Raw genomic sequence first — 144,179 nt, forward strand, 5'->3', positions numbered from 1 at the left:
AAGGATTCTGAAACATTTATGAATCCTTGCCACACATGGAAACTATGTTGCAGCCCAATAAAGATCTTTGGAGAATTGTTGGTTAGAGCGTGTGGCTGTTAACCACAAGGTCGGAGGTTCAAGCCCTCCTTCTAGCGATAAGTTATTTTATTTTTCTTCTTTTAATACATACGTCAACTTACCAAAAAAAAAAAGATCTTTGGAGAATTAGGAGATTCCCAAATAAGCTGCCACATCCTTTTAGGAAAAGAATCATAGCCAAATAGGAAGTCCACAAGTCAAAAGATAGTAAATAACAAAATTCGTGACAACCTTTGTTGGCCCGTATTGCGATGCCTTTCTGAACTTCGATTGATCTGACATTTTAACACAAGGTAGGACAACATGTCAAGAGACTCCATGAAATTTTTAGCCTGCTCCAATGGTCGGATTGAGAATTATGACTATTGCCGTAAAACTGGATAGTTGCACATTTTACATCAAAATCCGAATTTAATCTTTCCTGGATCATATCATTACATATTTCTCAAATTTCATATTCTGTCTATTTGGGTTGAAATCACACTATATCTGAAATTTAGCTCAATTAGACATCATTTACTATAGGTTCCAGATTCAAACTTAACTTTTCCTAAACGGGCATGTTTTGCATCAACTTTTAAAATTCGCTTTCTTTTTGCTGTTTTCTCCTTTGGCAATATAATTTCAGCATATCTAACATTTTGTTTTGCATATTTCATTTATGTTTTTATTCGCGTCTTTAGTTTCGTTCATATGTTGAATAGATTCGCTTGCTACTTGCTAGACTATCATCGCAGTTTCGTTTTGCTTGTTTTCTGGTTTTTTATTGCTTCTTGAGTCATATATAAATATTTGGTTTGCACTGCTAAGAACTACAAGAAGGTGAGAGATGAGAGGTGTGAGAATGTGAGGGTATTAAGAGTGTTTGAGCAAAACACGAATGACGTGAGGATATTTTGTTTACCACTACCTCATTTTTGTAGGTACTATCATATCAGATCAAAACAACACACCATATATCCCGAGGGAGAACTTAAGTTCCAAATGCAAGCCAAAATGCAGATGATAGAGAGGATGAATTTTATGATATGATGGGGAATGTGTGTGACAAACTTGATAGGGTGGAGAGACATGGTGACGAGGCTGGTACAAGCACCCAAGACGTGAGGAAGGTTGGGGTTGAACCAAAAACAAACAGTGGCAGTAGGGCCGAAAGGCCAAGGTGGGCTGATTTTGAGGATTTTGAGGAGGACGTTGATGATATTAGTGATGGTGGTTTTGAAGACGAGACCATAGGCCATCGGGGAGGTTTTCGGCAGCCTAGAAACTGGAGGGATTTTGGGAATAGAAACTAGAGGCCAATTTAGTTAAAGAGGAAATTTCTGTAGTGTTGGGGGACATGATGATTTTAATGGTGATTTGGATGCTATCAAACTAAAAATACCTTCTTTTCAAGGTAAAACTGATCTTAAGGTGTATTTGGAGTGGGAGAAAAATGTGGATTGAATTTTTTATTGTCATAACTATTCGGAGGCGAAGAAGATAAAATTGAGTTCACAAATATCGTACTGATTTGGTGGGATCCAAATGTGATCAATAGGAGAAAGAGTGGAGAGACGTCGTTAGCGTCGTGGGAGGAGATGAAACTGTTGATGAGAAGGCGATTTGCTAACCACTATTATAGAGATTTGTTTATTAAATTGCAGGGTAATCAGGGTTCTAGGTCCATGGATGAGTATTTCAAGGAGATAGAGATCGTAATGATTCAGGCCAATGTGATTAAGGATAGGGAAGCTACTATAGCTAGATTTCTAAATGGGTTGAATAGTGACATTGCGAATGTCGTAGAATTACAACATTGTCTGGAATTTGAGGACATGGTCCATATGGCAATGAAGGTGGAGAGATAAATAAAGAGAAGGGGGCAGTATATATTTTCAGACCAATTCGGCTTCATCTTCCTCAACATGGAGGCCGAAACTGAAGAGAGAGGGGTTGTCCAATGGCCATATGCAAAGGCTGAACCACCTAAGGCCAAAAAGGATGCTCATATGGATTGGACAAGTAAATCTAAATATCAACCTACTCGTGATAAAGATATTAAATGTTTTAAGTGTTTAGGGAAGGGGCACATTGCATCTCAGGGTCCAAACTGAAGAATTATGCTTAGTGAGGTTGAATCTGAAAGTGACAAATTTAAAAGTGAAGAGATGTCACCTTTGGTGGATTATAGTGATGAGGAGATTGCATATCTGGTTGAGGGGGAGGCCTTGGTTATAAGGTGCACACTGAACATGCAAATCAAAGAAGATAATGTAAATCAGCAACGAGAAAACATATTTCACACTCGATGTTACATCTAAAACAAGGTATGTAGCATGATAATAGATGGAGCTAGTTGTGCTAATGTAGCTAGTGATACTAATATGATCCGGACAATGAATAAACAATCAGATTTGGATTCTGACGTAAAATGCACAACCGTCCGGTTTCACGACAATAATTATAATTCTTAATCCGAATGTTGAATTGGGCAAAAATCTTATCTGGAGTCTCCTGACATGTTTGCCTACCTTGGGTTAAAATTGCAAGCAATCAAAGTTTAGGAAAACATTACAATACTGGTTAATAGAGGTTGTATGAATTTTATTATTTACTTTCTTTTAGCTTGTGGACTTCCTATTTGGCTCGGATTCTTTTTCTAAAAGGATGTGACAGCTTGTTTTGGGAATCTTTTAATTCTACAAAGATCTTTAATGGGCTGCAACATAGTTTCCAAGTGTGGAAAGGATTCATAAATGTTTCAGAATCATATATTACGTGCGTTTATAGGTAAGTTTATTGATGTTTATTTTGATGATATTTTGATCTATAGCAAGAACTTAAATGAACATCTTAATCATTTGCGTAATGTACTTAGTGTATTGCGTAATGAGGTATGCTAATCTTAAGAAATGTACTTTTACATGGAGAAAATTGTGTTTCTTGGCTATATCGTAACTGTGCAGAGTATCGAGATAAAGGAGGGGAAAGTTAAGGCCATCCGGGATTAGCTTACATCAAAATCGGTAAGAAAGGTAAGGATTTTTCATGGACTTGCTAGTTTTTATAGAAAGTTTGTGAAGGATTTTAGTACTATTGTTGCACTTTTAATTGAAATTGTGAAAAAGTCTTTTGGATTTAAATGGAATGATGAACAGGATAAGGCTTTTAATTTGTTGAAAGGTAAACTTTGTCTGGCGTCTGTTTTAGCTTTGCTAGACTATACGAGAGCTTTTGAAGTTGAATGTGATGCGTCACGTATAAGTATATGAGCTGTGTTAATGCAGAATAGGAGGCCTATTGCGTATTTTAACGAAAAACTTAATGGGGCAGCCTTGAATTACTGTACATATGGCAGGAGCTCTATGCCTTGGAAAGAACTTTAGAGATGTGGCATCATTACTTGTGGCCCAAAGAGTTTGTGATACGTTTAGATCATGAATCATTGAAGCACTTGAAAGGGCAAGGTAAGTTGAGTAGCAGACATGCCAAATAAGCAAGGAAAAGAAAACATTGTAGCTGATGTATTTTCGCGCATGTATGTTCTTTTATCTACTTTGGATGCTAGATCTCTAGGATTTAAACACATAAAAGAATTGTACAAGGATGATAGTGATTTTGCTAATGTTTACAATGCTTACAACACTTCATCTTTTGGCAAGTTCTATAGACTTGATGAATATTTGTTTAAAAAGAGTCATTTGTGTGTGTTCCATCAAGTTGTATATGTGAATTGCTTGTACGTGAAGCACATGGGGGCGGGATGATGGGGCATTTTGGTGTTATTAAGACTTTGTATGTGTTGCATGAACATTTTTATTGGTCTAAAATGAAACAAAATGTGCAACGTATATGTGATAAATGCATAACTTGTAGGAAAACCAAAGTCTAAGACTCAACCATATGGCTTGTTTACCCTTTTACGTGCACCGAAAGAACCATCTGTAGACATTTCGATGGACTTCGTCTTAGGTTTACCTAGGTCAAAATAGGGTAGGGATTTAATCTTTGTTGTTGTTGACAGGTTTTCAAATATGACACACTTCATTCCATGTCATAAAACCGATGATGCAACCAACATTCCTGATTTGTTTTTTAGGGAGATAGTACGGCTTCACGGGGTCCCTAAGAGCATTGTTTCTGATAGAAATGTTAAGTTCCTTAGCTATTTTTGGAAGGTGTTATGGGGCAAATTGGGTACTAAATTGTTGTTTTCAACTACTTGTTAACCCCAAATAGATGGACAAACTAAAGTAGTTAATAAGACCTTAACGTGCTGTCATTCAAAAGAACTTAAAGAATTGAGAAGATTGTTTTCCATATATAGAGATTGCATATAATCATAGTGTGCACTATATTATTGAATTGTCACCATTCAAAATTATGTATGGATTTAACCTTGTAACGCCCATAAATTTGATTCCTTTACTTATTGTTGAAAGGGCTTTGGATGGTAATCGTAAAGCATAGGTGGTGAATTCACTCCATGAGAGTGTGTGGCAATAAATTGAAAAAAGGAATCATGTGTATGCGACCAAAGCCAACAAGGGGCGCAAACATGTTGTCTTTCAACCTGACAATTTGGTTTAGGTGCATATGTGCAAGGACATATTTCTGGCCCATAAGAAATCAAAGCTACAACCACGAGCAGATGGGCCATTTCAGATCCTTGAAAGGATCAATAACAATGCATATAAAGTTGATTTGTCAGGTGAGTATGATGTTAGTGCTACCTTTAATGTTTCTAATCTTACACTATTTGATGTAGTTGATGATTCGAGGTTGAATCTTTTTGAAGAGAGAGGGGATGATGAGGATCAGCCCAACACCTAGCGCAATCATGCCAACAACCCATTGGAGGTGCTAATTGGGTCAATTACAAGAGGTAGGGCAAATAAGCTTAAAAAAGCATTGAATGAGCTTGTTTAGAACATAAGGAGCAAGATGGACCTGGAGAAGCTTGGGACATCTAAGGAGCATGAATGATAGCCTCTAATTCATCTAATTCAGGTCCAAGAAGAGCTCAATTCATGTGAAACAAAGGGCTGATGTGTCCGGTCCCATACCAGCCTTGTTAGACTTCTTTTTCCTAATACTACAAGGATACAAAAGTCAGCAATTTATTCTCCTAATTAAGTAAAGAAGTTGGCTAGATCTTGTTCCTAAATAGGGGAGGATTATTTAATGTTTTTCCTAACCTAAGAAGGAAAGTCATTAAATTAGCAACAAATGAGGAAATTAGTTTTCTTATTTTTCCAAGTTAAACAAGGAAAATTAAGGACCTAAAAGGGGGTGGCAGCATAAAGTTTTCAAATTAGATTTCTCCTAGTTTATTTGGAACTTCTTAAAGGTGACAAATCTTATTCTAGCATATTTAGGATAATAATTTTTGGATTTTTATTATTTTTTTCTTAGTTTTTGAGTTGTTATTACTTATTTGGGTCAATTGTAAGGGGGCCTCATATAAGTTCACCTAAGGAAGGTCTATTAAGGTTTATTTAAGTCTAGAGTCGGTATAAATAACAGACATAATCAAATATGTAAGGGTTACGCAATTCAAATTAATAAATCTTCTTGTTTGCCGCACTGTGTGTGTGTGTTGGTGAGATAATCTCTCTTCCTTGGTTCTTTAAAGAACTGAAAAATGAGTTATTGAAGAACAACTGACTTCGTGGCGTCATCCTTACACTTTTTATTCGTAAATCAATATTCGTTGGGTGGGGGTTTCCATTTCCAGTAGTGCTGGTGTCTATGAACAAGTTATCTTTGTGTCACATTCCTATCAAACCTAATTTACTTCGCTTTCCGGGAATTTGATGTCTTGGCGTGTGGGTTGCGTGACCACGTAATCACAAGGTTCACATCAGTGATCATAGCTAAAGTTTTCATTAAGAAATTTTTTATTAGGTTTAAAGGGAACTTCAAGGGATATATATATTTTTTAATGTGAAAGGGATAACAAAGACGACATTCCCTCATTTAAAGCGCAAGCAGTTAGAACTAGTAAATTTGGATCTCATTTAGTGTAATGGTTTGGACTTGCAAAGAACTATATTTTGTGAGTTTATGACTACCGAATCCACTGCATACAACTAAAATATAGCCTTAAAGACATATAATGTGGACGACCGCAATTGTTTTTCAATTTTCATCTCAATTAGTTCAGGTTCGTTAGTCACCTCAGAGTAGGGTTTGCTTAATTAATTAATTTATTTCTTTTCCATCCTATAAGCAAGATTTCAAAATATTATTTTAAGCAAATATCGAATTGTTTCTAAATAAAAAGGCAACTTCAATTTTTTAGAATTGTTTTAGCCAAGAATTTTCACAAAACCAATTGGATCACAACATTTTGAATAAAGCCATGACATCATATGAAGTTATGAGGGTCAATTTTTCTTGGTCTAAAAAGGGTAGGGTCGCCCATTAGTGTCCGAGCGAAGCACGCTGGAGTTTGAACTTATTTTCCATTAAATTTATCCAAGCATGATTAAAATAAAATGTCAAATACCATTTTTATAACAAAACATATTTGCTGATTTCAAAAAAACAATGAGATAAAGAAAAGTCATACTTCTTTGAAATGATATAATACAATCATAAAACATATGGAAAACATACTTAAAGAAAAGACAGTTTCGATAGTTTTCAGTAAAATATAAAATGACAAAGTTCAATAATAATAGGGGTGACAATGTAACACTCATTCTTGGGTTCGTTTCCCTCAACAATATTTGTATCTTATCAACATTCATCAGAGCCACCCCTCAAATAGGTCCATACACCACCCTACCCTGGCATTGCATGGAAATAAGCATTGCAATCTAGATTGTCGCCTAGCGTCTGTAGTACACACGTAGAGACTACCATTTTCCCAACCATTTTTTCTCCTTATTCCAGCCTTTTCATCTAGTTCTAACTGACTCTGACAACTCGTAAAGGTCAATTTTAGTCCCATATATTATTTATTTGTTGTTCGAACAATTTTTTATTTGTTTTGTTAATTTTTGAATCGTATACTTATGTTGACACATATTTTGTTTTGAATAAATTTACAATGTATTCATACTTTTGTTTTTTTTATGTCCAATTATATTAATTTAATTTATTGGAATACTTTTGTGGTTATTTATAAATGGATATGCTTGGTAAAATAACATGTATGCATAATATGGATTTTTTTTGTAAAATCAAACAACAGTTCAGGTTGCTATAAATAGGATATTATAGGGTGGTTTTCATCTTCACTTTTAGCATAACTAGCTCCGTACTAAAAAATCTATGAGGACCAATTAGAGTTTCTAGTAACTATAAAATCAAATGGCGACATCTTCTCTCATTTTTACTTTTTTCACAATAATCATATCACTAAGATGTTCCCCACGACAGGAAGAACTAAAAGGTTTAGGGGATTTTCCTATCGATATAAAAACAATTTTAGTAGTAATTTTTTTGGATAACTAATAGGTTCTCCCTTATAGATCAATTATTATATACCCTTTAACTTCATGTCCACACCCTCCCAACAAATATGCTATAGAAAAACCAAGTTATTGAATGCAAATATAATAATCCATCATAACAAAAAAAAAAAAACATTTATGCACTCTCGACCAGAGATGACAATTTTACCTGAACTTGATGGATGCTGACTCCAACTTACCTAAATAGGTTGGAAGTTTTTAGACCCAATCAGGTTTGGATCAAGTTTAGGTAAAACCTGAACATAAAAAGTCAGGTTTTGGGTTGGGTATAGATATTGGTCTACTAGACCCAAAATAAATAAATAGCCTTAAAGTTTTTTTTAAAAAAATTACATGCATATCAAGTTAATCATGTACTAAATAGTTGTAAAATATATCATTCAAGTTCAGGTTATGGATCTCGATGTGTACTCGAAACCTGATTGGATTAGGTATAAAAAATCCATACCCAGTCGGGTTTGGATACTTATTTTTGGGTTTAGGTTCAGGTATAGATAGTACAAAAATAGATCCACAGGTATCGGTTTCCATCCCTACTCTCAACCATTGTGATAGAGGTTTTGGGTACCTTCTAAGGCTACTATTTTGGAGCCTGCAAGTTCAATTGCTAATTGTTGTAGTGGGCAAAGGGTTGAGAATAAAGAGAATTCATGAGAAAATTGATTACACTATTTTTATAAATTGGTAAAATTACATAATAAAAAAAGGGCAAAATTAACAAGGTTGCAAGCATACATGATGCCAAATTTCCTACATTTTGCAGTTTAGGTATTTTGCCTATTGCAACTCCTTTACGGTTTCGTGCTTCAAGTATCATTAAAACTTAAGATTGAATTTGGTTTAGGTTGACTATGTCAAAGTGGCTCTTTAATACATCATCTTGTGAAGGATCATTAAAGCCAACTTGTGTGAATAGATGAACAATATAATTCTGTAATCAAGAATTCATCAGAGCTTAGATAAACATCAGTAACAAATAAAAAAAATGTTATCAATAAGAAAACCTAAGACATGAAATCATTTCTAGAGTTGAAATGAAAGTACCCAGCTTGAGAATTCTGATTTAAGAAGTTGCAAGGAATCCCACCTTTTGCCCTTTATATAACATAATTAATAGCATGAACTTTGAAATGCCTACAAAGATTTGAGCATTCTAAAAAAACCTTGAAAAACAGTAGTGACTTAATCTACTAACATTATGATACGATCTAAGTAAGGTCCGATTCAGATTGTGGCATAAAATTTTCTACCGTCCAGTTTTATATTATTGAACATAACTCCAAATCAAACCATTAAATCGAGCTGAAACTTTACCAAAAGATCCCAGAGATATTTTTCTATGTTAGGGTAAACTTTTAGGTGAATCTGAGTTCTGGAAAGACTTGCGATATAGGTTAGAACATGTTGCATGGATTTTGTTATTTATTTTCTTTTGACTTGTGGACTTCCTATTTGGCAAAGATCCTTTCTTACAAGGATGTGAAATAATGTTTTGGGAATTTCCTTGTTCTCTAAGGATCTTTAATGAGTTGCAACATAATTTTCAAGTGTGATAAATATTCATTAATGTTCCAAAATCCTGTAAACATACAAGATAATGAAAATTAATGTAAGTATTTACATTTTACAACTATACTAAGATAATCAATATCATTAATCCATTATACAAGCACAATAATGTGTCCTCTCAATTTAATATTTCCTTATCAATCATTGATGAATTCTTTTTTTTTTTCATTAAATATATTATAGTATTGTCATCACACATGTAACAACTCCATGATTTAACATATGTTTCAAGTATGGCAAGGATCTTTAATGGGTTGCAACATAATTTTCAAGGGCGATAAGGATTCATTAATGTTCCAAAATTCTTTTCTTATATGGATTTCTTATTCATCCTAGCTAACACAAGGAAAGAAGGGCTAGTGGTATTTAATGACACATTGGTTTCTAGGATCATTGGATAGATAAAGACTTAGAACTTATAGATTTATTTTTATTTTTTGTTAACTACATCCCAAAGCTTGTTTCGGCTTAATTAATACTTTATTTTCAGCTAGGATCCAAGGCTTGTTTTGATTAGGATTTGGGCTTACTAATAAAGGTTTTGACTCAGTTTTTGTAAGTGGGTCAATTCTGCCCACAAGGGTAGATCTGTTATGGTTAATTTTTTAGAATTATTTAAAGACATGTAATCCTAAATTTCAGCAGCCATTGATGAATAATACTTCTAAACTTTTTATTTTTAACATGTGAGAGTGATTCTTGCATTCTTCGGTTCTTGAATTAACTGAATTTGACTTATCGAAGACTAACTGGTTTCGTTACATCATTTAACTTCATTCCAATAGTGCTAGTGTCTTGAGACAAGTTTTTTTTTGTGTCACATTCCTATTAAACCTATTTCAACTTTCTGATTAGATCTCAGTCTTGATTGTAGGTTGCGTAACTACGAGGTTCGTATCACATTATAAAAGGAAAATCCTATTTGGTTGAAGCAAAACTTCAAACACGCAAGTTGAATGACAAATCACTCTTCTTAATTTGCCTTACTTCCAAGCAATGCCTACCTTTTATATACTCTAGAAATCTTGCCAACTCTAATTATTAACCGATAACTTCAAATAAAGTCTTGATTGGAGTATGAATAGCATTTGAAATACACAAAAGCTAGAAATTTCAAAAAAGACATAAAAATACATTTATTTTCCATTTTCATAATTTACAAATAAAGAAATAATACTACATGCCATATAAAATGCTCTTTACTCTAGCAGATCATATATACCTAAGTGGCGAAATCAACAACATTGGAGATGGAATGACAACCTCTCTATGGTTTGACAATTGGCATCCTCACAGCCCACTTGCGGATTCTTACGGTGAAAGATTCATCTATGATTCAGGTATGGCCAAGAACGCGAAGGTGAATGTGCTAATTCATAACTCAGAATGGAAAACTCATACCATCAAGCTATTGGCTGGCACCCCATTATAGATGCTATTCCTTCCAATTCTAATCCTAAGATGGGGCAAAAGGATGAGATAGTTTGGTTGGATTCGCCATATCACAGATTCTCGGTCAAAGTAGCTTGGGAACAACTAAGACGTCATCGTCAGATGGTTGAATGGCATGACATTGTGTGGTTCAAGAATGTTGTTCCAAGACATTCATTTCTTCTATGGATGGCTGTCCAACATAAACTCACAACTCAAGATAAACTTCATCGGTTTGGTATACATGGTCCCAATAGATGCTCACTCTGTCTCCGTAACAATGAGGATCACAACCACTTGTTCTTTGAATGCTCCTATACTAAAGCGATCTGGTGGGATGTTTGTGACAGATACGACATTTCAATAATGACAAAAGGCTGGGATGAATGGATTCGATGGGCCACTGTCTCTTGGCATGGCAAGAGTTTCGTCAATTTTTCTCGTAAACTGAGTTTCGCAGCTACAGTGTATCATGTATGGCAAGAACGGAATGCAAGGATCTTTGCTGGAATGTCTAGAACTTCGAATTTGGTCTTTAATCAATTCGAATGTATCATTCGTGATAAGCTTGATTTGATGAGGAATGTCGTACCAACAAATGAAAACAAAAGGATCCAACGAGCTTGGAGGGTGAATACCATAGAATCTTAATTTGTTAGTTAGCTGGTTGTATTGGTTTCTCTAACAAATCTAGTGAGATTTCAGCTTTATGGTCGGTGGCTAGCCTATAGCCATCTGTTGTTTTATGTTTCTGTTATCATTGTAAATCTGGGGTATGCCCCTTATAATGTTTGTATCTTCTTCTTTTAATACATACGTCAACTTACCAAAAAAAAAAAAGAAATCAACAACATTGTAAGGAATGTGTGATCCCTAGCTTTTGAAGTCATCACCTAAGAACTACGAATTAATTTCTATTAAAATACAAATTAGAAAAAAAAATGCAAAACCAAGTCATAGACGATAGTAGTTAAACATGAAGAGTAGGGAATATACCTCAGACATACCCTCACAAAAAAATCCATCACAACTCAACCCTTGAACTGGAATCTATATATACAACAAACATATTTAGGACACAAGAATACTATGATCAATACACATCAAATAGATCAAACAAGTTTTCAAAAAACCATTGCATATTGGATGTTTGTTAAGTAATGATGATTGTTTTAACAAGGAAAAATTGTGGTGTACTGTGTAGTGAGATGATGATTGAATAAGATATGAGTTATATATGTAAGCTGGCAGTGGCAAAAAAATGAGGGAGAAACACAATCCCAAACAATTAATTAAATTTTTTTTATCTAAAATTATAAATTCTAAAAAAAGTTAATCAAGACCCTAGATAAAAAGCAAAACAATATTATAAGAATCCAATAGAAAAAAAACCCAACCTTGAACATACTAAAGGAAACACCATTTAACAAACAAAGACCATAGAGCTATGGGCGGGAGAGATTGAGAGAGGATGTGAGCAGGAGCAGGACTAGAGGTGAGGAGGCATGCAACTACGTTAGTGAGATACTGATTTAGGGCTTAAGAAAAATTTTGCTTTTGTTTTTTTGACTGGTTGGTTTATTTTTTTAACACATACAAGTTATAAAGATGACAATGCATACTAAATCTGGCCCAGATAAAGAAGTGAAATAAAAATTAGAAGTCCAAGCTCAGCTCCGATTTGTTGAATTTTGTTTTATAAAGTGAAAGTGTATTTTTTTTAATGGAGATTAAATCACTCTTTTATATCAAACCAATTAAAAATAGATTCTTCATTCAACCACTGGGAAAAAATCTTAAAGGGTGGTGTCAAAACTGGCAAAGGTTTTTCTTTTTTCTTAAAAAAAAATTGTAGACGAGGAGGAGGAGGGGGTATTATTATTTATTGCCTATATTTATTTTTTAAATTTTATTTTATTAGCCACTATTTAGCGGTAGAAAGTTAAAAGTGGTTAAACAACAAATGAAAGAAAGGAGAGGGACTTTAGTTGCGGCAACTCTCTCTTCCCTCCACAATTCTATTCTATCCAGTCCGCCCAAGTTACTATAGATAAAAGAAAAAGAAAAAAAAAACGGAAAGATTAAGGCCATCAATAACAGTCTTGTTCATCAATTCCCTTTTCTCCTACCATGGCTTCTTTGCCCTCTGTTGCTATCACTGGCACTCTCAGGCTTGGAACTGAACTCAAAAAGCACCCCTCTGCCACCGAAAAGGTATTGCTGTAACTCTTTTCTTTTCTTTATATATTTTAAATTCTCTCTTCCTTACACATAGCCGGATTGATTTGTTGAAGATCATGTATGTATCAAACAACATCTTTTTGGTGTCTTTGCTTTACTGTTGTCTGTTAGTGGATGGAAATGATAATTTTACTTGCTTTTTGTTAAGAGCTAAATAAATATTAGTCTTTCGTTCCAAATGCATTGAAAAGGTTGTTTTGATGTGTTTTAATTATTAGCCATATACTTAGCGTTTCCTATTCTCGCTCTTTGCTGACACTCGACTGCATCTGTAAATCTCAGACTTCTAACATTTCGTATCAAAGGAGTTCTATAAATACCCAATCGGATGCAAATCTTGAACCATTCAGGCCTCTGGAGTTTCACGAAGCGCTTTCATTGATAAAAGAGGGCGAACAAGTTGAGTCCTCTTATTATGTTCCTCTTTTGCAACATTGCATAGACAAGGTTTCGGTCCCAGAGACTGAAATGGTTCATGCTCACGTGATAAAGACTGGAACCCATGAAGAGTTTTTTGTTATGTCATTTCTAGTCAATGTTTATGCAAAATGTGGGGTTATGGTAAATGCTAGAAAAGTTTTTGATAATTTGCCTAGAAGAAATGTAGTCGTGTGGACAACTTTGATGACAGGTTATGTTCAAAATTCACAACCTGAGGTAGCTGTTGAGGTTTTTGGAGACATGTTAGAATCTGGGTCATTTCCTTCAAATTTCACTCTGTCAATTGCTTTGAATGCTTGTTCTTCTCTGGAGTCTATCACATTGGGGAAACAGTTCCATGCCTTCATTATTAAGTACCGGATCAGTCACGACTCCAGTATTGGAAATGCTCTCTGTAGTTTGTACTCGAAATTTGGCAGCTTGGACTCTTCGGTTAAAGCTTTTCGTGAGACTGGAGAAAAGGATGTAATTTCCTGGACGACGATTATATCTGCTTGCGGTGACAATGGCAGAGCAGGAATGGGTTTAAGACTTTTCATTGAAATGCTTTTTGAGAATGTTGAGCCTAATGACTTCACACTAACAAGCGTGTTGAGCTTGTGCAGCACAATACAGTCTTCGGATCTGGGGATGCAGGTTCACTCATTGAGCACTAAACTTGGCCATGAATCAAACCTGCGCATCACAAATTCTCTTGTTTACTTGTACCTTAAATGTGGATGCATTGATGAGGCGAAGAATTTGTTTAATAGAATGGAATATAAGAACTTGATTACGTGGAATGCAATGATTGCAGGTCATGCTCAAGCAATGGATCTTGCGAAAGACAATTTTTCAGCACAGCAAACTGGAACTGAGGCACTCGGCATGTATTTGAAGTTGAATCGCTCTGGCAGGAAACCTGATCTATTCACCTTGTCAAGTATCCTAACTGTATGCAGTAGGCTGGCAGCCTTAGAGCAGGGGGAACAAATACATGCCCAGACTATTAAATCAGGGTTTTTATCAGATGTAGTTGTTGGAACTGCACTTGTGGATATGTACGACAAGTGTGGAAGTATTGAGAGGGCAAGAAAAGCTTTTCTGGATATGTCTACAAGAACATTGATATCTTGGACCAGCATGATTACAAGTTTTGCACGGCATGGCCAGTCTCAGCATGCACTGCAGCTTTTTGAAGACATGAGGCTAGCTGGATTCAGGCCAAACCAGATCACTTTTGTGGGCGTTCTGGCTGCATGTAGCCATGCTGGAATGGTCGATGAAGCACTTGAGTATTTTGAAATAATGCAAAAGGAATACAAAATTAAGCCAGTAATGGACCATTATGGATGCTTGGTTGACATGTTTGTGAGGCTAGGTAGACTAGATGAAGCTTTTGATGTCATCAAGAGAATGGATGTAGAACCAAACGAGTTTATATGGTTGCTCTTGATTGCTGGGTGTAGAAATCATGGGAATGAAGAACTAGGGTTTTATGCTGCTGAACAGTTACTCAAACTCAAGCCCAGAAGCACTGAGACTTATGTCGTGTTGTTAAATATGTACATCTCTGCAGAGAGGTGGGAGGATGTTTCTATGGTGAGAAGATTGATGAAAGAGGAGAAAGTCGGAAAGTTAAAGGACTGGAGTAGGATCAGCATTAAGGGAGAGGTTCATTCATTCAAAACAAATAACCGGTTGCATAACCATACTGCAGAGCTGCATACACTATTGAATGATTTGGTTGACAGAGCAAAGAGTCTCGGGTACGAGCAGTTCGAGAATATGGAGGTAATTGATGATGAGGAAGAGGAAGCCGAACAGAAGGCATTCTCTTCTGCTGTTTACCACAGTGAGAAGTTGGCAGTAACTTTTGGGTTATTGAATACGCCCATTGGTGCACCAATTAGGGTCATCAAGAGTGTCACTATGTGCAAGGATTGCCATGATTTTATGAAGGTTGTCTCATCACATACCACTAGACATATCATCATTAAAGATGGGAAGCGGCTTCATAAGTTTGTTAATGGACAATGTTCATGTGCAGATTCACATGGTCTTCTTTGACATCTCCATTTGACTTAGTGGGATTAACTCTATTTTTTTTTCTTCGGCTGTTTGGAATTTCATGAAAATTCATTTCATCTGATATTTTCGAGAGCTCTTGTTGTAAAACAGAAATGCGAGAACATTTGATTCGTGACAAATGTAGGGCCATTTTTTCACTCACCAAGACAGATACATTTTTTTTATTATCATGCCATGGTATGTATTAAGGTATACCAAATATATGTATATATAGATATGTTACATGTTATGACTACAAAACAGCATTGCCATGGTGGACCTCGCGTGAACAAAGCTTTACTCATTAAATCATAATAATAATGAAAAAATAAATAAAAAATCCAAGCATATATTTTCTATCCTTCTGGAACATAGGAGAGGCTGAGGTGTTAGATGACATCAAAGGAAGGGTTATGTAAGCTACAACTGCATGACCTCGGGTGCAACCATGCATAAACAGCAGTCTGCATCAAAATACTATCCAAGAAATGAGATCAGCGTTTTTTGCTCTTTGACGTGGTGATTGTAGATTTGCTTGATTCATCGGGTGGTTTCCAGATGATATCCGTCAAGATTGCTACAGAAGTTCTTGTAGAACTGCATAAAGAAAAGCACATCCTTCTATACAAAGAAACAGTTTTAAAGGAAGAGAGATTAAGTTATCTTAAGAATGATATGCAACTACTGAGTACCAGCCCTGCAGCAAACACATACAAAATACAAACTGGATAGCCTCAACAACTGACCTTGAGGTATTCAGCTGCATCTCCAGTAGCTCTCTGAATATCTACCATTAAAAAGGTTGGAGCAACTTCACATACCTGCAACCAGAAAATTAACAATAATAATTGTGATTAGTAGTCAGTAGACTGAGGAATGAAAGCACCTGAAAAAGTATGGCGAAATTGGAGCTGAGAAATGACCAGCATTGATGTGGATCAGCCCGTCAACCCTAAGAATCCAATTCACATTTCAAATGGGCTCATCATCAGGTCTAAAGTGAAGGTGTTGAAAAAAACATTGAATTGACTGATTATCAAAGGAGACTTTAATACATTTAATCTATATGCAAGAGGAGTTCAATACACCTTTATTTAGGCATTGAAGTTGCGACAACAAGGCTGTCAATTTTGTATCGGTTTCAGCTAGTCTTGTTATGTGATGTTTTCAAGTGTTTTGTGGAGTTCTAACTAATATTAGATTTTCTATTATGTGTGGGAATATTGATTATTTCCTTTACATATTAGAATTTATTAATTTTATTTTATTTCCTTGTTAGACGAGGAGAAAACACAGCAGAAAAAACAAAAGAATCTAAACTGATTTAGAAAACACATGGCCAGTACATTCTTCTTATTATGTTTCCTAGTATTGAAAGGATAATAAGAGATGGCAAAGAGGAGCATTAAAGAGAGCATCCTTTTCCTTCCAAAAGAAAGATAAATACAGCTTCTCTTTTAGTTTCTAAAATTGTTAGGCAACATTATAGGCTATAAATAAATCTTGTATCAGACTTGCAATGTTTTTTTTTTCTTCTCTTTTAACGACAGATAAAGACTTAGGACTTATTGTTTTTTTATTTATTTATTTTGTTAGTTACAATCCAAGACTTGTTTGGACTTAATTAATACTTTATTTTCAGCTAGGATCCAAGGCTTGTTTGGATCAGGGTTGCCTTACTAATAAATGTTTTGAGTCAGTTTTTGCATGTGGGTCAATTCAGCCTACAAGGACAGATCTATTAGGGTTAATTTTTCAGAACTATTTAAATACATGTAAGTCTAAATTTCAGCAGCAATTAATGAATAATACTTCTAAACTTTTTAGTTTTAACGCATGTGAGAGTTTCCTGTATTTTTTGGTTCTTAAATGAACTGAATCTGGCTTATTAAATATTAATTAGTTTCGTGAAGTCATTTGACTTCATTACAATAGTTTCTTGGGGCAGGTTTTTATTGTATCACACTCTTATTAAACTTTTTTTTTTTTTGAAAAAGTAGTAAGTATATTAACCAAAAAAGAAACAAAACAACATCAAAATGCAGGGCCCACCAAAATAAAGCTAAGAGGACAATCCCTCTAAGCCTAGTCATCAAAACCAATTAAAACCAAGCTAGAGAAACAAATACAAAGAAACTGGGGCATACCCTATGGAAATGCTAAAAGGACATACCCTCAACACTAAAACAAGAGAAATCATCTAGAGTAAAAAAGTGTTGTTAGTAAACCCTCCACGTAATATGAAGCTTTCTATTATTATACGAAGAGGCCATATTATGACAAAGGTTAACTTATGTAATTATACACTGAACAATATATAAACAACCGAGTCATTACGAGGAGCCTCTCCAAGTAGCCTATCATTCCTCTCCTTCCAGATGTGGTAAACTGTAATAGCTGACATCAATCTAATAACCAAAAATTAAAGAGAAATTACATCTACCTAAGACAAAAAGCCATACACCGGTACTAGCCTAAGGATAATAATTGAATGGAATGAGGCATTTAGAGCACAAGTCATACCAAATGTGCTGAGAGAAGGGGCAATCAAAAAATAAATGATCAACATCTTTACCGCCACCCCCACACAGGAGACACCTATTGGTCTGAACGAGACTATAAAACATGAGCTTATCCTAAGTCGACAGGGCCTCCCAAATTGCAAGCCATAATATGAAAGAGAAACACGGAACATGTTTATGCCATACAAGTCCCCACCACACCACTTTGTATAGAACAAGGCGGAATGCATTCCAAGCATAAAAAATGGAGAAAATACCCGTAAGAGCATCCTTCCATAAACAATATCACACCTCCTATCATCTAGAAGAAAAGAAACTAGGGTACACCTATAGCAAGCTCAATCCATCCAAGAGATCTAGCAAGAGGCCACCTCCACTCCTGAGTGTCTATAATACAACTCACACTAGCATCTCTACCCAAACCAGAATCAATAATATAGGATGCCAGTTATCAAACCAAAGAGAAGTAGAATAGTCATCACCTATGTAATGATATATAAGTTTACGAGTGATACTACACTAACCAAGAATCTTCCTCCAACTCTAAGAACAGTTGCCAGAACACGACACCTCCCAAATACTCCTACCTCGCAACAAGTATGAATCCAAGATGACCAAATAGAATGACCCGGAGTAAGGTATAAATTCCATAGGTGTTTAACCATGGCAGCCTAATTCCAAAACCTCCATATTAATAACTCTTAAACCTCCTTCCTTCTTTGGAAAGCAAATCCTCTCTTAAGCAACTTTAGCAGCACTAAAAGCAAGATAACTACCTCTCCACAAAAAAGCAACATAGAAAGGATATGATCTTCACTATAATAGCCTTTAGAAAAATGAAAAGAGAAGACTAGTACACCTGAATAGAAGAGATGATGAACTTAATAACGAGAGGGTGTGGTGCGATTCGTCCAAGTCCTAGCCTTAGACACCCCACAAGGATCAAGCAATTAGAAAAATATGAGCTTTGTAGTGATAAGAGGAACAATCAGGTACCTGACTGGCAAATTCCTTTCCTTATAACCCAAGGACCTCAAGAAGTTAAGTTTTAGAAATATGGTCAACACCACACAAAAACATGTTGCTTTTGTCATGGTTTAGAGACAAACCAGAAAGAAGCTAAAATTGGTTAATGAACTTCTTGATTACGGAAACCGTACCCCCTTTATCCTGGTAAAAAAATCATTAAATCATTAGTAAAACACAAGTGAGTAAGTTGCTCCTTCTCATACCGCCAATGGTATCTAAAGTTTTGATTTCTACCCAACTAATTCATTAATCCCGAGAAGACTCCATAGCAAGGACAAATAGATAGGGAGATAAATGATGTATTTGCCTTAGCCTCTACTACAAGCTAAAAGCCATGAAGCTCCCCAATCTAGTTGATTGTGCATCAAAAGTATCATTAAGTCTCTTATTTTACATATTTATTTATTATTTTTTATTTGGGTTTTTTTTATAATAATTGATGTGCTTTTTAGTAATGAAGTTTTTTTTAATGTTTCGATAGGTTTTGGAGCTTAAATGAATTATTTCAGAAAATTCAACGTCGGAATTCGGAACAAAGAATTGAAGAGAAATTTAGTTGAAGATTGAAGCAAATCTTGGTTCAAATAAGTGCTTCAAATTTGCTCCAAAAATCAATTCTATTTCAATTCTAAAGAAGAATATCATATTATCTATTTCAAGCCCAAACATGCCTTATGTTGTGTGCAAACTACAACCATCAAACACTCAAGGTTTCAATGTCAATCTTAGCCCCAATAATAGGTACATTTGTATCCTTATTTGATACTTAAATTCAACCCCAAATCAGCCTCCAAATCAGCCCAAGCACAATCCATGATCTTACATGTCCACACAACAAATAACATTTGATTTATTTTCGGTAATTCATTGATCCAAGAGGGCAAGCACATGGATGGAAAGTTGGAAGGGACATTGTGATATTATTTTTAGGTCAAAAGAAGAAAGAGACAGCTCATAAAGGAGGAAGAAAAACGTGCACCAAAGTGTTCTCCAAGCTGGCCTGGTTCGATTTTCCAGAACACCTATCAATGTTTTGCCCATAACTTTTGACTCAGATGTCCAAATAAGCTGTTCTTTAATGATCTGGAAAGCTAACAGAATAGTCTATATATATGTATCTAATAGCCATCTCCAAAAGAGGTTTTCAAGTGGGTCGAATTGCTGTCCAAAGTTAGAGTCAGATTTGTGTCCGAATTTTTACTGAAATTGTGTTGTGTTCTTCTTTATAGAATTTTTTTTTTGGGTAAGTTGACGTGTGTATTAAAAGAAGAAGATACAAACATTATAAGGGGCATACCCCTGATTTACAATGATAACAGAAACATAAAACAACAAATGGCTACAGGCTAGCCACCGACCATAAAACTGAAACCTCACTAGATTCGTTAGGAAAACCAATACAACCAGCTAACTATCAAATTAAAAATCTATATTATTCACCCTCCAAGCTCGTTGGATCCTTTTGTTTTCATTTGTTGGTACGACATTCCTCATCAAATCAAGCTAACGAGCAGGTCCCGTAGATTTATAATAGCCCTTCATTAGATCCTGAGACAAAAGAATGTTGTCACTGATTCTCCGTCCTGAGATAAAAGCAGTCTGATATGGACCTACTAAGGATGGCAAAACAACTTTGATTCTCCCAGCTAGAATCTTAGCGATGCATTTATACACTGTATTGCAGCAAGATATAGGACGAAAATCTGTCAACCTCGTAGGGTTAGCAACTTTAGAAATAAGGGAAATGGATGTAGCATTTATTTCTTTAAGCATTCTACAAGTCTGAAAGAAGGAGCTAACAACGTTGATTACATCTTCCCCAATTATGTGCCACATTCTTTTGAAGAAACCTGCGTTAAAGCCATTCGGACCAGGGGCTTTGTTGTTCTTGAAACTAAACATAACATTATTTCAGTTTGATTCAAGTTATTTCATGTTTATTAAAGTGTTATTATATATAATCATGGTTGGCTAATCTCCTTCTTGGATCCAAATCAAGGATGATGATGATTGAGGTAAGTTTTTTAAGATATGAATGAATCTTAATATTTATCTTCTTATTTTCTTCATGAATGTTTTATTATTGCAAAGAAATTTTAGAAATCATTTAGGTAATGTTATAATCTTGAATTTTTATGCACAAACCTTAGTTTTGGTATAGAGATTGCTTGATTCAATGTCTTACTTAATATGAAAGTACTTGTTCATTCTTAAGCAATAATCAATCTTCATCTTTTTAAACTTCATTGTAATATCTTCCGATCTAATATCATCATTGTTGATATTAGGTTGAGTAATCTGATATATGTTGAAGGAATCACCAATACATCACCATTAAAATTGATTTGGACCAAGACTTATTTTTTCTTGTCATTTAAAATCTATTTACACTTTTTCGTCTTTAAAAACAAATCCATCAATCATTTTCAACCAAGTTATTGTTAATTTTAATTTCTCTTGAGTTTTTTTTTATACCTAGCTTAATTTCCAGATCTAGCTCTCTGTGGATATGACCTCGATCTTACCGAGTTAATTGCTACATCGCATACTCGTGCACTTGCGAGTTAAAACAAGCCGATCATAAAAAGCAGTCAAGCAATAGTCATGGATATACATTTACTAATCCAATTAACCATACGAGGAGGAAAGCCAACTATACGAAGAACAACTAAAACGAAGTCCCACCCAACTGAATCATAAGATTTCATCAAATCCACCTTTAAAGAACACCTAGAAGGACTCTCTTCTCGATGATAATTATAAAAAAGCTATTAAGAAAGTTAGATGTTGTCACTAATTTTGCGTCCTTCTATAAAAGAAAACTGAAACGGGCGGTATTACAACAAGAAATAGGCTTGAAATCCTTAATCTAGAAGGATTTGCAACCTTAAGGATTAAGGCTATAGTAGTTGCATTCACCTGTTTGAGTAATCGGCCATAACTGAAGAAGGATAGAACAACAATAGGGTGTCTTAACCAACGATACTCCAAGCTTCCTCAAAGAAACCCACACTGTAAACCAGGAGCTTTGTTATCCTTAAAAGAGAAAAGGACCTTCTAAATCTCATTATCACTAATCTGGTTATTAAGGCTCGTGATTTGAGATGACGACAACTGCCAGGGAAGAACCTCATCAAGAAGAAAGAGATCAATATATTCTGACCGTGGCCCTCCTAAAATCTTCTCAAAGTAACTAACAATGTCATTTACCTTCTTTACGTTAGTAATACAAGTGTCATCACCACCTTGAATTGAGAGAATTTTGTTATGATATTAATGATTCTTAATGGAGTGGAAGAAGAAACTTGAATTCTTATCCCCTAGATTCAGCCATTGAACCTGAGAGTTTTGCCTAAGAAAGCTCTCCTCGACTTGAGCAAGTCTCACACACTCTTTAACAAATACAGATTCAATTCTATGAATATCTAAGTTAAGAGGATTCTATTGCATCATACTTTGGGCATTTTCCATAGCCTTCTTTGCTATGTAAACCCTATCCAAAATCTTTGCAAGAAATTTATTATTAAAGTCTCTTAATGCAATCTTAGCATGCTTCAACTTCTTACACGGTATAAACATAGGAGTACCAAAGACTTCTATCTCCCAAGCCTCGGATTGTCGGATTAAATTGAGAATGATCAACCCAAAAATAAAAAAAACTTGAAAAGAGTTCTTCTTTTGGGCATGCTCGCTAGCTTCACTAACATCGAAGAATGATTGAAAATGCCAAAATGAAGAAAAGTAGCTTCATAAGCCAAGAACAACTTTATATTTACAAGCACCCTATCCAATTTTTCCAAAATAGGGTTGTTACATTGCCGGTTAGTCCAAGTGAACTTGGAACCCGAGAATCGAAGGTCTTCCAAAGAAGATTGAGTAAATACAATTGTTAAGATCATTCTACCATGATTCCTAACTTGTAGCTCAACCTCTCTTCTTAGCTAAAGACTGAATTGCATTAAAATCTCCTATAAGCATAGTTTTGAAACGCCCAGCGGGTCGACCCGGGACCTATCCGACCCGGGCTTGGGACCAGTCCGGGTCTAAGTAAAAACCCGCTGGGGAGTTGGCCCAGCAAAACCCGGTCGACCAGGAACCCTGGCGAGTCGACTCGGTACCCGGACGACCCGGATAAACTCGATTGAGACCCGACCTCTCTTTTTTTTTAATATACATGGACGTGAAACCACGTCATTTTGGACTCTCATTTTTTATTTCTACATTTTCTTAGAAACCAAACTGAGGATATCAAAGAGCAGTCTTCGCACCAACAGAAAGAAATTGTAAAGCCCTTAAATTTCAATTCAAAGAAAATGAAAAGAAGAAAAAATCATAATTTCCTTCAAGTTTTTCAGCAATTTTCCCCTTCATGGGCGTAGTAGCCAAAACTAGGATCCAACCTTTATTCTTCACCCACAACACATGCTAATCTAATCCCCACAAAAAATGACCATACCTCCTTTCATGTCCAGATGGTTCTCTGATCTATATTCGAAACCTCTCCTTTTCACCATCCCTCCTCTCACTCTCCTCTTTTTCCTCACCGTCTCTTTGACACCAATCAACCCTTTTTCCTCTTTTGCCCCCCTCGCTTCCCACTTCTTCAATAAAACCGCGTCCGTGAACACCCTCTCCCCCGCTGCCACCACCACCACCACAACGACAACAACAACATCGAATTATTCCTCAATTGCTCCCCCGAGTTTGGAGCCCGTGAATTGCAGTGTCAACTTCGTTGAACTATGTGTTAGGTCGGTCGAGAATGACGGTGTGTTTGGTTGGTGGGGCCAGGAGGTTTGAACTAACTAGACCCTCCATTGTCAGGAATATTCTCCAAGTGTATCCAAATTCAAACTTGTTTTTACGCAGTAATTTTGACGACAAAGCCTTTAAATTTTCTCTCTTGAAGTCTGTTCCTAGGCTTGCCTCTGTCCGGACCATCCATCCTAAACCTCTGCCTGAGACCTTGCCTCAGCTCTGTGTCCTCACTGCTGCTAACTCTCCTAATGGCATACAGGTCTGCTTCCCCTTATACCTTCCTTGATTTGCTTTATATTTTGCTTTGAATTCCATTCTCAAAGTTGGTTTATTGTTTTAATTCATTTTCTGTATCTTAATGATGGATTAACTCTCTTTCTTATTCCTTTTTTATATATATATAATTACATTATTTATCTAATTTCTTTCCATAAATTGCAATTTAGGGAAATCCTTTTTTTTTTGTTGACTCAGGTTAACCCGGGTCAATCCATCTGACCCGTGACCCGATCTTAGACCAGGTCGACCACCGGGTCGGGTTTCGAAACTATGCCTATAAGGATCCAAAGGGTATCCTCCCACCTCTAACTACATCTAACAATACCAAACCATAGAGCCTCTCAATGAGACGAGCTATTACCTCCATAAACAATAGAAACATTAAAGCAAGTATTGGTACTTAACAAAGTAACACAAACGCGCAGAACCTGATTTGAATCTCCCAAACGATCCACCTTCACTGTATTTGCATCCTAACATATCCAAATTCAGCCACAATGAGAGCTCATAATTATACAAGAACGACCAATTCTAAAGAATAAGCTTAAAAACCCTTTCTTTATTACATTTTCTAACTCTAGTCTCAACCAAACAAAAAGGAGCTAGCCTTTCTTTCTGGAGAAGACAATGCAATTCAAAATGCTCTAATATTCCAACATCCAATAAACATAGAAAATTACCTCATCTTACCCCCTCATGAATGAATTGATTTCTTATTCTTCTTGGACGAACCCATTAAACCCTTCTTCTTATTCTCAAGAGGGTCTTTAGCCTTACTTGCTATCTAATTGTCGTGACCTATACTACTGGAATCAAAACCACATCGTGGCGAAGTACTAACCAGATCAATATTAGTGCAAACCTCATCCCCTTCCTTATCCCCTCCCCTAACTTCCAGATCAATCTCCTCTTTGCGCCCATCTAATTCATTTATAGCCGAAGCCTGAATAGGGTTTCCCACATTATTCTTACAATGAGTGATATGATTCAGGCAAAAAAAAAATATTCAGATTCGGATTCTAATGTAAAATTTGTAACTGTCCAGTTTCATAGCAACAATTATAATTCTCAATTCGACCTTTGGATCGGGCTGAAATTTTATGTGGAGTCTCTTGACATGTTGTTCTACCTTGGGTTAAACGTTCAAGTCAATCAGATATCATGAAGGCATCACAATACTTGTCAACAAAGGCTATATGAATTTTGTTATTTACTTTCTTTTGATTTAAGGACTTCCTATTTGGCAATGATTCTTTTCCTACAATGATGTGGCAGTTGGTTTTGGGAATTTTCTAGTCGTGAAAGGATATTTAATGGGCAACAACATAGTTTTCATGTGTAAATATTAAAGTGGTGGCAGAGGGTAAGAGGAATCTAGGAGCTATGAACTCTAAATCTGCGGATAACAAGCAAAATCAGTTTCAGTGGCAGGTAGTTGGTAAACGAAACAAGGGTTCTATGAGTGGGGAGAATGCTCCCTTGGCATCTAAAGTGGGTAATTGTAATGAGAATGGTTGTTCAACATCTGGTATACAGATGTCTGATTATAATATGAATGATCATGCGGCATCAGATGTGCGCAATGCTGCTTGTCATGAAGATGAAAATCCTTCCTCTCCTCTTGTCTTGAAGAGTTTACGAGAAGACATGAAACAGGAGCAAGGGGCTCCAAGTACTGTTTTAGATCAAGATATGGACGCAATGGGAGGTGATACAGATGGGGAACAAACCAATAAGGAGTTAAACTTCATCGGTTTGGTATACATGGTCCCAATAGATGCTCGCTCTGTCTCCGCAACAATGAGGATCACAACCACTTGTTCTTTGAATGCTCCTATACTAAAGCGATTTTGTGGAATGTTTGTGATAGATGCGACATTCCAAGAATGACAAAAGGCTGGGATGAATGGATTCGATGGGCCATTGTCTCTTGGCATGACAAGAGTTTCGTCAATTTTTCTCGTAAACTGAGTTTGGCAGCTACAGTGTATCATGTATGGCAAGAACGGAATGCAAGGATCTTTGCTGGAATGTCTAGAACTTCGAATTTGGTCTTCAATCAAATCGAATGTATCATTCGTGATAAGCTTGATTTGATGAGGAATGTCGTACCAACAAATGAAAACAAAAGGATCCAACGAGCTTGGAGGGTGAATAACATAGATTCTTAATTTGTTAGTTAGCTGGTTGTATTGGTTTCCCTAACGAATCTAGTGAAGTTTCAGTTTTATGGTCGGTGGCTAGCCTGTAGCCATTTGTTGTTTTATGTTTCTATTATCATTGTAAATCTGAGGTATGCCCCTTATAATAATGTTTGTATCTTCTTCTTTTAATACATACGTCAACTTACCAAAAAAATTAGTTTTCATGTGTAATATGGACTCCATATTAATGTGGAATTCTTATGGTGTATGGAAACAATTATTCTATCTTTATTATAGTAGTAATCTATCATTAAATAAGTTTCCAAATCAGCTAAAAATACTTTATAAACAAGAAAGCTAAATAGGAGGCAACTTCAGATTTAATTCTCCTAGCTTATATGGAACTTCTAAAGGACAACAAATTTGATCCTATCATATTTAGGATATTAAATTCAGATTTGTTGTTATTGTTATTTGCTCTTAGTTTAGGGTTTATTTATATTATTTGGGTTTAATTGTAAGGGGGCATCATATCCACATAAGGGGTCCATTAGAGTTTGTTTCAATCTAGAGTCAGTATAAATAAAGCCATAATCAGACATGTAAGTTAGACAATTTAGATTAATAAAACTTCTTGTTTGGCGCACTTGTTGTGTGTTGGTGGGATAATCTCCCTTCGTTGGTTATTTAAAGAACTTAAAATGACTTATTGAAGAACATTTGCCTTTGTGGTGTCATCCTTGTACTTCTCATTTTCGAATCAATATTCGTTGGGTTAGAATTTCCGCTTCCAATAGTGCTGGTGCCTAGGTATTATCTTTTGTCACACTCCTATCAAACCTAATTTACTTAGCTTTTCAGAAATTGGTGTCTTTGCATGTGGGTTGTGTTGACCTTGTGATTAAGAGATTCGCATCAATAAGAAATACTAGAAATGACATTCCTTACTGGCACAACAACGCATGAATCTCCCTCATCCTGCGCTATATCTTCTTAGGTACTTGTCTTCTCATGAACGATACACTTAGGTGCCGTTTGGTAATGCAGTTGCACCTGAGATAAAGGCAAGTTGCAACTAAAAAGTGTTTGGTTATGTTTCAAACATGGGTTGAATTTGGTGAGATCCATCACCACTTGTGGCCAAACCTGTGGTCTATGAAAATTTGGAAAATGCAGTTGCTAACCAGCAGCAACCTCACTTTGATCATCCACCGACAGGCTCTCCAGAGAAAAAAAAAATGCCGTTGGATTATCACTCTCCCAGCCAAATCGATTCAAACATTCTCTCCTCTATTGTCAAAAATCTACTCTAACAGAAACCCCCTAACGTTAAAAGTTTTTTACTGTTGTTCTGTAGCATGTTTGTGTTGCTGTCTTAGCTTTTTTCACTTTTTCTTCGTGGGTTTTTGTTTCTACTGTGGACAAAACTTCTCTTCTTTGATTGGTCAAATTTTGTTGCAAGAATTTGAAACTCCATTGCAAATGTAGGTGCATTCGAGTTTAGTTGAAACAAAATAGATTTATGTTTATCCATCTTTTAAATTTCAAATTTCAAGTCAAGAGTGTGAGATATTTTAGTGGATAATCACATGTTTTGGTGGTTATTTAGTTTATTTTTTATCCCTTCAGACAAATATATTTCTTTTATATTTATTCTAGTACACTATCTAAAACCAACAATAAAACATACTTTATATAAAGTATTGTTTGTTTACTAATGTAATATCAACTGTTAACTCTATAATATTTCAATTATAAAACAAGAATATTAATGTCTTTTATAATTATTTTATTACCTCAATTTAAAAAGTTTGCCTGTTTGGGATTATGAGTGCGATGGCGGTTCCTAGTGCTTTTCAGTTATGAAGCATCAATATAAATTTTGTTTTATATTGTCAAAATTTATTTTTGAGACCGGCACACGAAAACGATATGAAAACATAAAAAATTAAAATTACAAATGGTTACCAAACACATTAAACTGATTTTTGTTCAACCTCAATTCCAACCACAGTTTTAACCAAACAAATATTTTTCTAAATCAACCTGAACTAAAAGTGTTTTTATAAAACAACTTTTTTCAAATCATAACAACAATCTCAATACCAAACACACTTAGCACGCCTCTCCATATGAAAAAGCAACATCGTCACCAGACTTAGAGATTTTATTCCTTTTAGCTACTCCCTTTGTTCAAAGCACATGGCTGTTGAAAGTTCAGAAACTTTGCAATAGATATGCATATAATCCATTAATAATCAGCAGAAATGGTTATGCAAGTCTCATTTGTACAGTGTAAATCATATTCCTTAACCAGCAGTTTTATAGCATTTATCTTAACACAAACTGCTATAAGCCTTTTATGTGATATGGTAATAAAATCAGCATGGAAAGGAAATCCAATAGCACTAGCAACACAACTTAAACCTTTGATACCTTTGATTTCCTGCAACTTTAAACTTAAAATATGGCCAGACTTTACATTTTTGAACTTCTCAAGACTTGAGCTAACGACCAGGCTCTCAACAGTCGGCTTGGAGTTCATCCTGACCCAAGCATCCCCTATAACACCATGATTATCTTCATTTTGTCTTGTAATACGAGTATCAGAAGATACAACCAAGTCTACACCTATATTGACCAACTCTCTCCTCTTTGCAGCAACAACCTTTTTTGCCAAGTGAACATCCAAGCCTGCATCTATCTTACCATGTTTACCTTCAAAACATCATAACCTTTCATTGCTGCACCAGAAGAACTGTTACAAGTAGAGATGGGACAAATAATCTAAGGGAGGGAAATTTAAATTACCGTTAAGTGAAACAGTGCGTTTTTTTTACATTTCAGTTATAGTCGATGCTATGCATTTTAATAATTCAATTGTAAAAGCCACGTGCTCAAGATCAGAGGCTCTAGAATCTTAAGAGGGAAAAACTGTTATATATAGTACGTTTCTGTTACTAGCAGGGGCATAAAATGAGAATGATATAACAAATTCCTTGATCTTCGGAACACACTCTCTATCTCTCTCTCACTCTTTCCTCTACATTCTTTACCAACAGTCTGTGTAATTCCTTTCCCTTACCTGCCATTACTATCTTCTTCTTATTGTTCATTAACTCTAACAGTGATATTACTGTCAAGTGTTCATAATCCTAAAAGGTTGCTCCAAGTGGTAACCGAGTAGCATCTTTCGACTCGACAATGCCACCAGAGACGAGGTCCTAAGATGCTAGGAGGACGAATGAACCCAACAATCTGGAGCAGGCTCAAGCGTATGATCAAATAGAACAACAACTTAATGACACCAGGGCAGATACCAATATACGTTTTCGCGAGCTTAAGGAGGTCCTTGATGCCCTTGTCTTTCGTGTAGATTCAGTCTTGCAGAACACTCAACTCTCTGCCAGTGAAACCAATCCACATAAGGTGCCTCAACAACAACCACCTGCACCTCACTCCACTACTGCGAGAGACTTCTCAGTCATGTTCAATGGAACCAATGAAGGTACACCTCCCTATTATTCCATGCGTAGACCAAAACGAGAGTTCCCTGTCTTTGAGGGAAATGATGTACTTAAATGGATTTATAAATGCAATCAGTATTTTGATGTGGAAGAGGTTGCTGAGCATGATAAGCTCAAATTGGCCTCTTACTATTTGGATGGGATGGCTTTGTGTTGGCACCATAATTTCATGAGAAGTTTGGGGGGACAGGTAGTGCCTTGGCCAGAGTATGTAGAAGCCTTATGTTGTGTAGGTTTGGAGGGGAAAGAAATCCATTAGAAGAACTCATTGAGTTAAAACAGAAAAACGACTTAGAAACCTACATAAAGGACTTTGACATCCTATGGAACCAATCAGAGATTTCTGAAAAAAATACACTGGTATTTTTTATAGGAGGATTGGAAATGGAGGTCAAGAATCTGATAAAAATATTTGAACCAAAAACTCTCAAACAAGCTTATACTCTTGCCCGTTTACAGGACAATACACTCACCCACCGGTGCTACAGCTCAAATCCTACTAAGCAAACCTACCAACCCACTGCGTATGCTCATCAAAGTAAACCATACACTCCAACCAGCTACAGCAAAAACCTACCAGGATCTTCCATCAACACCTCTAAACCATTTTCTAATGGTTTACTACCCACCCCCCCCCCCCACCCTATAACACCAACCCAATCAACAGAACCACTAGACCTATCAGAAACAAGGACTTAGACGAGAGGAGGGTTAAGGGTCTATGTTTCTGGTGTGATGAAAAATTTGTTCCTGGCCATCGGTGCCAGAACAAAAGGTTGTACTCCTTGTGTTTTGTTGAAGAGGATGGAGAGTGTAGTGATAGGGACGGGGGAATTGAAGAAGAACAAGCCTCAGAAGGGGTAGTAGGACTTAATACCTTAAGAGTCACTAGCAGGGTAGAAAAACAACCCTTGTTTATTTTGGTAGATTCAGGCAGCACCCATAACTTCATTAGTAAATAAGTTACAGAGAGGTTACATTGCAGACTCGCCAGCATTAAGGCCTTAATTGTACAAGTTGCTGATGGGGGACTCATAACTTGTTCTTCTTTGTGCAAAAATTTTCAATGGTCCATGTAGGAGGGGGTCTCTTTCGAGATTGATGTATACACACATTAGATCTCCAAAATTACAATATGATCTTAGGCATCTAGTGGCTGGCTAAACTGAAAACCATTGTCTGCAATTATGAAGAGATGTGGATGGCATTTCTATGGCAGGGCCAAGAAGTTTGTATCAAAGGGGACAAACCGGTAACAATGGAGACTATTCGAGTAGAGCAACTCAATGGTCTGTTGTGTAACACTAGATTGATAGCCGAAATTAGTCTATGCAGCCTGCACAGTATTGATATACAGGCCATGCAGAACAACCTATGTCCACCAAGTTACAACCATGTGCTCTACAGAATACTGGTTTGGCAGCCTTGCAGGCAAACTACCATGAGATTTTTAAAGAACCTAAGCACTTGCCACCTTCTCGCAGCCATGATCACCATATACCGTTGAAGGAAGGCACTGATCCAGTTAACCTCAGACCCTACAGGCATTCAAGTTTACAAAAAGATGTGGTGGAGAAGATGATTCAAGAAATGCTGGACTTAGGAACTATTCAGCACAGCCATAGCCTTTTTGCTTCCCCCATAGTTCTGGTCAAGAAAAAAGATGGGTCCTGGCGGCTATGCATTGACTACATGGCACTGAACAAACTCACAGTGAAGGATAATTTTCCTATTCCCCTAATCGACGAGCTCTTGGAAGAATTGGTTGGCGCCACTATCTTTTTTAAGATAGACCTCCGATCGGGTTACCACCAAATCAGGATGTCTCTTGAGGATGTCTACAAAACAGCATTCAAGTCACATAACGGGCACTACGAGTTTATGGTCATTCCCTTTGGGTTGACCAATGCCCTGACAACATTCCAAAGTCTGATGAACGAAATCTTTCAGAGTTACTTACGAAGGTTTATAGGGTATTCTTTGATGAGATCCTCATCTACAGCAACACCCTGGCAGACCATTTAGGCCATTTAGAGACTGTGTTTGAGCTTTTGAAAATCAATGAATTGTATGCCAAGGCCAGTAAACGTGTTTTTTGCAGCAACCAAGTTGAGTATCTTGACCACGTTATTTCATCAGCAGGTGTGGCAACTGACTCCAAGAAAATCAAGGCCATCATCGACAGGCCTGTTCCCAGCAACATCAAGCAACTTAGAGGGTTTTTGAGGCTCACAGGGTATTACAGGCGATTCGTCAAGGGCTACGGTACAATATGCAAACCATTGACACAGCTACCACAAAAAGATGCCTATAAATGGAATGATCCAGCCACCGCAGCCTTCCTTCAGCTTAAACATATCATGACTAACCCACCAGTGTTGGTATTACCAGACTTGCATAAACATTTTGTGGTTGAGATAGATGCCAGCAGTAAAGGCAATGAGGCAATTCTGATGGAGGAAGGCCATCCAATTGCATTTATTAGTAAACCATTTGGCCCAAAATAGCAAACTCTCTCCACTTATGAAAGAGAACTATTGGTTATTCTATTGGCTATCACGAAATGGCTTGACTATTTATAGGGTACGCATTTCACCATCCGCACTGACCACATTAGCTTAAAATATTTGTTGGAACAGAAGGTGACCTGTCCCTCCCAACATGTGTGGTTGGCCAAACTTCTTGGCTTCAACTATGAGATTGAATTCAAGAAGGGGAAGGACAACATTGCAGCAGATGCACTTTCCAGGGTAACTTGTGCTAGCTGAGCACCTTGACAGTTTCTACCATTACCACCTCAATTATGGACGAAATAAAGGCGACATGGGAAGGTGATCAAGTTGTCCAAACCATCATTCAGGAGCTAATTAAGGATCCCAATTCTCATCCTCACTACTCGTGGGTTAATCACTTATTATGCAGAAAGGGAAAGATAGTAGTCGGTCGCAATATACTTCTGCAGACTCGACTCATTGCCTTATACCATGACTCCGCTATGGGAGGCCATTCTGGATCTACTGTTACAGCCAAGAAGGTGGCTAATTGGTACTATTGGAGGGGACAATAGAAGCATGTTAGACAATATGTTAGGGACTGTCCCGTTTGTCAGTTGAATAAAACTGAAAACACTCGCACACCAGGTTGCTGCAACCACTGCCCATATCACAGGCCCCTTTCATTGATATTAGCATGGATTTCATAGAAGGATTGCCTAAGTCGGAAGGCAAGGAGGTCATCTGCGTGGTGGTGGACTGATTCAGTAAATACGCCCATTTCATTGCCATTCCTCATCCCTATACTGCAAGTATATGAACACCTGATAGTGATATTACTGTCAAGTGTTCATAATCCTAAAAGGTTGCTCCAAGAACTCCCTTCCTTTGTTGTAACCACAGAACTTAAAGACCCTTGATTGGATGGCACACAAAGAAGAACACAAAGGGTGTAGAAGCTGAAACTGAAACCAAACTTGAATCTTAACTCATGAACAAGCCGAGGAAAGAAAACAAACCTAATCTAGAAGAAACAACAAAGTTAAAACATAATCAGATGCAAGAAACTCAAAACTGATCATGTAAGAGGAAAAGAAAAGGCGGAGAGAGGAGAGGGTATATTTTTCAATTCGGAGCTCCCAACTCCAGAATTGGATTCTTTGCCCTTTAATTTCCTTATTTTTCTAGTTCCTTATTTGTCTAGATAATTAGTTGTACTTTTTGAAAGTTCTTATTACTTTTTTTTAATCTTTCTTGAAGAATTAGAAAACAAGCAGTTATATTGTTATATGAAAAATATCCTTATCAAATAAAAAATTCATAAGTTAAAATAAAATAAATAACAAAATTTATATAGACTATAATGATTTATATCGCAAGGTCTTTTTAAAATTTATTTGATCTAAAATTTTGTCCTGAAATAAAATAGTATTCCAAAAAATCTGATTAAAATTTCAACTCGACCCAATAATTGGATCTAGAATTAATTGTTTATACTAGAATTCAAATTTTTTTATTCAATTTTTTTTTAATCGTATCAATTAATCTTGTGACAGAGTACCTAGACCACAGGATCTACGTTGCTAATTCTCTTTTTTTTGGTAAGTTGACGTATGTATTAAAAGAAGAAGATACAAACATTATAAGGGGCATACCCCAGATTTACAATGATAACAGAAACATAAAACAACATATGGCTACAGGCTAGCCACCGACCAAAAACTGAAACCTCACTAGATTCGTTAGGAAAACCAATACAACCAGCTAACTAACAAATTAAGAATCTATGGTATTCACCCTCCAAGCTCGTTGGATCCTTTTGTTTTCATTTGTTGGTGCGACATTCCTTATCAAATCAAGCTTATCACGAATGATACATTCGATTTGATTAAAGACCAAATTCGAAGTTCTAGACATTCCAGCAAAGATCCTTGCATTCCGTTCTTGCCATACATGATACACTGTAGCTGCAAAACTCAGTTTACGAGAAAAATTGACGAAACTCTTGCCATGCCAAGAGAGAGTGGCCCATCGAATCCATTCATCCCAGCCTTTTGTCATTCTTGGAATGTCGCATCTGTCACAAACATCCCACCAGATCGCTTTAGTATAGGAGCATTCAAAGAACAAGTGGTTGTGATCCTCATTGTTGCGGAGACAGAGCGAGCATCTATTGGGACCATGTATACCAAACCGATGAAGTTTATCTTGAGTTGTGAGTTTCTGTTGGACAGCCATCCATAGAAGAAATGAATGTCTTGGAACAGCATTCTTGAACCACACAATGTCATGCCATTCAACCATCTGACGATGACGTCTTAGTTGTTCCCAAGCTACTTTGATCGAGAATCTGTGATTTGGCGAATCCAACAAAACTATCTCATCCTTTTGCCCCATCTTAGGATTAGAATTGGAAGGAATAGCTTCTATAATGGGGTGCCAGCCAATAGCTTGGGTGGTAGGAGTTTTCCATTCTGAGTTATGAATTAGCACATTCACCTTCGCGTTCCTGGTCATACCTGAATCATAGATGAATCTTTCCCCGTAAGAATCCGCGAGTGGGCTGTGAGGATGCCAATTGTCAAACCATAGAGAGGTTGTCATTCAATCTCCTATGATGTACTTCATCTTCGGCCATGCTAAGGATCTGAGCTTTAGAATCTTTCCCCAAGCCCAAGAGCAATTCTGTGGCGTCTTGATTGTCCAGAAATTCCTACCTCGCAACAGATTGGATCTGATCCAAGTAGACCATATCGAGCCATCTGAGTCATTGCACATGTTCCAAATGTGTTTCAACAAAGCAATCTTGTTCCATTCTGTTATCCGTTTTATTCCTAGCCCCCCCTCCTTTTTTGGAAGACATACCTGATCCCAAGCCACTTTAGCCCCAGTAGTTCTCATATCTGAACCTGACCAAAGAAAGGATTTCATAATTTGCTCAACATTTTTAATTACTTGCCCAGGTAAGAGAAAGAGAGATGCCCAATAGACTTGTATGGAAAATAAAACTGAATTAATCAGTTGTACCCATCCTGCATACGAGAGTGTTCTACAAGTCCAATGTCGAACTTTAGAGGTGATTCGATCCACGAGGCCCTTACAATAAACAGCCTTTAGTCTGGACGAGAGAAGAGGTACTCCCAAATATTTCATAGGGAGCTCCCCCTCTCTAAACCCAAGAATATGAATAATTTGCTCCTTCTCAGCATTTAACACACCGCTCAAAAAGATGTCACTTTTGTTTGGATTTGGATACAGACCTGATAGGTCTTGAAACTTTGTGAGCACAGTTCTGATCATACGAATTGAGTTTACATCCCCGTTGCTAAAAATCATCAAGTCGTCAGCAAAACAAAGATGAGAAATTTTGTCCTTCTTGCATCTCCAGTGAAACTTGAATTCTTGGTTGGCACTCATCTTGCAGAATAGCCCCGAAAGGATTTCCATACATAGGACAAACAAATATGGGGACAATGGATCCCTTTGTCTCAGCCCTCTTCCCCCTTGAAAGTAACCTGCAAGCTCACCATTGACGTTGATAGAGAATTGACATGATGTAACACAAACCATGATCCAATCAATGACTGTTCTATGGAATCCCATTTTTATTAACATAGCGTCAACGAAATCCCACCGCACCGAGTCATAAGCCTTCATCAGATCAACTTTCATAGCACAACGAGCAGGTCCCGTAGATTTATGATAGCCTTTCATTAGTTCCTGAGACAAAAGAATGTTATCACTGATTCTCCGTCCTGAGATAAAAGCAGTCTGATATGGACCAACTAAAGATGGCAGAACAACTTTGATTCTCTCAGCTAGAATCTTAGCGATGCATTTGTACACTGTGTTGCAGCAAGATATAGGACGAAAATCTGTCAACCTTGTAGGATTAGCAACTTTAGGAATAAGGGAAATGGATGTAGCATTCATTTCTTTAAGCATTCTACGAGTCTGAAAGAAGGATCTAACAGCGTTGATTACATCTTCCCCAACTATGTGCCACATTCTTTTAAAGAAACCTGCGTTAAAGCCATCCGGACCAGGGGCTTTATTGTTCTTCAAACTAAACATAGCATGCTTAATCTCCTCCCTTATTACATCTTGTGCGAGTAGATGCTGTTGCGTTGAAGACAGTTTCAAGTTAATTGCCGAGTCCATCACTTCCTCGTTCAGAACCCTAGGCATCTGATCCACTCCTAACACACGATGGAAGTATGCAATTACTTCTGATTTGACTGTCTCGTGTCCTTCGACAACCTCTCCATCCTCCCTTGTAAGTGATAGAAGCTTATTTCTATTCTGTCTTCCATTTACTGATTTGTGAAAGTAGCTAGTATTCTGATCCCCCAAGCTAAGCCATTGTATCCTTGCCTTCTGTTTGAAAAAACTCTCTTCAGCCCTGACGGTCGAAGGGTATTTACGAACAGCATCCCTTTCTCGCATGCACAAAATTGGCTTGTCATGCGCTGTATGCAGAGCCTGTTGAGCCTTATCCATTTCGTTTTTTGCATCTTTAACTCTATCTGAAATGTTGGAGAAGTGAGCCATATTGAAAAGTTTCAATTCCTGCTTTAGCTTTCTTAGTTTGCAACACAGCTGATACATTGGACAACCCCCCGAATTCTGATCCCATACCTTCTTCACCAAGGGCATGAACTCGTCATGATCCATCCACATATCAAAGAATCTGAATGGTTTCTTTAGGTTCTGATCATTGCCAATAACCTTTACCACCATGGGAGAATGGTCTGACATACCCGAAGGCAAAAATCTCGCTTCCGATAATGGAAAGTTCAGATTCCACTTCTCATTGACAAGCACTCTATCTAGTTTCCGCATAATCAGATTCTCGGGACATTGGTTCGACCAAGTATAATGCATACCTGAATACCGAAGGTCATCTACTTTCGCTTCTCGAATACATGTATCCAATCTGTCCATAGTACCAACCCACGTAGTAGACCCTCCTAACATGTCCGACTGGTTGCGGATAGCATTGAAGTCACCCATAAGAATCCACGGGGTTGACTCCCATCCATCACTACGACTCACTATATCAGACCATAATGCCTCACGTAAGGAAGCATTATTGTCTCCATAAATAATTGAAGTATTGAAACTGATTTTGGTAGCTAATATAGTGACAGAAACATGAATAGCCTGGTCTGACATTCCAACAACATCCACCTTCACCGTATCAGCATTCCAACAAACCCAAATACGACCACGACAAGAGAAATCATAATTATACAAGAAGGACCAAGAACGCAGAAGAAGTTTAGAAACATTATCTTTATTCTTGTCTTTAACTCGAGTTTCAACCAAACCAAAAAAAGCTATCCTCTCTTGATGGATGAGGCGACGCAATTCTGAATGCTTTATAGGATCATTCAAACCTCTAATATTCCAACATCCAATAATCATAGGAAAATAGAGAGGAGTACAAACAGCAACACAAAGATTACCTTGACGTGCCTCCTGGAGAGGAGCCAGATTTCTGATTCTTCTTTGAAGAGGCTTTTGAACCCCTTTTCTTTTTCTCTAGAGAGTCTCTAGCCTTAATAGCTAACAGATTAACAGTTTCCCTTTCGGTGGAATTCAGGGTTTGAGGGGTTGTCATGATATCGGTTGGTTCCCCATCTGTATCACCTCCCATTGCGTCCATATCTTGATCTAAAGCAGTACTTGCAGCCCCTTGCTCCTGTTTCATGTCTTCTCGTAAACTCTTCAAGACAAGAGGAGAGGAAGGATTTTCATCTTCATGACAACCAGCATTGCACACATCTGATGTCGCATGATCATTCATATTACAATGAGGCATATGTATACCAGATGTTGAACAACCATTCTCATTACAATTACCCACTTTAGATGCCAAGGGAGCATTCTCCCCACTCACAGAACCCTTGTTTCGTTTACCAACTACCTGCCACTGAAACTGATTCGGCTTGTTATCCGCAGATTTAGAGTTCATAGCTCCTAGATTCCTCTTACCCTCTGCCACCACCTTAAGATTATCAATGTTATTAGTAGCACATAGCGCTGTGGTGTGTCCAAAGACATTGCAATTACTGCACTTCGACGGTATCCATTCGTATTCAGCTGAAATTGTTATGAATAACCCATTTGGACAGCGAAGATCATATTCCTTAACCAACGTCTTCGAAGCATCTATCTCAACGCAAACTCTTGCGTAACTAAGCCTTTTACGCAACAATGTCGTATGATCCGCATGAAGGGGGACTCCAATAGCACTCGCTACACAGCTCAACCCCTTAATAGTCCAATACTCGAGAGGGACATTATACAGCCTAACCCATACCGGAACTCTTGCCAAATCATCTTTCAAAAATTGCATGTTCGGTTGCCAACGTTTAAGCACCAAAAGCCTGTTTGCCATGTGCCATGGGGCTCTTTCCAGCACATTAGTGGCATGATCAACCGAATCAAAGGTGAAGATGAAGAAGCCATTATCCGAAGACAAAACTTCTGATAGACCGTAGGAGCTCCATATTCTTTTGGCAATAGAATTAACCACGGGATACGGTAATTTCTGCCCTACAAAATGACCAACTAGGGTGGATTTCCAAAATTCACAGCCATCTTCAAACACATCAAGTGGAGGAGCTACTGTCACACAACCATCAGTCATAGTAGGGGGAGCAAAGTGCAGATTACGGACTGAACTAATGCCAAGGGTCTTGCTACCCTCATTGTCATCAACATCAGAACCCTTCAAAGCATTTAAAAAATTCAATTTGGGTCTAGGTTTTAGTTGTTCTTGTTGATGAGACCCTACCTTCACCTCATCAACTTTAGAACCCAACACATGGTTCATTTCTGGAACAACATTAGAAGCTCGGGCAGTAGAGTGTTTCTCTATACTAGCATCAGAATCAGCTTGAAACTGAGAAATCCTCATCCCATGGCTATTCAACATATCTTGCAGTTCTAATCTTAATGTATGTCCAGACTTAACTTGATTGTGTTGTTCAATGTGAGAGCTAACCATTGGAACATTTTCCACAGAAGAACATAGAGACATTATGGTAGCATACAAATATTAGAGGGAGCAAAATTCTAATAAGATAAACTGAGTCCAAGAAGCAACCTAAGCTCAGAAATAACAGAATTACGAGGCCAATATCTCCCAGCACACTGATTGTAACAAAAATCCGTTCGGTCAAGACGTAGAGTAGGTTCCGAAGAAGAACATACTCAAATATGGTAATGATCCAACGGTGAACAAAGGAGATCAAGGTACGACAAACCACTCTGAAACTAGCAAGAAAAATGAAACTTTTCCAAAGAACTGTGATTTAATCTTCACATATGGCAAAGGCCTTCATGTCTATGACAGCCATAACAGAAATCATGAAGAAAATCCATGCAATATGCTGCAATTTCACCACTTCTGTATAGTTCCAGAACTGAAAATGCAGAATAGTAGAAATATTGCGAGATCAATATCTCTTACCTCGTTTATTGGATAACAAATCCGTTCGGTCAATGTTGAGAGAAGGTTGGAAGGAACAACATAGTAAAAAATGAGAATAATCCAACGGTGGACGGAGTAGATGTAGCTCCGACAGCACCACTCTCTCTCTCCTCTCTCTTTTCTCTCTCTCTCTCTTTTCACTCCATTGTGATTTAATCTTTTCTTTCATGTTCGTAGAAAGGAGAGATGGTTGGCATCTCCCCTGACAGGGACGGGAACAGCTTTCGAGCTTCCCTGTTACCACACATCCGGTTAAGGCTCTCCACCTTATACGTTGCTAATTCTCTCAAGTTTGATGGGGTAAAATAGTGACACAACAAGAACTCTTATTGATGACGACTTAATTGTTTAGACAGAGCATTAGACCAAAATCTGAAATCTTTAAATTTCCGTGTGAATCAAGTTAAAGATTTTCGTGATAAGCTTGATTTGATGAGGAATGTCGCACCAACAAATGAAAACAAAAGGATCCAACGAGCTTGGAGGGTGAATACCATAGATTCTTAATTTGTTAGTAAGCTGGTTGTATTGGTTTCCCTAACGAATCTAGTGAGGTTTCAGTTTTATGGTCGGTGGCTAGCCTGTAGCCATATGTTGTTTTATGTCTCTGTTATCATTGTAAATCTGGGGTATGCCCCTTATAATGTTTGTATCTTCTTCTTTTAATACATACGTCAACTTACCAAAAAAAAAAAAACAAGTTAAAGATTTTCAGGCTATACATAACATGAACTAACTATAAGATTCCAGCGAAAAAGAAACTGAACAACAGCTCTATGGATGTCAGCAAAACAACACATTTAAATCTCTGTGGTAGACCCTTACTATGCCAATAATCCACATCATCAATAAGTTGTTGAAAGTATCTCCTAGCTTCAGCCTCACCAAGACGCCCATGATGCACCACGTAATCATGGTTAACAAGAGCTCTGTATTAGCAGTGAGCAGAGAATATTATTAAGACTACAAAATGCACGTCCATCCTAAGAGTTGGATTTGAATTTAGAATACTCATGATTTTATCAAACATCTCACCTCCAGTAATGAATTACAATATGATATAAATATTTGGACGGCTTGTTAAAATCTAACGTAAAACAGCACATGTCAGGAGGAAGCACATCTGATAACAGAAGAAATCAAAGCCTCCTACAAGACTTAATATCCTAAAAAAATAAACCTTTAATACTCCATAATTCATGCAGGCGCATAACATAAGGATGTCGAGCAAGCTTCATTATAGATATCTCCCTTTTTATCTGCAAGGAAAAAGAAAGATATAGTAAGGAAAAAATGTATAACTAAAATGTTTTGAATTATAGGAATATAAGATTATGAAAAGTTTTCGCCAAAAGAAAGCCACCAATACTCGAAGCAGCATAATATGGAAGTGATGCAAACCTCGTAATCTCGTGGTCACACAACCCACATGCAAAGACACCAATTTCCAAAAAGCCAAGTAAATCAGGTTTGATAAGAGTGTGACATAAAAATAACTTGTACCTAGGCACCAACATTATTGGAAACAGAAAACCCCCACCCAACGAATATTGATTCGCAAATGAGAAGTATAAGAATGACGTCACGAAGTCATTTTTTCATCGATAAGTCGTTTTCAGTTCTCTATAGAACCAAGAAAGGGAGATTATCTCACCAACACACAACAAGTGCGGCAAACAAGATGTTTTATTAAGCTGACTTGTGTAACCCTTACATTTTTAGTTATGCCTTTATTTATACTGACTATAGACTTAAAGAAACCCTATAAAATAATAAAAATCCAAAAATTACCATCCTAAATGTGTTGGAATCAAATTTTTCACCCTTAAGAAGTCCCAAATAAATTAGAAGAAATCTGAGTTGAAAAATTTGTGTTGCTGCCCCCTTTAATGTCCTTGATTAGCTTGGATTTCCTTGTTTAAATTGGACAAATAAGAAAACAAATTCCCTCCTTTGTTGCTGATTTAATTACTTTCCTTCCTAGGTTAGGAAAAACATTAAATAATCCTCCCCTCTTTAGGAACAAGATATGATCAACTTCCTTACTTAATTAGGAGAATAGATTGCTGACTTTCTATCCTTGCAGCATTAGGAAAAAAACAAGCCTTACAAGGCTGGTATGGGACCGAACACAAACGACTCTCTTTAAACAAATATCTATCTAGTCTATAGAACTTTTTTTTTTTTTTGGTAAGTTGACGTATGTATTAAAAGAAGAAGATACAAACATTATAAGGGGCATACCCCAGATTTACAATGATAACAGAAACATAAAACAACAGATGGCTACAAGCTAGCCACCGACCAAAACACTGAAACCTCACTGGATTCGTTAGGGAACCAATACAGCCAGCTAACTAACAAATTAAGAATCTATGGTATTCACCCTCCAAGCTCGTTGGATCCTTTTGTTTTCATTTGTTGGTGCGACATTCCTCATCAAATCAAGCTTATCACGAATGATACATTCGATTTGATTAAAGACCAAATTCGAAGTTCTAGACATTCCAGCAAAGATCCTTGCATTCCGTTCTTGCCATACATGATACACTGTAGCTGCAAAACTCAGTTTACGAGAAAAATTGACGAAACTCTTGCCATGCCAAGAGACAGTGGCCCATCGAATCCATTCATCCCAGCCTTTTGTCATTCTTGGAATGTCGCATCTGTCACAAACATCCCACCAGATCGCTTTAGTATAGGAGCATTCAAAGAACAAGTGGTTGTGATCCTCATTGTTGCGGAGACAGAGCGAGCATCTATTGGGACCATGTATACCAAACCGATGAAGTTTATCTTGAGTTGTGAGTTTCTGTTGGACAGCCATCCATAGAAGAAATGAATGTCTTGGAACAGCATTCTTGAACCACACAATGTCATGCCATTCAACCATCTGACGATGACGTCTTAGTTGTTCCCAAGCTACTTTGATCGAGAATCTGTGATTTGGTGAATCCAACCAAACTATCTCATCCTTTTGCCCCATTTTAGGATTAGAATTGGAAGGAATAGCTTCTATAATGGGGTGCCAGCCAATAGCTTGGGTGGTAGGAGTTTTCCATTCTGAGTTATGAATTAGCTTTTGAACCCCTTTTCTTTTTCTCTAGAGAGTCTCTAGCCTTAATAGCTAACTGATTAACAGTTTCCCTTTCGGTGGAATTCAGGGTTTGAGGGGTTGTCATGATATCGGTTGGTTCCCCATCTGTATCACCTCCCATTGCGTCCATATCTTGATCTAAAGCAGTACTTGCAGCCTCTTGCTCCTGTTTCATGTCTTCTCGTAAACTCTTGAAGACAAGAGGAGAGGAAGGATTTTCATCTTCATGACAACCAGCATTGCACACATCTGATGTCGCATGATCATTCATATTACAATCAGGCATATGTATACCAGATGTTGAACAACCATTCTCATCACAATTACCCACTTTAGATGCCAAGGGAGCATTCTCCCCACTCACAGAACCCTTGTTTCGTTTACCAACTACCTGCCACTGAAACTGATTCGGCTTGTTATCCGCAGATTTAGAGTTCATAGCTCCTAGATTCCTCTTACCCTCTGCCACCACTTTAAGATTATCAATGTTATTAGTAGCACATAGCGCTGTGGTGTGTCCAAAGACATTGCAATTACTGCACTTCGACGGTATCCATTCGTATTCAGCTGAAATTGTTATGAATAACCCATTTGGACAGCGAAGATCATATTCCTTAACCAACGTCTTCGAAGCATCTATCTCAACGCAAACTCTTGCGTAACTAAGCCTTTTACGCAACAATGTCGTATGATCTGCATGAAGGGGGACTCCAATAGCACTCGCTACACAGCTCAGCCCCTTAATAGTCCAATACTCGAGAGGGACATTATACAGCTTAACCCATACCGGAACTCTTGCCAAATCATCTTTCAAAAATTGCATGTTCGGTTGCCAACGTTTAAGCACCAAAGGCCTGTTTGCCATGTGCCATGGGGCTCTTTCCAGCACATTAATGGCATGATCAACCGAATCAAAGGTGAAGATGAAGAAGCCATTATCCGAAGACAAAACTTCTGATAGACCGTAGGAGCTCCATATTCTTTTGGCAATAGAATTAACCACGGGATACGGTAATTTCTGCCCCACAAAATGACCAACTAGGGTGGATTTCCAAAATTCACAGCCATCTTCAAACACATCAAGAGGAGGAGCTACTGTCACACGACCATCAGTCATAGTAGGGGGAGCAAAGTGCAGATTACGGACTGAACTAATGCCAAGGGTCTTGCTACCCTCATTGTCATCAACACCAGAACCCTTCAAAGCATTTAAAAAATTCAATTTGGGTCTAGGTTTTAGTTGTTCTTGTTGATGAGACCCTACCTTCACCTCATCAACTTTAGAACCCAACACATGGTTCATTTCTGGAACAACATTAGAAGCTTGGCCAGTAGAGTGTTTCTCTATACTAGCATCAGAATCAGCTTGAAACTGAGAAATCCTCATCCCATGGCTATTCAACATATCTTGCAGTTCTAATCTTAATGTATGTCCAGACTTAACTTGATTATGTTGTTCAATGTGAGAGCTAACCATTGGAACATTTTCCACAGAAGAACATGGAGACATTATGGTAGCATACAAATATTAGAGAGAGCAAAATTCTAATAAGATAAACTGAGTCCAAGAAGCAACCTAAGCTCAGAAATAACAGAATTACGAGGCCAATATCTCCCAGCACACTGATTGTAACAAAAATCCGTTCGGTCAAGATGTAGGGTAGGTTCCGAAGAACAACATACTCAAATATGGTAACGATCCAACGGTGAACAAAGGAGATCAAGCTACGACAAACCACTCTGGAACTAGCAAGAAAATTGAAACTTTTCCAAAGAACTGTGATTTAATCTTCACATATGGCAAAGGCCTTCATGTCTATGACAGCCATAACAGAAATCATGAAGAAAATCCATGCAATATGCTGCAATTTCACCACTTCTCTATAGTTCCAGAACTGAAAATGCAGAATAGTAGAAATATTGCGAGATCAATATCTCTTACCTCGTTGATTGGATAACAAATCCGTTCGGTCAATGTTGAGAGAAGGTTGGAAGGAACAACATAGTCAAAAATGAGAATAATCCAACGGTGGACGGAGTAGATGTAGCTCCGACAGCACCACTCTCTCTCTCTTTCTCTCTTTTCTCTCTCTCTGGCTGAAGAGAGTTTTTTCAAACAGAAGGCAAGGATTAGTTAAATGATTCCTAGTCTATAGAACTTCCCAAAAGCTAAAGTTTCGCAAGCATTGTAAACATTAGCAAAATCACTATCATCCTTGTACAATTCTTTTATGCGTTCAAATCCTAGAAATCTAGCATCCAAAGTAGAAAAAAAAACATGTATGCACGAAAGTGCGTAAGCCACAATGCTTTCTTTTCCTTGCTTATACTTGATCACATACGAAAAGGTTTCAATAAATTCAACCTAATTAACATGTCTCCTACTCAACTTACCTTGCCCTTTCAAGTGCTTCAATGATTCATGATCAAAATGTATCACAAACTCCTTGGGCCTTATCTCAAAATGTATCAAGATTTACCTTTCCCATCTGTATGAGTATCCTTTTTGGCCTTAGGTGGTTGCATAAGGCTTTGGTTGGACAGCCCCCTCTCTCTTCAGATTTGGCCTCCATGTTGAGGAAGATGAAGCCGAATTGGTCTGAAAACGTGTAGTGCCCTTTCTCTTTATTTGCCTCTCCACCTTACCATGTCCTCCAATTCCACACAATGTTGTAATTCTACAACATTCCTAATGTCCCTATTCAACCCATTTAGAAATCTAGCCATGATAGCTTCACTATCCTCAATCATTTGGCTTGCGTCATTGCGATCTTCATCTCCTTGAAATACTCATCGACGGACCTAAAACCCTGATTCAAATCCTGCAATTTCAGATACAAATCTCTATAATAGTGGTTAGGCATAAATCGCCTTCTCATCAACACTTTCATCTCCTCCCACGATGCTACCAACCTCTCTCCACTCCTTCTCCTGCTAATCATATTTTGATCCCTCCAAATCAGTGCATAATCTGTGAAGTCAATTACTACCAAGTTTACCTTCTTCAGCTCCGAATAGTTATGGCAATGAAAAATCCAATCCACCTTTTTTTCTCACTCAAATACATCTCGGGATCCTTTTTACCATGAAAAGAAGGCATTTTCAATTTGATAGCATCCAAATCACCAGCTAAATCATCATGTCTCCCAAATAGACTAGGAAATATAATTTGAATGTGGATTAATTCTGAAGTCTTTTTACCTTATTATGTTTTGTTTCCTTACTTTGCATAGACAATTAATGAAGAAAACCTTCCTCTTTTATACTTACCAATTTAGTTTCCTTCCTATAAACCAAAATGTCATAAAATACCATCGTTCTTTCCTTGTGTAACTAGGATGAATAAGGAATCTTTGTAAGAAAAGGATTCTGAAACATTAATGAATCCTTGCTACACTTGGAAACCATGTTGCAGTCCATTAAAGATCCTTGTAGAACTAGAAGATTCCTAAAACAAGCTACCACATCCTATAGGAAAAGGATCCTGCATATAGGAAGTCCACATGTCAAAAGAAAGTAAATAACTAAATTTGTATAGCTTGTTCTAATCTATATCGCAAGTTGCGAACTCCAATTCACCTAAAAGTTTAGTCGAACAAATTATTCATATTCTTGGGTTTAGAGAGGGGGAGCTCCCAATGAAATATTTGGGAGTACCTCTTCTCTCGTCCAGTCTAAAGGCTGTTGTAAGGGCCTCGTGGATCGAATCACCTCTAAAGTTCGACATTGGACTTGTAGAACACTCTCGTATGCAGGACGGGTACAACTGATTAATTCAGTCTTATTTTCCATACAGGTCTATTGGGCATCTCTCTTTTTCTTACCTGGGCAAGTAATTAAAAATGTGGAGCAAATTATGAAATCCTTTCTTTGGTCAGGTTCAGATATGAGAACTACTGGGGCTAAAGTGGCTTGGGATCAGGTATGTCTTCCAAAAAAGGAGGGGGGGCTAGGAATAAAAAGGATAACAGAATGGAACAAGATTGCTTTGTTGAAACACATTTGGAACCTGTGCAATGACTCAGATGGCTCAATATGGTCTACTTGGATCAGATCCAATCTGTTGCGAGGTAGGAATTTCTGGACAATCAAGACGCCACAGAATTGCTCTTGGGCTTGGGGAAAGATTCTAAAGCTCAGATCCTTAGCATGGCCGAAGATGAAGTACATCATAGGAGATGGAATGACAACCTCTCTATGGTTTGACAATTGGCATCCTCACAGCCCACTCGCAGATTCTTACGGGGAAAGATTCATCTATGATTCAGGTATGGCCACGAACGTGAAGGTGAATGTGCTAATTCATAACGCAGAATGGAAAACTCCTACCACCCAAGCTATTGGCTGGCACCCCATTATAGAAGCTATTCCTTCCAATTCTAATCCTAAAATGGGGCAAAAGGATGAGATAGTTTGGTTGGACTCACCAAATCACAGATTCTCGATCAAAGTAGCTTGGGAACAACTAAGACGTCATCGTTAGATGGTTGAATGGCATGACATTGTGTGGTTCAAGAATGCTGTTCCAAGACATTCATTTCTTCTATGGATGGCTGTCCAACAGAAACTCACAACTCAAGATAAACTTCATCGGTTTGGTATACATGGTCCCAATAGATGCTCGCTCTGTCTCCGCAACAATGAGGATCACAACCACTTGTTCTTTGAATGCTCCTATACTAAAGCGATCTGGTGGGATGTTTGTGACAGATGCGACATTCCAAGAATGACAAAAGGCTGGGATGAATGGATTCGATGGGCCACTGTCTCTTGGCATGGGAAGAGTTTCGTCAATTTTTCTCGTAAACTGAGTTTTGCAGCTACAGTGTATCATGTATGGCAAGAACGGAATGCAAGGATCTTTGCTGGAATGTCTAGAACTTCGAATTTGGTCTTTAATCAAATCGAATGTATCATTCGTGATAAGCTTGATTTGATGAGGAATGTCGCACCAACAAATGAAAACAAAAGGATCCAACGAGCTTGGAGGGTGAATACCATAGATTCTTAATTTGTTAGTTAGCTGGTTGTATTGGTTTCCCTAACGAATCCAGTGAGGTTTCAGTGTTATGGTCGGTGGCTAGCTTGTAGCCATCTGTTGTTTTATGTTTCTGTTATCATTGTAAATCTGGGGTATGCCCCTTATAATGTTTGTATCTTCTTCTTTTAATACATACGTCAACTTACCAAAAAAAAAGACATTGTGTGGTTCAAGAATGCTGTTCCAAGACATTCATTTCTTCTATGGATGGTTGTCCAATAGAAACTCACAACTCAAGATAAACTTCATCGGTTTGGTATACATGGTCCCAATAGATGCTCACTCTGTCTCCGCAACAATGATGATCACAACCACTTGTTCTTTGAATGCTCCTATACTAAAGCGATCTGGTGGGATGTTTGTGACAGATGCGACATTCCAAGAATGACAAAAGGCTGGGATGAATGGATTCGATTGGCCACTGTCTCTTGGCATGGCAAGAGTTTCGTCAATTTTTCTCGTAAACTGAGTTTTGCAGCTACAGTGTATCATGTATGGCAAGAACGGAATGCAAGGATCTTTGCTGGAATGTCTAGAACTTCGAATTTGGTCTTTAATCAAATCGAATGTATCATTCGTGATAAGCTTGATTTGATGAGGAATGTCGTACCAACAAATGAAAACAAAAGGATCCAGCGAGCATGGAGGGTGAATACCATAGATTCTTAATTTGTTAGTTAGCTGGTTGTATTGGTTTCCCTAACGAATCTAGTGAGGTTTCAGTTTTATGGTCGGTGGCTAGCCTGTAGCCATCTGTTGTTTTATGTTTCTGTTATCATTGTAAATCTGGGGCATGCCCCTTATGATGTTTGTATCTTCTTCTTTTAATACATACATCAACTTACCAAAAAAAAAAAAGTTTAGTCGAACATAGACAAATACCTCTGGAATCTTCTAGTAAAGTTTCAGCTCGATCCAACTATTCGATTTGGAGTTATGCTCAATAGCATAAAACTGAATGATAGGAAATTTGACACAAAAGTCTAAATTTGACCTTGATTGGATCGTATCAAATTGGAAGGAAATGCTAGTTTTACTTTGAATATACCATGTCTGGGTCTTGAAAGAAAGATTGAGTTCTATAACAGGTATTTTGTCAATGAACATTGTCTTTCAAACTAAAGAGATAGTCAAGATAGAAAGACATAACAATGGAGTTTGTGATAAGGGATCGACTTCTATTGACTCTGGAGTTGATTGTTATGGGAAGTTAGAAAAGGTGATTGAATTACAATATCATATCGAGCATAATAGATGATACGATCCAGGAAAGATCAATTTCGGATTTTGACGTAAAAAGTGCAACTATCCAGTTTTACGGCAACGATCATAATTCTCAATCCGACCGTTAGATCGGGCTGCAATTTCATGTCAATCGGAGTTCCGGAAGGTATCTCAATACAGGTCAACAGAGGCTGTATGAATTTTGTTATTTAGTTCCTTTTGACTTTTAGGAAAAGAATCCTAATCCTTTTCCTAAAAGGATGTGCCAGCTTATTTGGGAAATCTCCTAATTCTCCAAAGATCTTTAATGGGCTGAAACATAGTTTCCATGTGTGTCAAGGATTCATAAATGTTTCAGAATCCTTTTCTTACAAGGATTTCTTATTCATCGTAGCTACCAAAAGAAAAGAAGACTTCAGAATAAATTCTACCTTCAAATCAGATTTTCTAGTCTATTTGGGACATCTTAATATTGACAAATCTGATTCTAGCATATTTAGGAAATTAATTTCGGATTTATTGTTGTTACTATTATTTTCTTCTTAGTTTAGGGTTTATTTATATTATTTGGATTTAATTGTAAGTGGGCATCATATAAGTCCACATAAGGGGTCCATTAGTGTTTATTTTAGTTTGGAGTCACTATAAATAAGGGCATAAGCAGCCATGTAAGGCTAGACAATTCAGATTAATAAAACTTCTTGTTTGCTGCACTTTGTGTGTGTCTGTGTGTTGGTGAGATAATCTCCCTTCCTTGGTTCTCAAAAAAACTGAAAACAACTTATCGAAGAACAACTGTCTTCTTGGCGTCATCCTTATACTTCTCGTTCGCGAATCAATATTCGTTGGGTGGGGGTTTCCGTTTCCAATAGTGCTGGTGCCTAGGTACAAGTTATATTTGTGTCACACTCCTATCAAACCTGATTTACTTGGCTTTCCGGGAATTGATGTCTTTGGGTGGGGGTTGCGTGACCACGTGATCACAAGGTTCGCATCATCCACTCTCGGCTAGGTTTAGGTGTTTTTGAGTAGTGGTCGAATGATCTGTTTTGTTTGGAGTGTTGGCCGAATATTTGTTTGTGTTTGGATGGGTGGCCGAATGGGTTGTAGTGGTTTGGGTTATAGCCGAATTGGTTGTAGTGGTTTAGGTTCTAGCTAATGGGTTGTAGTGGTTTGGGTTCTAGCCGACTCTAATGGTCTTCTCTCCCCTTGTTCCTCACCTTGATTTTCTCTCCCCATTGCCTCATGCTTACTCTTTAGCTTTATTTGATTATCATCATACACTTGTTTGGGTGTAAGAGGTACAAGAATGATGGTTTTACCATCTTTTACAATGATATATCTATTTGTAACCCTATCATGAATTGCCTTCATATCATATTGCCATGGTTTCCCCAGCAAGATGTGACTTGCTTGCATTGGCACTATTATTCAGTCATTGCAATCTATATGGTTTAGCATGCTTGTACACAAATTCAGTTCACTAACAAGGGTGGTACTACAAACATTAACACATCTTCCACTATCTATAATTAAACCACACACCTTGCTTTGTACATAACAATGGGTATGGAAGATGTTCTCCCTTTGGTGATTAGTTTCATCTTCCTTGACTTGAACCTGAAGTGTTCGCCTTATAACCAAGGACTCAACCGATAATGCTAACTCATAGCCATCACTATCCTCCTATTGTGGCATGCCTTTACGTTCAAATTCCATATCACCATTGATGTGGACCAGCCCAGAAACACCAGCAAGGACCCATTACATGTTCCAAATGGTCCAATGACTCGGTGCAAGATAAAGGCATTGAAAGAGGCATTGAATGCATTGGTTTTGAATGTTTCAACCAAGTCACAATTGAACGGTCCATTAGAGTATCAAGAGGAGACCCTAGTACATCTTATCCATGTGCAAGAGGGGTCCAGTACAACCTACCCTGGGTTAAAATTTTGAAGTTTGGGAAGGCATCTCAATTGTAAGTAGGCTTAATATAAGTCCACCTAAGAGTGTTCCATTAGGGTTTATTTAAGTATAGAGTTAGTATAAATAAAGGCATAACCAGACATGTAAGTTAGACAATTCAGATTAATAAAACTTCTTGCTTGCTGCACTTTGTGTGTGTGTGTGTGTTGGTGAGGTAATCTCCCTTCCATTTTTTTTTGGTAAGTTGACGTATGTATTAAAAGAAGAAGATACAAACATTATAAGGGGCATACCCAAGATTTACAATGATAACAGAAACATAAAACAACAGATGGCTACAAGCTAGCCACCGACCATAAAACTGAAACCTCACTAGATTCGTTAGGGGTAATCTCCCTTCCATGGTTCTCTAATGAACTGAAAAACAGCTTATCGAAGAACAACTGTCTTCGTGGCGTCACCCTTATACTTCTCGTTTGCGAATCAATATTCGTTGGGTGGGGCTTTTTGTTTCCAATAGTGCCGGTGCCTAGGTACAAGTTATCTTTGTGTCACACTCCTATCAAACCTGATTTACTTGGATTTCCGGAAATTAGTGTCTTTGCGTAGGGGTTGCGTGACCATATGATCACGAGGTTCACATTATTTGGTATCGGAGCTTGGCTCCATTAATCAGGTTATATCCTTTTGAAAATTTTCGTTTCTTGTTGTTTCCCTAAAAATTCTTTAGTGTCCAATTTTTTCTTCTCTTGATTTTTGCAGCATATCAGAAAAAAATAGTTATTTCATTTGGTTCCTGAATAAAATATATCAGTGGCATAAAAAAAGAGAAAAAAATAAAAAAAAATCGTTCAAAAAGGCATTGATTTGTTTCTGCCGCAGAAAACTAAACAAAGGAAAATTTGATCAAATCAACTTGGAATGAGCTCAAATTTGATTTTGTTATTACTGGGACTCTAATCGCACCACATATTAATTTTGGGGTCAATTGGATATCGTTTGATTTGAGTTTCAAATTCGGGTCTAATCAGGTCTAATTCATAACGAATTTTGCGTCAGTATATCAAACCTTATTGTAAATTGATCAAATTTTATATTCTGTCTATTTGGGTTGATATCACACTATATCTGAAATTTTAACTCAATTGGACATCATTTACTTTAGGTTCCATATTCCAACTTAACTCATCATAAACGAGTCTATTTTGCGTCAACTTTTAAAATTTAGATTCTTTCTGTTGTTTTCATTTCTTGCAGTTTATTTTCATCATATCCAACATATCTGGGTGTTGTTTCATTGTTTTTCATATTTTGTTTCTGTTTTTTATTCGAGTCTTCAGTTTTGTTCATATTTCAGATAGACTCGCTTGCTACTCGCGAGACTATCATCGCAGTTTTATTTTGCTTGTTTTCTAGTTTTTATTGCTTCTTAAGTCATATATATATTTGGATTGCGCTGCCAAGTTGGTTCCTTTTGGTATTGGTTTCAGTTTCGCAAGAATCGCAAGAAGGTGAGACGAGAGGTGTGAGTGTGTGAGGATATTAAGAGTGTTTAAGCGAAACAATGGCAGTAGGGTCCAAAGGCCATGATGCAGATGATGGAGAGGATGAATTTTATGATGGGAAATGTGTGTAGACTTGATAGGGTAGAGAAACATGGTAACGAGGCTGGTACAAGCACCCAAAATATGAGGAAGCTAGGGGATGAACCAAAAGCAAACAATAGCAGTAGGGCCGAAAGGCCAAGGTGGGCTGATTATGAGGATTTTGAGGAGGCCGTTGATGATATTGGTGATGGTGGTTTTGAGGATGAGGCCATAGGCCATCGGGAAGGTTTTTAGCAGCCTAGAAATCGAAGGGATTATGGGAATAGAACTAGGGGACAATTTGGCCAAAGGGAAAATTTCTGTAGTGTTGGGGGACATGCTAATTTAGATGGTGATTTGGATGTTATCAAACTGAAAATACCTTCTTTTCAAGGTAAAAACGATCCTGAGGCATATTTGGAGTGGGAGAAAAAGGTGGATTGAATTTTCAATTGCCATAACTATTCAGAGGTGAAGAAAGTGGAATTAGTAGTCATCAAATTCATGGATTATGCACTGATTTGGTGGGATCAGAATGTTATTAGTAAAAGGAGGGAGTGGAGAGGCCGACACCATCATGGGAGGAGATGAAAGTGTTGATGAGAAGGCGATTTGTGCCTAACCACTATTATAGAGATTTGTATCTGAAATTGCAGGGTTTGAATCAGGGTTCTAGGTCCGTGGATGAGTATTTCAAGGAGATGGAGATTGCCATGATTCGGGCCAATGTGATTGAGGATTGGGAAGCTACTATGGCTAGATTTCTAAATGGGCTGAATAGAGACATTGCGAATGTTGTAGAATTACAACATTGTGTGGAATTGGGGGACATGGTCCATTTGGCAACGAAGGTGGAGAGACAAATAAAGAGAAGGGGTAGCACATGTTTTCAGACCAATTTGGCCTCATCTTCCTCAATATGGAGGCCAAATCTTCGGGGGTTGTCCAACCAAATTCGAGGATTTTGTTCTTTACTTGTTGGTGATTCGAGGACGAATCATCTTGAAGAGAAAGGGAATGATACGATCCAGGAAATGTCAAATTCGGATTTTGACGTAAAAAGTGCAACTATCCACTTTTACAGCAACAATCATAATTCTCAATCAGACCATTAGATCGAGCTGCAATTTTATGGAAGGCATCTCAATACGGGTCAACAGAGGCTGTATGAATTTTGTTATTTACTTCCTTTTGACTTATAGACTTTCTATTTGGCTAGGATTCTTTTCCTAAAAGGATGTGGCAGCTTATTTGGAAATCTCCTAATTCTCCAAAGATCTTTAATGGGTTGGAACATAATTTCCATATGTGTTAAAGATTCATAAATATTTTAGAATCCTTTTCTTATAAGGATTCCTTATTCATCCTAGCTACAAAAAAGGAAAGAAGACTTTAGAATAAATTCTACCTTCAGATCAGATTTCCTAGTGTATTTGGGACTTCTTAATGGTGACAAATCTGATTCTAGCATATTTAGGATGGTAATTTTTGGATTTTTATCATTTTTTTATTATTTTCTTCTTAATCTTTGGGTTATTATTACTTATTTCGGTCAATTGTAAGTGGGCTTAATATAAGTCCACCTAAGGGGGGGGTCCATTAGGGTTTATTTAAGTCTAGAGTTAGTATAAATAAAGGCATAACCAAACATGTAAGACAATTCAGATTAATAAAACTTCTTGTTTGCTGCACTTTGTGTGTGTGTGTTTATTGGTGAGGTAATCTCCCTTCCATGGTTCTCTAATGAACTAAAAAACGACTTATCGAAGAACAATTATCTTCGTGGCATCATCCTTATACTTCTCGTTCTCGAATCAATATTCGTTGGGTGGGGGTTTTCGTTTCCAATAGTGTTGGTGCCTAGGTACAAATTATCTTTGTGTCACACTTCTATCAAACCTGATTTACTTGGCTTTCCAGGAATTGGTGTCTTTGCGTGTGGGTTGTGTGATCATGTGATCACGAGGTTCGCATCATAGGTGATCCTCCCAATTACCACAAAATTCCAATATGCACGCTCTTATAAAATCCTCCAATATCTAGATGGTTCTCTCAGATTGCCCATCAATACAGGGATGAAAGGTTGTGCTTTGAACACTTTGTTCCCATAGCACGTTGAACACTCGACTATTAGGGAGATGTAAACTTGAGGTCTCGGTCTAAAACCATTAACTTGGGCACCTCATGCAATATCACTACTTTATTTACATATAACTTTGCCAACTTATTAACCAAATCCATCATTTTTACTAGCAAGAAAATGCCTGATTTAGTCAACCAATCCACAATGACCATCATCATTGCCCCTTCTCCTAGATAATCTTGACATAAAATTCAAATTGATAATTTCCCACTTCCATTCGGGTATCAATAATGGTTGTAATGATCTTGCTGGTTTTCTGGTGTTCTACTTTTACATGCTAGCACACTCCACACCTGACCATATAGCTACTTCTCTTTTCATATTTAGCCACCAATAAAATTATTCTAAGTCCCGGTACATCTCAGTGCTCTTAATGTGTGTTGCGAATCTCGATTCATGAGCTTCTTATAGTACTTTATTTTTCAATGCCTTGTCTTCCGACTAGCACATTCACCTTCCAAACACTATTATTTCATCCTCCAAGATCTGAAAAGAAGTTTTAATTCCTGACTTCACTTTGTCTCTTACCTTACCTACTTTAATGTCTTTTTGTTGGGCTTCTAGCAACCTATCCCTTAGTAATAAAGAGTCCCTAGGTCTAGTTTATATCTTTCTCAACTTCAATAATTTCCTTTTATCCCAATCATCCCTCTACATATCCATTGTCTTGTTCTTACGACTAAAGGTCCCAACAACATTTTCCCTCCTCAGATTGATGTGCCGTGAATGATTCAAAAATCGGCAACAATGAATCTGACGAAAATGGATGAAGGATGGGTCTGGTTGTGTTGTCTTTCTTTTGGTGTTTAGGCTGGATTATAGTGATTTCAAGGTAAGTAAGATGGAGGATAGACTAGAATGATACTTTGATAAGTCGATCTGGACGCCACAAAGATCAATCTAGGATTTCGACGCCACACTCTTTGTGATTGAAGAGTGATAAGTCAGGTAGGGTTCTTCACAAAATCAATCTGGAAGAACAACTCTTAATTCTGTGAATTAAGTTTCAAATCTTGGCCAAAAGCGCTTTATTACATATTCTGATACTATATTTATAATTGGAACATCCCTCCAAAGTTAGGAAAAATTCAACATGGCAGAAGTCAACCCCAAAAAATAGACTTTGACAAAATAACACTAGCACACGTTTTTTGACATTTCTAACATAAACAGACCAAATTTAAAACAACCATATCTTCTTACACAAAAGTCCAATGCAATCATGATTGGACAATCTAGAAAGAGCACGTTCTGAACTTGAAATCCACTTAAATTAGTCTTGTTTTCACATGCAATGGATGACTTCAAATTCGTGTTCAAAATCATTTGCTGCTCTGACCATAAACAGCATCAATTCCTTCACTTATTTGCATATCAACCCAAATTCAAGTAGCCCAGCATCAAAAGAACCATTAAGGGCTTTTCCCATCTCCAAGTTCCAATTGTAGGCAAATAAGCATCCTTGAACCAATTTCAAACTGATTGTTAATTTTTAACTCCGATGCAGCTTCAATTATTCCAATTTGACTCATCAAGGCCCTTTGCAGTTGTTTCGCTCTCGCTCTTGTCATTGGACCATCTGAATCCTCTTTCATATTAGATTTAGCTTTACAAGATGGATTATAATTCCCATGATGCACATCATCAGCCCTGGGTTGAAAATGATTTGTCCTCAAATCAGAATCGTCATCGTCATCGTCATCCAAGTATGGAGTCAAGTCTTTCACATTAAAAGTAGTTGATACATTGTAATCACCAAGAAGATCTACCTTATATGCATTGTCATTCACCTTCTCTATAATTCGAAATGGACCATCAGCTCTTGGCATCAACTTGGACTTACGTTTGCTTGGGAATCTGCCCTTGCTAATATGAATCCAAACAAGATCACCAGGTTCAAACCTAACCATTTTCCGCCCCTTGTTAGCTTGTTTAGCATACTTTGTCGTTTTCTCCTCAATATGTAATTGAACCTGCTCTTGTAGTTTCTTCATCAATTCTGCCTTTCTAATTCCATCCATAGATGTCCTCTCATCAATTGGAATATGAACAAGATCAATAGGAACACAAGGATTAAAGCCATACACAACCTCAAATGGTGAAAATTTTGTAGCCCCATGCACAGTACGATTATATGCAAACTCCACAATAGGCAGACAAGTATCCCAACTCTTCAAATTCTTATGTATAACAGCTCGTAACAAAGAAGATAAAGTTCGGTTTACTACCTCAGTTTGTCCATCAGTTTGTGGATGACATGCTGTACTGAAAAGTAACTTCGTTCCAAGCTTCCTCCAAAGAGTCTTTCAAAAGTGGCTTAAGAACTTTGTATCACGATCAGAGACAATGCTTTTAGGAACTCCATGTAAACGAACAATCTCTTGAAAGAACAAATCAGCAACATGTACTGCATCGTCAGTTTTGTTGCAAGGAATGAAATGAGACATTTTGGAGAATCGATCAACCACGACCATTATTGAATCCTTTCCACGCTGTGTTCTTGGTAACCCAAGTACAAAGTCCATGCTAACATCCATCCATGGTTGCTCTGGAATAGGCAATGGCATATACAGTCCATCTACATTCTCTTTACCCTTAGCTTTCTTGCAAATAGCACATCTCTCAATCACCTTGTGCACATCCCTTAACATGTTAGGCAAAAAAAAATGTTATTTCAGCAGCTCATAAGTCTTCTTCTCCCCAAAATGTCCACTAAGACCACCACCATGAGCCTCTCGCACAAGCAATTCCCGTAACGATCCTGAAGGAATACACATTCTGCCCATTTTGAACAAGTAACCTTCATGCATAAAGAACCCATCACGAGCTCCCTTTGCACATTCGGCAACCACATTAGCAAAGTAGGAATCATTAGCATATTGTTCCTTCACTTGTTCAAAACCCATCAGCTTTGCATTCAACATAGAGATAAGTGCAAACCTCCTAGAAAGAGCATCAACAACCACATTAACTTGCCCTTTCTTGTACTTTATGATATAAGGAAATGACTCCATAAAGTCCACCCATTTAGCATGTCTGCGATTCAGCTTGCTTTGCCCCTTAAGATACTTCAAGGATTCATGATCAGTATGTATAACAAATTCTTTAGGCAACAAGTAGTGCTGCCATACCTCTAGAGCCCGAATCAAAGCATAGAACTCCTTGTCTTAAATAGAGTAGTTCAAACGAGCTCCATTTAACTTTTCACTGAAGAATGCAATCGGCCTCTTTTCTTGCAGCAAGACAGCCCCAATTCCAACTCCGGAAGCATCGCACTCTATTTCGAATGTTTTAGCAAAGTCTGGCAGTGCTAAAACTGGAGTAGTACACAACTTTTCCTTAATTAGCTCAAAAGCTTTCTGGGCATCTTCACTCCATCTAAAGTTGTTCCCTTTTTTCAAGCATTCTGTCATAGGAGCAACAATAGAGCTGAAGTCTTTCACAAATCGCCTGTAGAAAGAAGCTAGACCATGGAAACTCCTCACATCAGCAATATTAGCAGGTTTTAGCCAGTCCCGAATTGCCTCAATTTTCTCCTCATCAACCTTAACTCCCCTGCTAGAGATAATATATCCAAGAAAGACGACACTTTCTTTACAGAAGTAACACTTTGTGAGTTTCCCATACAACTTAGAATCTCACAAAGTTTCAAACACAACTCTAAGATGCTTCACATGATCATCAAAGGTCTTGCTATACACTAGGATATCGTCAAAATATACTACAACAAACAGCCCAATATACTTCTTTAAAACATGATTCATCAGCCTCATAAATGTACTAGGTGCATTAGATAACCCAAACGGCATTACCATCCATTCATATAACCCCTGTTTAGTTTTAAATGATGTTTTCCATTCATCTCCTTCTTTCATTCTAATTTGATGATAACCACTCATCAAATCGACTTTAGAAAACAATGCAGCACCATGCAACTCATCAAGCAAATCATCTAGCCTGGGTATAGGAAATCGATACTTAACTGTTATTTTGTTGATAGCGCGGCTGTCTATACACATCTTCATGGTACCATCTTTCTTTGGTACAAGCAAAGTGGGTACGGAACATGGACTAAGTGATTCTCGCACATAGCCCTTCTCTAAGAGCTCACCAACTTGCCTTTGAATCTCTTTTGCTTCCTCTGGATTACATCTGTATGCTGGCCTGTTAGGAAGTGAAGCTCCCGGCACCAAATTAATTTGATGCTCAATTCCACGAATAGGTGGTAACCCTTTAGGTAATTCATCTGGAAACACATCTTTAAATTCTTCAAGCAATTCCTTAATCTATATTGGTAAGTCCAATCCGTCTACTTGTAGTAATTGCTTTGCCCAGATCATAAAAACAGCCCTTGCCGAAGCTAATGCTTGTTTGATGTCTCCTTTTTTGGCTAACAACAGCCCCTTACGTGATTTCACCTCCTTTTGTTGGCTTCGTATCTGATCCTCCCTAACCTGTTGAGAACTTAATGGTAACAAGTTCACCTTCTTTCCATTCAGCATAAAAGAATAAGTGTTCTTTCGTCCATTGTAGGTCACATCCTTAACAAACTGCCATGGACGACCCAGCAACAAATGGCTAGCTGACATTGGCGCAACGTCACACAAAACCTCGTCATGATAGGTTTTAATGGAAAAAGGTACACAGACTTGCTTTGTCACCCGAATCTCCCCATTCTCATTCAGCCATCGCAAACTATATGGTCTGGGATGCGGAAGGGTAGTTAAACCCAATTTCTCCACCAAGGTAGTTGACGCAGCATTAGTGCAAGTTCCATTGTCAATGATCATTCCACACACCTTATCTCGAATCAATATTCATTGGGTGGGGGTTTTCGTTTCCAATAGTGCTGGTGCCTAGGTACAAGTTATCTTTGTGTCACACTCCTATCAAACCTGATTTACTTGGCTTTTCGGGAATTGATGTCTTTGCGTGTGGGTTGCGTGACCACGTGATCACAAGGTTCGCATCACAGTGTTGCTTCCCTGTTACTGTTGGTGGAAGGGTTGAAACGAGAAGGGAAGGGTCAGGCGGTGGCGTCTGTGGCGCTGCTTATTGTTTGTTACAGAAGATGAAGAAGAGCGGGGGTTGTGATGTAAACATCATGATCACATGGTCACGCAACCTATAATCAAGATTGAGATTTGATCTCGGAAAGCCGAAATAGGTCTGATAGGAGTGTGACACAATGGAAACCTGCCCTAAGGCACGAACACTATTGGATTGAGTAGAATGACGCCACGAAGCTAGTTAGTCTTCAATAAGTTAGATTTAGTTTGTTCAAAAACTGAAGAATACAAGAATCACTCTCACATGTTAAAACCAAAAAAATTCAGAAGTAATTATCATCAAAGCTGCCGGAATTTTGGCTTACATGAATTTAAATAATTCTTGAAAAATTAACCCTAATGGACCCCTTATATGGACTTTTATGAGGTCCACTCAAAACTGACCCAAAAGAATGTTATCACTGATTCGCCGTCCTGAGATAAAAGCAGTCTGATATGGACCAACTAAGGATGGCAAAACAACTTTGATTCTCCCAGCTAGAATCTTAGCGATGCATTTGTACACTGTATTGCAGCAAGATATAGGACGAAAATCAGTCAACCTTGTAGGATTAGCAACTTTAGGAATAAGAGAAATGGATGTAGCATTCATTTCTTTAAGCATTCTACGAGTCTGAAAGAAGGATCTAACAGCGTTGATTACATCTTCCCCAACTATGTGCCACATTCTTTTGAAGAAACCTGCGTTAAAGCCATCCGGACCAGGGGCTTTGTTGTTCTTCAAACTAAACATAGCATGCTTAATCTCCTCCCTTGTTACATCTTGTGCGAGTAGATGCTGTTGCGTTGAAGACAGTTTCAAGTTAATTGCCGAGTCCATCACTCCCTCGTTCAGAACCCTAGGCATCTGATCCACTCCTAACACACGATGGAAGTATGCAATTACTTCTGATTTGACTGCCTCGTGTCCTTCGACAACCTCTCCATCCTCCCTTGTAAGTGATAGAAGCTTATTTCTATTCTGTCTTCCATTTACTGATTTGTGAAAGTAGCTAGTATTCTGATCCCCCAAGCTAAGCCATTGTATCCTTGCCTTCTGTTTGAAAAAACTCTCTTCAGCCCTGACGGTAGAAGCCTATAGACGAACAGCATCCCTTTCTCGCATGCGCAAAATTGGATTCTCATGCGCTGTATGCAGAGCCTGTTGAGCCTTATCCATTTCGTTTTTTGCATCTTTAACTCTATCTGAAATGTTAGAGAAGTGAGCCATATTGAAAAGTTTCAATTCCTGCTTTAGCTTTCTTAATTTGCAACACAGCTGATACATTGGACAACCCCCCGAATTCTGATCCCATACCTTCTTCACCAAGGGCATGAACTCGTCATGATCCATCCACATATCGAAGAATCTGAATGGTTTCTTTATGTTCTGATCATTGCCAATAACCTTTACCACCATAGGAGAATGGTCTGACATACCCGAAGGCAAAAATCTCGCTTCCGATAATGGAAAGTTCAGATTCCACTTCTCATTAACAAGTACTCTATCTAGTTTCCGCATGATCAGATTCTCAGGACATTGGTTCGACCAAGTATAATGCATTCCTGAATACCGAAGATCATCTACTTTCGCTTCTCGAATACATGTATCCAATCTGTCCATGGTACCAGCCCACGTAGTAGACCCTCATAACCTGTCCGACTGGTTGCGGATAGCATTAAAGTCACCCATAAGAATCCACGGGGTTGACTCCCATCCATCACTACGACTCACTATATCAGCCCATAATGCCTCACGTAAGGAAGCATTGTTGTCTCCATAAATAATTGAAGTATTGAAACTGATTTTGGTAGCTAATATAGTGATAGAAACATGAATAGCCTGGTCTGACATTCCAACAACATCCACCTTCACCGTATCAGCATTCCAACAAACCCAAATACGACCACGACAAGAGAAATCATAATTATACAAGAAGGACCAAGAACGCAGAAGAAGTTTAGAAACATTATCTTTATTCTTGTCTTTAACTCGAGTTTCAACCAAACCAAAAAAAGCTATCCTCTCTTGATGGATGAGTCTACGCAATTCTGAATGCTTTATAGGATCATTCAAACCTCTAATATTCCAACATCCAATAATCATAGGAAAATAGAGAGGAGTACAAACAACAACACAAAGATTACCTTGACGTGCCTCCTGGAGAGGAGCCAGATTTCTGATTCTTCTTTGAAGAGGCTTTTGAACCCCTTTTCTTTTTCTCTAGAGAGTCTCTAGCCTTAATAGCTAACTGATTAACAGTTTCCCTTTCGGTGGAATTCAGGGTTTGAGGGGTTGTCATGATATCGGTTGGTTCCCCATCTGTATCACCTCCCATTGCGTCCATATCTTGATCTAAAGCAGTACTTGCAGCCCCTTGCTCCTGTTTCATGTCTTCTCGTAAACTCTTCAAGACAAGAGGAGAGGAAGGATTTTCATCTTCATGACAACCAGCATTGCACACATCTGATGTCGCATGATCATTCATATTACAATCAGGCATATGTATACCAGATGTTGAACAACCATTCTCATCACAATTACCCACTTTAGATGCCAAGGGAGCATTCTCCCCACTCACAGAACCCTTGTTTCGTTTACCAACTACCTGCCACTGAAACTGATTCGGCTTGTTATTCGCAGATTTAGAGTTCATAGCTCCTAGATTCCTCTTACCCTCTGCCACCACTTTAAGATTATCAATGTTATTAGTAGCACATAGCGCTGTGGTGTGTCCAAAGACATTGCAATTACTGCACTTCGACGGTATCCATTCGTATTCAGCTGAAATTGTTATGAATAACCCATTTGGACAGCGAAGATCATATTCCTTAACCAACGTCTTCGAAGCATCTATCTCAACGCAAACTCTTGCGTAACTAAGCCTTTTACGCAACAATGTCGTATGATCCGCATGAAGGGGGACTCCAATAGCACTCGCTACACAGCTCAGCCCCTTAATAGTCCAATACTCGAGAGGGACATTATACAGCTTAACCCATACCGGAACTCTTGCCAAATCATCTTTCAAAAATTGCATGTTCGGTTGCCAACGTTTAAGCACCAAAGGCCTGTTTGCCATGTGCCATGGGGCTCTTTCCAGCACATTAATGGCATGATCAACCGAATCAAAGGTGAAGATGAAGAAGCCATTATCCGAAGACAAAACTTCTGATAGACCGTAGGAGCTCCATATTCTTTTGGCAATAGAATTAACCACGGGATACGGTAATTTCTGCCCCACAAAATGACCAACTAGGGTGGATTTCCAAAATTCACAGCCATCTTCAAACACATCAAGAGGAGGAGCTACTGTCACACGACCATCAGTCATAGTAGGGGGAGCAAAGTGCAGATTACGGACTGAACTAATGCCAAGGGTCTTGCTACCCTCATTGTCATCAACACCAGAACCCTTCAAAGCATTTAAAAAATTCAATTTGGGTCTAGGTTTTAGTTGTTCTTGTTGATGAGACCCTACCTTCACCTCATCAACTTTAGAACCCAACACATGGTTCATTTCTGGAACAACATTAGAAGCTTGGGCAGTAGAGTGTTTCTCTATACTAGCATCAGAATCAGCTTGAAACTGAGAAATCCTCATCCCATGGCTATTCAACATATCTTGCAGTTCTAATCTTAATGTATGTCCAGACTTAACTTGATTATGTTGTTCAATGTGAGAGCTAACCATTGGAACATTTTCCACAGAAGAACATAGAGACATTATGGTAGCATACAAATATTAGAGAGAGCAAAATTCTAATAAGATAAACTGAGTCCAAGAAGCAACCTAAGCTCAGAAATAACAGAATTACGAGGCCAATATCTCCCAGCACACTGATTGTAACAACAATCCGTTCGGTCAAGACGTAGGGTAGGTTCCGAAGAACAACATACTCAAATATGGTAACGATCCAACGGTGAACAAAGGAGATCAAGCTACGACAAACCACTCTGGAACTAGCAAGAAAATTGAAACTTTTCCAAAGAACTGTGATTTAATCTTCACATATGGCAAAGGCCTTCATGTCTATGACAGCCATAACAGAAATCATGAAGAAAATCCATGCAATATGCTGCAATTTCACCACTTCTCTATAGTTCCAGAACTGAAAATGCAGAATAGGAGAAATATTGCGAGATCAATATCTCTTACCTCGTTGATTGGATAACAAATCCGTTCGGTCAATGTTGAGAGAAGGTTGGAAGGAACAACATAGTCAAAAATGAGAATAATCCAACGGTGGACGGAGTAGATGTAGCTCCGACAGCACCACTCTCTCTCTCTTTCTCTCTTTTCTCTCTCTCTCTCTCCTGAACATGAATTTTATATCTTCTTTGCTTTTTTCCTATATTCTTAATTTGTTAGTTAGCTGGTTGTATTGGTTTCCCTAACGAATCTAGTGAGGTTTCAGTTTTATGGTCGGTGGCTAGCCTGTAGCCATCTGTTGTTTTATGTTTCTTTTATCATTTTAAATCTGGGGTATGCCCCTTATAATGTTTGTATCTTCTTCTTTTAATACATACGTCAACTTATCAAAAAAAAAAGTTTCTCACTGAAATACGCAATAGGCCTCCTATCCTGCATTAACACAACTCCTATACCAATACCTGACGCATCACATTCAACTTCAAAAGCTCTCGTAAAGTCTGGCAAAGCTAAAACAGGTGCCGAACAAAGTTTATCTTTCAACAAATTTAAAGCCTCATCCTGTTCATCATTCCATTTGAATCCAACAGATTTTTTCACAATTTTAGTTAAAGGTGCAGCAATAGTACTAAAATCCTTCACAAACCTTCTAGAAAAACTAGCAAGTCCATGAAAACTCCTTACCTCACTTACCGATTTTGGTGTAGGCCAATCCCGGATGGCCTTAACTTTCTCCTCGTCCATCTCGATACCCTGCGCAGTTACGACATAGCCAAGAAACACAATTTTTTCCATGCAAAAGGTACACTTCTTAAGATTAGCATATAATTGCTCACTGTGCAACACACTAAGTACATTACGCAAATGATCAAGATGCTCATTTAAGTTCTTGCTATAGATCAAAATGTCATCAAAATACACAACAACAAACTTACCTATAAACGTATGCAATACATGATTCATTAAACGTATAAACGTGCTAGGTGCATTTGTAAGTCCAAACGGCATGACTAACCATTCATACAAACCATTCTTAGTCTTAAATGCAGTTTTTCACTCATCACCCTCTTTCATCCTAATTTGATGGTACCCACTTTTTAAGTCAATCTTAGAGAAAATACATGATCCATGTAACTCATCTAACATGTCATCAAGCCTAGGAATAGGATGTTGATACTTTACCGTTATGTTATTGACGGCACGACAATCGACACACATCCTCCATGTACCATCCTTTTTAGGCACAAGTAGCACTGGCACAGCACAAGGACTCATACTCTCACGAATGTACCCTTTCATCATCAACTCATCTACTTGCCTTTGAAGCTCCTTCGTCTCCTCAGGGTTGCTTCTATAGGCTGGACGGTTAGGAATTGAAGCTCCGGGCACAAGATCAATTTGATGTTCAATCCCCCTTAATGGTGGTAATCCATTAGGGATGTCTTCAGGGAATACATCATCAAACTCCTGCATCAAAGAAACAGCCACACTAGGAATAGCATAATCAAGATCGTTAGTGTTAAAATAAGCCTCCTTATACACAAGTAAGATCATTGGCTTATTAGTGAAAAATGCAGATCTGATTTGAGATCCCTTTGCATAAAAATTGGGTTGTTTCTTTAATTTTTCCACAGTATTATCATCACACAAGCTTACTTTCTTCACTCCTCGGTTTTTACCTCCACTCTCAACCGGTTTAATTAATGATTTAGGTTTAGCCGAATCTAATGGTTTTCTCTCACCATTGTCCTCACATAAATTTTCACTCTTCCCATCCTCACATTCCTTTTTTAATTTCATTTGATCATCATACACTTGTTTTGGAGAAAGAGGTACAAGAGTGATGGTTTTACCATCCTTTACAACAGTGAACCTATTTCTAAACCCATCATGAATCGCTTTCCAATCAAACTGCCATGGACGCCCCAAAAGTAAGTGACAAGCATGCATTGGGACTACATCACACAAAATCTCATCGAAATACTTCCCAATAGAAAACGCAATCACAACCTGCTTAGTAACCCTCACTTCACCACATTCATTCAACCATTGCAATCTATAAGGCCTCAGATGCTTAACACAACTCAGATTCAATCTCTTCACAAGAGTATCACTAGCAACATTAGCACAACTACCTCCATCAATTATCATGCTACATACCTTCTTTTGGATGTGACATCGAGTGTGAAATATATTTTCCCGTTGCTGATCTTTATCATCTTCTTTGATTTGCATGTTCAGCGCATGCCTTATAACCAAGGTCTCCCCCTCAACAGGATGTGCAATCTCCTCATCACTACAATCCACCAAAGGTGGCATCTCTTCACTTTCAGATTTGTCACTTTCAGATTCAACCTCCCCATTGTCTCTTGTAAGCATAACTCTTCGGTTTGGACACTAAGATGCAATGTGCCCCTTCCCTAAAACACTTAAAGCATTTAATATCTCTATCACGAGTAGGTTGAGATTCAGATTTACCTTTCCCATCCGTATGAGTATCCTTTTTGGCCTTAGATGGTTCGACCTTTGCATAAGGCTTTGGTTGGACAGCCCCCTCTCTTTTCAAATTCGGCCTCCATGTTGAGGAAGATGAAGCCGAATTGGTCTGAAAACGTGTACTGCCCCTTCTCTTTATTTGCCTCTCCACCTTCGTTGACATATGGACCATGTCCTCCAATTCCACACAATGTTGTAATTCTACAACATTCGCAATGTCCCTATTCAGCCCATTTAGAAATCTAGCCATGGTAGCTTCCCGATCCTCAATCACATTGGCCCGAATCATGGCAATCTCCATCTCCTTGAAATACTCATCCACGGACCTAGAACCCTGATTCAAACCCTGCAATTTCAAATACAAATCTCTATAATAGTGGTTAGGCACAAATTACCTTCTCATCAACACTTTCATCTCCTCCCACGACGCTACCGGCCTCTCTCCACTCCTTCTTCTACTAATAACATTCTGATCCCACCATATCAGTGCATAATCTGTGAATTTGATGACTACTAATTTTACTTTCTTCACTTCCGAATAGTTATGGCAATCGAAAATCCAATCCACCTTTTTCTCCCACTCCAAATATGCCTCGGGATCGTTTTTACCTTGAAAAGAAGGTATTTTCAGTTTGATGGCATCCAAATCACCATCTAAATCAGCATGTCCCCCAACACTACGGAAATTTTCCCTTTGGCCGAATTGGCCCCTAGTTCTATTCCCATAATCCCTTCGGTTTCTAGGCTGCCGAAAACCTTCCCGATGGCCTATGGCCTCATCCTCAAAACCACCATCACCAATATCATAAACGGCCTCCTCAAAATCCTCATAATCAGCCCACCTTGGCCTTTCGGTCCTACCGCCATTGTTTGCTTTCGGTTCAGCCCCAAGCTTCCTCATATTTTGGGTGCTTGTACCAGCCTCCACGTTTCTCTACCCTATCAAGTCTGTCACACACATTTCCCATCACAAAAATCATCCTCTCCATCATCTGCGTCATGGCTTGCATTTGGAACGTAAGTTCTCCCTCGGGATGGGGTGGTGTGTTGTTTTGATCTGACATGATAATACCTGCAAAAATTGGTTAGTGGTAAAAAAAAAAATTATCCTCACGTCGCTCGTGTTTCGCTCAAACACTCTTAATATCCTCACACGCTTACACCTCTCGTCTCACCTTCCGCGGTTCTTGCGAAACTGAAACCAACACCAAATAGAAACAACTTGGCAGCACAATCCAAATATATATATAACTCAAGAAGCAATAAAAACTAGAAAACAAGCAAAACAAAACTGCGATGATAGTCTCGCGAGTAGCAAGCGAGTCTATCCGAAATATGAACGAAACTGAAGATTCGAATAAAAAACAGAAACAAAAAATATGCAAAATGATGAAACAACACCCAAATATGTTGTATATGATGAAGATAAACTGCAAGAAACGCAAAACAGACTCGTTTACGAAGAGTTAAGTCCGAATCTGGAACCTAAAGTAAATGACGTCCAATTGAGTTAAAATTTCAGATATAGCGTGATATCAACCCAAATAGACAGAATATAAAGTTTGAGAAATTTACGATAAAGTTTGATATACTGACGCAAAAACGTTATGAATGAGACCTGATTAGACCCGAATTTGAAACCCAAAGCAAACGATATCCAATTGACCCCAAATTTGATATGTGGTGCGATTAGGAGCCCAGTAATCAGATTATAAAATTTGAGCTAATTCCGAGTTGATTTGATTCAATTTTCTCTTGTTTAGTTTTCTGCGGCAAAATCCAATAACATCTTTTTTTGAACGATTTTTTTTTTTTGCTTTTCTCTTTTCTCTGTTTTTTTTTTGTTTTTGATGCTACTGATATATTTTGAACAATAACAGAATGAAATAACAATTTTGTTTTTTATATGCCGCAAATTCAAGGAGAAGAAGATATTGGATACTAAGGAATTTTTTTGCGGAATCAACAAGAAACAAAAATTTTAGAAGGATATAACCTGATTAATGGAGCCAAGCTCTGATACCAAATGATGCGAACCTCGTGACCACGTGGTCACGCAACCCACATGCAAAGACACCAATTCCCGGAAAGTCAAGTAAATCAGGTTTGATAGGAGTGTGACACAAAGATAACTTGTACCTAGGCACCAGCACTATTGAAAACGGAGACCCCCACCCAACGAATATTGATTCCCGAATGAGAAGTATAAGGATGACGCCATGAAGACAGTTGTTCTTCGATAAGTCGTTTTCAGTTCTTTAGAGAACCAAGGAAGGGAGATTATCCCACCAACACACAATAAGTGCAGCAAAGAAGTTTATTGATCTGAAAATTGCGTAACCTTACATGTTTGGTTATGCCTTTATTTATACTGACTCTAGACTTAAGAAAACCCTAATCGACCCCTCTTAGGTGGACTTATATGAAGCCCACTTACCATAGATTCTTAATTTGTTAAGCTTGATTTGATGAGGAATGTCGTACCAACAAATGAAAACAAAAGGATCCAACGAGCTTGGAGGGTGAATACCATAGATTCTTAATTTGTTAGTTAGCTGGTTGTATTGGTTTCCCTAACGAATCTAGTGAGGTTTCAGTTTTATGGTCGATGGCTAGCCTGTAGCCATCTATAGTTTTATGTTTCTTTTATCATTGTAAATCTAGGGTATGCTCCTTATAATGTTTGTATCTTCTTCTTTTAATACATACGTCAACTTACCAAAAAAAAAAAGGAATAAGATATGGCCGACTTCCTTACTTAATTAGGAGAATCAATTGCTGACTTTTTATCCTTGTAGCATTAGGAAAAACAAGCCTAACAAGGCTGGTATTGGGCCGGACACATCAACCCCATGTTCCACACGAATTGGGCTCTTCTTGGACCTGAACTAGATGGATTAAAGGCTGCCCTTCATGCTCCTTAAATGTCTCAAGCCCATTTAGGTCCATTTTGCTCCATATGTTCTGAACAAGCCCATTCAATGCTTCTTTAAGCTTCTTTGCCCTAGCTCTTGTGATTGGCCCAATTTGCACCTCCAATGGGTCGTTGGCATGATTACGCTTGGTGTTGGGCTGATCCGTATCACAAACATTATAAGGGGCATACCCCACATTTACAAGGATAACAGAAACATAAAACAACAGATGGCTACAGGCTAGCCACTGACCATAAACTGAAACCTCACTAGATTCGTTAGGGAAACCAATAGAACCAGCTAACTATCATATTAAGAATCTATGCTAATCACCCTCCAAGCTCATTGGATCCGTTTTTTTTTCATTTGTTGGTGCGACATTCCTCATCAAATCAAGCTTATCATGAATAATACATTCGATTTGATTAAAGACTAGATTCGAAGTTCTAGACATTCCAGCAAAGATCCTTGCATTCCCTTCTTGCCATACATGATACAGTGTAGCTGCGAAACTCAGTTTACGAGAAAAATTGACGAAACTCTTGCCATGCCAAGAGACAGTGGCCCAGCGAATCCATTCATCCCAGCCTTTTGTCATTCCTTTTGACTTGTGGACTTCCTATTTGGCTAGGATTCTTTTTCTAAAAGGATGTGGCAGCTTATTTTGGGAATCCCCTAGATCTACAAAGATCTTTAATGGGCTGCAACCAACATAATTTCCCAAGTGTGGCAAGGATTCATAAATGTTTCAGAATCCTTTTCTTACAAGGATTCCCTATTCATCGGAGCTACAATAAAGAAAGAAGACTTCAGAATTAATTCTACATTCAGATCAAATTTCCTAATCTATTTGGGACCTTTTAAGTCCACATAAGGGGGGTCATTAGGGTTTATTTAAGTCTAGAGTTAGTATAAATAAAGGCATAACAAGACATATAAGTTAGGCAATTCAGATGAATAAAACTTCTTGTTTGCCACACTTTGTGTGTGTGTGTGTGTGTGTGTGTGTTGGTGAGATAATCTCCCTTCCATGGTTCTCTAAAAAACTGAAAACGACTTATCAAGGAACAACTATCTTCGTGGCGTCATCCCTATACTTCTCGTTCGCTAATCAATATTCGTTGGTTGGGGGTTTTCCGTTTCCAATAGTGCTGGTGCCTAGGTACAAATTATCTTTATGCCACAGTCCTATCAAACCTGATTTACTTGGCTTTCCGTGAAATTATGTCTTTGCGTGTGGGTTGCGTGATCACGTGGTTCGCATCATTAATGATATGATCCAGGAAAGGTCAAATTTGGATTTTGACATAAAATGTGCAGCTATCTAGTTTTAGAGCAACAATCATAATTCTCAATCCGATTGTTGAATCGAGCTGAAATTTTACATGGAGTTTCCTGACATGTACTACCTTCGGTTAAAATTTCAGTGTTGCGTGATCACGTGGTTCGCATAATCTCCCTTCCATGGTTCTCTAAAAAACTGAAAACGACTTATCAAAGAACAACTGTCTTCGTGGCGTCATCCCTATACTTCTCGTTCGCTAATCAATATTCGTTGGTTAGGGGTTTTCCGTTTCCAATAGTGCTGGTGCCTAGGTACAAATTATCTTTATGCCACAGTCCTATCAAACCTGATTTACTTGGCTTTCCGTGAAATTATGTCTTTGCGTGTGGGTTGCGTGATCACGTGGTTCGCATCATTAATGATATGATCCAGGAAAGGTCAAATTTGGATTTTGACATAAAATGTGCAGCTATCTAGTTTTAGAGCAACAATCATAATTCTCAATCCGATCGTTGAATCGAGCTGAAGTTTTACATGGAGTTTCCTGACATGTACTACCTTCGGTTAAAATTTCAGTGTTGCGTGATCACGTGGTTCGCATAATCTCCCTTCCATGGTTCTCTAAAAAACTGAAAACGACTTATCAAGGAACAACTGTCTTCGTGGCGTCATCCTTATACTTCTCGTTCGCTAATCAATATTCGTTGGTTGGGGGTTTTCCGTTTCCAATAATGCTGGTGCCTAGGTACAAATTATCTTTATGCCACAGTCCTATCAAACCTGATTTACTTGGCTTTCCGTGAAATTATGTCTTTGCGTGTGGGTTGCGTGATCACGTGGTTCGCATCATTAATGATATGATCCAGGAAAGGTCAAATTTGGATTTTGACATAAAATGTGCAGCTATCTAGTTTTAGAGCAACAATCATAATTCTCAATCCGATCGTTGAATCGAGCTGAAATTTTACATGGAGTTTCCTGACATGTACTACCTTCGGTTAAAATTTCAGTGTTGCGTGATCACGTGGTTCGCATAATCTCCCTTCCATGGTTCTCTAAAAAACTGAAAACGACTTATCCAAGAACAACTGTCTTCGTGGCGTCATCCCTATACTTCTCGTTCGCTAATCAATATTCGTTGGTTGGGGGTTTTCCGTTTCCAATAGTGCTGGTGCCTAGGTACAAATTATCTTTTTTTTGGTAAGTTGACGTATGTATTAAAAGAAGAAGATACAAACATTATAAGGGGCATACCCCAGATTTACAATGATAACAGAAACATAAAACAACAGATGGCTACAAGCTAGCCACCGACCATAACACTGAAACCTCACTGGATTCGTTAGGGAAACCAATACAACTAGCTAACTAACAAATTAAGAATCTATGGTATTCACCCTCCAAGCTCGTTGGATCCTTTTGTTTTCATTTGTTGGTGCGACATTCCTCATCAAATCAAGCTTATCACGAATGATACATTCGATTTGATTAAAGACCAAATTCGAAGTTCTAGACATTCCAGCAAAGATCCTTGCATTCCGTTCTTGCCATACATGATACACTGTAGCTGCAAAACTCAGTTTACGAGAAAAATTGACGAAACTCTTGCCATGCCAAGAGACAGTTGCCCATCGAATCCATTCATCCCAGCCTTTTGTCATTCTTGGAATGTCGCATCTGTCACAAACATCCCACCAGATCGCTTTAGTATAGGAGCATTCAAAGAACAAGTGGTTGTGATCCTCATTGTTGCGGAGACAGAGCGAGCATCTATTGGGACCATGTATACCAAACCGATGAAGTTTATCTTGAGTTGTGAGTTTCTGTTGGACAGCCATCCATAGAAGAAATGAATGTCTTGGAACAGCATTCTTGAACCACACAATGTCATGCCATTCAACCATCTGACGATGACGTCTTAGTTGTTCCCAAGCTACTTTGATCGAGAATCTGTGATTTGGTGAATCCAACCAAACTATCTCATCCTTTTGCCCCATTTTAGGATTAGAATTGGAAGGAATAGCTTCTATAATGGGGTGCCAGCCAATAGCTTGGGTGGGAGGAGTTTTCCATTCTGAGTTATGAATTAGCACATTCACCTTCGCGTTCTTGGCCATACCTGAATCATAGATGAATCTTTCCCCGTAAGAATCCGCGAGTGGGCTGTGAGGATGCCAATTGTCAAACCATAGAGAGGTTGTCATTCCATCTCCTATGATGTACTTCATCTTCGGCCATGCTAAGGATCTCAGCTTTAGAATCTTTCCCCAAGCCCAAGAGCAATTCTGTGGTGTCTTGATTGTCCAGAAATTCCTACCTCGCAACAGATTGGATCTGATCCAAGTAGACCATATTGAGCCATCTGAGTTATTGCACAGGTTCCAAATGTGTTTCAACAAAGCAATCTTGTTCCATTCTGTTATTCGTTTTATTCCTAGCCCCCCCTCCTTTTTTGGAAGACATACCTGATCCCAAGCCACTTTAGCCCCAGTAGTTCTCATATCTGAACCTGACCAAAGAAAGGATTTCATAATTTGCTCCACATTTTTAATTACTTGCCCAGGTAAGAGAAAGAGAGATGCCCAATAGACTTGTATGGAAAATAAGACTGAATTAATCAGTTGTACCCGTCCTGCATACGAGAGTGTTCGACAAGTCCAATGTCGAACTTTAGAGGTGATTCGATCCACGAGGCCCTTACAATAAACAGCCTTTAGTCTGGATGAGAGAAGAGGTACTCCCAAATATTTCATAGGGAGCTCCCCCTCTCTAAACCCAAGAATATGAATAATTTGCTCCTTCTCAGCATTTAACACACCGCTCAAGAAGATGTCACTTTTGTTTGGATTTGGATACAGACCTGATAGGTCTTGAAACTTTGTGAGCACCGTTCTGATCATACGAATTGACTTTACATCCCCGTTGCTAAAAATCATCAAGTCGTCAGCAAAACAAAGATGAGAAATTTTGTCCTTCTTGCATCTCCAGTGGAACTTGAATTCTTGGTTGGCACTCATCTTGCAGAATAGCCCCGAAAGGATTTCCATACATAGGACAAACAAATAAGGCGACAATGGATCCCCTTGTCTCAGCCCTCTTCCCCCTTGAAAATAACCTACAAGCTCACCATTGACGTTGATAGAGAATTGACATGATGTAACACAAACCATGATCCAATCAATGACTGTTCTAGGGAATCCCATTTTTATTAACATGGCGTCAACGAAATCCCACCGCACCGAGTCATAAGCCTTCATCAGATCAACTTTCATAGCACAACGAGCAGGTCCCGTAGATTTATGATAGCCTTTCATTAATTCCTGAGACAAAAGAATGTTATCACTGATTCGCCGTCCTGAGATAAAAGCAGTCTGATATGGACCAACTAAGGATGGCAAAACAACTTTGATTCTCCCAGCTAGAATCTTAGCGATGCATTTGTACACTGTATTGCAGCAAGATATAGGACGAAAATCAGTCAACCTTGTAGGATTAGCAACTTTAAAGTTAAATAAGGAAATCCAAGCTAACAGAGAGAGAGAGAGAAAAGAGAGAGAGAGTGGCGCTGTCGGAGCTACATCTACTCCGTCCACCGTTGGATTATTCTCATTTTTGACTATATTGTTCCTTCCAACCTTCTCTCAACATTGACCGAACGGATTTGTTATCCAATCAACGAGGTAAGAGATATTGATCTCGCAATATTTCTGCTATTCTGCATTTTCAGTTCTGGAACTATAGAGAAGTGGTGAAATTGCAGCATATTGCATGGATTTTCTTCATGATTTCTGTTATGGCTGTCATAGACATGAAGGCCTTTTCCATATGTGAAGATTAAATCACAGTTCTTTGGAAAAGTTTCAATTTTCTTGCTAGTTCCAGAGTGGTTTGTCGTAGCTTGATCTCCTTTGTTCACCGTTGGATCGTTACCATATTTGAGTATGTTGTTCTTCGGAACCTACTCTACGTCTTGACCGAACGGATTTTTGTTACAATCAGTGTGCTGGGAGATATTGGCCTCGTAATTCTGTTATTTCTGAGCTTAGGTTGCTTCTTGGACTCAGTTTATCTTATTAGAATTTTGCTCTCTCTAATATTTGTATGCTACCATAATGTCTCTATGTTCTTCTGTGGAAAATGTTCCAATGGTTAGCTCTCACATTGAACAACATAATCAAGTTAAGTCTGGACATACATTAAGATTAGAACTGCAAGATATGTTGAATAGCCATGGGATGAGGATTTCTCAGTTTCAAGCTGATTCTGATGCTAGTATAGAGAAACACTCTACTGCCCAAGCTTCTAATGTTGTTCCAGAAATGAACCATGTGTTGGGTTCTAAAGTTGATGAGGTGAAGGTAGGGTCTCATCAACAAGAACAACTAAAACCTGGACCCAAATTGAATTTTTTAAATGCTTTGAAGGGTTCTGGTGTTGATGACAATGAGGGTAGCAAGACCCTTGGCATTAGTTCAGTCCGTAATCTGCACTTTGCTCCCCCTACTATGACTGATGGTCGTGTGACAGTAGCTCCTCCTCTTGATGTGTTTGAAGATGGCTGTGAATTTTGGAAATCCACCCTAGTTGGTCATTTTGTGGGGCAGAAATTACCGTATCCCGTGGTTAATTCTATTGCCAAAAGAATATGGAGCTCCTACGGTCTATCAGAAGTTTTGTCTTCGGATAATGGCTTCTTCATCTTCACCTTTGATTCGGTTGATCATGCCATTAATGTGCTGGAAAGAGCCCCATGGCACATGGCAAACAGGCCTTTGGTGCTTAAACGTTGGCAACCGAACATGCAATTTTTGAAAGATGATTTGGCAAGAGTTCCGGTATGGGTTAAGCTGTATAATGTCCCTCTCGAGTATTGGACTATTAAGGGGCTGAGCTGTGTAGCGAGTGCTATTGGAGTCCCCCTTCATGCGGATCATACGACATTGTTGCGTAAAAGGCTTAGTTACGCAAGAGTTTGCGTTGAGATAGATGCTTCGAAGACGTTGGTTAAGGAATATGATCTTCGCTGTCCAAATGGGTTATTCATAACAATTTCAGCTGAATACGAATGGATACCGTCGAAGTGCAGTAATTGCAATGTCTTTGGACACACCACAGCGCTATGTGCTACTAATAACATTGATAATCTTAAAGTGGTGGCAGAGGGTAAGAGGAATCTAGGAGCTATGAACTCTAAATCTGCGGATAACAAGCCGAATCAGTTTCAGTGGCAGGTAGTTGGTAAACGAAACAAGGGTTCTGTGAGTGGGGAGAATGCTCCCTTGGCATCTAAAGTGGGTAATTGTGATGAGAATGGTTGTTCAACATCTGGTATACATATGCCTGATTGTAATATGAATGATCATGCGACATCAGATGTGTGCAATGCTGGTTGTCATGAAGATGAAAATCCTTCCTCTCCTCTTGTCTTGAAGAGTTTACGAGAAGACATGAAACAGGAGCAAGGGGCTGCAAGTACTGCTTTAGATCAAGATATGGACGCAATGGGAGGTGATACAGATGGGGAACCAACCGATATCATGACAACCCCTCAAACCCTGAATTCCACCGAAAGGGAAACTGTTAATCAGTTAGCTATTAAGGCTAGAGACTCTCTAGAGAAAAAGAAAAGGGGTTCAAAAGCCTCTTCAAAGAAGAATCAGAAATCTGGCTCCTCTCCAGGAGGCACGTCAAGGTAATCTTTGTGTTGTTGTTTGTACTCCTCTCTATTTTCCTATGATTATTGGATGTTGGAATATTAGAGGTTTGAATGATCCTATAAAGCATTCAGAATTGCGTAGACTCATCCATCAAGAGAGGATAGCTTTTTTTGGTTTGGTTGAAACTCGAGTTAAAGACAAGAATAAAGATAATGTTTCTAAACTTCTTCTGCGTTCTTGGTCCTTCTTGTATAATTATGATTTCTCTTGTCGTGGTCGTATTTGGGTTTGTTGGAATGCTGATACGGTGAAGGTGGATGTTGTTGGAATGTCAGACCAGGCTATTCATGTTTCTGTCACTATATTAGCTACCAAAATCAGTTTCAATACTTCAATTATTTATGGAGACAACAATGCTTCCTTACGTGAGGCATTATGGGCTGATATAGTGAGTCGTAGTGATGGATGGGAGTCAACCCCGTGGATTCTTATGGGTGACTTTAATGCTATCCGCAACCAGTCGGACAGGTTAGGAGGGTCTACTACGTGGGCTGGTACCATGGACAGATTGGATACATGTATTCGAGAAGCGAAAGTAGATGATCTTCGGTATTCAGGAATGCATTATACTTGGTCGAACCAATGTCCTGAGAATCTGATCATGCGGAAACTAGATAGAGTACTTGTTAATGAGAAGTGGAATCTGAACTTTCCATTATCGGAAGCGAGATTTTTGCCTTCGGGTATGTCAGACCATTCTCCTATGGTGGTAAAGGTTATTGGCAATGATCAGAACATAAAGAAACCATTCAGATTCTTCGATATGTGGATGGATCATGACGAGTTCATGCCCTTGGTGAAGAAGGTATGGGATCAGAATTCGGGGGGTTGTCCAATGTATCAGCTGTGTTGCAAATTAAGAAAGCTAAAGCAGGAATTGAAACTTTTCAATATGGCTCACTTCTCTAACATTTCAGATAGAGTTAAAGATGCAAAAAACGAAATGGATAAGGCTCAACAGGCTCTGCATACAGCGCATGAGAATCCAATTTTGCGCATGCGAGAAAGGGATGCTGTTCGTCTATACGCTTCTACCGTCAGGGCTGAAGAGAGTTTTTTCAAACAGAAGGCAAGGATACAATGGCTTAGCTTGGGGGATCAGAATACTAGCTACTTTCACAAATCAGTAAATGGAAGACAGAATAGAAATAAGCTTCTATCACTTACAAGGGAGGATGGAGAGGTTGTCGAAGGACACGAGGCAGTCAAATCAGAAGTAATTGCATACTTCCATCGTGTGTTAGGAGTGGATCAGATGCCTAGGGTTCTGAACGAGGAAGTGATGGACTCGGCAATTAACTTGAAACTGTCTTCAACGCAACAGCATCTACTCGCACAAGATGTAACAAGGGAGGAGATTAAGCATGCTATGTTTAGTTTGAAGAACAACAAAGCCCCTGGTCCGGATGGCTTTAACGCAGGTTTCTTCAAAAGAATGTGGCACATAGTTGGGGAAGATGTAATCAACGCTGTTAGATCCTTCTTTCAGACTCGTAGAATGCTTAAAGAAATGAATGCTACATCCATTTCTCTTATTCCTAAAGTTGCTAATCCTACAACGTTGACTGATTTTCGTCCTATATCTTGCTGCAATACAGTGTACAAATGCATCGCTAAGATTCTAGCTGGGAGAATCAAAGTTGTTTTGCCATCCTTAGTTGGTCCATATCAGACTGCTTTTATCTCAGGACGGCGAATCAGTGATAACATTCTTTTGTCTCAGGAACTAATGAAAGGCTATCATAAATCTACGGGACCTGCTCGTTGTGCTATGAAAGTTGATCTGATGAAGGCTTATGACTCGGTGCGGTGGGATTTCGTTGACGCCATGTTAATAAAAATGGGATTCCCTAGAACAGTCATTGATTGGATCATGGTTTGTGTTACATCATGTCAATTCTCTATCAACGTCAATGGTGAGCTTGCAGGTTACTTTCAAGGGGGAAGAGGGCTGAGACAAGGGGATCCATTGTCGCCATATTTGTTTGTCCTATGTATGGAAATCCTTTCGGGGCTATTCTGCAAGATGAGTGCCAACCAAGAATTCAAGTTCCACTGGAGATGCAAGAAGGACAAAATTTCTCATCTTTGTTTTGCTGACGACTTGATGATTTTTAGCAACGGGGATGTAAAGTCAATTCGTATGATCAGAACGGTGCTCACAAAGTTTCAAGACCTATCAGGTCTGTATCCAAATCCAAACAAAAGTGACATCTTCTTGAGCGGTGTGTTAAATGCTGAGAAGGAGCAAATTATTCATATTCTTGGGTTTAGAGAGGGGGAGCTCCCTATGAAATATTTGGGAGTACCTCTTCTCTCATCCAGACTAAAGGCTGTTTATTGTAAGGACCTCGTGGATCGAATCACCTCTAAAGTTCGACATTGGACTTGTCGAACACTCTCGTATGCAGGACGGGTACAACTGATTAAATCAGTCTTATTTTCCATACAAGTCTATTGGGCATCTCTCTTTCTCTTACCTGGGCAAGTAATTAAAAATGTGGAGCAAATTATGAAATCCTTTCTTTGGTCAGGTTCAGATATGAGAACTACTGGGGCTAAAGTGGCTTGGGATCAGGTATGTCTTCCAAAAAAGGAGGGGGGGCTAGGAATAAAACGGATAACAGAATGGAACAAGATTTCTTTGTTGAAACACATTTGGAACCTGTGCAATGACTCAGATGGCTCAATATGGTCTACTTGGATCAGATCCAATCTGTTGCGAGGTAGGAATTTCTGGACAATCAAGACACCACAGAATTGCTCTTGGGCTTGGGGAAAGATTCTAAAGCTGAGATCCTTAGCATGGCCGAAGATGAAGTACATCATAGGAGATGGAATGACAACCTCTCTATGGTTTGACAATTGGCATCCTCACAGCCCACTCGCGGATTCTTACGGGGAAAGATTCATCTATGATTCAGGTATGGCCAAGAACGCGAAGGTGAATGTGCTAATTCATAACTCAGAATGGAAAACTCCTACCACCCAAGCTATTGGCTGGCACCCCATTATAGAAGCTATTCCTTCCAATTCTAATCCTAAAATGGGGCAAAAGGATGAGATAGTTTGGTTGGATTCACCAAATCACAGATTCTCGATCAAAGTAGCTTGGGAACAACTAAGACGTCATCGTCAGATGGTTGAATGGCATGACATTGTGTGGTTCAAGAATGCTGTTCCAAGACATTCATTTCTTCTATGGATGGCTGTCCAACAGAAACTCACAACTCAAGATAAACTTCATCGGTTTGGTATACATGGTCCCAATAGATGCTCGCTCTGTCTCCGCAACAATGAGGATCACAACCACTTGTTCTTTGAATGCTCCTATACTAAAGCGATCTGGTGGGATGTTTGTGACAGATGCGACATTCCAAGAATGACAAAAGGCTGGGATGAATGGATTCGATGGGCCACTGTCTCTTGGCATGGCAAGAGTTTCGTCAATTTTTCTCGTAAACTGAGTTTTGCAGCTACAGTGTATCATGTATGGCAAGAACGGAATGCAAGGATCTTTGCTGGAATGTCTAGAACTTCGAATTTGGTCTTTAATCAAATCGAATGTATCATTCGTGATAAGCTTGATTTGATGAGGAATGTCGCACCAACAAATGAAAACAAAAGGATCCAACGAGCTTGGAGGGTGAATACCATAGATTCTTAATTTGTTAGTTAGCTGGTTGTATTGGTTTCCCTAACGAATCCAGTGAGGTTTCAGTGTTATGGTCGGTGGCTAGCTTGTAGCCATCTGTTGTTTTATGTTTCTGTTATCATTGTAAATCTGGGGTATGCCCCTTATAATGTTTGTATCTTCTTCTTTTAATACATACGTCAACTTACCAAAAAAAATAAAAATAAATAAAGGTATAACCAGACATGTATCTTAGACAATTCATATTAATAAAACTTCTTGTTTCTCGTATTTTATTTGTATGTTAGTGTGATAATCTCCGTTCCTTGGTTCTCTAAAGAACTGAGAACGACTTATCGAAGAACGACTGGTTTCATCCTTATACTTCTCGTTCTTGAATCAATATTTGTTGGGCGGGGGTTTCCCGTTTCCAATAGTGCTATTGCCTCCTCATCATTTGGATCAAAGGTTTGCCAGATCTGATTTCCTATGCAAGGAAGGATTAATTAATGATTTGCTAAATTGGAAGGTTTATCAAAAGAAGATTTTCTTCATTAATTATCCATGCAAAATTAGAAAACCAAGCAGAGCAAGGTAAGAAGACTTCAGAATTAATTCCACATTCAGATCAAATCTCCTAGTTTATTTGGGACTTTTTAGAGGTGACAAATATGATTTTAGCATATTTAGTATATTAATTACAGATTTGTATTATATGTATTATTTTCTTCTTAGTATGTGGTTTATTATTACCTATTTGGATCAATTTTATAAGTGGGCTGAAATCATCCCACATATGAGGATCCATTAGGGTTATTTGAAGCATTATATAAGTGTTTTTTATGTTGAAAAGTAGGTAGCCAGGGATTTATAAAATAAACTTGTATTTTACATGATGCAACATGTTATCTTTGTCGGGACAACATCAAATCTGTGTTATCAAGGTATAACTAATCTTGTGGTGTCATTCATTTCAATTCCAATAGTGTTGGTGATTTGGCACAACTTTCTATTATGTCACATTTCTCAAATATTATTTTTGGCTTTATTGGGAAAGTATCATCTTCATTGGGGGTTGCTTGACCAGATAAGAGGTTCTCATCAAAGGCTTTTCACTCAATTATTCTCACTAGGTCTTTTACCTCTCGGCATACCTTCTTACGGTTCTTTAAGAACTGAAAAATAATGAACCAAAGTCAATGGCTTTCGCAATGCAATCAATTATAGATATAGACTCAATAATCAATAAATATACTGAAAACAAACAAAATACAACTATAATTATGATTTCATGGGTAGCATTGCAAATTTGCACGAATTGAGGACGAAACGAAGATGGGAAAAAAAACAGGAGTGAAAATTCAAGAAGACACTTATTTGACTCCTTAATAACCCAAATATAATATAAATAATCTGATTTGCTTGAAACTAACAGTAGACAAACATGTATAGGAACTTAACACTGAAATTTTAACCGAAGGTAGTACATGTCAGGAAACTCCATGTAAAACTTCAGCTCGATTCAACGATCGGATTGAGAATTATGATTGTTTCTCTAAAACTAGATAGCTGCACATTTTATGTCAAAATCCAAATTTGACCTTTCCTGGATCATATCATTAATGATGCGAACCACGTGATCACGCAACCCACACGCAAAGACATAATTTCACGGAAAGCCAAGTAAATCAGGTTTGATAGGACTGTGGCATAAAGATAATTTGTGCCTAGCGCTATGTGCTACTAATAACATTGATAAGTGGTGGCAGAGGGTAAGAGGAATCTAGGAGCTATGAACTCTAAATCTGCGGATAACAAGCCGAATCAGTTTCAGTGGCAGGTAGTTGGTAAACGAAACAAGGGTTCTGTGAGTGGGGAGAATGCTCCCTTGGCATCTAAAGTGGGTAATTGTGATGAGAATGGTTGTTCAACATCTGGTATACATATGCCTGATTGTAATATGAATGATCATGCGACATCAGATGTGTGCAATGCTGGTTGTCATGAAGATGAAAATCCTTCCTCTCCTCTTGTCTTGAAGAGTTTACGAGAAGACATGAAACAGGAGCAAGGGGCTGCAAGTACTGCTTTAGATCAAGATATGGACGCAATGGGAGGTGATACAGATGGGGAACCAACCGATATCATGACAACCCCTCAAACCCTGAATTCCACCGAAAGGGAAACTGTTAATCAGTTAGCTATTAAGGCTAGAGACTCTCTAGAGAAAAAGAAAAGGGGTTCAAAAGCCTCTTCAAAGAAGAATCAGAAATCTGGCTCCTCTCCAGGAGGCACGTCAAGGTAATCTTTGTGTTGTTGTTTGTACTCCTCTCTATTTTCCTATGATTATTGGATGTTGGAATATTAGAGGTTTGAATGATCCTATAAAGCATTCAGAATTGCGTAGACTCATCCATCAAGAGAGGATAGCTTTTTTTGGTTTGGTTGAAACTCGAGTTAAAGACAAGAATAAAGATAATGTTTCTAAACTTCTTCTGCATTCTTGGTCCTTCTTGTATAATTATGATTTCTCTTGTCGTGGTCGTATTTGGGTTTGTTGGAATGCTGATACGGTGAAGGTGGATGTTGTTGGAATGTCAGACCAGGCTATTCATGTTTATGTCACTATATTAGCTACCAAAATCAGTTTCAATACTTCAATTATTTATGGAGACAACAATGCTTCCTTACGTGAGGCATTATGGGCTGATATAGTGAGTCGTAGTGATGGATGGGAGTCAACCCCGTGGATTCTTATGGGTGACTTTAATGCTATCCGCAACCAGTCGGACAGGTTAGGAGGGTCTACTACGTGGGCTGGTACCATGGACAGATTGGATACATGTATTCGAGAAGCGAAAGTAGATGATCTTCGGTATTCAGGAATGCATTATACTTGGTCGAACCAATGTCCTGAGAATCTGATCATGCGGAAACTAGATAGAGTACTTGTTAATGAGAAGTGGAATCTGAACTTTCCATTATCGGAAGCGAGATTTTTGCCTTCGGGTATGTCAGACCATTCTCCTATGGTGGTAAAGGTTATTGGCAATGATCAGAACATAAAGAAACCATTCAGATTCTTCGATATGTGGATGGATCATGACGAGTTCATGCCCTTGGTGAAGAAGGTATGGGATCAGAATTCGGGGGGTTGTCCAATGTATCAGCTGTGTTGCAAATTAAGAAAGCTAAAGCAGGAATTGAAACTTTTCAATATGGCTCACTTCTCTAACATTTCAGATAGAGTTAAAGATGCAAAAAACGAAATGGATAAGGCTCAACAGGCTCTGCATACAGCGCATGAGAATCCAATTTTGCGCATGCGAGAAAGGGATGCTGTTCGTCTATACGCTTCTACCGTCAGGGCTGAAGAGAGTTTTTTCAAACAGAAGGCAAGGATACAATGGCTTAGCTTGGGGGATCAGAATACTAGCTACTTTCACAAATCAGTAAATGGAAGACAGAATAGAAATAAGCTTCTATCACTTACAAGGGAGGATGGAGAGGTTGTCGAAGGACACGAGGCAGTCAAATCAGAAGTAATTGCATACTTCCATCGTGTGTTAGGAGTGGATCAGATGCCTAGGGTTCTGAACGAGGAAGTGATGGACTCGGCAATTAACTTGAAACTGTCTTCAACGCAACAGCATCTACTCGCACAAGATGTAACAAGGGAGGAGATTAAGCATGCTATGTTTAGTTTGAAGAACAACAAAGCCCCTGGTCCGGATGGCTTTAACGCAGGTTTCTTCAAAAGAATGTGGCACATAGTTGGGGAAGATGTAATCAACGCTGTTAGATCCTTCTTTCAGACTCGTAGAATGCTTAAAGAAATGAATGCTACATCCATTTCTCTTATTCCTAAAGTTGCTAATCCTACAACGTTGACTGATTTTCGTCCTATATCTTGCTGCAATACAGTGTACAAATGCATCGCTAAGATTCTAGCTGGGAGAATCAAAGTTGTTTTGCCATCCTTAGTTGGTCCATATCAGACTGCTTTTATCTCAGGACGGCGAATCAGTGATAACATTCTTTTGTCTCAGGAACTAATGAAAGGCTATCATAAATCTACGGGACCTGCTCGTTGTGCTATGAAAGTTGATCTGATGAAGGCTTATGACTCGGTGCGGTGGGATTTCGTTGACGCCATGTTAATAAAAATGGGATTCCCTAGAACAGTCATTGATTGGATCATGGTTTGTGTTACATCATGTCAATTCTCTATCAACGTCAATGGTGAGCTTGCAGGTTACTTTCAAGGGGGAAGAGGGCTGAGACAAGGGGATCCATTGTCGCCATATTTGTTTGTCCTATGTATGGAAATCCTTTCGGGGCTATTCTGCAAGATGAGTGCCAACCAAGAATTCAAGTTCCACTGGAGATGCAAGAAGGACAAAATTTCTCATCTTTGTTTTGCTGACGACTTGATGATTTTTAGCAACGGGGATGTAAAGTCAATTCGTATGATCAGAACGGTGCTCACAAAGTTTCAAGACCTATCAGGTCTGTATCCAAATCCAAACAAAAGTGACATCTTCTTGAGCGGTGTGTTAAATGCTGAGAAGGAGCAAATTATTCATATTCTTGGGTTTAGAGAGGGGGAGCTCCCTATGAAATATTTGGGAGTACCTCTTCTCTCATCCAGACTAAAGGCTGTTTATTGTAAGGACCTCGTGGATCGAATCACCTCTAAAGTTCGACATTGGACTTGTCGAACACTCTCGTATGCAGGACGGGTACAACTGATTAAATCAGTCTTATTTTCCATACAAGTCTATTGGGCATCTCTCTTTCTCTTACCTGGGCAAGTAATTAAAAATGTGGAGCAAATTATGAAATCCTTTCTTTGGTCAGGTTCAGATATGAGAACTACTGGGGCTAAAGTGGCTTGGGATCAGGTATGTCTTCCAAAAAAGGAGGGGGGGCTAGGAATAAAACGGATAACAAAATGGAACAAGATTTCTTTGTTGAAACACATTTGGAACCTGTGCAATGACTCAGATGGCTCAATATGGTCTACTTGGATCAGATCCAATCTGTTGCGAGGTAGGAATTTCTGGACAATCAAGACACCACAGAATTGCTCTTGGGCTTGGGGAAAGATTCTAAAGCTGAGATCCTTAGCATGGCCGAAGATGAAGTACATCATAGGAGATGGAATGACAACCTCTCTATGGTTTGACAATTGGCATCCTCACAGCCCACTCGCGGATTCTTACGGGGAAAGATTCATCTATGATTCAGGTATGGCCAAGAACGCGAAGGTGAATGTGCTAATTCATAACTCAGAATGGAAAACTCCTACCACCCAAGCTATTGGCTGGCACCCCATTATAGAAGCTATTCCTTCCAATTCTAATCCTAAAATGGGGCAAAAGGATGAGATAGTTTGGTTGGATTCACCAAATCACAGATTCTCGATCAAAGTAGCTTGGGAACAACTAAGACGTCATCGTCAGATGGTTGAATGGCATGACATTGTGTGGTTCAAGAATGCTGTTCCAAGACATTCATTTCTTCTATGGATGGCTGTCCAACAGAAACTCACAACTCAAGATAAACTTCATCGGTTTGGTATACATGGTCCCAATAGATGCTCGCTCTGTCTCCGCAACAATGAGGATCACAACCACTTGTTCTTTGAATGCTCCTATACTAAAGCGATCTGGTGGGATGTTTGTGACAGATGCGACATTCCAAGAATGACAAAAGGCTGGGATGAATGGATTCGATGGGCCACTGTCTCTTGGCATGGCAAGAGTTTCGTCAATTTTTCTCGTAAACTGAGTTTTGCAGCTACAGTGTATCATGTATGGCAAGAACGGAATGCAAGGATCTTTGCTGGAATGTCTAGAACTTCGAATTTGGTCTTTAATCAAATCGAATGTATCATTCGTGATAAGCTTGATTTGATGAGGAATGTCGCACCAACAAATGAAAACAAAAGGATCCAACGAGCTTGGAGGGTGAATACCATAGATTCTTAATTTGTTAGTTAGCTGGTTGTATTGGTTTCCCTAACGAATCCAGTGAGGTTTCAGTGTTATGGTCGGTGGCTAGCTTGTAGCCATCTGTTGTTTTATGTTTCTGTTATCATTGTAAATCTGGGGTATGCCCCTTATAATGTTTGTATCTTCTTCTTTTAATACATACGTCAACTTACCAAAAAAAATAAAAATAAATAAAGGTATAACCAGACATGTATCTTAGACAATTCATATTAATAAAACTTCTTGTTTCTCGTATTTTATTTGTATGTTAGTGTGATAATCTCCGTTCCTTGGTTCTCTAAAGAACTGAGAACGACTTATCGAAGAACGACTGGTTTCATCCTTATACTTCTCGTTCTTGAATCAATATTTGTTGGGCGGGGGTTTCCCGTTTCCAATAGTGCTATTGCCTCCTCATCATTTGGATCAAAGGTTTGCCAGATCTGATTTCCTATGCAAGGAAGGATTAATTAATGATTTGCTAAATTGGAAGGTTTATCAAAAGAAGATTTTCTTCATTAATTATCCATGCAAAATTAGAAAACCAAGCAGAGCAAGGTAAGAAGACTTCAGAATTAATTCCACATTCAGATCAAATCTCCTAGTTTATTTGGGACTTTTTAGAGGTGACAAATATGATTTTAGCATATTTAGTATATTAATTACAGATTTGTATTATATGTATTATTTTCTTCTTAGTATGTGGTTTATTATTACCTATTTGGATCAATTTTATAAGTGGGCTGAAATCATCCCACATATGAGGATCCATTAGGGTTATTTGAAGCATTATATAAGTGTTTTTTATGTTGAAAAGTAGGTAGCCAGGGATTTATAAAATAAACTTGTATTTTACATGATGCAACATGTTATCTTTGTCGGGACAACATCAAATCTGTGTTATCAAGGTATAACTAATCTTGTGGTGTCATTCATTTCAATTCCAATAGTGTTGGTGATTTGGCACAACTTTCTATTATGTCACATTTCTCAAATATTATTTTTGGCTTTATTGGGAAAGTATCATCTTCATTGGGGGTTGCTTGACCAGATAAGAGGTTCTCATCAAAGGCTTTTCACTCAATTATTCTCACTAGGTCTTTTACCTCTCGGCATACCTTCTTACGGTTCTTTAAGAACTGAAAAATAATGAACCAAAGTCAATGGCTTTCGCAATGCAATCAATTATAGATATAGACTCAATAATCAATAAATATACTGAAAACAAACAAAATACAACTATAATTATGATTTCATGGGTAGCATTGCAAATTTGCACGAATTGAGGACGAAACGAAGATGGGAAAAAAAACAGGAGTGAAAATTCAAGAAGACTCTATGTAAACTTTCAGCCCGATCCAAAGATGGGATTAAAAATTATGATTGTTGTTGTAAAACTGAATAGTTGCACATTTTACATCAAAATCTGAATTTGACATTGCATGGATCGTATCAAAGTATCTAATAGTCAATAAAAATGATGCCACTAGCTTATATTTGGATAGCTAGTGAATAAAATATCTTGTAAGTCAATTACATTACCATTAGCACCACTCAAAACAGCTAGTCAATTAAATATTTTTACATTCAATTACATTGACACCACTAGCTCCTGATACAATCCAGGAAAGGTCAAATTCGGATTTTGATGTAAAAAGTGCAACTATACAGTTTTACAGCAATAGTCATAATTCTCAATCCGACCGTTGGATCGGGTTACAATTTTACGTGGAGTCTTCTGACATGTTTTCCTACCTTGGTTTAAAATTTCAGGTCAAGCGGAGTGTATACCAAACCGATGAAGTTTATCTAAAAGGATGTGGCAGCTTATTTGGGAATCTCCTAATTCTCCAAAGATCTTTAATGGGCTGCAACATAGTTTTCAAGTGTGGCAAGGATTCATAATTATTTCAGAATCCTTTTCTTACAAGGATTCCTTATTAATCCTAACTATAAAAAGGAAAGAAGCCTTCAGAATAAATTCTACCTCCAGATCAGATTTCCTAGTCTATTTAGGACTTCTTAATGGTGACAAATCTGATGCTAGCATATTTAGGATATTAATTTCGGATTTCTTATTGTTACTATTATTTTCTTCTTAGTTTAGGGTTTATTTATATTATTTGGGTTTAATTGTAAGTGGGCATCATAAAAGTCCACATAAGGGGTCCATTAGGGTTTATTTTAGTTTCGAGCACTATAAATAAGGGCAAAAGCAAACATGTAAGGAGACAATTCAGAATAATAAAACTTCTTGTTTGCCGCACTTTGTTTGTATGAGTGTTGGTGAGATAATCTCCCTTCCACGGTTCTCTAAAGAACTGAAAACCGACTTATCGAAGAACAACTGTCTTTGTGGCGTCATTCCTTATATTTCTCGTTCGCAAATCAATATTCGTTGGGTGGGGGTCTCCGTTTCCAATAACGCTGGTGCCTAGGTACAAGTTATCTTTGTGTCATACTCCTATCAAACCTGATTTAGTTGGTTTTCCGGGACTTGGTGTTTTTGCATGTGGGTTGCGTGACCATGTGATCATGAGGTTCACATCATTTGGTATCAGAGCTTGGCTCCATTAATCAGGTTATATCCTTCTGAAAATTTTCGTTTCTTGTTGTTTCCGCAAAAATTCCTTAGTGTCCAATTTCTTCTCCTCTTGATTTTTGCAGCATATCAGAAAAACAAAAATAGTTATTTCATTTGGTTCCTGACTAAAATATATCAGTGGCATAAAAAAAAAGAGTAAAAAAAAAAAGTCGTTCAAAAAGGCATTGAATTGTTTCTGCCGCAGAAAACTAAACAAAGGAAAATTTGATCAAATCAAATTGGAATGAGCTCAAATTTGATTTTGTTATTACTGGGACTCTAATCGCACCACATATTAATTTTGGATTCATTTGGATATCATTTGATTTGGGTTTCAAATTCGGGCCTAATCAGGTCTGATTCACAATGAATTTTGCGTCAGTATATCAAACCTTATCGTAAATTGATTAAATTTTATATTCTATCTATTTGGGTTGATATCGCACTATATCTTATATTTTAACTCAATTGGACATCATTTACTTTAGGTTCTAGATTCCGACTTAACTCGTCGTAAACGAGTCTGTTTTGCGTCAACTTTTAAAATTCAGATTCTTTCTGTTGTTTTCATTTCTTGTAGTTTATTTTCATCATATAAGTAAGGGTGATGAGAATTGTGTGGAAAAAGTGAGAGAAAAGAGAGAAAGAGAGAGAGAGTGGTGCTGTCGGAGCTACATCTACTCCGTCCACCGTTGGATTATTCTCATTTTTTACTATGTTGTTCCTTCCAACCTTCTCTCAACATTGACCGAACGGATTTGTTATCCAATCAAAGAGGTAAGAGATATTGATCTCGCAATATTTCTACTATTCTGCATTTTCAGTTCTGGAACTATAGAGAAGTGGTGAAATTGCAGCATATTGCATGGATTTTCTTCATGATTTCTGTTATGGCTGTCATAGACATGAAGGCCTTTGCCATATGTGAAGATTAAATCACAGTTCTTTGGAAAAGTTTCAATTTTCTTGCTAGTTCCAGAGTGGTTTGTCGTAGCTTGATCTCCTTTGTTCACCGTTGGATCGTTACCATATTTGAGTATGTTGTTCTTCGGAACCTACTCTACGTCTTGACCGAACGGATTTTTGTTACAATCAGTGTGCTGGGAGATATTGGCCTCGTAATTCTGTTATTTCTGAGCTTAGGTTGCTTCTTGGACTCAGTTTATCTTATTAGAATTTTGCTCTCTCTAATATTTGTATGCTACCATAATGTCTCTATGCTCTTCTGTGGAAAATGTTCCAATGGTTAGCTCTCACATTGAACAACATAATCAAGTTAAGTCTGGACATACATTAAGATTAGAACTGCAAGATATGTTGAATAGCCATGGGATGAGGATTTCTCAGTTTCAAGCTGATTCTGATGCTAGTATAGAGAAACACTCTACTGCCCAAGCCTCTAATGTTGTTCCAGAAATGAACCATGTGTTGGGTTCTAAAGTTGATGAGGTGAAGGTAGGGTCTCATCAACAAGAACAACTAAAACCTAGACCCAAATTGAATTTTTTAAATGCTTTGAAGGGTTCTGGTGTTGATGACAATGAGGGTAGCAAGACCCTTGGCATTAGTTCAGTCCGTAATCTGCACTTTGCTCCCCCTACTATGACTGATGGTCGTGTGACAGTAGCTCCTCCTCTTGATGTGTTTGAAGATGGCTGTGAATTTTGGAAATCCACCCTAGTTGGTCATTTTGTGGGGCAGAAATTACCGTATCCCATGGTTAATTCTATTGCCAAAAGAATATGGAGCTCCTACGGTCTATCAGAAGTTTTGTCTTCGGATAATGGCTTCTTCATCTTCACCTTTGATTCGGTTGATCATGCCATTAATGTGCTGGAAAGAGCCCAATGGCACATGGCAAACAGGCCTTTGGTGCTTAAACGTTGGCAACCGAACATGCAATTTTTGAAAGATGATTTGGCAAGAGTTCCGGTATGGGTTAAGCTGTATAATGTCCCTCTCGAGTATTGGACTATTAAGGGGCTGAGCTGTGTAGCGAGTGCTATTGGAGTCCCCCTTCATGCGGATCATACGACATTGTTGCGTAAAAGGCTTAGTTACGCAAGAGTTTGCGTTGAGATAGATGCTTCGAAGACGTTGGTTAAGGAATATGATCTTCGCTGTCCAAATGGGTTATTCATAACAATTTCAGCTGAATACGAATGGATACCGTCGAAGTGCAGTAATTGCAATGTCTTTGGACACACCACAGCGCTATGTGCTACTAATAACATTGATAATCTTAAAGTGGTGGCAGAGGGTAAGAGGAATCTAGGAGCTATGAACTCTAAATCTGCGGATAACAAGCCGAATCAGTTTCAGTGGCAGGTAGTTGGTAAACGAAACAAGGGTTCTGTGAGTGGGGAGAATGCTCCCTTGGCATCTAAAGTGGGTAATTGTGATGAGAATGGTTGTTCAACATCTGGTATACATATGCCTGATTGTAATATGAATGATCATGCGACATCAGATGTGTGCAATGCTGGTTGTCATGAAGATGAAAATCCTTCCTCTCCTCTTGTCTTGAAGAGTTTACGAGAAGACATGAAACAGGAGCAAGGGGCTGCAAGTACTGCTTTAGATCAAGATATGGACGCAATGGGAGGTGATACAGATGGGGAACCAACCGATATCATGACAACCCCTCAAACCCCGAATTCCACCGAAAGGGAAACTGTTAATCAGTTAGCTATTAAGGCTAGAGACTCTCTAGAGAAAAAGAAAAGGGGTTCAAAAGCCTCTTCAAAGAAGAATCAGAAATCTGGCTCCTCTCCAGGAGGCACGTCAAGGTAATCTTTGTGTTGCTGTTTGTACTTCTCTCTATTTTCCTATGATTATTGGATGTTAGAATATTAGAGGTTTGAATGATCCTATAAAGCATTCAGAATTGCGTAGACTCATCCATCAAGAGAGGATAGCTTTTTTTGGTTTGGTTGAAACTCGAGTTAAAGACAAGAATAAAGATAATGTTTCTAAACTTCTTCTGCGTTCTTGGTCCTTCTTGTATAATTATGATTTCTCTTGTCGTGGTCGTATTTGGGTTTGTTGGAATGCTGATACGGTGAAGGTGGATGTTGTTGGAATGTCAGACCAGGCTATTCATGTTTCTGTCACTATATTAGCTACCAAAATCAGTTTCAATACTTCAATTATTTATGGAGACAACAATGCTTCCTTACGTGAGGCATTATGGGCTGATATAGTGAGTCGTAGTGATGGATGGGAGCCAACCCCGTGGATTCTTATGGGTGACTTTAATGCTATCCGCAACCAGTCGGACAGGTTAGGAGGGTCTACTACGTGGGCTGGTACCATGGACAGATTGGATACATGTATTCGAAAAGCGAAAGTAGATGATCTTCGGTATTCAGGTATGCATTATACTTGGTCGAACCAAGATGCAAGAAGGACAAAATTTCTCATCTTTGTTTTGCTGACGACTTGATGACTTTTAGCAACGGGGATGTAAACTCAATTCGTATGATCAGAACTGTGCTCACAAAGTTTCAAGACCTATCAGGTCTGTATCCAAATCCAAACAAAAGTGACATCTTCTTGAGCGGTGTGTTAATTGCTGAGAGGGAACAAATTATTGATATTCTTGGGTTTAGAGAGGGGGAGCTCCCTATGAAATATTTGGGAGTACCTCTTCTCTCGTCCAGACTAACGGTTGTTTATTGTAAGGGCCTCGTGAATTGAATCACCTCTAAAGTTCGACATTGGACTTGTAGAACACTCTCGTATGCAGGACGGGTACAACTGATTAATTTAGTCTTATTTTCCATACAGGTCTATTGGGCATCTCTCTTTCTCTTACCTGGGCAAGTAATTAAAAATGTGGAGCAAATTATGAAATCCTTTCTTCGGTCAGGTTCAGATATGAGAACTACTTGGGCTAAAGTGGCTTGGGATCAGGTATGTCGTCCAAAAAAGGAGGGGGGGCTAGGAATAAAAAGGATAACAGAATGGAACAAGATTGCTTTGTTGAAACACATTTGGAATATCAGATGGTTGAATGGCATGACATTGTGTGGTTCAAGAATGCTGTTCCAAGACATTCATTTCTTCTATGGATGGCTGTCCAACAGAAACTCACAACTCAAGATAAATTTCATCCGTTTGGTATACATGGTTCCAATAGATGCTCACTCTGTCTCTGCAACAATGAGGATCACAACCACTTGTTCTTTGAATGCTCCTATACTAAAGCGATCTGGGGGGATGTTTGTGACAGATGCGACATTCCAAGAATGACAAAAGGCTGGGATGAATGGATTCGATGGGCCACTATCTCTTGGCATGGCAAGAGTTTCATTAATTTTTCTTGTAAACTGAGTTTTGCAGCTACAGTGTATCATGTATGGCAAGAACAGAATGCAAGGATCTTTGCTGGAATGTCTAGAACTTCGAATTTGGTCTTTAATCAAATTGAATATATCATTCGTGATAAGCTTGATTTGATGAGGAATGTCGTACCAACAAATGAAAACAAAAGGATCCAGCGAGCTTGGAGGGTGAATACCATAGATTCTTAATTTGTTAGTTAGCTGGTTGTATTGGTTTCCCTAACGAATCTAGTGAGGTTTCAGTTTTATGGTCGGTGGTTAGCCTGTAGCCATCTGTTGTTTTATGTTTCTGTTATCATTGTAAATCTGGGGTATGCCCCTTATAATGTTTGTAACTTCTTCTTTTAATACATACGTCAACTTACCAAAAAAAAAAACACTACTATCTCAATCTTGATTGTGGGTGGCGTAACTACGTGATCACGAGGTTCGCATCAATATTTCCCTTATAGTCTACAAAATCACAACCATATATTTTGATACCAACTATAACACCCTAAACTTTTTGAACAACTCTCATCCTTCAAATCATCGTATACTTGAAATTTAAAGGTAATTTTCTTTTTTATACAACCATAAAAACTACTTTAAACTCAACATCCAACAATTTCCTTAAGAATTACATTAGTACACAATCTCTATTTGGGTTTGGGTGCATATGCGCAACGAGAGATTTCCAACCCATAAGAAATCAAAGCTACAACCACGAGTAGATGGATCATTTCAGATCCTTTAGAGGATCAATGAAAATGCTTATAAAGTTGATTTGCGAGGTGAGTATGGTGTTCGTGCTACATTTAATATTTCTGATCTTACTTTGTTTGATGTAGGTGATGATTCGTGGTCGAATCTTGTTGAAGAGAGAGGGGAGGGATGATGAGGATCAGCCCAACACCAAGCATAATCATGCCTACGACCTATTAGAGGTGCTAATTGGGCCAATTACTAAAGCTAGGGCAAAGAATTTTAAACATGTATTGAATGGGCTTGTTTAAAACATATGGAGCAAGATGGACCTATAGAGAGGCTTGGGACATTTAAAGAGCATCAAAGAAAGCCTATAATTAATCTAATTCAGGTTCAAGAAGAGCCTAAATCTTGTGGAACAAGGGGTTGATATGTCCAGCTCCATACCAACCTTGTTAGGCTTGTTTCTTTCCTAATGCTGCAAGGATAGAAAAGTTAGTAATTTATTCTCCTCATTAAGGAAGTTGGCCAGATCTTGTTCCTAAAGAAGGGAGGATTATTTAATGTTTTTCCTAACCTAGGAAGGAAAGTAATTAAATCAGCAATAAAGGAGAAAATATGTTTTCTTATTTGTCTAAGTTAAACAAGGAAATCTAAACTAATCAAGGACATCAAAGGGGGCAGCAACACAAATTTTCCAAATCCGATTTCTCCTAGTTTATTTTGGACTTTTTAAGGGTGACAATTTAATTCTAACATATTTAAGATGATAATTTTCAGATTTTTACTATTTTTATTATTTTTTTCTTAGTCTTTGGGTTATTATTACTTTTTTGGGTCATATTTAAGATGGTTCTCTAAACAACTGAAAATGACTTATGGAAGAACAACTGACTTCATAGCGTCATCCTTACACTTCTCGTTCACGAATCAATATTTGTTGGGTGGGGGTTTTTCATTTTCAATAGTGCTGGTATCTAGGTACAAGGTATCTTTGTGTCACACTCCTATCAAACCTCATTTACTTGACTTTCCGGGAATTGGCGTCTTTACACACGGGTTGTGTGACCAAATGATCACGAGGTTCGCATCATTTGGTATCAGAGCTTGGCTCCATTAATCAGGTTATTTCCTTATGAAATTTTCATTTCTTGTTGTTTCCACAAAAATTCCTCAGCGTCCAATTTCTTTTTCTCCTTGAATTTGTGGCATATCAAAAACAAAAACTTGCTATTTCATTCTACTATTATCCAAAATATATCAGAAGCATAAAAAAAAAGGGAAAAGAGAAAAAAAAAACAAATCAGACGTTTGTTGGTTTTTGCCGCAGAAAACTAAATAAGGGAAAATTGGATCAAATCAATTCGTAATTAGTTCGAATTTGATACTCTGGTTATGGGGGTAATAATCGCAACACATAATACTTTTGGGGTCAATTTGATAGTGTTTTGCTTTGGTTTTCATTTTCAGATCTAATCAGGTCTCATTCATAACGTTTTTACGTCAGCATATCAAACCTTATCGTAAATTTTTCAAATTTTACATTCTGTCTATCAAGGTTGAAATCGACCTATATTTGCAATTTCAGCTCAATTGGACATCATTTACTTTAGATTTCAGATTCGGACTTAACTCGTCGTAAACGAGTCTGTTTTTGCGTCAACTTTTGAAATTTGCTTTCTTTGTGTTGTTTTCATTTCTTGTACTATATTTTCAAAATATCTAACATATTTGGGTGTTGATTCATCATTTTGCATATTTGGTTTCTATTTTTATTCGAGTCTTCAGTTTTGTTCATATTTCGGATAATTCGCTTGCTACTCACGAGACTATAATCGTAGTTTTGTTTAGCTTCTTTTATGGTTTTTTTTATTGCTTCTTGAGTCTTATGTACATCATGGGATTGCGCTGCTAAGTTGGTTCTATTTGTTGTTGGTTTCAGTTCCGCAAGAACCGTAAGGTGAGACAAGATAATGTGGACCAGCCCAGAAACACCATCAAGGACCCATTACATGTTCCAAATTGATATGGTTTAGCCTTGTGATACGAATCAAGTAAGGTCAGATTTGCATTTTGGCATAAAAAGCGCAACAGTCCAGGTTTACGGCAACAACCATAATTCTCAATCTGACCATTGGATTGGGCTAACAGTTTCTGTGGGCTCTCCAAACATGTTGTCCTACTATGGGTTAAATATTCAGGTTAATCGAAGTTCGGAAAGGCACCACAATATTGGTCAACAGAGGTTGTATGAATTTTGTTATTTACTTCCATTTCACTTGTGGACTTCCTATTTGGTTAGGATTCTAATAGTCATCTCCAAATGAGGCTTCTAAGAGGTTCGAATTGCTGTCCAAAGTTAGAGTCAGATTTGTGTCCGAATTTTTACTGAAATTGTGTTATGTTCTTCTTTATAGATTTCGGTTCTTTAGCTTGTAAAACTCATTATTTCAGTTCGATTCAAGTTATTTCATGTTTATTAAAGTGTTATTATATATAATCATGGTTGGCTAATCTTCTTTTTGGATCCAAATCAAGGATGATGGTGCTTGAGGTGAGTTATTTAAGATATGAATGAATCTTAATGTTTATCTTCTTATTTTCTTCATGAATGTTTTATTATTGCAAAGAAATTTTAGAAATCATTTAGGTAATGTTATAATCTTGAATTTTTATGCACAAATTTTACTTTTGGTATAGAGATTGCTTGATTCAATGTCTTACTTAATATGAAAGTACTTGTTCATTGGACTTGGGGAAAGATTCTAAAGCTCAGATCCTTAGCATGGCCGAAGATGAAGTACATCATAGGAGATGGAATGACAACCTCTCTATGGTTTGACAATTGGCATCCTCACAGCCCACTCGCGGATTCTTACGGGGAAAGATTCATCTATGATTCAGGTATGGCCAAGAACGCGAAGGTGAATGTGCTAATTCATAACTCAGAATGGAAAACTCCTACCACCCAAGCTATTGGCTGGCACCCCATTATAGAAGCTATTCCTTCCAATTCTAATCCTAAGATGGGGCAAAAAGGATGAGATAGTTTGGTTGGATTCGCCAAATCACAGATTCTCGATCAAAGTAGCTTGGGAAAAACTAAGACGTCATCGTCAGATGGTTGAATGGCATGACATTGTGTGGTTCAAGAATGCTGTTCCAAGACATTCATTTCTTCTATGGATGGCTGTCCAACAGAAACTCACAACTCAAGATAAACTTCATCGGTTTGGTATACATGGTCCCAACAGATGCTCACTCTGTCTCCGCAACAATGAGGATCACAACCACTTGTTCTTTGAATGCTCCTATACTAAAGCGATCTGGTGGGATGTTTGTGACAGATGCGACATTCCAAGAATGACAAAAGGCTGGGATGAATGGATTCGATGGGCCACTATCTCTTGGCATGGCAAGAGTTTCGTCAATTTTTCTCGTAAACTGAGTTTTGCAGCTACAGTGTATCATGTATGGCAAGAACGGAATGCAAAGATCTTTGCTGGAATGGCTAGAACTTCGAATTTGGTCTTTAATCAAATCGAATGTATCATTCGTGATAAGCTTGATTTGATGAGGAATGTCGTACCAACAAATGAAAACAAAAGGATCCAACGAGCTTGGAGGGTGAATACCATAGATTCTTAATTGTTAGTTAGCTGGTTGTATTGGTTTCCCTAACGAATCTAGTGAGGTTTTAGTTTTATGGTCGGTGGCTAGCCTGTAGCCATATGTTGTTTTATGTTTATGTTATCATTGTAAATCTGGGGTATGCCCCTTATAATGTTTGTATCTTCTTCTTTTTAATACATACGTCAACTTACCCAAAAAAAAAGAAAGTACTTGTTCATTCTTAAGCAATAATCAATTTTCATCTTTTTAAACTTCATTGTCTTCCGATCTAATATCACCATCGTTGATATTTGGTTGAGTAATCTTATATATGTTGAAGGAATCACCAATACATCACCATTAAAATTAATTTGGACCAAGACTTACGTTTTCTTATTATTTAAAATCTATTTACACTTTTTCATCTTTGAAAACAAATCCATCAATCATTTTCAACCAAGTTATTGTTCATTTAAGTTCTCTTGAGTTTTTTTTGTTACCTAGCTTAATTTCCAGATCTAGCTCTCTGTGGATATGACCTCGATCTTACCGAGTTAACATTGCACACTCGTGCACTTGCAAGTTAAAACAAGACGATCATAAAAAGCAGTCAAGCAGGAAATTTCCATAGTGTTGGGGGAGATGATGATTTAAATGCTATGAAATTGAAAATACCTTCCTTTCAAGGTAAAAATAATCCCAAGACGCATTTGGAGTGGAAGAAACTGGTGGATTAGATTTTTGATTGCCATAACTATCGGAGGCAAAGAAAGTAAAATTGGCAATCATCGAATTCACAGATTACGCATTGATTTGGTGGGATAAGAATGTGATTAGTATAAGGAGTTGAGAGAGGCCGGTAGCATCGTGGGAGGAGATGAAAGTGTTGATGAGAAGGCGATTTGTGCCTAACCACTATTATAAAGATTTGTATCCGAAATTGCAGGGTTTGAATCAGGGTTCTAGGTCTGTGGTTGAGTTTCATTCGAGCCAATGTGATTAAGGATAGGAAAGCTACCTGATGTGCATCATGGGAATTATTATCCATCTCGTAAAGTTAAATGATGCGAACCTCGTGATCACGTGGTCACGTAACCCACACGCAAAGACATCAATTCCCGGAAAGCCAAGTAAATCAGGTTTGATAGCAGTGTAACACAAAGATAACTTGTACCTAGGCATCAGCACTATTGGAAACGGAAACCTCCACCCAACGAATATTGATTCGCGAACGAGAAGTATAAGGAATGACGCCACGAAGATAGTTGTTCTTCGATAAGTCAGATTTCAGTTCTTTAGAGAACCATGGAAGGGAGATTATCTCACCAACACACACAAAGTGCAACAAACAAGAAGTTTTATTAATCTGAATTGTCTAACTTACATGTCTGCTTTTGTCCTTATTTATAGTGACTCCAAACTAAAATAAACCCTAATGGACCCCTTATGTGGACTTATATGATGCCCACTTACAATTAAACCCAAATAATATAAATAAACCCTAAACTAAGAAGAAAATAATAGTAACAATAAGAAATCTGAAATTAATATCTTAAATATGCTAGAATCAGATTTGTCACCATTAAGATGTCCCAAATAGACTAGGAAATCTGATTTGAAGGTAGAATTTATTCTGAAGTCTTCTTTCCTTTTTGTAGGTAGGATTAATAAGGAATCCTTGTGAAAAGGATTGTGAAACATTTATGAATTCTTGACACACATGGAAACTATGCTGCAGCCAAAGATCTTTGGAGAATTAGGAGATTCCCAAATAAGCTGCCACATCCTTTTAGGAAAAGAATCCTAGCCAAATAGGAAGTTCACAAGTCAAAAGGAAGTAAATAACAAAATTCGTACAGCCTCTATTGACCCGTATTGAGATGCCTTCCCGAACTCTGATTGATCTGATATTTTAACCCAAGGTAGTACAACATGTCAGAAGACGCCACGTAAAATTTCAGCCCAATCCAACGGTCGGATTGAGAATTATGATAGTTGCCGTAAAACTGGATAGTTGCAATTTTTACGTCAAAATCTGAATTTGACCTTACATGGATCATATCATTAAATCTAATATGCTAGATGATTCAGAAGGTCCAATGATAAGAGCGAGAGCAAAACAACTACAAAGGGCCTTAACGAGTCAAATAGGAATGATTGAAGCTGCATTTGAGCTAAAAATTAGCAATCAGTTTGAAATTGGTTCAAGGTTGCTTATTTGCCTATAATTGGAGCTTCAAGATGCAAAAAGCCCTTAATGGTTCTTTTGATGCTGGGCTACTTGAATTTGGGTTAATAATGCAAATAAGTGAAGGAATTGATGCTGTTTACAGTCAGAACAATAAATGACTTTGAACCCGAATTTAAAGTCATCCATTACATGTGAAAACAAGACTAATCTAGGTGGATTTCAAGTTCAGAACGTGATCTTTCTATATTGTCTAACCATGATTGCATTGGACTTTTGTGCAAGAAGTTATAGCCATTTTAAATTTGGACTGTTTATGTTTCAATTAAATTAAAAAAATGTGTGTTAGTTAAATTTATCTAGTTACTTTGTCAAAGTCTAATTTTTGGGTTTGACTTCTGTCATGTTGAATTTTTCCTAACTTTGGAGGGATGTTCCAATTATAAATATAGTATCAGAATATGTAATGAAACACTTTTGGTCAAGATTTGAAACTTAATTCAGAGAATTAAGAATTGTTCTTCTAAATTGATTTTGTGAAGAACCCTACCTGACTTATCACTCTTCAATCACAAAGAGTGTGGCGTCGAAATCCTAGATTGATCTTTGTGGCGTCCAGATCAACTTATCAAAGTATTATTCTAGTCTATCCTCCATCTTATTTACCTTAAAATCACTATAATCCAGCCTAAAACCAAAAGAAAGACAACCAACCAGATCCATCCAAACCAAAAGAAAGACAACCAACCAGACCCATCCTTCATCCATTTTCATCAGATTCGTTGTTGCCGATTTTCGAATCATTCACGGCACATCACTACCATGGTTAGATGTCTAAATGGGCTCAATAGGGACATTGCAAATGTTGAAGAATTACAGTATTGTATGGAATTGGAGGCATGTTCCATATGGCAATGAAGGAGGAAAAACAAATAAGGAGAAGGGGCATTACACATTTTCAAACCAATTTAGCTTCACCTTCCTTACGTGACGACAATGGTGAGACAAGACCATTAGATTCAGCTAAACCTCACGTGAATTTTCACTCTTCCCATCCTTACATTCCCTTTTTAATTTTATTTGATTAGCATACATTTGTTTTAGAGAAAGAGGTACATGAGTGATGGTTTATCATCCTTTATAATTGTAAACCTATTTCTAAACCCATCATTGCTTTCCGATCAAACTGTCATGGACGCCCCAAATGTAAGTGACTAGCATGCATTGCGACTAACATCACACAAAACCTTATCAGAATACTTCCCAATAGAAAACACAATCAATATGTGCTTAGTAACCTTCACTCCACCACATTCATTCAATCATTGCAATCTATAAGGTTTAGGATGTTTAATACAACTCAGATTCAATTTCTTCATAAGAGTATTACTAGCTACACAACTACCTCCATCGATTATCATGCCATATACCTTGTGTTGGATATGACATCGAGTTGAAATGTGTTTTCCTGTTGGTGATCTACATCATCTTCTTTGATTTACATGTTCAGCGCACGCCTTATAACCAAAGCCTCCCCTCAACAGGATATGTAATCTCTTCATAACTACAATCCACCAAAAGTGGCATCTCTTTTACACGATCAAAAGATTGATGTCTTCTTCCAAGTGTAGGAGTGTCGAAGTAATAAATAATCTGGCAAGACTGGGGTCGAACCACACGGAGGTTAACTATATAAATTATAAATAATAAGAACAACAACAACAATAACAATAAGTTAAAGAGAGTTTTTGAGATGTTATATTGATGTAAGAATTAAAATAATTATCAAGGTTAGAGGATCCACTAATGGTATTTCAAACAAGTATATTATAAACTCTTTTTATTACTCAACTGGAAACCATACACAAAGGAGGTTCCAATCGGATTATAAATTGTTAACATGATTACATTAGTTATCTTATTTGAATAATGCTAATACTTGTAAATGTTGTGAGGCATTCATGGTTATAACTTATGTTAACAACAAATCAAGTTCCTTTCTATCACAGGTGTCGGTTATACCATACAGATGGGCTATAAAAGTGCTAAGTATTTGTTGTCCCAAGGGTTATACAACATAAATCTAGATTAACCATTTAACAAAGCAAAGTATTAAAAGTGAATAAGATAACAAATATAAAACATGTTAGTTACAAACATTAAGGTCCATGTTGAGTTTATATTATACTTATTCTTACACTATTAGTGTAACATTTTCACCCTGACATGATAAAGTTAGCTAAATATAATGAAAGAGAGAAATATAAATAAACAAGAAAAGAAAATGAAAAGCATAAACAAGAGATTAATATAAGCAAAACTTAAGCATTATATTTAGCTAAAGTTAAACTCATAAATTTTCGTACTTAAACTCATCAATCAATCCTTTCATTTATGTGATAGGCCTGCATTTAAGATGAACATTTACCATAAATTAAAGGTATCTTATGGTATCAGACTTGTTATTATAAAACATGCTAAAGTTAAGGAGTTATTGATACTTCAAGTGCAAAATGATGATATAAAACCTTGATAAAAATGCACTTTTAAGTACTAATCACTCTTCACTTTCAAATTTTTCACTTTCATATTCAACCTCCCTATTATCTCTTGTAAGTATAACTCTTCGTTTTGGACACTGAGATGCAATGTGCTCCTTCCCTAAACACTTAAAACATTTAATATCTCTATCACGAGTAGGTTGAGATTACGTGGTCACGTAACCCACGTGCAAAGACACCGATTCCTGGAAAGCCAAGTAAATCAGGTTTGATAGGAGTGTGACATAAAAATAACTTGTATCTAGACACCAGCACTATTGGAAACGAAAAACCCCGACACAATGAATATTGATTCGCGAATGAGAAGTATAAGGATGACGCCATGAAGACAGTTGTTCTTCAATAAGTCATTTTCAGTTCTTTAGAGAACCAATGAAGGGAGATTATCCCACCAACACACAACAAGTGGAGCAAACAAGAAATTTTATTAATCTGAATTGCGTAACCCTTACATGTTTGGTTATACTGACTCTAGACTTAAAGAAACCCTAATGTACCCCCCTAAGGTGGACTTATATGAAGTTCACTTACAATTAAGCCAAATAAGTAATAATAACCCAAAGACTAAAAAGAAAATAATATAAATCCAAAAATTACCATCATAAATATGCTAGATTCAGATTTATCACCCTTAAGAAGTCCAAAATAAACTAGGAGAAATCTGATTTGAAACATTGGTGTTGCTGCCCCCTTTGATGTCCTTGATTAGCTTGGATTTCCTTGTTTAACTTGGACAAATAAAAAAAACAAATTTCCTCCTTTGTTGCTGATTTAATTACTTTCCTTCTTTTTTTTTTGGTAAGTTGACGTATGTATTAAAAGAAGAAGATACAAACATTATAAGGGGCATACCCCAGATTTACAATGATAACAGAAACATAAAACAACAGATGGCTACAAGCTAGCCACCGACCATAACACTGAAACCTCATTGGATTCGTTAGGGAAACCAATACAACCAGCTAACTAACAAATTAAGAATCTATGGTATTCACCCTCCAAGCTCGTTGGATCCTTTTGTTTTCATTTGTTGGTGCGACATTCCTCATCAAATCAAGCTTATCACGAATGATACATTCGATTTGATTAAAGACCAAATTCGAAGTTCTAGACATTCCAGCAAAGATCCTTGCATTCCGTTCTTGCCATACATGATACACTGTAGCTGCAAAACTCAGTTTACGAGAAAAATTGACGAAACTCTTGTCATGCCAAGAGACAGTGGCCCATCGAATCCATTCATCCCAGCCTTTTGTCATTCTTGGAATGTCGCATCTGTCACAAACATCCCACCAGATCGCTTTAGTATAGGAGCATTCAAAGAACAAGTGGTTGTGATCCTCATTGTTGCGGAGACAGAGCGAGCATCTATTGGGACCATGTATACCAAACCGATGAAGTTTATCCATTTAATTACTTTCCTTCTTAGTTTAGGAAAAGCATTAAATAATCCTCTCCTTTTTAGGAACAAGATCTGGCCAATTTCCTTACTTAATTAGGAGAATAAATTGCTGAATTTCTATCCTTGTAGCATTAGGGAAAAAAACAAGGTTGTTATAGGGCCGGACACATCAGCCCCTTGTTCCACACGAATTGGGCTCTTCTTGGACCTGAATTAGATGAATTAAAGGCTTCTTAAATGTCCCAAGCCTCTCTAAGTCCATCTTGCTCCATATGTTCTGAACAAGCTCATTCAATGCTTCTTTAAGATTCTTTGCCCTAACTCTTGTCATTGGCCCAATTGGGCCTCCAATGGGTCGTTGGAATGATTACACTTGGTGTTGGGCTGATCCTCATCACGTATGAGCATCCTTTTTGGCCTTAAGTGGTTCGGGGCATAAGGCTTTGGTTGGACATCCTCCTCTCTCTTCATATTCGACCTCCATGTTGAGGAAGATAAAGCCGAATTGATCGGAAAATGTGTACTGCTCCTTTTTTTTATTTGCCTCTCCACCTTCGTTGCACAATGTTGTAATTCTACAACATTCGCAATGTCCCTATTCAGCCCATTTAGAAATCTAGCCATAGTAGCTTCCCTATCCTAAATGACATTGGCCCGAATCATTGTGATCTCCATCTCCTTAAAATACTCATCAACGAACCTAGAACCCTTATTCAAACCTTGCAATTTCATATACAAATCTTTATAATAGTGGTTAGGCACAAATCGCCTTCTTATCAACACTTTTATTCCTCCCACGACGTGGCCTCTCTGCACTCCTTCTACTAATCACATTCTGATCCCATCAAATTAGTGCGTAATTTGTGAACTCAATGACTACCAATTTTACCTTCTTCGCCTCCAAATAATTATGGCAATAAAAAATTCAATTGACCTTTTTCTCCCACTCCAAATACACCTCAAGATTGTTTTTACCTTAAAAAGAAGGTATTTTCAGTTTGAAAGTATCCAAATAACCATCTAAATCATCATGTCCCTGAACACTATGAAAATTTCCCCTTTAACCAAATTGGGCCCTAGTTCTATTCCTACAATCCCTTCGGTTTCTAGGCTGCCGAAAACCTTCCTAATGGCCTATGATCTCATCCTCAAAACCATTATCAATATCTTCCTTAAAATCCTCATAATGAGCCCAAAAAGCTCTACGGCGATCTCATGGTCCTTCGAGATACGCGGACGACGCTAGGAGAGCGTTTTGTTTCTTAATCAAGGAAATCGAGCTATCAAGAGGGTCGAATACCTGCAACGATTGGGAAATTCAAATTACATATGGTAATAACAAATTGAATATTTTTAATTCCTCTAGTCGAGCTAGCGATAAACCTGATCGCTAGCGATAGTCGTAACTCCACCTTTGAATGAGCCCACCTTGGCCTTTGAGCCCTACTACCAATGTTTACTTTCTGTTCATCCCCAGCCTTCCTCATGTCTTGGGAGTTTGTATGATGTGCCGTGAATGATTCAAAAATCGACAACAATGAATCTGATGAAAAATGGAAGAAAGATGGGTATGGTTGGTTGTCTTTCTTTTGGTGTTTAGGCTGGATTATAGTGATCTTAAGGTAAATAAGATGGAGGATAGACTAGAATGGTACTTTGATAAGTCAATCTGGACGCCACAAAGTTCAATCTAGGATTTTGATGCCACACTCTTTGTGAATGAAGAGTGATAAGTCAGGTAGGGTTTTTTACAAAATCAATTTGGAAGAACAATTCTTAATTTTTCTAAATTAAGTTTCAAATCTTGGCCAAAAGTGTTTATTACATATTCTGATACAATATTTATAATTGGAACATCCCTCCATAGCTAGTGAAATTCAATAAGACAGAAGTCAAGCCAAAAAATTAGACTTATGTATAACAGCTCGTAACAAAGAAGATAAAGTTTGGTTTACTACCTCAATTTGTCCATCAGTTTGTGGATGACATGCCATAATGAAAAGTAACTTCATTCCAAGCTTCCTCCAAAAAGTCTTCAAAAAGTGGCTTAAGAACTTTGTATCATGATCAGAGACAATGCTTTTAGGAACTCCAAACAAACGAACAATCTTGTGAAACAACAAATCAGCAACATGTACTGCATCGTTAATGTTGTTGCAAGGAATGAAATGGGATATTTTGGATAATTGATCAACCACAACCATTATTGAATCCTTTCCACGCTGTGTTCTTGGTAACCCAAGTACAAAGTCCATGCTAACATTCATCCATGATTGCTCTGGAATAGGCAATGACATATATAACCCATATGCATTCTCTTTACCCTTAGCTTTCTTGTAAATAGAACATCTCTCAATCACCTTGTGCACATCCCGTAACATGCTAGGCCAAAAAAAAAAGTTCTTTCAGCAACTCATAAGTCTTCCTCTCCCCAAAATGACCACTAAGACCACCACCATGAGTCTCTTGCACAAGCAACTCTCGTAACGAACCTGAAGGAATACACATTCTGCCCATTTTGAACAAGTAACCTTCATGCATAAAGAACCCATCACAAACTCCCTTTGCACATTCAGTAACCACATCAACAAAGTAGGAATCCTTAGCATACTGATCCTTCACTTGTTCCAAACCCATCAGCCTTGCATTCAATATAGAGATTAATGCATACCTCCTAAAAACAGCATCAGCAACCACATTAACTTGCCCTTTCTTGTACTTTATGACATAAGGAAATAACTCCATAAACTACACCCCATTTAGCGTGTCTCCGATTCAGCTTGCTTTGCCCTTTAAGATACTTCAAGGATTCATGATCAGTATTTATAACAATTTTTTTAGGCAACAAGTAGTGTTGCCATACCTTCAGAGCCCGAATCAAAGTATAGAACTCCTTGTCGTAAATAGAGTAGTTCAAACGTGCTCCATTTAACTTTTCATTGAAGAATGCAATCGACCTCTTTTCTTGCATCAAAACAGCCCCAATTCCAACTCCAAAAGCATCACACTCTATTTCGAATGTTTTAGCAAAGTCTAGAAGTGCTCAAACTAGAGCAATACATAACTTTTCCTTAATTAGCTCAAAATCTTTCTGCGCATCTTCACTCCATCTAAACTCGTTCCTTTTTTTCAAGCATTCTGTCATAGGAGCAACAATAGAGTTGAAGTCTTTCACAAATCACCTATAGAAAGAAGCTAAATCATGGAAGCTCCTCACATCGGTGATACTAGCAGGTTTTGGCTAGTCCCGAATTGCCTCAATTTTCTTCTCATCAACCTTAACTCCCTGCTAGAGATAATATATCCAAGAAACACGACACTTTCTTTACAGAAGTAACACTTTGTGAGTTTTCCATATAACTTAGAATCTCACAAAGTTTCAAACACAACTCTTAGATGCTTCACATGATCATCAAAGGTGTTGCTATACACCAAGATATCGTTAAAATATACTACAACAAACAGCCCAATATACTTCCTCAAAACATGATTCATAAGCATTATAAATGTACTAGGCGCATTAGATAACCCAAACAGCATTACCATCTATTCATATAACCCATGTTTAGTTTTAAATGTTGTTTTCCACTCATTTCCCTCTTTCATTCTAATTTGGTGATAACCACTCATCAAATCGACTTTAGAAAACAATGCGGCATAATACAACTCATCAAGCAAATCATTAAGTTTGGGTATAGGAAATTGATACTTAATTGTTATTTTGTTAATAGCGCGGCTGTCCATACACATCCTCATGGTACCATTTTTCTTTAGTACAAGCAAAGTAGGTACAGACCATGGACCAAGTGATTCTCGCACATAGCCCTTCTCTAAGAGCTCGCCAACTTGCCTTTGAATCTTTTTTGCTTCCTCTAGATTACATTTGTATACTGGTCTCTTAGGAAGTGGAGTCCTGGCACCAAATCAATTTGATGCTCAATTCCACAAACAGGTGGTAACCCTTTAGGTAATTCATCTGGAAACACATCTTTAAATTCTTCAAGTAATTCCTTTCCTTCTAGTTGTAGTAATTGTTTTGCCTAAATCATGAAAGCAAACCCTGCCAAAGCTAATGCTTGTTTGATGTCTCCTTTTTTGGCTAACAGCAGCCCCTTACATAATTTCACCTTCGTTTGTTGGCTTCGTAACTTATCTTTTTTTTTGGTAAGTTGAGGTATGTATTAAAAGAAGAAGATACAAACATTATAAGGGGCATACCACAGATTTACAATGATAACAGAAACATAAAACAACAGATAGCTACAGGCTAGCCACCGACCATAAAACTGAAACTTCACTAGATTCGTTAGGGAAACCAATATAACCAGCTAACTAACAAATTAAGAATCTATGGTATTCACCCTCCAAGCTCGTTGGATCCTTTTGTTTTCATTTGTTGGTACGACATTCCTCATCAAATCAAGCTTATCACGAATGATACATTCGATTTGATTAAAGACCAAATTCGAAGTTCTAGACATTCGAGCAAAGATCCTTGCATTCCGTTCTTGCCATACATGATACACTGTAGCTGCAAAACTCAGTTTATGAGAAAAATTGACGAAACTCTTGCCATGCCAAGAGATAGTGGCCCATCGAATCCATTCATCCCAGCCTTTTGTCATTCTTGGAATGTCGCATCTGTCACAAACATCCCACCAGATCGCTTTAGTTTAGGAGCATTCAAAGAACAAGTGGTTGTGATCCTCATTGTTGTCGAGACAGAGTGAGCATCTATTGGGACCATGTATACCAAACCGATGAAGTTTATCTTGAGTTGTGAGTTTCTGTTGGACAGCCATCCATAGAAGAAATGAATGTCTTGGAACACCATTCTTGAACCACACAATGTCATGCCATTCAACCATCTGACGATGATGTCTTAGTTGTTCCCAAGCTACTTTGATCGAGAATCTGTGATTTGGCGAATCCAACCAAACTATCTCATCCTTTTGCCCCATCTTAGGATTAGAATTGGAAGGAATAGCTTCTATAATGGGGTGCCAGCCAATAGCTTGGGTGGTAGGAGTTTTCCATTCTGAGTTATGAATTAGCACATTCACCTTCGCGTTCTTGGCCATACCTGAATCATAGATGAATCTTTCCCCGTAAGAATCCGCGAGTGGGCTGTGAGGATGCCAATTGTCAAACCATAGAGAGGTTGTCATTCCATCTCCTATGATGTACTTCATCTTCGGCCATGCTAAGGATCTGAGCTTTAGAATCTTTCCCCAAGCCCAAGAGCAATTCTGTGGCGTCTTGATTGTCCAGAAATTCCTACCTCGCAACAGATTGGATCTGATCCAAGTAGACCATATTGAGCCATCTGAGTCATTGCACAGGTTCCAAATGTGTTTCAACAAGCAATCTTGTTCCATTCTGTTATCCTTTTTATTCCTAGCCCCCCCTCCTTTTTTGGAAGACATACCTGATCCCAAGCCACTTTAGCCCCAGTAGTTCTCATATCTGAACCTCACCAAAGAAAGGATTTCGTAATTTGCTCCATATTTTTAATTACTTGCCCAGGTAAGAGAAAGAGAGATGCCCAATAGACCTGTATGGAAAATAAGACTGAATTAATCAGTTGTACCCATCCTGCATACGAGAGTCATAAGCCTTTCATCAGATCAACTTTCATAGCACAACGAGCAAGTCCCATAGATTTATGATAGCCTTTCATTAGTTCCTGAGACAAAAGAATGTTATCACTGATTCTCCGTCCTGAGATAAAAGCAGTCTGATATGGACCAACTAAGGATGGCAAAACAACTTTGATTCTCCCAGCTAGAATCTTAGCGATGCATTTGTACACTGTATTGCAGCAAGATATAGGACGAAAATCTGTCAGCCTTGTAGGATTAGCAACTTTAGGAATAAGGGAAATGGATGTAGCATTCATTTCTTTAAGCATTCTACGAGTCTGAAAGAAGGATCTAACAACGTTGATTACATCTTCCCCAACTATGTGCCACATTCTTTTGAAGAAACCTGCATTAAAGCCATCCGGACCAGGGGCTTTGTTGTTCTTCAAACTAAACATAGCATGCTTAATCTCCTCCCTTGTTACATCTTGTACGAGTACATGCTGTTGCGTTGAAGACAGTTTCAAGTTAATTGCCGATTCCATCACTTCCTCGTTCAGAACCCTAGGCATCTGATCCACTCCTAACACACGATGGAAGTATGCAATTACTTCTGATTTGACTGCCTCGTGTCCTTCGACAACCTCTCCATCCTCCCCTGTAAGTGATAGAAGCTTATTTCTATTCTGTCTTCCATTTACTGATTTGTGAAAGTAGCTAGTATTCTGATCCCCCAAGCTAAGCCATTGTATCCTTGCCTTCTGTTTGAAAAATCTCTCTTCAGCCCTGACGGTAGAAGCGTATTTACGAACAGCATCCCTTTCTCGCATGCACAAAATTGGATTCTCATGCGCTGTATGCAGAGCCTGTTGAGCCTTATCCATTTCATTTTTTGCATCTTTAACTCTATCTGAAATGTTGGAGAAGTGAGCCATATTGAAAAGTTTCAATTCCTGCTTTAGCTTTCTTAATTTGCAACACACCTGATACATTGGACAACCCCCCGAATTCTGATCCCATACCTTCTTCACCAAGGGCATGAACTCGTCAGGATCCATCCACATATCGAAGAATCTGAATGGTTTCTTTATGTTCTGATCATTGCCAATAACCTTTACCACCATAGAAGAATGGTCTGACATACCCGAAGGCAAAAATCTCGCTTCCGATAATGGAAAGTTCAGATTCCACTTCTCATTGACAACCACTCTATCTAGTTTCCCCATGATCAGATTCTCAGGACATTGGTTCGACCAAGTATAATGCATACCTGAATACCGAAGATCATCTACTTTCGCTTCTCGAATACATGTATCCAATCTGTCCATAGTACCAGCCCACGTAGTAGACCCTCCTGACCTGTCCGACTGGTTGCGGATAGCATTAAAGTCACCCATAAGAATCCACGGGGTTGACTCCCATCCATCACTACGACTCACTATATCAGACCATAATGCCTCACGTAAGGAAGCATTGTTGTCTCCATAAATAATTGAAGTATTGAAACTGATATTGGTAGCTAAGTTAGTGACAGAAACATGAATAGCTCCTGTTTCATGCCTTCTCGTAAACTCTTCAAGACAAGAGGAGAGGAAGGATTTTCATCTTCATGACAAGCAGCATTGCGTACATCTGATGCCGCATGATCATTCATATTACAATCAGACATACATATGTATACCAGATGTTGACCAACCATTCTCATTACAATTACCCACTTTAGATGCCAAGGGAGCATTCTCCCCACTCACAGAACCCTTGTTTCGTTTACCAACTACCTGCCACTGAAACTGATTCGGCTTGTTATCCGCAGATTTAGAGTTCATAGCTCCTAGATTCCTCTTACCCTCTGCCACCACTTTAAGATTATCAATGTTATTAGTAGCACATAGCGCTGTGGTGTGTCCAAAGACATTGCAATTACTGCACTTCGACGGTATCCATTCGTATTCAGCTGAAATTGTTATGAATAACCCATTTGGACAGCGAAGATCATATTCCTTAACCAACGTCTTCGAAGCATCTATCTCAACGCAAACTCTTGCGTAACTAATCCTTTTACGCAACAATGTCGTATGATCCGCATGAAGGGGGACTCCAATAGCACTCGCTACACAGCTCAACCCCTTAATAGTCCAATACTCGAGAGGGACATTATACAGCCTAACCCATACCGGAACTCTTGCCAAATCATCTTTCAAAAATTGCATGTTCGGTTGCCAACGTTTAAGCACCAAAGGCCTGTTTGCCATGTGCCATGGGGCTCTTTCCAGCACATTAGTGGCATGATCAACAGAATCAAAGGTGAAGATGAAGAAACCATTATCCGAAGACAAAACTTATGATTGACCGTAGGAGCTCCATATTCTTTTGGCAATAGAATTAACCACGGGATACGGTAATTTCTGCCCCACAAAATGACCAACTAGGGTGGATTTCCAAAATTCGCAGCCATCTTCAAACACATCAAGTGGAGGAGCTATTGTCACACGACCATCAGTCATAGTACGGGAAGCAAAGTGCAGATTACGGACTGAACTAATGCCAAGGGTCTTGCTACCCTCATTGTCATCAACATCAGAACCCTTCAAAGCATTTAAAAAATTCAATTTGGGTCTACGTTTTAGTTGTTCTTGTTGATGAGACCCTACCTTCACCTCATCAACTTTAGAACCCAACACATGGTTCATTTCTGAAACAACATTAGAAGTTTGGACAGTAGAGTGTTTCTCTATACTAGCATCAGAATCAGCTTGAAACTGAGAAATCCTCATCCCATGGCTATTCAACATATCTTGCAGTTCTAATCTTAATGGATGTCCAGACTTAACTTGATTGTGTTGTTCAATGTTAGAGCTGACCATTGGAACATTTTCCACAGAAGAACATAGTGACATTATGGTAGCATACAAATACTAGAGAGAGCAAAATTCTAATAAGATAAACTGAGGCCAAGAAGCAACCTAAGCTCAAAAATAACAGCAACCTAACTCATAAACAACAAGATGCAGATTAGTTCATGAAGGAAGAAGAGAATTACAGAATTACGATGCCAATATCTCCCAGCACACTGATTGTAACAATAATCCGTTCTGTCAAGATGTAGAGTAGGTTCCGAAGAACAACATACTAAAAAATGGTAATGATCCAACGGTGAACAAAGGAGATCAAACTACGACAAACCACTTTGAAACTAGCAAGAAAAATGAAACTTTTCCAAAGAACTATGATTTAATCTTCACATATGGCAAAGGCCTTCATGTCTATGACAGCCATAAGAGAAATCATAAAGAAAATCAATTCACTATGCTGCAACTTCACCACTTCTTCATAGTTCCAGAACTGAAAATGCAGAATAGTAGAAATATTGCGAGATCAATATCTCTTACCTCGTTGATTGGATAACAAATCCGTTTGGTCAATATGGAGAGAAGGTTGGAAGGAACAACATAGTCAGAAATGAGAACAATCCAACGGTGGACGGAGTAGATGTAGCTCCGACAGCACCACACTCTCTCTCTTTCCTCTCTCTCTCTCTCTCTCTCTCTCTAATTTAATGACTTGTGATCACACACAAACGACTCTCTTTAAACAAATATCCATCAAGTCTATAAAACTCTGAAGTTTCACGAGCATTGTAAACATTAGCAAAATCATTATCATCCTTGTACAATTCTTTTATATGTTCAAATCCTAGAAATCTAGCATCCAAAGTAAATAAAAGAACATACCTGCGTGAAAGTGCATCAGCCACAATGTTTTCTTTCCCTTGCTTATACTTGATCGCATACGGAAAGGTTTCAATAAATTCAACCCATTTGGCATGTCTCCTACTCAACTTACCTTGCCCTTTCAAGTGCTTCAATGATTCATGATCAGAATGTATCACAAACTCCTTGGGCCACAGGTAATGGTGTCACGTCTCTAAAGTTTTTTCTTCTTCTTTTAATACATACGTCAACTTACCAAAAAAAAAGTCTCTAAAGTTCTTACCAAGGCATATAGCTCCTTGTCATATGTAGGGTAATTCAAGGCTGCCCCATTAAGTTTTTCGCTGAAATACGCAATGGGCCTCCTATCTGCATTAACACAGCTCCTATACCAATACCTGACGCATCACATTCAACTTCAAAAGCTCTCGTAAAGTCTGGCAAAGCTAAAACAGGCGCCGAACAAAGTTTATCTTTCAACAAATTAAAAGCCTCGTCCTGTTCATCATTCCATTTGAATCCAACAGACTTTTTCATAATTTTAGTTAAAGGTGCAGCAATAGTACTAAAATCCTTCATAAACCTTCTATAAAAACTAGCAAGTCCATGTAAACTCCTTACCTCACTTACCGATTTTGGTGTAGGGCAATCCCGGATGGCCTTAACTTTCTCCTCGTCCATCTCGATACCCTGCGCAGTTACGACATAGCCAAGAAACACAATTTTTTCCAAACAAAAGGTACACTTCTTAAGATTAGCATATAATTGCTCACTACGCAACACACTAAGTACATTACGCAAATGATCAAGATGCTCATTTAAGTTCTTGCTATAGATCAATAAACCAAACAATCTGATTACGGATTATGAGTTGCTCCCAATGTCATGTCAATCAACCATCTGATTACGGATTATGAGTTGCTCCCAATGTCATGTCAATCAACTATCTGATTACAGATTATGAGTTGCTCCCAAGCTACTTTGACCGAGAACCTCTTATTTGGCGAATCCAACCAAACAATCTCGTCCCTCTTCCCTATCTTAGGATTAACATTGGAAGAAATAACATCTATAATAGGGTACCAGTCAATAGCTTGAGTGGTAGGAATTTTCCATTCTGAATTACTAACCAGCACACTCACCATTGAAATTTTTACCTCGCAACAAATTAGATCTAATCTAAGTAGACTAGATTGAGCCATCTGAGTCATTGCACATATTCCAAATGTGTTTCACCAAAGCAATCTTGTTCCATTCTGTTATCCTTTTGATTCCTAGCCCCCTCCTTTTTTAGAAGACACACATATCCCTAGCCATTTTAGCCATAATAGTTCTCATATATAAACTTGACCAAAGAAAAGATCTCATAATTTGCTCAACATTTTTAATTACTTGCGCAGATAAAAGGAAGAGAGATGCCCAATAGACCTGAATGGAAAATAAATCTGATTTAATCAGTTGTGCCCATCCTGCATACGAGAGTGTTCTACAAGTCCAATGCCAAACTTTAGAGGTGATTCGATCCATGAGGCCCTTACCATAAATAGCCTTAAGCCTTGACGAGATAAGAGGCACTCCCAAATATTTCATAAGAAGCTTACCCTCTTTAAACCCAAGAATACGAATAATTTGATCTCTCTCGGCATCTAATAGACCACTTAAGAAGATGTCACTTTTATGTGGATTTAGATATAGACCTGACAAATCTTGAAACTCCATGAACACATTTCTGATCATATGAACTGAGTTTACATCCCTTTTGCTGGAAATCATCAAGTCATCTGCAAAACAAAGATGGGAAATTTTGTTCTTATTGCATCTTTAGTGGAACTTGAAGTTTTGATTGTCACTCATCTTACGGAACAACCCCGAAAGGATTTCTATACATAGGACAAACAAATATGGAGATAATCTGATCTCCCCCTATTAGGATTTATTTCAGTCTAGATTCAATATAAATAAAGCCATAACCAAACTGTAGGGGGCTACAAAACTGAGATTAATAAAAACTTCATTCCTCACCTTGTTGGGTGAGTTGGTGAGATATTCTCCCTTCATTGGTTCTCTAAAGAGCTGAAAATGACTTATCGAAGAACAACTGAATTCATGGTGTCATCCTTATACTTCTAGTTCACAAATCAATATTCATTAGGTTGGGGTTTTTATTTTCACTAGTGCTGGTGCTTAGATATGAGTTTTTTGGAGATAGCACTTTTCATTTCATGTCATAAAACAGATGATGCATCTCATATTGCAGACTTGTTCTTTAGAGAGATTATACATTTACATGGCATTCGATTGTGATGTTAAAATCATTAGCTAATTTTGAAAGACTTTGTGGAGAAAGTTTGAAACTAAACTCTTATTTTCAATAACTTGTCATCCTCAAATAAATGGACAAATTGAGGTTGTGAAAGAACTTTCTCCCAACTTTTACGTGTTGTTATTTATTTAATAGAATTGTGCATTTGACCATTAGCTTTTCTCTTTTTGAAATTGTTGATGGGTTTAATCCACTAACTCCTATGGACTTAATTCCTTTACTTTTTGAAGAAAGGTAAGTTGAAATGGTGAAAATAAGGCAAAGATGGTGAGACAACTCCACGTGGGAGTTAAAAAGGATAGATTGTACGCTTTTAAAGCAAGTAAGGGGTGTAAACAAGTTGTTTTCTAACCCAGTGATTGGGTTTGGGTGCACATGCGTAAGGAATGATTTCCTAACCAAAAGAAATAAAAATTACAGCCACGTGGTGATGGTTCATTTCAGGTTTTAAAGAGGATCAATGACAACGCATACAAAATTGATCTTCCAAGTGTGTCATAGTGCTACCTTTAATTTTGTTGATCTTACTTTGTTTAACACAAGTTTTGATTGGAGGTTGATTACTATCGAGGAGAGAGGAGATGATGTAAACCACCCCACAATCACTACCAAGGACCCATTACATCTTCCAAATGGGCCAATGACTCAGTCCAAGATAAAGGCATTGAATGTATTGGTTTTGAAGGTTTCGACCAAGTCAGATTTGAAGGGTCCATTAGAGTATCAAAAGGAGGCCATAGTACATTTTATCCATTTGCAAAAGGGGCCAATCCAACTTTCTTTCAGCCATGAGGTGAGGAGAAAATACAACAAAGGAAACAAAAGAATCCTACAGCAACTTGGAAACAACATGGGATGGCTACCTTTTCCTTTTGTTTCTAGGATTAATGGGTTGCATGGAAGGCTATAAATAAGCCTTAAATCAATTCTATAATATTTTGTTTCCTTTTCTTCTTCTCATAGCAAAACATGGATTTAATATTATGGGCTTTATTTTTTTTTGTTAGCTACAGCCGAAGGCTTGTTTAGGCTTATGATGTGCATCATGGGAATTGTAATCCATCTTGTAAAGCTAAATCTAATATGCAAGAGGATTCAGATGGTCCAATGACAAGAGCAAGAGAGAAACAACTACAAAGGGCCTTGACGAGTCAAATTTGAATGATTGAAGCTACTTCGGAGTTAAAAATTAACAATCAGTTAGAAATTGGTTTAAGGATGTTTATTTTGATGTTGGGCTACTTGAATTTGGGTTGATATGCAAATAAGTGAAGGAATTGATGCTGTTTATGGTCAGAACAACAAATCAATTTGAACCCGAATTTGAAGTCATCCATTGCATGTGAAAACAAGACTAATACAGGTGGATTTCAAGTTTAGAACGTGCTCTTTCTAGATTGTCCAACCATGAGTGCATTGGACTTTTGTGTAAGAAGATATGGTTGTTTTAAATTTGATCTGTTTATGTAAGAAAGATCAGAAAACATGTGCTAGTTAATTTGTCTATGTTAGTTTGTCAAAGTCTGTTTTTTGGGCTTGACTTCTGCCATGTTGAATTTTTCCTAACTTTGGAGGGATATTCCAATTATAAATATAGTATCAGAATATGTAATAAAGAACTTCCATACTTTGCTAAAACATTCAAAATAGAGTGCGATGCTTCCGGAGTTGGAATTGGGGCTGTCTTGCTGCAACAAAAGAGGTTGATTGCTTTTTTCAGTGAAAAGTTAAATGGAGCACGTTTGAACTACTCTATTTATGAGAAGGAGTTTTATGCTTTTATTCGGGCTCTAGAGGTATGGCAGCACTACTTGTTGCCTAAAGAATTTGTTATACATACTGATCATGAATCCTTGAAGTAACTTAAGGGGCAAAGCAAGCTGAATCGCAGACATGCTAAATGGGTGGAGTTTATGGAGTCATTTCCTTATGTTATAAAGTACAAGAAAGGGCAAGTTAATGTGTTTGCTAATGCTCTTTCTAGGAGGTTTGCACTGATCTATATGTTGAATGCAAGGCTGATTGTGATGCGAACCTCGTGATCACGTGGTCACGCAACCCACATGCAAAGACACCAATTCCCGGAAAGCCAAGTAAATCAAGTAGATTGGTTTTGAACAAGTGAAGGAACAATATGCTAATGATTCTTACTTTACTAATGTGGTTGCTGAATGTGCAAAGGGAGCTGGTGATGGGTTCTTTATGCATGAAGGTTACTTGTTCAAAATAGGCAGAATGTGTATTCCTTCAAGATCGTTACGGGAGTTGCCTGTGTGAGAGGCTCATGGTGGTGGTCTTAGTGGCATTTTAGGGAGAAGAAGACTTATAAGCTGTTGAAAGAACATTTTTTTTGGCCTAGCATGTTACGCGATGTGCACAAGGTGATTGAGAGATGTGCTATTTGCAAGAAAGCTAAGGGTAAAGAGAATGCATATGGACTGTATATGCCATTGCCTATTCTAGAGCAACCATGGATAGATGTTAGCATGGACTTTGTACTTTGGTTACCAAGAACACAGTGTGGAAAGGGTTCAATAATGGTCGTGGTTGATCGATTCTCCAAAATGTCCCATTTCATTCCTTGCAACAAAATTGATGATGCAGTACATGTTGCTGATTTGTTCTTTCAAGAGATTGTTCGTTTGCATGGAGTTCCTAAAAGCATTGTCTCTGATCGTGAAACAAAGTTCTTAAGCCACTTTTGGAAGACTCTTTGGAGGAAGCTTGGAACGAAGTTACTTTTCAGTACGGCATGTCATCCACAAACTGAGGTAGTAAACCGAACTTTATCTTCTTTGTTACGAGCTGTTGTTATACATAAGAATTTGAAGAGTTGGTATACTTGTCTGCCTATTGTGGAGTTTGCATATAATCGTACTGTGCATGGGGCTACAAAATTTTCACCATTTGAGGTTGTGTATGGCTTTAATCTTTGTGTTCCTATTGATCTTGTTCATATTCCAATTGATGAGAGGACATCTATGGATGGAATTAGAAAGGCAGAATTGATGAAGAAACAACAAGAGCAGGTTCGATTACATATTGAGGAGAAAACGACAAAGTATGCTAAACAAGCTAACAAGGGGCGGAAAATTGTTAGGTTTGAACCTGGTGATCTTGTTTGGATTCATATTAGCAAGGGCAGATTCCCAAGCAAACGTAAGTCCAAGTTGATGCCAAGAGCTGATGGTCCATTTCGAATTATAGAGAAGGTGAATGACAATGCATATAAGGTAGATCTTCCTGGTGATTACAATGTATCAGCTACTTTTAATGTGAAAGACTTGACTCCATACTTGGATGTCGATGACGATGACGATTCTGATTTAAGGACAAATCATTTTCAACCCAGGGCTGATGATGTGCATCATGGGAATTATAATCCATCTTGTAAAGCTAAATCTAATATGAAAGAGGATTCAGATGGTCCAATGACAAGAGCGAGAGCGAAACAACTACAAAGGGCCTTGATGAGTCAAATTGGAATAATTGAAGCTGCATCGGAGTTAAAAATTAACAATCAGTTTGAAATTGGTTCAAGGATGTTTATTTGCCTACAGTTGGAACTTTTTTTTTTTGGTAAGTTGACGTATGTATTAAAAGAAGAAGATACAAACATTATAAGGGGCATACCCCAGATTTACAATGATAACAGAAACATAAAACAACAGATGGCTACAAGCTAGCCACCGACCATAACACTGAAACCTCACTGGATTCGTTAGGGAAACCAATACAACCAGCTAACTAACAAATTAAGAATCTATGGTATTCACCCTCCAAGCTCGTTGGATCCTTTTGTTTTCATTTGTTGGTGCGACATTCCTCATCAAATCAAGCTTATCACGAATGATACATTCGATTTGATTAAAGACCAAATTCGAAGTTCTAGACATTCCAGCAAAGATCCTTGCATTCCGTTCTTGCCATACATGATACACTGTAGCTGCAAAACTCAGTTTACGAGAAAAATTGACGAAACTCTTGCCATGCCAAGAGACAGTGGCCCATCGAATCCATTCATCCCAGCCTTTTGTCATTCTTGGAATGTCGCATCTGTCACAAACATCCCACCAGATCGCTTTAGTATAGGAGCATTCAAAGAACAAGTGGTTGTGATCCTCATTGTTGCGGAGACAGAGCGAGCATCTATTGGGACCATATATACCAAACCGATGAAGTTTATCTTGAGTTGTGAGTTTCTGTTGGACAGCCATCCATAGAAGAAATGAATGTCTTGGAACAGCATTCTTGAACCACACAATGTCATGCCTACAGTTGGAACTTGGAGATGGGAAAAGCCCTTAATGGTTCTTTTGATGCTGGGCTACTTGAATTTGGGTTGATATGCAAATAAGTGAAGGAATTGATGCTGTTTATGGTCAGAACAACAAATGAATTTGAACCCAATTTGAAGTCATCCATTGCATGTGAAAACAAGACTAATACAGGTGGATTTCAAGTTCAGAACGTGCTTTTTCTAGATTGTCCAACCATGATTGCATTGGACTTTTGTGTAAGAAGATATGGTTGTTTTAAATTTGGTCTGTTTATGTTAGAAAGGTCAAAAAACGTTTGCTAGTTAATTTGTCTAGGTTAGTTTGTCAAAGTCTATTTTTTGGGCTTGATTTCTGCCATGTTGAATTTTTCCTAACTTTGGAGGGATGTTTTAATTATAAATATGGTATCAGAATATGTAATAAAGGACTTTTGGCCAAGATTTGAAACTTAATTCACAGAATTAAGAGTTGTTCTTCCAAATTGATTTTGTGAAGAACCCTACCTGACTTATCACTCTTCAATCACAAAGAGTGTGGCGTCGAAATCCTAGATTGATCTTTGTGGCGTCCAGATCGACTTATCAAAGTATCATTCTAGTCTATCCTCCATCTTATTTACCTTGAAATCACTATAATCCAGCCTAAACACCAAAAGAAAGACAACACAACCAGACCCATCCTTCATCCAGTTTTGTCAGATTCATTGTTGCCGATTTTTGAATCTTCACGGCACATCAGCTTAATTAATACTTTGTTTTCAGCTAGTTTTCAAAGGTTGTTTGGTTAGGTTATGAGTTTTTTAGTTTAAGGCTTTTGGGTTAGTTTTGTAAGTGGGTCAAATCAATCTACTAGAGTAGATCCATTATGGTTAATTTTTCAAGAACTATTTAAATTCATGTAACCTAAATTTCAACAGCCATTGATGAATAACTTATGAATTTTTTTAGTTTTAATATGTGAGAGTGATTCTTACATTCTTCAGTTCTTGAACGAACTAAATCTGATTTATCGAACATTAACTTGCTTCAAGGCATTATTCTACTTCATTCCAATAGTGTTGGAGCTTCGAGACAAGTTTTAATTGTGCCACACTCTTATTAGACCTATTTTGGCTTTCCAGAATCAAATCTCAATCTTGATTATGGGTTGAGTAACGTGATCATGAAGTTCACATCATTTACCTTTCTATTCTTGTAAAGGGTGGTAATCCGCTAGGGATATCTTTAGGAAACACATCTTCAAACACTTGCAACAAAGAAACAATAATACTAGGCATAACATGATCAAGATCGTTAGTATTAAATTAAGCCTCCTTGTACATAAGTAAAATCATCGGCTTGTTAGTGAAAAATATATACTTGACTTCACCCTCTCTAGCATAAAAATTAGGTTGTTTCTTTCCTTTCAATTCTCATCACACTTGCTGGCTTTCTTCATTCCTTTAATTTACCTTGATTAGTACTTAAAAGTGCATTTTTATCGTGGTTTTATATCATCATTTTGCACTTGAAGTATTAATAACTCCTTAACTAAATCATGTTTTATAATAACAAGTCTGATACTATAAGATACCTTTAATTTATGGTAAATGTTCATCTTAAATGCATGCCTATCATAAAAATCAAAGGATTGATTGATGAGTTTAACTACTGAAATTGAGAAGACAAAGAGAGGGTTAAGCTTAGAAAAGAGAGGGTTATTGGATCATACCTGGAGCTGTAGAATATGGATTTAGGTCTGATATATATGGATGGAAAGATAAGACATAGGCCTAAAAATTTCATGTAGAGTCCATAATTCGAAAAGGCCATTTTCAATTTCAAATTGTAGCAATAACGGAGAAGTCGGAATCTGTCCTGTAGCCTAGATGTTGTTTAGTGTTCAGCCCATATCTCGAGTTCTAGAAGTCAAATGCACCGATTCTTTTTTGTTGGAAAACTGAGACAATTTCCTAGAACTTTCATGAAGACTATTTGTTTAAATACTGACATTAGCAATGACATTTTGTTCAGACATAAGATAAGGATTGTCACCAAGTCAAGATGTGGCCACCCACTCAACAATTAATTATCAAATCAATAGTTCCAAATTTTGGCCTATAAAAGGAGGCATTTGCCATGCATTTAGGCACCTTAGTTTTCAGATCAAGATCATGCTCTTTTTCTCTCTCTTTATATTTTTGTAATGCTTAAGTTTTATTTATATTAATCTCTTGTTTATGCTTTTCATTTTATTTCGTTTACTTAGTTAACTTATATCTTATTTGTGTTCTTATCTTGTTTATTTATGTTTTTTTCTTTCATTAGGTTTAGCTAAGTTTTATTATGTCAAGGTGAAAAGGTTACACTAATGGTGTAATAATAAGTATAGTATAAACTCAACATGGACTTTAATGTTTGATACTAACATGTTTTGTATTTCTTATCTTGTTCACTTTTAATACTTTGCTTGTTATAAATGGTTAATCTAGATTTATGCTGTATACCCCTTGGTACAACAAATACTTGGCACTTTCATAGCCCAACCGTATGGTATAACCAACACTTGTGTTATGAAAGGAACTTGATTTGTTGTTAACATAAGTTATAATCATGAATATCTGACACCATTTATAAGTATTAGCATTATTCGACTAAGATAACTAATGTAATCATGTTAACAATTTATAATCCGATTGGAACCTCCTTTGCATGTGGTTTCCAGTAAAGTAATAAAAAGAGTTTATACCATACTTGTTTGAAATATCATTAGTGGATCCTTTAACCTTGACAATTATTTTATCCTTGTTTAATTCTTATATCAATATCACATCTCAAAGCTCTCTTCAACTCCTTTTCTATTATTATCTATTTTTTTATTTGTAATTTATACAGTTAACCCCCTGTGGTTCGACCCTGTGTTGCCGGATTATTTATTACTTCGACACTCCTACACTTGGGAGAAGATATCAACATTTTGGTCTTGTCATACCTTCACTGATAAGGATTAGCCCAACACAATGTATAATCATGCTAACGAACCATTGGAGGTGCCAATTAGACAAATTACAAGAGCTAGGGCAAAAAAGCTTAAAGAAGCATTGAATGGGTCTGCATAAAATATATGGAGAAAAATGGACCTCAAGGAGCTTGAGACATCTAAAGAGCTTAAAGAAGCATTGTATTGGTCTATTGGGCATCTCTCTTTCACTTACATGGGCAAGTAATTAAAAATGTGGAGCAAATTATGAAATCCTTTCTTTGGTCAGGTTTAGATATAAGAACTATTGGGGCTAAAGTGCCTTGAGATCAAGTATGTCTTCCAAAAAAAGGAGGGGGGGGCTAGGAATAAAAAGGATAATAGAATGGAACAAGATTGCTTTGTTGAAACACATTTGGAACCTGTGCAATGACTCAGATGGCTCAATATGGTCTACATGGATCAGATCCAATCTATTGCGAGGTAGGAATTTCTAGACAATCAACACGCCACAGAATTGCTCTTGGGCTTGGGGAAAGATTCTAAAGCTCAGATCCTTAGCATGGCCGAAGATGAAGTACATCACAGGAGATGGAATGACAACCTCTCTATGGTTTGACAATTGGCATCCTCACAACCCACTCGCGGATTCTTACGGGGACAGATTCATCTATGATTTTTATTCTTAGCCCCCCCTCCTTCTTTGGAAGACATACCTGATCCCAAGCCACTTTAGCCCCAGTAGTTCTCATATCTGAACCTGACCAAAGAAAGGATTTCATAATTTGCTCCACATTTTTAATTACTTGTCCAGGTAAGAGAAAAAGAGATGCCCAATAGACCTGTATGGAAAATAAGACTGAATTAATTAGTTGTACCCGTCCTGCATACGAGAGTGTTCTACAAGTCCAATGTCGAACTTTAGAGGTGATTCGATCCACGAGGCCCTTACAATAAACAGTCTTTAGTCTGGACGAGAGAAGAGGTACTCCCAAATATTTCATAGGGAGCTCCCCCTCTCTAAACCCAAGAATATGAATAATTTGTTCCCTCTCAGCATTTAACACACCGCTCAAGAAGATGTCACTTTTGTTTGGATTTGGATACAGACCTGATAGATCTTGAAACTTTGTGAGCACAGTTTTGATCATACGAATTGAGTTTACATCCCCGTTGCTAAAAATCATCAAGTCGTCAGCAAAATAAAGATGAGAAATTTTGTCCTTCTTGCATCTCCAGTGGAACTTGAATTCTTGGTTGGCACTCATCTTGCAGAATAGCCCCGAAAGGATTTCCATACATAGGACAAACAAATATGGGGACAATGGATCCCCTTGTCTTAACCCTCTTCCCCCTTGAAAGTAACCTGCAAGCTCACCATTGACGTTGATAGAGAATTGACATGATGTAACACAAACCATGATCCAATCAATTACTGTTCTAGGGAATCCCATTTTTATTAACATAGCGTCAACGAAATCCCACCGCACCGAGTCATAAGCCTTCATCAGATCAACTTTCATAGCACAACGAGCAGGTCCCGTAGATTTATGATAGCCTTTCATTAGTTCCTGAGACAAAATAATGTTATTACTGATTCTCCGTCCTGAGATAAAAGCAGTCTGATATGGACCAACTAAGGATGGCAAAACAACTTTGATTCTCCCAGCTAGAATTTTAGCGATGCATTTGTACACTATTGCAGCAAGATAATAATTTTCAGATTCTTATTATTTTTATTATTTACTTCTTAGTATTTGGGTTATTATTACTTATTTGGGTCAAGTGTAAGTAGGCCTCATATAAGTTCACCTAAGGGGGTCCATTAGGGTTTATTTAAGTTTAGAGTTAGTATAAATAAAGGCATAACTAGATATGTAAGTTAGACAATTCAGATTAATAAAACTTATTATTTGCCGCTCTTTGTGTGTGTGTGTGTTTGATGTGAACCTCGTGATCACGTGGTCAGACAACCCACAATCAAGATTGAGATCTGATCCCAGAAAGCCGAAATAGGTCTGATAGGAGTGTGACACAATGGAAACCTGCCCCAAGGCACCAACACTATTGGATTGAGTAGAATGACACTACGAAGCCAGTTAATCTTTGATAAGTCAGATTTAGTTCGTTTAAGAACTGAAGAATGCATGAATCACTCTCACATGTTAAAACTGAAAAAAATTCAGAAGTAATTATCATCCAAAGCTGCCAAAAATTTGGCTTACATGAGTTTAAATAGTTCTTGAAAAGTTAACCCTAATGGACCCCTTATGTGGACTTAAATGAGGTCCACTTAAAAACTGACCCAAAACCCTAAACTGAAAAGCCCATAACTTAATCCAAACAAGCCTTGGATCCTAACTGAAAACAAAGTATTAATTAAGCCCAAACAAGCCTTGGGCTGTCACTAATAAAATAAAACAAATCCCATAATATTAAATCCATGTTCTGTCATGAGAAGAAGAGAAAGAAGTAAAATATTATAGAACTGATTCAAGGCTTATTTATAGCCTTCCATGCAGCCCCTTAATCCTAGAAACAAAAGGAAAATGTAGCCACCCATGTTGTTTCCAAGTTGTAGAAGGATTCTTTTGTTTCCTTTGCTTTCCTCACCTCATGGCCCAAATAAGGTTATGTTGGACCCCTCTTGCACATGGATAAGATGTACTAGGATCTCCTCTTGATACTCTAATGGACCTTTCAATTCTGACTTGGTTGAAACATTCAAAACCAATGCATTCAATGCCTCTTTCAATGCCTTTGTCTTGGACCGAATCATGGGACCATTTGGAACATGTAATGGTTCCTTACTGGTGTTTTTAGGCTGGTCCACATCAGTGTTGGTGAGATAATTTCCCTTTCATGGTTCTCTAAAGAACTAAAAAACAACTTATCGAAGAACAACTATCTTCGTGGCGTCATCCTTATACTTCTCGTTCGTGAATCAATATTCGTTGGGTGGGGGTTTTCCATTTCCAATAGTGATAGTGCATAGGTACAAGTTATCTTTATGTCACACTCCTATCAAACCTAATTTACCTGGCTTTCCGGGAATTTGTCTTTGCACGTGGGTTGCGTGATCACGAGGTTCGCATCACCCCTTATTTGGACTTATATGATGCTCACTTACAATTAAACCTAAATAATATAAATAAACCCTAATATAAGATGATGATGATGATGATGATGATGATGATAATAATAATAATAATAATAATAATAATAATAATAATAATGAATTCGGATTTAATATCCTGAAAACAAAGTATGAATTAAGCCCAAACAAGCCCTGGGTTGTAACTAACAAAAATAAAAATAAAACCCATAATAAATCCATATTCTACCATGAGAAGAAGAGAAGGAAATAAAATATTACAAAACTGATTCAAGGCTTATTTATAGCCTTTCATGTAGCCCATAAATCCTAGAAACAAAGGGATTTTGGTGGCCACCCATGTTGTTTCCAAGTTGTAGTAGGATTCTTTTGTTTTCTTTGTTGTCCTCACCTCATGGCCCAAAGAAGGTTGTATTGAGCCCCTCTTGCACATGGATAAGATATACTAGGGCCCTCTTGCCCTCTTAATACTCTAATGGACCCTTCAAATCTGACTTTGTTGAAACCTTCAATATATCTTTCAATGCCTTTGTCTTGGACCAAGTCATTGGACCATTTGGAACATGTAACGAGTTCTTACTAGTGTTTCTGGGCTGGTCCACATCATTTGTATTTTTCACTAATAAGCCGATGATCTTACTTGTGTATAGGAGACTTATTTTAACACTAACGATCTTGATTCTAATTCTGCTATTCCTAGTGTGGCTATTTCTTTGTTGTGGGAGTTTGAAGATGTATTGATTAGTACTTAAAAATGTATTTTTATCAATGTTTTATATCATCATTTTTGCACTTGAAGTATCAATAACTCCTTAACTAAAGTATGTTTTATAATAACATATCTAATTATATAAGATACCTTTAATTTATGGTAAATGTTCATCTTAAATGCAGGCCTATCACATAAATGAAAGAATTGATTGATGAGTTGAAGTACTGAAATTGAAAGGACAAAGAGATGGCCAAACTTAGAAAAGAGATGCTGGTGCAGTCCAAACTGGAACACTGTTCGGTAATTGGGTCATATCTGGAGCTGTAGATCTTGTATTTAGGTCCATTTTATATGGATGGAAAGATAAGACATAGGCCTACAACTTTCATGTGGAGCCCAAGATTTAAAAAGGTTGTTTTCAAGTCCAAATTGTAGCAACAACAAAGAAGTCCGAATCTGTCCTGCAGCCCAGACACTGTTTAGTGTTCAGCCCATATCTCGAGTTCTAGAAGTTCAAATGATCTCAAATGTTTACCCTGGAAAGATGAGACAATTTCCTAGAACTTTCATGATTTAAGTTTGTTCAAATTATGACGTCATCAATGACGTTTTTGGCAGACAAGAAGATAAGAATTGTCACCAAGTCAAGATGTGGCCACCCACTTATCAATTAGTCAACAAATCAATAGTTCTGAATTTTGGCCTATAAAAGGAGGCATTTGCCATGTATTTAGGCATCTTGGTGTTCAGATCAAGATCATGCTCTTGCTTTCTCTCTTTGTATTGCTTATGCTTTGCTTTCATTAATATTAAGTTTATGCCTTTCATTTCCTTTCCTTTACTTAGTTAACTTTTATCTTACTTATGTTATTATCTTGTTTATTTATGTTTCTTTCTTTCATTATGTCTAGCTAAGTTAATTATGTCAAAGTGAAAAGGTTACACTAATGGTGTAAGGATAAGTATAATATAAACTCAACATGGACTTTAATGTTGGATACTAACATGCTTTATATTTGTTATCTTATTCACTTTTAATACTAAGGTGAAAAGGTTACACTAATGGTGTAAGGATAAGTATAATATAAACTCAACATGGGCTTTAATGTTGGATACTAACATGCTTTATATTTGTTATCTTCTTCACTTTTAATACTTTGCTTGTTAAATGGTTAATCTAGATTTATGTTGTATAACACTTGGTACAACAAATACTTGGCACTTTCATAGCCCATACTGTATGGTATAACCAACACCTGAGCTATGAAAGGAACTTGATTTGTTGTTAACATAAGTTATAATCATGAATGCCTGACAACATTTACAAGTATTAGCATTATTCGAATAAGATAACTAATGTAATCATGTTAACAATTTATAATCTGATTGGAACCTCCTTTATGTGTGGTTTCCAATTGAATAATAAGAGTTTATACTATACTTGTTTGAAGTACCATTAGTGGATCCTCTAACCTTGACATTTGTTGTTATCATTGTTTAATCCTTACATTAATTTTCCATCTCAAAGTTCTCATCAACTTCTTCTTCTTTAGTATTAATATTACTACTATTATTATTACTACTACTACTAGTATTACTATTACTATTATTATTATTATTATTATTATTATTATTATTATTATTATTATTATTATTACTATTATTGTTATTGTTATTATTGTTACTATTGTTGTTGTTGTATTATTGTTGTCTATAATTTATACAATTAACCTCCATGTGGTTCGACCCCGGTCTTGCCGGGTTATTTATTACTTCGACACTCCTGCACTTGGAAAAAGACATCAATCTTTTGGTCGTGTCATGTATTCTCTGAAGACGGCTAGTGGATTACCATCATTAAAGGGAATTAAACATCAGATTGACCTTGTGCTTGAGGCTTCGGTTCCTAACAGTCCAACCTATAGAAGCAATCCTGAGGAAACAAAGGAGCTTCAAAGGTAAGTAGATGAGTTGATGATGAAGAGGTACATTCATGAGAGTATGAGAGATTGTGTTGTGCCAGTGTTACTTGTGCCCAAAAAGTATGGAACTTGGAAGATGTGTGTTGATTGTCGCGTCATCAACAACATAATAGTATGTAACATGTATTTTCTCTAAAATTAACTTAAAAAGTGGGTAACATCAGTTTAGGATTAAAGAAAGTGATGAATGGAAAACAACATTTAAGACTAAACATGGTTTGTATGAATGGTTAGTCATGTCATTTGGGCTTACAAATGCACCTAGCATGTTTATCAGATTGATGAATCATTTTTTACATGCATTCATTGGTAAGTTTGTGGTTATGTGCTTTGATGACATCCTAATTTATAGCAAGAACTTGAATGAGCATCTTGATCATTTGCATAGTGTACTTAATGTATTGCGTGATGAGAAATTGTATGCTAATCTAAATAAGTGTATCTTTTCCAATAGTATTGGTGTAAACACCTAAATAAATATATATAATTGATGACTCCACTGTCCCTGCTGATTTCTGAATCGGCAGCGTCGCAGTTTTCACTATCGATTTCTGAATCAGCAGCAACGCAGTTTTATTAAAAGTTAGGGAAATAAATTGGACTGTTTTAAGGAGCTGGGAGGGAGGGGTAAAACCGGTTTTAGAGAGACCAAAACAAGGATAAGAACATATCTAAACCAACCCCAAACACCCTACCTCATTTATTGGGGAGTATAAATACAAGGAGGAGAGAGAAGGTGACCCTTCCTCTTCCCATAGCTGTCTGTAGTAGCTGCATGTTGCTCTATCTTCCTCCTTCACAACGAAAACCTAAACCAAACCAGCAGAGAGTGCCTTGTGAAGGTGTGAGGGAGAGTTAAGACCTTGAGAGAAGATTGGACAACTGCTTAGAAGGAAGGGAAAAAGGGGCCAGAAAACGTGAGAGGAAGAAGAAGGAGGAGAATCAGCAGGAGAAGAGAAAGAATACTGTCAAACCGTCCCCAAACTTACTTAGATTCGAAAGGTATGGGTCATGAAACTCCCTTCCTTTTGTCCTTAAGACCCAGAACCAGAAATGAAGAAGAAGACCCTAAAAAAGTTGACCTAAGACCAAAGCTAGCTGTGAAGGAAACTAAAATTATTTTTTTTTGGTAAGTTGACGTATATATTAAAAGAAGAAGATACAAACATTATATGGGGCATACCCCAGATTTACAATGATAACAGAAACATAAAACAACAGATGGCTACAGGCTAGCCACCGACCATAAAACTGAAACCTCACTAGATTCGTTAGGGAAACCAATACAACCAGCTAACTAACAAATTAAGAATTTATGGTATTCACCCTCCAAGCTCGTTGGATCCTTTTGTTTTCATTTGTTGGTACGACATTCCTCATCAAATCAAGCTTATCACGAATGATACATTCGATTTGATTAAAGACCAAATTCAAAGTTCTAGACATTCCAGCAAAGATCCTTGCATTCCGTTCTTGCCATACATGATACACTGTAGCTGCAAAACTCAGTTTACGAGAAAAATTGACGAAACTCTTGCCATGCCAAGAGACAGTGGCCCATCGAATCCATTCATCCCAGCCTTTTGTCATTCTTGGAATGTCGCATCTATCACAAACATCCCACCAGATCGCTTTAGTATAGGAGCATTCAAAGAACAAGTGGTTGTGATCCTCATTGTTGCGGAGACAGAGTGAGCATCTATTGGGACCATGTATACCAAACCGATGAAGTTTATCTTGAGTTGTGAGTTTCTGTTGGACAGCCATCCATAGAAGAAATGAATGTCTTGGAACAACATTCTTGAACCACACAATGTCATGCCATTCACCCATCTGACGATGACGTCTTAGTTGTTCCCAAGCTACTTTGATCGAGAATCTGTGATTTGGCGAATCCAACCAAACTATCTCATCCTTTTGCCCCATCTTAGGATTAGAATTGGAAGGAATAGCTTCTATAATGGGGTGCCAGCCAATAGCTTGGGTGGTAGGAGTTTTCCATTCTGAGTTATGAATTAGCACATTCACCTTCGCGTTCTTGGCCATACCTGAATCATAGATGAATCTTTCCCCGTAAGAATCCGCGAGTGGGCTGTGAGGATGCCAATTGTCAAACCATAGAGAGGGTGTCATTCCATCTCCTATGATGTACTTCATCTTCGGCCATGCTAAGGATCTGAGCTTTAGAATCTTTCCTCAAGCCTAAGAGCAATTCTGTGGCTGGAATTTGTTGAAAGATTATATGCTGGAATTGATGGTTTTAATGTGTGAGTTCTACTAAACTTAGTGACAATTTATGAGTTGGGGTTGTTACAACATGTGTATATGTGTGTTCATGTCGAAATGTGTGTTTTGCAGCGAATGTGTGATTCGCTGCCGAAGTCGAGTTGTCTGTAGCGAATTTGTGATTCACTGCCAAAACTAAGTTGTCAACAGCGAATTAGCATTCACTGCCGAAGTGCGTGTTCTGCAGTGAATTTGTGATTCACTGTCGAAGTGCGTGTTCTGCAGTGAATTTGTGATTCACTGTCGAAACTGAGTTGTCTGCAGCGAATTAGCATTCGCTGCTGAAATGTGTGTTTTACTAGAAATTGTTGAAAGATTATATGCTAGAATTGATGGTTTCCATGTGTGAGTTCTACTGAAGTTAGTGACAATTTATGAGTTGGGGTTGTTACAGCATGTGTGTTCATGTTGAAATGTGTGTTTCACAGTGAATGTGTGATTCGCTGCCAAAGTCATGTTGTCTGTAGCAAATTTGTGATTCGCTGCCAAAACTGAGTTGTCTACAGCAAATTAGCATTCACTTTCGAAGTGCGTGTTCAGCAACGAATTTGTAATTCGTTACCAAAACTAAGTTGGCTGCAGCGAATTAGCATTCGTTGCCAAAACTGAGTTGTCTGCCGCGAATTAGCATATCGCTGCCAAATTGGGTGTTCTACAACGAAATTTGTGATTCACTGTCGAAATTGAGTTGTCTGCAGCGAATTAGAGTTCGCTACCGAATTGTGTGTTCTGCAGCAGAATTCTGATTCGCTGCCAAAATTGAGTTGATGTTGCGATGTAGCGGTCGCACAAATTAATTACCCTAGCTTAAAACACAACACACAAGATAATATAGAGCAAGCAAGGGGTCGATCCCACGAGGAAGGTTCAAGTCAGATTTTTATCTAAGAATATATGCAACTTGGGGGGTTTTGGACGTTATCTACTCTAAAGCAAAAGAAATTAGAAAAATATCAAGCAAAATTTAGAGCGTTGATAGGACTTTGAGTCAGGAATCCAACAAAATTTATTTTGCATCAATTGGACTTCTGCAGCTCCAGATATTTAAGTCGGAATGACCAAAGGTCAACATTGGCAGATTATGAGATTTGACTTTGAAAGCTATGATTTCCATGCTCTTCCTTATTTTATTTTCTTGCCTTAGATGTACAGAAAGTTATGGATGTTAGCTTTTTAATGCCACTGGAATCACTTCATTTCGACCTCTAGAGCTCATGCTTTGCACAAAACATCGACTGAAGGTCAAATCTGTCAATTATCTCCAATTTACTCATTTTTGCATCTTTCATCCAAAAGTGCTTTCAAAACATAAAACAAAGAATGTCATGCCAAAGTGATAGGTCCTCTCATTGATATACACTTCAACACTCATGTGTTTAAGGCTTATGTGTTTAAATCTCCCAAATTCAATCAATGAATATGTTCTACCATAGGCTTGCTTTTCAATTTCATCTCCATTATTAACATATTACAAACAATGCATGAATCAAAAGGCTTTATTTTCTGGTTGTAATAGGGCTAAGTTTCAGGTGAGGTAAAAGAGAGTAAAAGAAAAGGTTCAAACGAAAGAAAGTAGAGCATTCTGAAAAATAATATTTCAAACAAGATATTCCATTAAAGCACATAAATTTTCCATCTTTAATCACCAATGCTTAACTTCTTTTGATTTCAAGCTCTTTCAACATAAAATCTTAGGAACATAAAGGACCACTTTTTTTTTTCACCTTTGGCAACTGTACCCATCTTTTTATCAAGAATCACTTCTTCTTTCTTTTCACATAATTTCCGATCATAATTCCATGAGATATCACAAGTATATGCTATACTAATCCTTGGCCAGAGGAAAAGAAAAACATATAAAAGTTAAGGCTTATACATGGAAAAAGCAAAGAAAAGATAAACAAGTTCAAAAGGGGCTCACTGAGGATAATATGCTTTAGGTTGGCTTTTTGGCTTAAGTGGTTAAAATTCCTAATGCCTTTATCATCTTCATGCATATATGTAATGTGAATGTAATCTCAACAAGATATGAAGCAAGTTCTAGAGATAAATATTATTGAAAGAATGCACAATTAAAGAATATAATATTGAAGGCTCAAAAGCTTGCATTGGCATAACACTATAAAGTCAACATGCTATATTCTCAAAGTCAATCCCTAAACCTATTAAACCTTAAAACTTGCATGCACACTCCTTCATTTGATTTATATCTTCATATATCTCAATTAATTCTCATATATAATATTCACATTCTCATAAACCAATAGGAGTTCAAAAGATCAAACATAGAAATTTGTTTTTTTTTTAACAAGAAAGAAAATCAAAATAAGAAAACCAACATTCTCCCAATACCCCTACACTTAAAACACAACATTGTCCTCAATGTTGAAATAAAAGAAAAGAAATATAGGAGAATGACAAAAATAAAGTAAAATGCAAAAAAAATAAAAGATAAGGAAAAAAAAAAGCAAATTTGAATTTTTTTTCTTTTTTGCTGGGTTGCCTCCCAGTAAGCGCTTTTGTTTTATGTCATTGGCTCGACATGTGGCATGCTCATTTTTCATAGATTGGTTTAGCTAACCCCACAGAAGTGGTGAGTTCTGTCGTCCAACCTTCATAGAAAGGTTTCAATCGATGCCTATTGACCTTGAGTACTTTGTTGGTTTCTTTTTTTTTTTTTGGTAAGTTGACGTATGTATTAAAGAAGAAGATACAAACATTATAAGGGGCATACCCCAGATTTACAATGATAACAGAAACATAAAACAACAGATGGCTACAAGCTAGCCACCGACCATAACACTGAAACCTCACTGGATTCGTTAGGGAAACCAATACAACCAGCTAACTAACAAATTAAGAATCTATGGTATTCACCCTCCAAGCTCGTTGGATCCTTTTTTTTTCATTTGTTGGTGCGACATTCCTCATCAAATCAAGCTTATCACGAATGATACATTCGATTTGATTAAAGACCAAATTCGAAGTTCTAGACATTCCAGCAAAGATCCTTGCATTCCGTTCTTGCCATACATGATACACTGTAGCTGCAAAACTCAGTTTACGAGAAAAATTGACGAAACTCTTGCCATGCCAAGAGACAGTGGCCCATCGAATCCATTCATCCCAGCCTTTTGTCATTCTTGGAATGTCGCATCTGTCACAAACATCCCACCAGATCGCTTTAGTATAGGAGCATTCAAAGAACAAGTGGTTGTGATCCTCATTGTTGCGGAGACAGAGCGAGCATCTATTGGGACCATGTATACCAAACCGATGAAGTTTATCTTGAGTTGTGAGTTTCTGTTGGACAGCCATCCATAGAAGAAATGAATGTCTTGGAACAGCATTCTTGAACCACACAATGTCATGCCATTCAACCATCTGACGATGACGTCTTAGTTGTTCCCAAGCTACTTTGATCGAGAATCTGTGATTTGGTGAATCCAACCAAACTATCTCATCCTTTTGCCCCATTTTAGGATTAGAATTGGAAGGAATAGCTTCTATAATGGGGTGCCAGCCAATAGCTTGGGTGGTAGGAGTTTTCCATTCTGAGTTATGAATTAGCACATTCACCTTCGCGTTCTTGGCCATACCTGAATCATAGATGAATCTTTCCCCGTAAGAATCCGCGAGTGGGCTGTGAGGATGTCAATTGTCAAACCATAGAGAGGTTGTCATTCCATCTCCTATGATGTACTTCATCTTCGGCCATGCTAAGGATCTCAGCTTTAGAATCTTTCCCCAAGCCCAAGAGCAATTCTGTGGTGTCTTGATTGTCCAGAAATTCCTACCTCGCAACAGATTGGATCTGATCCAAGTAGACCATATTGAGCCATCTGAGTCATTGCACAGGTTCCAAATGTGTTTCAATAAAGCAATCTTGTTCCATTCTGTTATCCGTTTTATTCCTAGCCCCCCCTCCTTTTTTGGAAGACATACCTGATCCCAAGCCACTTTAGCCCCAGTAGTTCTCATATCTGAACCTGACCAAAGAAAGGATTTCATAATTTGCTCCACATTTTTAATTACTTGCCCAGGTAAGAGAAAGAGAGATGCCCAATAGACTTGTATGGAAAATAAGACTGAATTAATCAGTTGTACCCGTCCTGCATACGAGAGTGTTCTACAAGTCCAATGTCGAACTTTAGAGGTGATTCGATCCACGAGGCCCTTACAATAAACAGCCTTTAGTCTGGATGAGAGAAGAGGTACTCCCAAATATTTCATAGGGAGCTCCCCCTCTCTAAACCCAAGAATATGAATAATTTGCTCCTTCTCAGCATTTAACACACCGCTCAAGAAGATGTCACTTTTGTTTGGATTTGGATACAGACCTGATAGGTCTTGAAACTTTGTGAGCACCGTTCTGATCATACGAATTGACTTTACATCCCCGTTGCTAAAAATCATCAAGTCGTCAGCAAAACAAAGATGAGAAATTTTGTCCTTCTTGCATCTCCAGTGGAACTTGAATTCTTGGTTGGCACTCATCTTGCAGAATAGCCCCGAAAGGATTTCCATACATAGGACAAACAAATATGGCGACAATGGATCCCCTTGTCTCAGCCCTCTTCCCCCTTGAAAGTAACCTGCAAGCTCACCATTGACGTTGATAGAGAATTGACATGATGTAACACAAACCATGATCCAATCAATGACTGTTCGAGGGAATCCCATTTTTATTAACATGGCGTCAATGAAATCCCACCGCACCGAGTCATAAGCCTTCATTAGATCAACTTTCATAGCACAACGAGCAGGTCCCGTAGATTTATGATAGCCTTTCATTAGTTCCTGAGACAAAAGAATGTTATCACTGATTCGCCGTCCTGAGATAAAAGCAGTCTGATATGGACCAACTAAGGATGGCAAAACAACTTTGATTCTCCCAGCTAGAATCTTAGCGATGCATTTGTACACTGTATTGCAGCAAGATATAGGACGAAAATCAGTCAACGTTGTAGGATTAGCAACTTTAGGAATAAGAGAAATGGATGTAGCATTCATTTCTTTAAGCATTCTACGAGTCTGAAAGAAGGATCTAACAGCGTTGATTACATCTTCCCCAACTATGTGCCACATTCTTTTGAAGAAACCTGCGTTAAAGCCATCCGGACCAGGGGCTTTGTTGTTCTTCAAACTAAACATAGCATGCTTAATCTCCTCCCTTGTTACATCTTGTGCGAGTAGATTCTGTTGCGTTGAAGACAGTTTCAAGTTAATTGCCGAGTCCATCACTTCCTCGTTCAGAACCCTAGGCATCTGATCCACTCCTAACACACGATGGAAGTATGCAATTACTTCTGATTTGACTGCCTCGTGTCCTTCGACAACCTCTCCATCCTCCCTTGTAAGTGATAGAAGCTTATTTCTATTCTGTCTTCCATTTACTGATTTGTGAAAGTAGCTAGTATTCTGATCCCCCAAGCTAAGCCATTGTATCCTTGCCTTCTGTTTGAAAAAACTCTCTTCAGCCCTGACGGTAGAAGCGTATAGACGAACAACATCCCTTTCTCGCATGCGCAAAATTGGATTCTCATGCGCTGTATGCAGAGCCTGTTGAGCCTTATCCATTTCGTTTTTTGCATCTTTAACTCTATCTGAAATGTTAGAGAAGTGAGCCATATTGAAAAGTTTCAATTCCTGCTTTAGCTTTCTTAATTTGCAACACAGCTGATACATTGGACAACCCCCCGAATTCTGATCCCATACCTTCTTCACCAAGGGCATGAACTCGTCATGATCCATCCACATATCGAAGAATCTGAATGGTTTCTTTATGTTCTGATCATTGCCAATAACCTTTACCACCATAGGAGAATGGTCTGACATACCCGAAGGCAAAAATCTCGCTTCCGATAATGGAAATTTCAGATTCCACTTCTCATTAACAAGTACTCTATCTAGTTTCCGCATGATCAGATTCTCAGGACATTGGTTCGACCAAGTATAATGCATTCCTGAATACCGAAGATCATCTACTTTCGCTTCTCGAATACATGTATCCAATCTGTCCATGGTACCAGCCCACGTAGTAGACCCTCCTAACCTGTCCGACTGGTTGCGGATAGCATTAAAGTCACCCATAAGAATCCACGGGGTTGACTCCCATCCATCACTACGACTCACTATATCAGCCCATAATGCTTCACGTAAGGAAGCATTGTTGTCTCCATAAATAATTGAAGTATTGAAACTGATTTTGGTAGCTAATATAGTGACAGAAACATGAATAGCCTGGTCTGACATTCCAACAACATCCACCTTCACCGTATCAGCATTCCAACAAACCCAAATACGACCACGACAAGAGAAATCATAATTATACAAGAAGGACCAAGAACGCAGAAGAAGTTTAGAAACATTATCTTTATTCTTGTCTTTAACTCGAGTTTCAACCAAACCAAAAAAAGCTATCCTCTCTTGATGGATGAGTCTACGCAATTCTGAATGCTTTATAGGATCATTCAAACCTCTAATATTCCAACATCCAATAATCATAGGAAAATAGAGAGGAGTACAAACAACAACACAAAGATTACCTTGACGTGTCTCCTGGAGAGGAGCCAGATTTCTGATTCTTCTTTGAAGAGGCTTTTGAACCCCTTTTCTTTTTCTCTAGAGAGTCTCTAGCCTTAATAGCTAGTTATTAACAGTTTCCCTTTCGGTGGAATTCAGGGTTTGAGGGGTTGTCATGATATCGGTTGGTTCCCCATCTGTATCACCTCCCATTGCGTCCATATCTTGATCTAAAGCAGTACTTGCAGCCCCTTGCTCCTGTTTCATGTCTTCTCGTAAACTCTTCAAGACAAGAGGAGAGGAAGGATTTTCATCTTCATGACAACCAGCATTGCACACATCTGATGTCGCATGATCATTCATATTACAATCAGGCATATGTATACCAGATGTTGAACAACCATTCTCATCACAATTACCCACTTTAGATGCCAAGGGAGCATTCTCCCCACTCACAGAACCCTTGTTTCGTTTACCAACTACCTGCCACTGAAACTGATTCGGCTTGTTATCCGCAGATTTAGAGTTCATAGCTCCTAGATTCCTCTTACCCTCTGCCACCACTTTAAGATTATCAATGTTATTAGTAGCACATAGCGCTGTGGTGTGTCCAAAGACATTGCAATTACTGCACTTCGACGGTATCCATTCGTATTCAGCTGAAATTGTTATGAATAACCCATTTGGACAACGAAGATCATATTCCTTAACCAACGTCTTCGAAGCATCTATCTCAACGCAAACTCTTGCGTAACTAAGCCTTTTACGCAACAATGTCGTATGATCCGCATGAAGGGGGACTCCAATAGCACTCGCTACACAGCTCAGCCCCTTAATAGTCCAATACTCGAGAGGGACATTATACAGCTTAACCCATACCGGAACTCTTGCCAAATCATCTTTCAAAAATTGCATGTTCGGTTGCCAACGTTTAAGCACCAAAGGCCTGTTTGCCATGTGCCATGGGGCTCTTTCCAGCACATTAATGGCATGATCAACCGAATCAAAGGTGAAGATGAAGAAGCCATTATCCGAAGACAAAACTTCTGATAGACTGTAGGAGCTCCATATTCTTTTGGCAATAGAATTAACCACGGGATACGGTAATTTCTGCCCCACAAAATGACCAACTAGGGTGGATTTCCAAAATTCACAGCCATCTTCAAACACATCAAGAGGAGGAGCTACTGTCACACGACCATCAGTCATAGTAGGGGGAGCAAAGTGCAGATTACGGACTGAACTAATGCCAAGGGTCTTGCTACCCTCATTGTCATCAACACCAGAACCCTTCAAAGCATTTAAAAAATTCAATTTGGGTCTAGGTTTTAGTTGTTCTTGTTGATGAGACCCTACCTTCACCTCATCAACTTTAGAACCCAACACATGGTTCATTTCTGGAACAACATTAGAAGCTTGGGCAGTAGAGTGTTTCTCTATACTAGCATCAGAATCAGCTTGAAATTGAGAAATCCTCATCCCATGGCTATTCAACATATCTTGCAGTTCTAATCTTAATGTATGTCCAGACTTAACTTGATTATATTGTTCAATGTGAGAGCTAACCATTGGAACATTTTCCACAGAAGAACATAGAGACATTATGGTAGCATACAAATATTAGAGAGAGCAAAATTCTAATAAGATAAACTGAGTCCAAGAAGCAACCTAAGCTCAGAAATAACAGAATTACGAGGCCAATATCTCCCAGCACACTGATTGTAACAAAAAATCCGTTCGGTCAAGACGTAGAGTAGGTTCCGAAGAACAACATACTCAAATATGGTAACGATCCAACGGTGAACAAAGGAGATCAAGCTACGACAAACCACTCTGGAACTAGCAAGAAAATTGAAACTTTTCCAAAGAACTGTGATTTAATCTTCACATATGGCAAAGGCCTTCATGTCTATGACAGCCATAACAGAAATCATGAAGAAAATCCATGCAATATGCTGCAATTTCACCACTTCTCTATAGTTCCAGAACTGAAAATGCAGAATAGTAGAAATATTGCGAGATCAATATCTCTTACCTCGTTGATTGGATAACAAATCCGTTCGGTCAATGTTGAAAGAAGGTTGGAAGGAACAACATACTTAAAAATGAGAATAATCCAACGGTGGACGGAGTAGATGTAGCTCCGACAGCACCACTCTCTCTCTCTTTCTCTCTTTTCTCTCTCTCTCTCTCCTCTCTCTTTTGTTATTGTCTGTTATATCTACTTTGTTGGTTTCTAAACTTGTAATTTCAACTGCACCATAAGGAAAAACATTAGAAACAACAAAGGGTCCAATCCAATGAGAGCGCAACTTTCCAGGAAAAAGTTTCAAACACAAATGATAAAAAAGGACTTTATCTCCAACATTAAACTCTTTTCTTGTAATCATTCGGTCATGGAGACTCTTAGTCTTTTCTTTGTAAATCCTTGCATTCTCATAAGCATCATTTCGAATCTCTTCCAACTCTTGTAATTGCAACTTTCTTGCAATCCAGTAGCATCTTAATCCATGTTATATTTTTTAATGGCCCAAAAAACTTTGTGTTCAAGCTCCACCGGTCGATGACATGCTTTTCCATAAATCTTCCTATAAGGTGACATTCCTATAGGTGATTTATAAGCAATCCGATAAGCCCAAAGTGTATCACCAAGTCGTAGACTCCAATCTCGTCGGTTAGGTTGCATTGTCTTCTCCAAAATGGACTTGATTTCTCGATTTGAAATTTCAGCCTGGCCATTCGTTTGAGGATGGTATGTTGTGGAAGTTCGATGAGTAACATGATATTTGTGTAACAATGCTTCCATTGAACGATTGCAAAAATGAGTGCCACGGTCACTAATGATAGCTTTAGGGATTCCAAACCTGTCAAATATGTGAGTCCTAACAAAATCTAAAACAACCTTAGCATTGTTAGTTCATGTGGCTTTCACCTCAATCCATTTGGACACATAATCAACGGCAAGAAGGATATAAAGATTGCCAAAAGAAGAAGGAATTGGATAAAATCAATACCTCAAACATCAAAAATTTCAGAATATTTGTTAAAGGCATTTGATTCTTATGAGTGATATTACATGTTCTTTGGTATTTTTCACATGATTTGCAAAAATGATATGCATCCTTAAAAATAGAAGGCTAATAAAAACCACTTTCAAGTACCTTGTGGGCAGTTATTTTTGCTTCAAAATGCCCACCACAAGAATAAGAATGACAAAAAGTGAGAATGGAATGAAATTCATCCTGTGGTACTCGATCCACACAAAAATTCCACAGATAACGAGTATCCCAAAAATAATATTAAGCATCAGCTCGTAACTTGTCTTTTTAGGATGTAGACAAACCTGAAGGGAATTCTTTAGTGACTAACACTAAATCAGCATACCATGGTCTTGTAGAGGAATGTAACACATACAACTGCTCATTGGGGAATGTCTCACGTATTGTTTCGGTTTGTATATTCTCAATCCTCAGTCGACTCAAGTGATCAGCCACATGGTTTTCAGCATCTTTTTTGTCTTTGATCTCAAGATCAAATTCTTGTAAAAGCATGATCCACCTAATCAATCTTGGTTTGGACTCCTTTTTCTTCAAAAGATACCTTAAAGCTGCATGGTCAGTAAAATCAATGACTTTTGTACTAAGTAGATATGACCTGAATTTTCAAGAGCAAACACCACTGTAAAAAAGTTCATTTTCTGTTGTATGGTAATTGCATTGTGCTCCGTCCAACATGCGGGAAGCATAGGTGATAACATGTAAATTCTTCCCTCTTCTTTGCCCAAGGACAACCCCTATCGCATAGTCACTCGCATCACACATTATCTTAAAAAGCTCATCCTAATTTGGTGGTTGGATGATAGGGGCAGACGTGACACGCCTCTTAAGCTCATCATGGGCATTTTTACATGCTTGATCAAACACAAAATCAACTTCTTTGGCTAATAGTTTGCACAAGGGTGCTGTAATCTTCGAGAAATCTTTGATAAAGTGTCGATAGAAACCTGCATGGCTAAGAAAAGAATGAATTTCCCTCACACAGGAGGGGTACGGTAATGATGAAATAACGTCTATTTTAGCTTTATCAACCTCTATCCATGTGAAAACACAACATGCCCAAGAACTATTCCTTGTTCTACTACAAAATAACACTTTTCATAGTTTAAGACAAGGTTAGTTTCAATGCATCTTTTCAAGATCAAAGATAAATTTTCTAGACATTTATCAAAAGAATCATCATACACCGTGAAATCATCCATGAAAACCTCAATTATTCTTTCAACATAGTCAGAAAAAATACTCATCATGCATCTTTTAAAAGTTGCAAGTGCATTACAGAGACCAAAGGGCATTCTCTTATATGCATATGTACCAAATGGACATGTAAATGTAGTCTTTTATTAATAACAATCAGATTGTATCCACTATATCCATCAAGAAAGCAATAAAAAGACTTACCTACTAGGAGTTAAGCATATGATCTATGAATGGTAATGGCAAATGATCTTTGCGTGTAGCAAGATTTAGCTTTCTGTAATCAACACACGTTCTCCATCCACTTGAGATGTGAGTAGGAATGAGCTCATCATTTTTGTTTTTCACCAATGTGATTCCGGTCTTTTTGGGCATCACATGGATTGGCACCACCCATTTACTGTCCGTGATGGGATAAATGATTCTTGTATATAACAATTTCAAAATTTCAGCTTTCACTACCTCCATCATAGGCGAGTTCAACCTCCTTTGCATTTTCCTTGTTGGTTTCGCAGTGTCCTCCAATAGTATGTGATGCATACACATTGAGGGACTAATGCCCTTGATGTCAGCTAAAGTCCATCCAATGGCCGTCTTGTGATCACACAACAACTTCACAAGTGTTTCCTCTTGCGTATTTATCAAACCTGTTGCTATGATAACGAGAAGTGTATTGTTGTCGCCAATGAATACATACTTCAAATTATCAGGCAAAGGTTTTAATTCTAACTCGGGAGCCTGTAAAATAGATGGCGAAAGCTTTTTATGTGAAAGTACTAAATCAACAAAGACATTACCATGGGGAATAGTTTGCAAAGCTTGCAAAGCCAATGCTGATTTGTGCATGTTTTGGGGAACACATATGTGCCTCTCCATCTCTTCTATCTCGGTAAAATCATAGCCATAGCTCAAAGCTACGCTTAATCCATCTTTAGAATCAAAATCAAAAACTTGTTGCACACACTTATCAACTTGGTCATAGCATGTGATAGAATAAACATTGCTATAAGGATATTTCATTGCATCATGAAAATTAAATTCAATCTTTTCATCTCCTACTTCCATAGACAAAGTATCCTTAGCACAATCAATCTTTGTATTGGCAATTTTCAAGAATGGTCTCCCAAACAATATAGGAGTGTTGTTTGATGAATGACAAGAATCATGTTCCATATCAAAAATATAAAAGTCGCATGAAATGACCAAACTATCAATCTTGGCTAGGACATCTTCTGTCACACCAAGTGGGTAAACAAAACTACGATCCGCAAGTTGTATTACAATGCTAGTTTTATTCAAAGGCTCAAGACTAAGAGAATCATAAACATGTTTAGGCATAACACTAATGAATGCACTTAAATTGCACAGGGCCCTTTTGAAACTAGCATTACCAATAACACATGGGACAGTAAACGCACTTGAGTCATTTTCCTTCAAGGTATTTTCTTTTGAACAACTGATTAGTACTTAAAAGTGCATTTTTATCAAGGTTTTATATCATCATTTTGCACTTGAAGTATCAATAACTCCTTAACTAAGTCTGATACTATAAGATACCTTAAATTTATGGTAAATGTTCATCTTAAATGCAGGCCTATCATAAAAATCAAAGGATTGATTGATGAGTTTAACTATTGAAATTGAAAAGACAAAGAGAGGGTTAAGCTTAGAAAAGATATGCTAGTTCATTTCAAACTGAAACACTATTCAGTCTTTGGGGCATATCTAGAACAGTAGATCTTGGATTTCAATTTGGTTTATATGGCTAGAAAGTTAAGACACAGGCCTAAAACATTCATAAGAATGCAAGACTCAATTCTGCTGTTTGGAAGTCCAAATCTTAGCAACAACGGAGAAGTCAGAATCTGTCCTGCAGCCCAGACATTGTTCAATGTTTAGCCCATATCTCGAGTTCTAGAAATCCAAATGCATCGATTCTTTTTTGTTGGAAAGCTGAGACAATTTTCTAGAACTTTCATGAAAAAAATATGTTTAAATTCTGATGTTATCAATGATATTTTGTTCAGACAAGAAGATAAGGATTGTCACCAAGTCAAGATGTGGCTACCCACTCAACAATTAGTCATCAAATCAATAGTTTCAAATTTTGGCCTATAAAAGGAGGCATTTGCCATGTATTTAGGCATCTTGGTTTTCAGATCAAGATCATGTTCTTGCTCTCTCTCTCTCTCTCTCTCTCTCTCTCTTTATATTTTTGTAATGCTTAAGTTTTGTTTATATTAATCTCTTATTTATGCTTTTCATTTCCTTTCCTTTACTTAGTTAACTGATATCTTATTTATGTTTTTATCTTGTTTAATTATGTTTCTCTTCTTCATTATGTTTAGCTAAGTTTATCATGTCAAGGTGAAAAGGGTACACTAATGGTGCAAGAATAAGTATAGTATAAAATCACCATGAACTTTAATGTTTGATACTAACATATTTCGTATTTGTTATCTTGTTCACTTTTAATACTTTGCTTGTTAAATGGTTAAGCTAGATTTATGTTAACCTTGGTACAACAAATACCTGGCACTTTCATAGCTCAAACCGTATGGTATAACTGACACTTGTGATATGAAAGGAACTTGATTTGTTGTTAACATAAGTTATAATTATGAATACCTGACAACATTTACAAGTATTAGCATTATTTGAATAAGATAACTAATGTAATTATGTTAACAATTTATAATCCGATTGGAACCTCCTTTGTGTGTGATTTCCAGTTGAGTAATAAGAGTTTATACTATACTTGTTTAAAATACCATTAGTGGATCCTCTAGCCTTGACAATTGTTTAATCCTTATATCAATATCACATCTCAAAGCTCTCTTCAACTTATTATTATTATTATTATTATTATTATTATTATTATAGTTAACCTCTCTATGGTTCAACCCCGGTCTTGCTGGATTATTTATTACTTCGACACTCTGACACTTAGGAGAAGACATCAATCTTTTGGTCGTGTCAAGTTTTTGACGTCGTTGCCGGGGAGGTAAATTCTTGTATAACTTATAATGATTTTATTTTCTCTTTTCACTTTTCATTTTATCTAACTTTTGTTTCTTTTATTTTGTTTTGTTTCGTTTTCTTTTCTTTTCTTTTCTTCCTTTTATTCTCTTCCTACACGTGCATGAGAGTTTCGTCACGTACATTAAGTTGTAGATTTTGTAGGGTATCCTCATCATTTTCAGAAAATATGACTGAAGAAGATAACCAGTCGCTTCATAATGAAAACAACCGAGTTAGAACACTTAGAGACCACATGAATC

General features: G+C 37.8%; 1 protein-coding gene, 1 non-coding gene and 1 pseudogene across 2 annotated transcripts; 2 read left to right on the plus strand and 1 right to left on the minus strand.

Annotated features, from left to right (window-relative positions):
* The first annotated feature begins 12,529 nt into the window (after window positions 1-12,529).
* Window positions 12,530-15,440, plus strand: LOC133693838 (pentatricopeptide repeat-containing protein At4g21065-like). The gene is made up of 2 exons (XM_062115171.1): window positions 12,530-12,761; window positions 13,071-15,440. The coding sequence occupies exons 1-2, from the start codon at window positions 12,678-12,680 to the stop codon at window positions 15,276-15,278; spliced, it is 2,292 nt and encodes a 763-aa protein (XP_061971155.1). The 5' UTR covers window positions 12,530-12,677; the 3' UTR covers window positions 15,279-15,440.
* A 24,257-nt stretch (window positions 15,441-39,697) lies between these two features.
* LOC133695501 (U6atac minor spliceosomal RNA) lies at window positions 39,698-39,824 on the plus strand. The gene has a single exon (XR_009842454.1). It is a non-coding gene; the product is annotated as a U6atac minor spliceosomal RNA (small nuclear RNA).
* A 442-nt stretch (window positions 39,825-40,266) lies between these two features.
* LOC133694393 (uncharacterized) lies at window positions 40,267-113,609 on the minus strand (annotated as a pseudogene).
* Window positions 113,610-144,179: the final 30,570 nt, after the last annotated feature.

This window comes from Populus nigra, chromosome 5 (genome assembly GCF_951802175.1).
Source record: "Populus nigra chromosome 5, ddPopNigr1.1, whole genome shotgun sequence".
NCBI lineage: Eukaryota > Viridiplantae > Streptophyta > Magnoliopsida > Malpighiales > Salicaceae > Populus > Populus nigra.

Bases quoted from the DNA above. Each gene is read 5' to 3' on its own strand.
- LOC133693838 (XM_062115171.1), top strand. From the start codon at position 12,678: ATGGCTTCTTTGCCCTCTGTTGCTATCACTGGCACTCTCAGGCTTGGA. The intron at 12,762-13,070 runs GTATTGCTGTAA...TGTAAATCTCAG, and splicing joins ACCCCTCTGCCACCGAAAAG to ACTTCTAACATTTCGTATCA.